This window comes from Durio zibethinus, chromosome 5 (genome assembly GCF_047325235.1).
Source record: "Durio zibethinus cultivar Kanyao isolate XHJ-2024 chromosome 5, ASM4732523v1, whole genome shotgun sequence".
Taxonomy (NCBI): Eukaryota; Viridiplantae; Streptophyta; class Magnoliopsida; order Malvales; family Malvaceae; genus Durio; species Durio zibethinus.
Genome location: NC_143166.1, coordinates 26,753,963 through 26,898,141, shown reverse-complemented (window position 1 = coordinate 26,898,141; position 144,179 = coordinate 26,753,963). Strand labels below are relative to the sequence as shown.

General features: G+C 31.0%; 6 protein-coding genes and 2 pseudogenes across 35 annotated transcripts; 5 read left to right on the top strand and 3 right to left on the bottom strand.

Annotated features, from left to right (window-relative positions):
* Nucleotides 1–24,187: 24,187 nt before the first annotated feature.
* On the bottom strand, nucleotides 24,188–27,132 carry LOC111282200 (E3 ubiquitin-protein ligase RMA1H1-like). 3 transcript variants are annotated; one of them, XM_089760916.1, is made up of 4 exons: nucleotides 27,013–27,132; nucleotides 26,795–26,879; nucleotides 25,936–26,062; nucleotides 24,188–25,144 (listed from the first exon to the last, which is right to left on the bottom strand). In XM_089760916.1, exon 4 carries the CDS (start codon nucleotides 25,129–25,131, stop codon nucleotides 24,346–24,348), a length of 786 nt encoding a protein of 261 aa, XP_089617042.1. In that variant the 5' UTR covers nucleotides 25,132–25,144; nucleotides 25,936–26,062; nucleotides 26,795–26,879; nucleotides 27,013–27,132; the 3' UTR covers nucleotides 24,188–24,345. The 3 variants fall into 3 exon arrangements, with proteins under 3 accessions (XP_089617042.1, XP_022725929.2, XP_022725928.2); XM_022870194.2 differs by lacking the exon at nucleotides 25,936–26,062 and having other exon boundaries at nucleotides 27,013–27,130; XM_022870193.2 differs by lacking the exon at nucleotides 25,936–26,062 and having other exon boundaries at nucleotides 26,795–27,058.
* A 4,643-nt stretch (nucleotides 27,133–31,775) lies between these two features.
* Nucleotides 31,776–40,177, top strand: LOC149518874 (uncharacterized; annotated as a pseudogene).
* An 11,827-nt stretch (nucleotides 40,178–52,004) lies between these two features.
* LOC111283097 (uncharacterized) lies at nucleotides 52,005–56,324 on the top strand. Of its 5 annotated transcripts, none has more exons than XM_089760915.1 (9): nucleotides 52,005–52,408; nucleotides 53,038–53,160; nucleotides 53,271–53,363; nucleotides 53,458–53,584; nucleotides 54,028–54,137; nucleotides 54,762–54,842; nucleotides 55,199–55,281; nucleotides 55,371–55,693; nucleotides 55,904–56,324. In XM_089760915.1, exons 1-8 carry the CDS (start codon nucleotides 52,085–52,087, stop codon nucleotides 55,372–55,374), a joined length of 945 nt encoding a protein of 314 aa, XP_089617041.1. In that variant the 5' UTR covers nucleotides 52,005–52,084; the 3' UTR covers nucleotides 55,375–55,693; nucleotides 55,904–56,324. The 5 variants fall into 5 exon arrangements, with proteins under 5 accessions (XP_089617041.1, XP_089617040.1, XP_022727237.2 ...); XM_089760912.1 differs by having other exon boundaries at nucleotides 52,013–52,408; nucleotides 53,020–53,160; nucleotides 55,411–55,693; XM_089760913.1 differs by having other exon boundaries at nucleotides 52,021–52,408; nucleotides 55,411–55,693.
* A 6,894-nt stretch (nucleotides 56,325–63,218) lies between these two features.
* Nucleotides 63,219–70,183, top strand: LOC111282961 (GPI-anchored protein LLG3-like). 21 transcript variants are annotated; one of them, XM_089760908.1, is made up of 9 exons: nucleotides 63,228–63,817; nucleotides 63,942–64,200; nucleotides 64,315–64,341; nucleotides 64,404–64,572; nucleotides 65,335–65,434; nucleotides 65,967–66,120; nucleotides 67,761–67,942; nucleotides 68,088–68,157; nucleotides 69,776–69,917. In XM_089760908.1, the coding sequence occupies exons 6-8, from the start codon at nucleotides 66,043–66,045 to the stop codon at nucleotides 68,137–68,139; spliced, it is 312 nt and encodes a 103-aa protein (XP_089617034.1). In that variant the 5' UTR covers nucleotides 63,228–63,817; nucleotides 63,942–64,200; nucleotides 64,315–64,341; nucleotides 64,404–64,572; nucleotides 65,335–65,434; nucleotides 65,967–66,042; the 3' UTR covers nucleotides 68,140–68,157; nucleotides 69,776–69,917. The 21 variants fall into 21 exon arrangements, with proteins under 21 accessions (XP_089617032.1, XP_089617031.1, XP_089617029.1 ...); XM_089760907.1 differs by having other exon boundaries at nucleotides 63,231–63,817; nucleotides 65,335–65,414; XM_089760909.1 differs by having other exon boundaries at nucleotides 63,324–63,817; nucleotides 65,335–65,414; nucleotides 67,761–67,840; nucleotides 69,776–70,183.
* A 2,453-nt stretch (nucleotides 70,184–72,636) lies between these two features.
* Nucleotides 72,637–73,563, bottom strand: LOC149518873 (uncharacterized). Its single transcript, XM_089761489.1, has 2 exons — nucleotides 73,318–73,563; nucleotides 72,637–72,906 (listed from the first exon to the last, which is right to left on the bottom strand). Exons 1-2 carry the CDS (start codon nucleotides 73,420–73,422, stop codon nucleotides 72,793–72,795), a joined length of 219 nt encoding a protein of 72 aa, XP_089617615.1. The 5' UTR covers nucleotides 73,423–73,563; the 3' UTR covers nucleotides 72,637–72,792.
* Nucleotides 73,564–111,354: 37,791 nt separating this feature from the next.
* Nucleotides 111,355–112,218, top strand: LOC111281897 (CASP-like protein 1C1; annotated as a pseudogene).
* A 4,805-nt stretch (nucleotides 112,219–117,023) lies between these two features.
* LOC111281921 (formin-like protein (DUF1421)) lies at nucleotides 117,024–121,111 on the top strand. Its single transcript, XM_022869724.2, has 3 exons — nucleotides 117,024–117,397; nucleotides 118,756–119,040; nucleotides 119,712–121,111. Exons 1-3 carry the CDS (start codon nucleotides 117,239–117,241, stop codon nucleotides 120,942–120,944), a joined length of 1,677 nt encoding a protein of 558 aa, XP_022725459.2. The 5' UTR covers nucleotides 117,024–117,238; the 3' UTR covers nucleotides 120,945–121,111.
* A 1,392-nt stretch (nucleotides 121,112–122,503) lies between these two features.
* Nucleotides 122,504–126,710, bottom strand: LOC111282250 (putative ubiquitin-conjugating enzyme E2 38). 4 transcript variants are annotated; one of them, XM_089760887.1, is made up of 8 exons: nucleotides 126,669–126,710; nucleotides 126,030–126,111; nucleotides 125,313–125,450; nucleotides 124,626–125,207; nucleotides 124,474–124,537; nucleotides 123,960–124,099; nucleotides 123,536–123,847; nucleotides 122,504–123,042 (listed from the first exon to the last, which is right to left on the bottom strand). In XM_089760887.1, the coding sequence occupies exons 3-8, from the start codon at nucleotides 125,430–125,432 to the stop codon at nucleotides 122,788–122,790; spliced, it is 1,473 nt and encodes a 490-aa protein (XP_089617013.1). In that variant the 5' UTR covers nucleotides 125,433–125,450; nucleotides 126,030–126,111; nucleotides 126,669–126,710; the 3' UTR covers nucleotides 122,504–122,787. The 4 variants fall into 4 exon arrangements, with proteins under 4 accessions (XP_089617013.1, XP_089617014.1, XP_022725993.2 ...); XM_089760888.1 differs by having other exon boundaries at nucleotides 126,030–126,101; XM_022870258.2 differs by lacking the exon at nucleotides 126,030–126,111 and having other exon boundaries at nucleotides 126,323–126,710.
* Between the last annotated feature and the right edge of the window lie 17,469 nt (nucleotides 126,711–144,179).

Sequence of the window (144,179 nt, the reverse complement as noted above, 5' to 3'; positions counted from 1 at the left end):
TAAAATGTACCTTTTAAAGAATAGGCAAGTTAAGCTTGGAACTTCCATTTAAAATAGGATAAATTTAGTTGGAGTGGCCAATTGCATCTTAATAAAAAAAAATTAGTGGTGACTCCTAAAATTGTGTCTAGCAATGATTCATAGACCTATATGTTATGAAAATTTGACAACTCCATTGGGGAATACCAAGAGTCAAGCCCGCAATAAGTTTCGTGTTATCCAAGCTTTATAAAGTTTGATGGGTTTTAATATTTTTAATTCATTTGTTTTATTATTATTATTTTTCTTTGCATCATCCATATACATTTTCATAACACGAGCCCTATACTCGAGGTCTATCCCTCTAGGAGTGAGTAGAGTATCTAGCTTTCGTTGGATTTTAATGCCTCCATAGTGGTTAGCAGGATACTCTCACTCCAATTGAATCCTTTCCACTTGTAGTATAATTAGCTAAGATTTGAGTGCTTTACTAGTCTGTCATAGACAAAGATATGAGAAACAATGTGGAAGCTTTTAGATTATCAACCCAAACACATCTAGTGAACCTTAGAAAGACTTAACTTATAAGTAGAGCTACCCCCTTAGAATTGACCAAAAACTTAAGACTCATTCTTTTTATTAAATATGGTACTCTAATTTATTTCTTTTGTTTTTTCTTCCTATTCAATGCACTAAATTATTTTTCCTTTTGTCTTTTCCATTTTGCATAATTCATATTCACACCATAAAGTTGCATAAGGAATATTTGCTTTAAAGATAGTTTTCGACAAAGAGTTTTCACGGAATCCATAGAACAACTAGTTTGCTCTTTATTTGCACTGGCTCTTTATGAGTCCCCTAATGAAGTAAAAATTTAGTTAGAAAAGATCCAACAAAAAAAGGAAGATGTCTACCAATTGATCAAGTTTCTACCTTGTCTAAAGACATATGTCTTCACCTTCAACAAAATAATATGAAAAACTCAATTGATGTATCGAAAAGAATGAGCCCATAAAGATAAGAATATTTTTGCTAAAAATATGGACACATAGCACATCTTATTTTGGTAGGGGTCAAGAATCAATTAATCAGAGCAACAATTTAATTTTGAGATCTTTCATACAAGTGTTTTACTTTTAGTGAAGTAAAAATGACACCAACCATTGAATAATACATGACTCTGCTGGGTCTACATCTCATGACTACTGATAAAATACATGTCAAGAAACACAAGTTAGGATTTCGTAAGAAGCTAGTGAGTCTCATGAGCATTAACAAGAAATTGTAGATTCACGAACAAAGTGAAAAGAATAGCATATTTCTTACCTTAGAAGTTCTTTCTTGATTTCCTTATACAACACCTTAAAATGAGTAATGACTAGATATGTTTGCTTTAGCCATATACAGAATGGTGATTTTTTTGAAAGTTTTAGGTTACGTTGACATAACAATGGTTGACTTATTTGAAAACATGGAAAATGGTTATAACCCTTTACAGGCATTATTAGCAGAAACTATTAAATCGTTGAGCTATTGTCACCATAATTGAAAACATTTTGTAGGGTGTGCACCTCTATTGTATCTATGGATAAAAAGCCATTGTAAACGTAAAAAAAGCACATTCTTAAAGCTTTACTTCTATAATCGAGCTTTGATTAAAGAATTTTGTAAAAGCGAATGGCCAAAACAAAAATATAAGAAAAAATGGATAACCTTACTACAAAAGCTAACAAAAACCAAAGTAAAATGGTCAGTCCCATGGATGTATAGGGAGCCCATGTTATATTAGTGTGGAGAGGAGACTGTGGTTCCAATCTTAGGCCTATAGGGAGCAACTAATTATGCGCCACTCTTGGTAAAAAGATAGTTTAGGACAAAACAGTTCATTCGTTTGACTCATAAATTTCGTCAGTCATATTTTCCTTATAACGAGCCAATGGCACTTTAAAAGATGGGTGATATGATTAAAGCATGAAAAAATCCTTAAAAAGTAAGTCCTAGACTTTTCACTAATAAGGTTACCCATAGATACTTGATTTGGAGAACAAGGTAAGAAAAAGAAGTTGTATTCACCCCTAAAGATATTCCATAACCAATAGGTGAAAAGCTTGAAGAAATACTCTCAAAACTGAAACTTACAAAATGGGAATTTGAGGTTGAAAAAGATAAGATGAAGCAAAAAATCTAAAAGCTTCAAAAAGAAAAAGATCAATGGAATGATAAAACTAAAAAACAAGAAGTCAAAGTTTGCAAGATCACTAGGAAGTGTGACACATTTGTTAAAGACCTAACTGAATTACTCTAAAAATGAAAAAGGTTACGTATGAAGGTAAAGGCCAAAAAGATAACAATTATCGAGTTGACTAATGGGAACAAATGATTAAAAGAGGAATATGCTAAGTTGGAAAAAGAAAGCACCTAGATCCAAACAGAAAATAACATGTTGAATAGTCACATTAATAATTTGAGGTAAAGATTTAATGAATAAGAAGAATATATTGCTGCACTAGTTAAAGAGCATAGGAAATTGTTATACCAAGTATGATGAGGCAAAAGGGAATATCTATGAAGACAAAGGTACATCAATCATTTGGTAATGTAAATATGTAGAGGGATATACAAGGCAAGAGAAATGGTCAAATAGATAAAGCATTGGGTGTATAGTGAACCCAATAAGGAAGCATGGACAACATTTGCTAAATTTATTAAGGAAATAAAAGATCATTATGAGCAAATTAAACATTTTTATGGATACAATTCTAGTATGATGAACTCCATGAAAACAAAGTTCTGGGGTAAATGAAATCTCTTTTGTTGAACACTATAATAAGGTAAATATTTTTGCATTTATATGTTTTCATTTATTGCATTAAAAAGAAAAAGTCAAAATCTCATCTTGAAATTTTACTTTTTTCTCATAACATAATCATATAAGCTTGCTGATTTTGAGATATGGTACATAAGGTTCAAGGATAGCTTGATTGTCTAAAGATTCAGCTCAATCTACTCACCATTAATACAATACGCAAGCCAAAGTTAGTTGAATAAAATAAGAGAATGCAAATAGTCTTGAAAAAAATAGAAAAAGCCCAACAAAAGCTTAAAAGAGTATTGAACAAAATATTAGAAGCTTTGAACAAGTTGAACAAAGAAAAAATAATGAAAGAGGATTTTAGCCCATGAGATCATCCATCATATGATATGGTTCATTCTTTATACCCTTTCAGTTATGGCCTATATCAAGCCCAATCCACCTAAGTTTTATTTCCAAATTAATTCACATTCTTGGTAGGATATACCTATTCTGGAATGGCTTTTACATCCACTTAAAGGCATTTTTAGGGTTTTTCTAACCTTGTTTTTACGGAATAGGTAGTGGAGCCAATTTAAGTCCTCAACTTGGATGATCAAAAATGAAAAAAAAAAAACTAAATGTGAAAGTAGTTGAGGCTTTAGAAGACTTGAAATCCAAATAAAAGATAAACTTGCTCAAAGAGAAGTTACGAGTTGTGAAAGGAATAAAGTTTTATGTCTTTATGGATGCTACTAGGCTATGTATGGTCCTAGATGTTGTGATTCCTCTAAAATTTAAGGTTTCGAAGTTTAAAAAGTATAATAGTACTAAATGTCTGATCACACACATCACTATGATTGTCAAAAAAAGGTTGCCTATACCAATAATGTTCAATTGTAAGGTGACATGTCTAGTTATTTAGGACTCGTATTTATTACTGAAAGAAGCTCACTCGGGTATGCATAAATCAATACTAGCACATCATAAACTTGGCTATTGACCATCTTTCTTTGTGAAGTATGAAAAAAAATGATAGATTCATTCAAGATGTATACCTAAAGGTGGAGAAACGTAACTGCTTAAATCTAACCACCCTTAACTGAGATAAAAACCACAATGCTATTCATGAGTGTCTTAAAAGCACCTTATTATGAAAAGATGATAAGAAACACAACAAAGAATTTTGTTGACATAGTGATCTTAGGCAAGATTGTTGAAAATGCCATAAAAAATGATAAGCTTGAAGGAAAAGAGACCACCAACACAAAGAGAATGCCTATTAAGAAAGAAAGTGAAGCTCAAGTTATGAGTTTCAAAAGTAGAGGGATGTAACTACTCAAGTCCAATAACCCTTAATTGAAAAAGAAACTATAGTGCTATTCATGAGCACTTTAAAAGAACTATACTATGAGAAGATGATAGGGAATGCAACAAAAAATTTTGCTAACATTGTGATCTTAAGTTAGATTATCGAAAACACCATAAAAAATGTCAAGCGTGAAGGAAGAGAAACCACCAACTCAAAGTAAATATCTAAAAAGAAAGAAAGTGAAGCTTACACTATGAGTTTCGAAAGGAAAAAATTTAGAATTACTCCCCTTATTTACAATCAGTTTATCTTACTTATGATCTTATTGTTAATAACAACACATCAATGCCATACCAATATATTCCCTAACCATTTTACTCACCTAGTTATCAACCAACCTTCAAACCACCAATCAACTTGTATAGCCCTAACACCCCACCTATGTAAAACCCTAATCATGCCTAACTAATCCAATAAGTGGCTCATGAGGGCAACAAAATAACCAGGAAAAAGCTAAATTTGATCCTATCTCTATGACATACGGATTAATTTCAAGAACTAATTAAGAATCATTTACTCGTTTCGATCTATATATAGCCACTCAAGCCCCTTTATCCCAAGTGGTACGATCTCATTGCTTATTGTGACTACCACTTTGGAAACTTTGATCATTTCATTAAAAATTGCACTGTCCTTAAACATAAGGCGAAAGGTATTATCAAAGCTAGGCTAATAAATTTTGACACTATTAGGAAGACAGCATCAAATGTTAGTGGTAATCCATTGCCCAATCATACATTTAATGCTATGAATGAGGGTAAAGAACGTCATGTAAAAAATAAGATAAAAGAGATTATAACTCTTTTTAACCAATTGTTTGATGCTTTGCATAAGGTTGACATGATACACCCAGTGACCCAAATATTTACCATGAAAAATATGCGTCGAACCAAATATGTAAATATCATAGTGGGGCCCTTAACCATTTCATTGAAACATGTGAATAGTTCTACCAAGAGGTATAGAAGCTGATGGATGAGAAGGGAGAAATTTTAAAAATATAGAGGTGTCCACCACCAACATCCATTAAAGTTACTACCAAAACCTATGATGATCTATTATGGTAAAAAGTTAAAATCAGTCATGGATAAACTTATTCCCAAGCTAGTGACTTTCAAGGTTCCTAGCCTATTCTCGCATAAAGATAAAAAAGCTGTACCATGGTGATATCATTGATATAGCTGGTTATGTCTAATTTAGATGCTACTAATATAACTGGTATGGGTGGCATAACTTAAAGTAAAAGATGTTACACTCTAAAGATAAAGCAAGAAAAGAAAAAGGTAAAGTTGGATAAAAAAAAAGTAAAATAATTCTACAATAATTCTTGAGAAAAAATGTCAAAAAACCAATGACAAAGAAGGAATTGTGTGAGTTTTTAAAGCTTGTGAAGCATAGTGAATCTTAAGTCGTAAAACAACTAAATAAAATACCAACTCGAATCTCATTGCTATCACTATTGCTAAACTCTAAACCCCATCATAACACCTTGCTAAAGGTGTTAAATCAAGCTTATGTGGCACATAATATATCTATGTAATATATGAGCCATTTGGCTAAAAATTTGATAGTGCCCTATTACATACCTTTTAGCGACAACAAGATTCCACCGAAGTAAAGAGAAAGAACCATGGTTTTGTAAATTACCATCAAATGCAAAAACCATTCTAAAAGTCTTTATTGACAATAGCTCTATAATCAATGTCATACATATGACGACATTGGTGAGGTTGCCCACTGATATGTCCCAAATAAGAAGTAACCATATGATTGTCAGAGTTTTTAATGAGACTAGATAGGAGGTCTTGAGAGATATCGAGATGCCCTTGCAAATTAGGCCATAGATATTTAATGTAATGTTTCAAGTGATGGATATCTCCCCATCATATATTTACTTATTAGGGAGGCATTAGATCCATATGAAAAATGTTGTTCTCTCTTTGTTATATCAAAATGGCAAATTCAATGTGAAAGGTTGGCTTGTTATTATGTTTGAAAGAAAGATTTATTAATGACTCAGCCAATGAATGCCCCAAATGTGAAAGCTACCAAATGGGCATTATAGTGCTTGTATAAGTCTTTCGAGCTTGTTAATAATATCTATATAGGTAAAAGATCTAAACTATGCCAACCATGTTCCACAAAGATCATGGTCAATAAAATCATTAAAATGGGTTTATATCCTAGGATTGGACTAGGTAAGAACTTACAAAGAATAAGAGAGCCTCCGATAATCATAGATAATAGTGAAAGGTATGGCTTGGAATATGAACCAAAAGAGTGGGAGAGAAAGAAGATATTGGTGGAGAAAAGAGCAAAAATGATGGCAAGTCTGATAGGTTATGAACCATAAACCATGCCAATGGTTATCCCACATCTTTATGAAACTTTTAGAGCCAAAGGGTATATTTTTCTAAATTCAAATGAAGCTTTAGAAAAGAGCCTAAATTAAGCATAAAGGAAGCCTTTGCTGAACTGTCTTTTTAAGTGATAGATGAAGAAAATGAAAAAGATCAAGAGTAAGGAGTATTAGTCCATGCATGTCCTTTAAGCTATGAGTTAAAAAATTAGAGTGTTATGGAGATGCTTGTTATCCTTAAAACCAATTCAATGTAATTGTAATCTTCAATTGCATATGCCCAAAAGTATTGGGATGGTTTTTTTATGTATGGGCCATTTATTTTCTTATTATTTCAATAAAAGATTAAGAAGGTGCATTTTTCATTCATTTCTTTTATCATTTTTTATTTTTTATTTTTTTAGAAAATATTTCTCACCAATACTTCCCATTTCATTCACTTTCAGGTTCAAACAAATGAATATGAAGATAATTATGATAAGGATAAAGAATTTGATTTTGAAAACCCAATTCACATTGATTGACTTGATAAGGAAGATGACTCTGAAGATTATATTTTGCCCCTTAATCTAATGAGACTAATCGAATAAGAGAATAAATCGATTAAGTCTCATTAAGAAATTACTAAACTGATAAATTTAGGAAATTGTGAGAATAAAAAAGAAGTTAAATCGACACATTACTTCTGTTGGCTAACATATAAAAGTTAAAATATTTACTTTGAAAATTTGTAGATATGTTTGCTTAGTATTACCAAGATATGTCAAGATTTAGATAGTAAAACATAAGCTCCCCTTGAAGTTAGAATGTAAACCATTCCAGTAGAAATTGAAATGAATGAAGGCTAAAATGCTATTCAAGATTAAGTAATAAGTAAAGAAGTAATTTAATGCAAGTTTCTTGCAAATGCATGTCCCCAAGAAATACGAGAAAGTTCAAATGTGTGTTGATTATTGTGACTTGAATAAAGTTTGCCCAAAAGATAATTTTTTTTACCTCATATTGATACTTTAATGGATAATACAACAAGGCATTCCATGTTTTCCTTCATAAATGGCTTCTCAAAATACAACTAGATAAAGATAGCCTAAGGCGATATAGAGAAAACTACTTTCATTAAGATGTAAGAAACTTTTTGCTACAAAGTTATGCTCTTTGGATTGAAAAATGCTAGGGCTACTTATCAAAGAGCCATAGTGACACTTTTCATGATACGATACATGATGAGATTGAAGTGTATATGGATGATATAATTACAAAGTCTCATGAAAAAGAAGATTATGTCATCAACCTCAAAAAATTATTTGAAAGGTTAAAAAAGTTCCAACTCAAGTTGATTCCATCCAAATGTACATTTGAGGCTAAGTCAGGAAAATAGCTAAACTTTGTGGTTAGTGAAGAGGAATCAAAGTTAATCCAGAAAAGACATGTGTCATCTAGAACATGTATCTTTCGATTATGCCAAAAGTAGTTTGAAGTTTCTTGGACAAATTGAACTACATCTCCCACTTCATCTTTTATTTTACTTTCAAATGTGATCTCATTTTTAAGCTGCTTCGTAAAAATAATCTTAGTAAGTAGAATGAGGAATACGAAGAAGCTTTTGATAAAGTCAAGCAGTACTTGTCAAATCTTTTGGTGTTAGTGTCACCTATCTAGAAAGGTCATCAATCTTATATTTGACAGTATGTGATAAGTCAATAAGATGTGTGTTGAGGCAACAAGATAAAGTCGATCAAAAGAACAAGCCATTTACTATCTAAGTAAAAACTTTACAAAATACAAGTCTAAGTATTCTTCATTAGTGAATATGTCTTATGCATTAGCTTGGACAGCCCAAAAACTCAAACAGTATATGCTTTACCACACTACGTGACTTATAGCAAAATTGGATCCAATCAAATATATTTTCAAAAAGCTTTCATTATCTAGAAAGATTGCAAGGTGACAAGTGATACTCTTAGAAAACAACAATGTATATATGAGCTAAAAAGTAATAAAAAAAAGTGCAGTAGTTGAATTCCTCGTAAATCATGCTATGAGAACTATGAACTAATGAAGATGGATTTTTTTAATAAAGATTTAACTATGGTCCTCAAATAGATGAAGAAGAGCATAATGAAAAATTTTAGAGAATGTACTTTGATGGAGCTAGGGGTGTAAATGATACATTAGTACTCGCAAGCTACTCGGGTTCGATTCGAAAAAAACTCGAATTCGGTTCGATTATTATCAAGTCGAGCTCGAGCTTGAGTAGCTCGACTTATCGATCGAGCCGAATTCGAGTATTCTTATATCTGACTCGAGTAGCTCGCGAGCCTAATCGAGCTTTTATATTTAAATATATTTTTATTTTTTTTAATTAATAAAATATTTTGAATCCGAGTTCGAGTTCGAGTTCGAGCATGAATAATCAAACTCTTGTCGAGTATACGAATCGAGCTTATTTTTATATATTAATCGAGCTTAATCGAGCGAGCTCGAGTAGCTCGAATTCGATCACGAATCGAGCTCGAGCTTGAAAAAAAAAACTCGATCGAGCTCGAGCCGAGTATCGAGCCCCGAGTTATGAGTCGAGCTCGAGCTCGAGCTTCTCACTACTCGGCTCAGATCGGCTCGTTTACAGCCCTAGATGGAGCTACCAATGTCTTGGGACATGAAATTGGGGCAATCTTGATATCCTTCAAGAAACAATATTACCATATTACCATGAGATGTAACTTCAATTGCACTATAATATTGCTGAATATGAGGCTTGTGTTATGGGCTTACAAATCACCATAGATAGAAAGATTAAAGTATTGAAGGTGTATAGCGATTCAACTTTGATCATTTATTAGTTAAAGAGAGAATGAAAATAAGAGACTCGAAGCTCATCCCTTATCATAAATACATCTAAGAACTAATTAAACAATTTAAAGCAATCTAGTTTAACCATTTACTTTGAGAAGAGAATTAAATTGCTAATACATTAGCTACTTTAGCCATAATGATTTGGATTGATGACAATACAAATATTCGACATATTAGATTAGATGTTAAAGATATGCCAGTGCATTGTTTTAATATTGAAGAAGAAAATGATGGGAAGCCATGGTATTATGATATCTTAAAATATGTTAAAAATCAACAATACTTGAACTAAGCAACAAAGAATGATAAGAGAGTTATCAAGAGGTTAGGTATGGGTTTTTTTTCAGATGAGGATCCTTTTTATAAGAGAAGCCGAAATCTAGTGCTATTGATATGTGTAAATGCAACGAAAGCAAATATGATTTTTGATGAGGTGTATAATGAAATACATGAGGCATAAGATTGCCCTAGTAAAAGTACATATTGATGTCCCATAAATATGTACTTTTACTAGGGCAATCTTATTTTTCTTAGTTTATGGGATAGAAGCTATGTTGTCAATAGAAGTGAAAATCCCATCTTTAAAAGTCTTAAGGGAAGTTGGATTAGAAAAAGCTAAATGGATCTAAGATCACTATGGGTACTAGAATTTTATTAAAAAAAAAAAGACTCATAGCAGTTTGTTATAGTCAACTATATTAGAAAAAGATAATGAGAGCTCATGATAAAGAGGTCCGACCTCATTGTTTTGTAGATAGGGGAATTGGTTTTAAAAAGAATTCCTAAGTCAACATGATAGTAGAGAAAAGTGAACACCAAATTGGGATTGTCCTTATGTTGTAAAAAAGACTTTTTTAGATAGAGTACTAATTTTATCAAAGATGGATAAAGATGATTTGTCAAATACCATAAATTCTGATGTTGTGAAAAAAATACTTTGCTTAAAAAAAATTAAAAAAAATAAAAATAAGACTCAAATTGAAAATCCTGAAAGGGTGGTTTAAGTTAAAAGAAGGTTAATCTAAGTTAAAGACCTAAAAGGTGACTTAGGTAAAGTTCTAAAGTGTTGAGAGCATCACGTGGTTCGGTTATGAAGAAAGAATCCAAGATGTGTTGTCATGATTATTGCTTTTTCATAGTGGGCACTTTATCCTAAGTATCCATCTTTGTAATTTTTCCTTTTACGTTGTCTAGTTGCCAAAATTGTCCCATTATTTGTTTTCAAAGAAGAGATATTTCATTTTTCATTTCATTCTTTCTCTTTTCCTTTTAATGAATATTTCATTTTTCATTCCATTCCTTATCTTTTCCTCTTAATGCCTTACAATGAATAGAAAAATATGTGATTACATTTTATATGTCTTGAATTTGAAATAATGATTGATAAATGAATAATAACATGAAAACCTTACATTACCTTCGAAAAGTTGAAGATGACAAAAGCATAAATAAAATACACAAGGCTTGGTAAGGACACTAACTTTTAAGATGAAAAGGGAAGGTTTTGGGAAAAAGGAAAAATATAGGTGTCAATAATGAATGAGAAGGATGGTCAAGGATAAATTTAGGTTTTGTTCTCATAGTTCAAGACTTGAAAAGCTTGGAAACCAAAGGAAAAGAGTATTGAGAATCTATGCACTTCAATTGGAAATGCATTGGTTGACATCTCAATTACTTGCATTACATTTAAGAACATATAGTGCACACATCTAGAAAATTGGGGTATTGTAAAATCCAGCATGGACAATGCAAGTATGAAGTTTTAGATCGTCGATTGAGGAAATGTTCAGAGAATAAGTCTCAAATTCTCGATTGAAAGAAGCTTCTAAGGTAAGATTTCAATTTTTGAAAAAAAAAAACATTTTAAGAGAATTAACCATGGTTAAGAAAAATTTTTCAAAAATTTAAAGTTGTGGACCCTTTGTTCTAAATGAGCATTTTTCAATGTTAGGAATAATTTGTAAGACTTTCAAACATAATCTCCAAGTTCTTCGGAAGCAATCTACAATACCTCCGAGCATGATCATTAGAACCTTTGGATATCATCTTTATTTTTTAAAGTTTTGTGCTTTCATATTAAAAGAGCTTTAATTTTTAAAGTTCTCTGCCTTCATGTTGAAGGAGCCTTTAATTTTAATAGTGGTGTGCCTTTGTTTTCAAGAAACTTTTTGCTAAAAAAAAAAGGAAAAATGTTGAATAATTTGAGCTTAAACGTAATAGATATCTATGTCTTTATGCAATTCTTATTTCATAGAAATTGAGTAAAGAGGGGTAATTATAAACACTTTATTTAGTCCAAAACCTAAACTAATTGAACTCGAACTCGATTCAAGCCCTAGTATTGAATTTTGGATTTTTTTTATAGATTTTATTATTTTATTTTATTTCTTACTTTATCCATATAGACACCCCAATCTGTCTGGGTTTCTACTTGGGTTAATTTTGTTAATAAAAAATAAAAAATAAAAAATGAAAAAATAGATGGTTGAATTTGATTGAAGTTGTTTGTTTGAGTCTGAGTTGAATTTGGGGTTTGAAGTTGAAGTTAAAAAAAATTGAGATTTCTATCCAAATTAGGGTTCTTTGGATTAGAACCCGATAAATATAGACACGATTTAGAGACAGAAAGAAAAAAAATAAGAGATCAAAAAAATACAAGAAAATGCAAAAAAGAAAGCACGCAAAAGAAGCCAAAGAATAAAATATGTTTTTGAAGTTTTTTGTTTAAAAAAAAGATTTTTTTCTGAAAAAATCTGAAAATTTCCCAAATTTAGGCTAAATTTTTCAAATTTTGGTGAATTTTTCGGCATCAGTTGAATTTTTGGATGGGTTTTCCAAAATCCGATAGAAGATTTCGATGACGGTTGAATTTTTTAATGAACTTCTGGTGAACCAACCCAAATTTTAGCAAAACCTTTAAGAATCTGGTGAAGATTCAATCGATGTTCTTCGGTTTCTAAAGAGAGAGGGAAAGAAAAGGAAAGTAGAGAGAGGAAACAGAGGAAGTCTACCGGGAAAAGTGATTTATGGATTATTTATACCTTACCAAAACGATTCAGTTTTCACCTTAAACGGTCTCAAGATCTGCGTGTTTTAATTCAAACCAACCCAACCCAAGCATCAACTCGCTTCTACCAACTTACGTTCTAGCCAATTCCTTTAACCGAGCTGAGCCACAAGCTGTGTCGTTCCAACCGTTTCCCTTACCTACAGTCGAGCTGTTTTAGTAACCAATCTGAGCCATTTTTTTATTTTTTAATTTTATTTATTTATTTATTATATTTATTTTATAAGTATTTTTTGCATGATTAAATTTTAGAAAAAATAAAATAAAATATTTTTTAAGAATAAATACTAATTATCCAATTATGGAATTTTTAGAAATTTCAAATGGTAAATTTTTATAAATTTCTTATGTGAGAAATTTTTTCTAAATTTGTCCCAAATGGTGAAATAATTTAAATAAAATTTCAATAACAATACTTAATATTTATTTTCAAACAAAAAAAGGTAAAATAATAATAATAAGTTAAAATAAAAATTTTTGGTTGAAAATATTTTATAATTATCCAATAATGAGATTTTTAAAAAGTTCAAATAGTAAATTCCTAAAAAATCTCTAGGTGAAAATTTTCTTTATATTTTTCCCAAATAATGAAAGAATTTAAATGAAATTTTAAGAAAATAATTATCATATTATTTTCTTTTTAAAGATAAACAAAATTTCTAAATTGATCCAATTGGTGGAAATTAAAAACTTAAAAAAGAATTCTAAATAAAACCAAATGGTGGAAAATTTAGAAGATAAAAAAAGAAGATATTTCTAATTTGGCACAAATGGTGGAATAATTAAATATATTCTCAACAAAAACCAAAATAAAAAAATAAAATCTTTTTTCAACGACAGAGCTTATTCAAGAAAACAAATAGGATTCTTGAATACTCTTGAGATGAAGATAATTTTTTAAGAAATCTACCAGAGTGATAGAGAATCTTAAAAGTTATTTCTAATATTCAACATTAAATTTAAGACCATTAGCATCAAGACCTTAGGATAAATTTAAAATTAAATGATACCATATTAGGATGGGCATTGCGAGGGTGCTATAACCTTTCCTACATGTAATCGAACTTTCGAACCCTATTTTGATTCCAGAACCTATTCTTTTAGGGACCCTTAATCAAGCTTAGGAGCTTCTTAAAAGGATAAATTCATTAGGTGGCCAATCACACATAGTAAAAAAGATTGGTGGCAACTTCATTTGTTACACCTAGCTATAGCTTTTTGGATCTATATGTTATGACAATCCTTTTATTGTAATTATCTGTATATATATATTTTAAATCTTATTTATACTTTTTACTTTATCATTGTTGTTTATCTCCATAGTTAATTTAATTATTTAATTTCACTTATCTTGTTTTTTATATTTAATTATCTAGTTTTTTTTTTAAGAAAAAAAAAAGGGAAAATCAAAAATTAAAAATTTTTTGCTAAGGTCTTGATAATCTTAGGAATTGAATTCAAAGTTAATGCATGAGTTTTGAAATTCAATCATATCCTATACTCTTATCTCTAAAGGACTTTTGACTTTATATAAAGCAAAAGCATGCAGTGAACGAACACATAAAACATAGTGAGGAAGAATGAAAAATTAGGAGTTTGGCTGTAAGAGTGTTTGTGAAACCTTTTTTTCTATTGTTTAAATTGGAGAGAATTAGAAGAAGAAACAACGTTGGAAGGTCGAATTTTGCAAACAAGAATTTTTTTTGCAATTTTCTAGAATTTTTTAGTTTTTTTTTTAATTTTTGGTTGATTTTTTTAGCAAAATTTTGGTATCCTAGAATTCTACAATCATTTCTAAAATCCAACAATCAATCCCATATTCCAACGAGTTTTTTGACCAAAATCCCATATCATGGTGAACTTTCCCTTAAAGAACCTAGATTTTGGTGAAAATCCCAGAATTCGATGAACTTGCTTAGGAGTTTTGAAGATTCTAGTGATCAAAATCTGGAAAACCAAAAAAGAAAAGAAAGGCTACTGGCAAAGAAAGAAAAAGAAAAAAATCTGAAAAGAAAAAAAAAAGTTTTTTTTTCTTTTTTTTGCTTTTATACTAAGTAAAAAATGATATCGTTTTTGGGTGTTTAATTTGCTATGATCCACATGCCATCTCGCGTGTTATCCCATCCTAGAAACTTATTTCCTAACAACCACTGTTAGGCTGAGTCGAGTCGAGTAGGTCATTTAACAAGCCTCCAACTGTATTCTATTTCTACAATCAAGCCAAGCCGTTATCATTTCATTGGTAATTTATTTAATTTTATCTATTTAATTTATTTGATTTAAATTTTATTTATCTTAATTGATTTTTCTTAAAAAATATTTTAAAAATAAATTCATGAGTCCTACCAAATTATTAAAAAAAAATTTAATACTTTCATTGACAATTTTAGTGATAGATTTTCTGTCAGTAATGTCAAAAAAATTTTCAATTTTTTTACTAACAAATTTTTCTTTCGGTAACTTTTAGAGATGGATTTTTCCATTGATAAATCTGTTGATAAAATTGGTAGCAATTCGAGTCAAATTTTTAGTGATGAATTATCTATGGATTTTATTTTGTTAGTAATTAGCGATAGAAAAATTCTATCGATAATGCCTAAAATTCTGGTAATGTCAATTTTACTAAACTATTGGATTATTTAAATCTCTGAATTAAATTTTAACAAATTATTAGAAGTTTTAATGATTTTTATGAAAAAAATAAAGCTTTCAATCTTACCAAACTATTAAAGAATTTAAATCTCAAAGTTAAATCTTACAGAAGATTTAATGATTTTTCTTAAAATAAATTCATATTTTCAAATAAAAATCTTACTAAACTATTAGGTGATATGTATCAAAATAAAATCTTTACAAACCATTTGAGGATTTTATTGATTGTTTTTAAAAGTAATTAACTTCTAAAAAATACATTAATGAATCCAATAATGGAATTTCTTTTGAATTGGATAGTGGTTTTCATGAATACTTCTGATGTAAAAATTTTTTCTTATATTACTACTAAATTATTTGAGTAATTTTGAGAATAATTTCAATATTAAATTCATTCGATAAAATTGCAAACATATTTTAAGTTTGGATAATACGAAATCAACTAGTATCATCTTTTATACGGGCGTTATAAAAGTACTATAGCATTTTTCATATGTAACCATACTCTTTGACTTAATTCTAATTTTATAGACTAAAATCTACCTTTTAAAAAATATTTAAGTCAAACTTAAGACTTTTTTTTAAAAAGAAATAGACTTCAATTAGGGGTCAGTTGCACTTATATAAAAAAATAATAATAATGACTCTTAAGATTGTATCTAACCGTAGATTCGCATACCTATATATTATGGCACCAATGATGCAGTAAGAGTAGTTGATAATGACGTAGAAGAATCAACTCATGGAATCTAAATATGAGGGTTAACAACCGAATTTTTTGGGCAACTTAACTGCCAAAGAGTGATTTTATTATTCTTTAGCATATCTGACGGTATAACAATGTTTAGTTTAGTGTTATGGATTGGTATTAGAACCATCAATCATTTTGCAACGCCAGTACGACCGGGTATAAAATGGCATTGCCATTCTTTATCTAATGCTGTCTAAAATCACAAAACACAAGCTAATTAACTAAAATGAGAATTGCAAACATTTTCATCTACTGCCTGGTACTTGAAATAGGCTGTGGCTAATAAAACATCGATTATCTGGTATAGCAAGCAACTACTACCTTCTGCTATTATTAACTTGATTGTCAGGAAAATAAGGTTTCCTTCCTACAGTTTTGCCATTATAATCATCACATGATACAAGTATAGACCGAGTGATAAAACTGTAGTTCTTTATTTAGTTCTCTTTAATTTGTCAAATCTAGGGCAGACTGCCTACCTGCTATTTGTTTCTTTCTGCAGGAGAATTGCTGAAACATCCACTCGATCTTTCCATTTTGTAGCACTAGTAGAGAAATCAACTTACTGATTGTAAACAAGTTTGATGAAATGTCTTAGTTCTTCCAAATTGTTCATTCTGATTATCTGAACATGGCAGTAATACCCAAATCCAGAAGTGCTTGCTTGATTTATAATGGTTGTATGATCTCCATGTCCACATGGTGGATGCTGACAAGAAGGAGAAAAGAAGGCTCAAATGCCAATAAATACTCAACAAGAAGCAAATATATTTCAAATTCAATGCTCCTCAACCAGCATGTCATATTTGAGGAAGATATTTATTTAGGTTATGTAACTGTATTCACAATTATTTTGGCATGGATTATGTCATAAGCAGAAATTTTTCATGTTCTAATGAACTTGAGCATCGTTGTTAGCTTTCTCTAGCATTATTGTGTTTTGTACTTTTATTTCACATTTTGTTGTGATGATATCTTTAATGGAAATCCTTACTTGTTACGTATCAATTTTTCTCTGGTTGGAATGGATCTTAGTCACATAGTCAAACCTGTATACCCTAATGCGAAGGGTCGGTTGGGACATACCCAAAGTAGAAGCTGTAAGAAAATGAGAGGCCACCAACCCCTGCATCTAAGATGCCACTCACGTCATAAAATCGTGTCACGTCACCTCCATGGTCGATAATGTTGATAATTTGGGAAAGAAGTAATGTCTTTATCTATCAACCAGCTGAAGAAAATTAACGACCAAGGAAAAAACAAGATAAGATCGAGTACGGGATAGGGTTTTTTTTATATAATATTATTCCACAGCCAGACAGCTTTTAAACCAAGCAGGTATGTCACCATAGCAGATAAGCATGTAATGGGACCATTTTGTCAGTTACATCTTTGTTTAGTGGAACATCTTTAACATGGTAATAAGATTTTTAAAATTTGTTATGTTGCATTTCAGAAGTTGAATTAAAAAGAGGGATTTAGATTTTAAGTCATACAATTGAAAACTCATATTTCACAATAACATTCAAATCTATAGGTTTATCATGTTCTCAATAAACAGTAAATATGACCAAAAAAAAAAGAGTGAATTTGGAATAATCTTCCGATATTTTCTTTTCAAAAATATTTAGAGTGAAAGGAGTTTATTACATTCCAGAATCAGAGTGAACCGCAAGATTTAAAGAAAATTTATTCTGATACCGTAAGATTTACAGATCGTCCAGAAACTGCTGATGTTTGCTTGGTTAGCTCCAAACGATTAAAGGACAACGGGAATCGAATATTATCTTAAATCCTTAGGAATATTTTGTTTATTTACTCTCTTTTGAACATGTTGCATTTTATGGAAGAAATCAGATTGAAACCCACGTCTTCTATCCTTTAGATTCAAAAGGTTTTTTTTTTTTTTTTAATTTTAAGTGAATGGAGTAATTCTTTAACATTGTGTCAAGAACATTTTGATTCAACATTACGTAGACGCTAAGCTTATACCAAAAACAGCCTAAATAGCCGAAGTTTAGACTTCTGTAAAACTTTCATTGTAAAAGCAACAAATCGATTTCAATGATGTTGATGGCAAATAGGTACGAACTTTGGTGTGAAGGGCATGAATGCAGGAGACTTATGGCGGCAACCTATTTTGGCCTTTTCCATGGTCTTAGCTGGAGGAATAAAAATAACAGCGGTAGGAGGATTGTATTTAATATATGTTCAAACAAAGACGACCTATCCACCTCCTCTTCTTGGAAGATTCTCAGTTACTGACCATTGACGTAAAATGCAACCTATGGTTTTAGCAACCGCTACCGACTCCCACCATCATTTTCCTCTCCCTCTACTAACTCAAGGGACAGGAAACTGAAAGTGAAATTCATCTTTGCAGTAATGGCACAGTTGGATGACAACGCCTGCTGTAATTCGGCCACTCCATTATTGAAAATCTTATCAAAGAAACTACATCAAATTAATGAGTAAGAGTAAAGTAAACGCATGAGATTAATGAGCAGTTGGAAAACCTGAATACTTTCATTAGGTATAGTGTCAGTAGCGCTTAAATGCCACAACTTGGATCTTGAATATTGCAATGAAAACAGATATACAATCCACTTGATGTTGATCGCCCACCAAAGCAATAAATCAATAGAGTTTGGTTTTGATGGGAGATAAACTACACTTGAAGTCCATGAGAGTATATCAGAGAAAGTCCATGAGAGTATATCGGAGAGTCTATACATATCTATTAGATATCATTTGAGTCCAAAAGCTTAAGTTATTAGATTCTTGGGTCCTTCATGCATATATAGGACATATCATTCAGATTTTCTAACGATATTGGATTCTTTACTTACATGTAAATCATATCTCAACAATCTTTCTCATTCACTTGTGAGTTTTTATGAAGTCCCACCTCGACTTCTCATGCAAGTAAGTCCTATCAACATCTCCTTTGGGCCAGGCAACCTTACATCTCTAGGACACTTTTTGTGCTAGGCCACAGCACTCAACCTGGTTGCCTAGGTTGCCTCAGTGTTCCCTCAAGCTTGCACTCCAGGTTAACTCAACACATCACCCACTTAAGTGTTCCGCTTCTACATATTATTGTATACTTACTGCATCCAAGTCAAACATTTTTAATACTAGTGTTCAAGCACATAGAGTTGATGGACGCGGCCAACCTCTGATCTACCAACAATCTCCCCCCAACAACATTATTAGGACTCAAACCCATGACTTTTGGCTGTAATACCACTTGTTGAGGAGATAAACCACACTTGGAGCCTATAGGAGTACACCAGAGAGCCCATACTGAAGCAATAAATACAACAATACAGAAACAATATATCGTAATAAACCCATAATAATATACAATAATCAATAATTAACAATGCAGGAAAAATAAAACACACCAAAATTTATGTAAAAAATCCTCTAATGTAGAGGGAAAAACCATGACCACCAAAAAAAAATTTCACTATAAAAAAATGAATATACAAGCTCTTCTCTAGCTAAAACTAGAACTAATCAACAACTAAAGAAATAATTGGAGAAATCTCACTAAATAAGTGACTCAACAAATATACCTTGAATTTGTTCATAGAGAGCTTCAAACCCGATCTTCACTATTTAGAATATAGAACTCTAAATCATAAACTTGCTAATAAAATTTTAGCTTAATCAGACCATGAATCGATTTTCATTCAACCAACTCTCCCTTTTTTCTTTCTTTCTATTTTTTTGGCTTTTTTTTCCCTATCTTTTTTTTTTAGATTTACGGTGCCACCTTCTTTTATTAATAAGTAGCTAAGTTTCTATATATTAAAAAAAAAAAGACCAAGGCCTATGGCCTTTGATTGGTCCAAACCCAATTACATGAGGCTGAATCTCATTTTTCTAACAATCTTCCCCTTCAACCCCATTAGGAAGAGATTCATTATCATAGCAATTTCATTTTAAATTTACCTTGATCAAAGAACTCATTCAGACCAAGTTAGTACAAAGCTCAAGCTTCTCACTAAAAAATATTTTAGTCAACATATTTATTATATTCTCATCAGTATAAACTTTCTTCAATAGTATCTGTTGTTCTTTAATCATTGAATATAACCAGTGATATCTAATATCAATATATTTCGTTCTAGAATGATACATGGCATTCTTACTCAAATTTAAAATACTTTGGCTATCATAGAACACCACATACTCTTTCTTATTCAACTCCAATTTAAGAAGAAAACCTTTCATTCAAAGTTTTTTTTTACCTACTTCGGTTATTGCAATTTACTTAGTTTTTGTAGTTGACAAAGCAACATACTTTTGCAACTTAAACTGCCAAGACACATCTTCTTTTGCAAAAGTAAATAAATACCCTGAAATAGATTTCCTACCATCAAGATCACTTGTTATGTCAGCATCAGTAAATTCTTCTAAAACTGATTGTAAAACTTTATAACTCAAGCATATTTTTGAAGTATCCTTCAAATATTTGAAAATCCATTTCATCATTCCCAGTCAACCTTTTTCAGATTAGAAAGAAATCTGTTCACTACATCAACTATATGAGTAATGTCAGATCGTGTACAAATTATAAGATACATCAAATATTCGACTGCAAAAGAAAAAGGAATACTAGACATAGCTAGTTGCTCTTTCTTAGTCACCAGACAAGATTTCTTACTCAAATGAAAATGGTTGGTAAGTGGACTGCTAAATGATTTAGCATATTACATGTTGAATCTACTAAGCACTCGTTTAACATACTTTTCCTATGACAACCACAACTTTTCAGCTCTCCTATCTCAGATAATGTTCATACCAAGAATCTATTTTGCTGGACCTAAATCTTTCATGTCAAAAAACTTAGACAATTATTCTTTTAACCTATGAATCATACCAGCATCTTGTCTCACAATCAACATATCATCAACATATAATAAAAGAATAATGAAGTTACCATTAAGAAATTTTTTGACATACACACAAGGATCAGCTATCATTTTTTTTATAGTTGTAGCTCACTATAAAAAAATTAAACTTTTTGTACCACTATCATGGAGCTTGTTTCAAACCATACAAGCTTTTCTTTGGTTTGCAAACTAAGTGCTATTTCCTTTTCACTTCAAAACCCTCAAGCTGATTCATATAAATGTCTTCTTATAAGTCACCATGTAAAAATATAGTATTAACATCAAATTGTTCAAGCTCAAGATTCAAACTAGTTACTAATCTCAATACCACTTGAATGGAATTTATCTTCAATCTGAAGAGAAGATCTCATCAAAATTGATGCCTGATTTTTTTAAAAAATATTTTACCACTAATCGAGCTTTGTACTCGACTAGCTTGTCATCATCTTTTTTTAACTTGAACACTCATTTATTTTTTAATGACCTCTTCTCTTTTGAAAGTTTAATAAAATCATATGTACCATTTTTTTGCAATGATTTCATCTTTTTTTTTTATTACTTTTAACCAGTGCTCTTTATCCGGAGTAGCTTGCACATCTTTAAAGCTCTCTGGCTCCCCCTCACTTGTAACTAAAATAAAATCTAAACTTGAATACCTTGTAGATAGATTGTGCTTTCTAGTAGATCTCCTAAGCTAAAATTCTACACCACTTGATGTCAAAGGTAGCTCCTCCTACTCAACACTTTCAGGTAGAGAGGATTACTCTCCCTGCTCAAAACTGATTGTATCTGACTCATAATTAATTGTGACTGGCTCATTCATATCCTCAAGTTTTATTTTTTGCTCATTTTTACTATCTGTGGCTCTTTTTTGTAAAACCCCTATCGGTGTTGAACATCACACTCAATAGTAATTCATGTAGTCTTCTCATTTTTTTCGAGGTTTGCTAGAGTTTCTTTTTCATGAAAGATCATATCTCTGCTTTTGATTGTATTTTTCTTCACTAGATCCCATACCTTGTAACTAAATTCCTTATTACCATATCCTATAAATAAATATTATGTGACTTTACTGTTAAGTTTTGACCTATGTTCTTTTGACACATGCATGAATACTTTACACCCTAAAACTTTCAAGTGAGAGTATGAAGAATTTTTTCCTATCTACATTCTTTCTGGAATGTCAAAGCCTAAAGGAACTGATGGTGATTTGTTAAGTAAATAACAAGTTGTGTTGACTGCTTCACCCCATAATAGTTTTGATAATTTTGCCATCTTCAACATACATCTGACTTTTTCTACAATGGCACAGTTTATCCTTTCAGCTACACCATTATGCTGCGATGTTCCAAGTACTGTTATCTCATGCCTAATCTCATGCTTTGAATAGTACTTTTCAAAATCTTTGGACGTGTATTTTTCACTATTATCAATTTGAATACACTGCAAGGGTAGTCCTATCATCCTTTTTATCATGGTATAAAATTTTTGAAAATACAATAATATCTAACTTTTATTTTTCAATATATATACTCAAATCTTACGTGAAGCATTATCGATAAAAGTAATAAAATATTTGTTATCCCCTAATGACTCAACCTCAATAGGATCACATAAGTCAAAATAAATCAATTCCAATCTATTTTTTTCTCTGAGGACTTTTACAAAAAGAAACTCTACGATACTTACCAAATAAATAATGATCACATGAATCGAGAAATGTACTTTTGGTCAAGGGAATGAGAGATTGCCTTACCAAAACCTATAACCCCTTCTCACTCATGTGTGTCTACCTCTTGTGCCATAAGTTTGCTAAAGCATCATCTTCAACAGCATTGATCTGGTTGCCGTTTAATTATATCCATGTCTTATACATTGTGTAGTATAGTTTTTTTCTTACAACTACCATAGATCTTTTGATAAGCTTCCACTATTCATTCTTTTGTCAACTTTCATATCTTTCCTTATCAAGGACATTAATAGTAAATAAGTTCATTCTCATATCTGAAATGTATTTAACATCCCTCAAAGTCAACATGTAACCTGTACTAATTTGTACAACAATATCACAAATCCCAACAATTTACGACACACTCTTGTTTTTCATCTTAGTGCAATCGAAGTCTTCTACTTTATAAGTTGTAAATAACTCCTTCTTAGAAAATAATGATATGCTGCTCCTATGTCAACTATCCACTCAATGCCGGGATCACCAACATGATTACAATCACCATGTGTATAAATTAAAGTAATTGAATCACTATCTAAATTCACTACTGCAACATTGCCATCATCCAAACTTTGCTTTTCTCATCTTTCCACTCTTACTTCAAGATTTTGTAGTATTGTTTTATATGACTAGTTTTACCATAATGGAAGCACTTCACTTTATCTCTAAACTTGGATCGATGTTTAGACTTATTATGGCCTTTTGAGTTTTGACTTCTGTCGATGTTTTTATCCCTGTTCTCTGTGATCAGAGCTTGATTCTCAAAGTCTGAATCTTTTCACCTTGCTTCTTAATTAAACATACTGTCCTTTATCATCTCCAATGTCACCTTGTAATTAGGAGTTGAATTAAGAACAGTCACAACTAAAATATTCCAGCTGTTTAACAATGAACCCAAAAAAAACAACACATTCATTTCATCATTCATCTTAAGCTCCATAGTAGTTATCCGATTAAATATATCTTGAAAATCGCTCAAGTGCTCTACAATCAATCATCCATCCTTGCACTGTAAAGTTATAAGCTTTTTAACAAGCATAACTTTTATGCATACCTGTTTTTCTCTCATAAAATGCTGTCAATTTTTTTCAAACAGTGTGGGCATCTGTCTCTTGCACAACATGATGGAACATACTGATATCAACCCATTTTCTGATTATAGCCGGCGTCTTTCTGTCTAACTTCTTTCAGCTTTCAACTTTCATATTTGCTGGTTTAGTCGAATCACCTAATACCAGCTCATACAAATCTTTACAATATAAATGATCTTCCATTATAGGCTTTCAAATTGAATAATTTGATATTGTTAATTTTATCATGAAACCTTTATCACCCACCATGATCTCAAACAGAATTTACTTATGTCTTGGGCTACTTCTGTATCGATGTCTCAAAATAGTCCTCACTTTGATACCACTTGTTAAGGAGATAAACCGTATTTGGATACTATTAAAGCACATCAGAGAGCTCATACATACATGTTGAACATCGCTTAAGCCCAAAAGCTTAAGCTATTAAATTATTGGATCTTTCATGCATATATAAAACATATTATTCAAATTTTTTAATGATACAAAATTTTTTACTCATATGTAAAACATATCCCAACGACAGACTGTACAAGACATTTTTGTTGAATATCCATACAGTTATCGACTAGCCAAAACATCACGAGATGATTGATTTTTAAGATGGAACCATAACTCCGTACTACATCGCAGAACAAGAGGTGCACAGAACTCATAATTACATAAATGCTATATCGCAGCACAGGAGATACATCTCATATCGTATGGTACATCCGGCTGAATTTGTATATAAATATATATATATATATATTTTAGCTTCCATACAGGTATAAAATGGGAACGGAAGTAGAGAATAAAGATCAGAACAAAAGAAGACAGAGGAGCATGCAACAAATGAGGAAAAAACTTATTCTGCTGAGTGACTGATCGGCTTGCAGAATGTGCCTTCTGATCCTAGGACTAGTGCTTCCTGCAAGATTGTATGAATTTGGATATGTATATAAGCTGGTAATCGAGTTCCCAAATACTCTTGCGTATACCATTTCACCAAACATTCGGGTTACTGGATCAAGTACATTTATCGTCATGCCACCAGGACTAAGCATGGGTGAAGCTGGATAAGCGCCCTGTTGAGGGTAGTAGATTTGTGGTTGATATGAATAACCTTGGTGATGTAATTGCTGTGGAAACTGCTGACTATTGGTAGTATTAGGTGATCTTATTGTGCCAACACCACAAGTAGGACCAAGAGGCCTCTTTGGTATGACCATACCAAATTGGGGAGTCCTGCATCTTGGTGCCTGAGTTGTTAGGCCCCTGCCATAAAGTGGAATCAGTGTGGTATCCGAAACTTCAGCTTTGCATACAGGACATTGCTGTTGTTTTTGGTCTTGGTCTTCAGCAGAGACGGTCTGAAAATGGAGCCATTTGTAAATGCAGGGCCAGCAATACAGATGACCGCATAGTGTGACAACTGGATTCTGCACAGAGTCCAGGCAGATGTTGCAGTCAAAACCTCCGGAGGGATTAGCATCAGAACCTGGGACTGCGTCTGGTGAATTCTTCCACTTCTCCGAGGGATTTTTACCTTCTCCACTTAAATGGTTATGAGCTACGGCTTCTTCAATGTACTGCTCAATGGCCATCTGCTGCCAAAATCTGTAATATATATGCAAAAAGAAACCAGTTTAGAATCATTAACATCCTCATTGCAAGTCTTATATATCTAACGATCAGTGTACTTAAAGATCTTTAACATGGAATAACTTTCTAGATACGAATGATTCTTATCTTTATACAAAGTGTTGATTTACATGATGGAAAAGGAGATTTGTTTTGCAAGAACACTTCTGAAGGGTTAACAACAAAACAAAGACAGATCCCATCCCAACTGCCCAAGTTTGATGGATAAGTAATACAAGTTCCACGGTTTCATCCTCAAGCAAAACCATAGCAGAGGATAATGCACAAGGGCAAGCTTTGCGGAAGCAGCATGTCATAGACAAAAAACTTTAAATAAACTTTTTCTGTTCTCTTACAAACATTCAAAATTTTGTATTAAATAAAAACGGTTTGATCAATATAAGAAACTATTAATTATTAGAATCTCTTGTTAGTCTAGTGCATCCTTTTTTGATGTCTCCTTATAGATCTGAAGAAGCTTGAAACCCTATATTTAAGGCCCACTAAGGCCAGCGGACGATATTGACTTCTCTTTTATATTCAGAAAGAAAGGCACCGCAGCTGTTGGTTGGAAAGAACTGGCCTATGCATAAATTAGTGAAACCAAGTTCCACAAAAGCTACCATCAAAAACTTCGTGAGCTCAACCACCCCTCTACCTGCATGAATACTTATCTTCCAATGGTGGGGCAGCGAACCCAAACATTTATTATTTATTTTGAAGAACATAACACAAGCAATTATTTCTTCAAAAGCACCACAACTAACCATATCATATCATATTGACAGTCCATAATGGATATCTCAATGTCGTTGAATTTCTTTATTTGGCTGCTTCAAGTTTGAATTGTCCAATCGGAACCTCTTTTGGAAGAAGTGCCGAAAATTGGCATCCCTATGAAAGAATCATCTTCAGTTACTATTTATTACTGTGTTTCTTCTAAGAATCCTAGAAATTTCCAACTCAAAAAATTTTCTATAGACCAAATTTATTGGGAAAAAAAATAAAAACAAAAACATTTGATCAAAACAAATAGAATGATGTCTATAGTATCCAGTAGAATCCGAGGAAGACAACAAGGAAAGAGAGAAAAGAAGATTGTAAAAGATAAAACACCAACTTCAGCTTTCTGATACTTTATGAACCGGGTGAGGATTTCAAAGAAACATAAATCAAAAACTGCACAGCTTTCAAAGCCTTAACTCCTAGTTCAGCCAATAAAAAACAAAAAAACTCTTTTGTTTTTGTAGGCCGGAAAGACTTGAAATTACCGAATTCTAGAACAAAGGAAAGAGAAGCTAAGCATAGAACACTTTTGAGGCTTGAAATCCCTCCATAGCTACAGAATTTTGATTCAAAGAAACTCTACTTAGACATTAAAAAACCTTCCTCAAGCTTCATCATAAAATCAATCATCTTCTTCATAACTTGATTATAAAACAACTATCCATAAACAAAAGAACAAAACCAAAATAGAAGAAACAGAAAGTTAAAGAAACAATGAGCCATTAAAACAGAGAGTTTTAGGATATAAAGATCCTCAATCCAAACTCCAAAACATAAATCTTACCCGGAGAAGAAAGAAAACACACAATATTCATACGAAGAAAAGTTTGGATAACATACCAAATAGTTGACAAGCCTCGTTTACGTGAACTTGATAAACCGAGGAGCTACTTTTTCTGAACGAAGAATCTGGTGAAACTCTTCTCTGAAAGAAACCCCAAAATAAAAAGAGAAAAATATATAAAGAAAAAGGAGTGATTGAGAAGGAATAAGATAAGAGAAAAAAGAGAGAGACAGAGAGGTCGAGTAGAGAAGGAACAAGAGTTTTTAAGGCTTACGCTTGTGAAAGAAAGAATGAAAAGAAAGCCTAAGGCGAGCAAACAATTTATCTGGCTCAGCTTTATATAGAGACAAATGATAATAGTGAATAATCAATTAATAATGTGCTGTGAATCATGGAATACAGACATTAATCAAATACTTTGCCCATTGCCGCACGGCGAGTTTGATAGCTTTACGGTTCCCGCTTTCTCACGTGGCACCCCCCACACTTCTATTTTTATAATAATCTTTTTGTTTACTATATATATTTTCTGAAAATCTTTTTTTATTTTTTCATATTAATGAAATTGGCTATGGATTGTGATTTTAACTACTTATAAATTTCGGAAATTCATTTCATAGCAATTGGATTATAACCCCAATTCTTCATAATCTTGCCCTAATTAAAGTTATATATATGATTTAAAAACACACATTGCCTTTGTACTTGATCTGATTTGTTTTTATTAAAAAACTGGCCACATTTTTCATATTTTTCTTTTAAATACACAAAATTTACTCAATATCTACAAACTTTATCAAAAACATATTGGTTATTATTGTCACTTAATATAAATTAGAAGGAAGAAAATTATTTTCATTTTTTATAACTCTTGGAAATATTATGATTATTACAAATAATTATTTTACTTGTAAAATATCTTCAATTCTATAAGCACTAAGATTATATTGGTAATTTGATAATCTATATAATTCAAATATATTTGTGTGGAATTATTACAGAAAATACTATAAAAATAAGTAAATAAAATAAATTTTAAAAAAGATTAAATGTAAAAATAGATATTGCATTTTATATTTTTTGTCAGTTTAATGCTTAAAAAAATAAAACTGTTAGTTTAATATTCAAAATTTTATTTCGTCATTTATTTTGGTATTTCGAATTAATACTACCAGTCAATTTGCTAGCATTGCATGAATAATTAATAAGATACTAATACATGTTAAAAAGTTTAGTTAATATAATATCATCAATTACCACATTAGTATTAATAAAAAATTTCAAAAAATTTTAAAAAATCCAAAAATATTTTAAAAATAATTAAAATTTTAAAAAATAAAAAATTAATATATTTTAAAAATTATAAAAAAATTAAAAAATATATATGAAATATTTTTAGAACTTATAAATAATTAAAAAAATATTAATACTTTAAAAAATTCAAAAATTTTCAAAAAATAAAAATTTTAATAAAAATAAAAGCTTCTCAATATTCAAAATAACTCACAAAAACTTTAAATTTTCTAAAGTAAAAAATCTAAATCCTTTTAAAAAATAAAAAAATTCTAAATTTTTTTAAAAAAAATTCTTAAAAAAAACTAAAATTTTCCAAAAATTATAAAAAATATTTTTTTTGAAATATAAAAAATAAAAAAATTAATATTTGAATAAAAATCTAAAAAATTTTAAAAAATCTAAAAATACATAAAATACATAAAAAAAAATTAAAATTGTAACATTCAAAAAAAAAGAAAGTTTTTCATAATTTAAAAAAGGTTTACAAATTTTAAAATTTTTTATATTTTTTCAAAAAATGTTAAACTTTTATTATTTTCAAATTTTTTATTTTTGTTAATTTTTCAATTTTAAGAAAATTTTTTTTTTTTAATTTTTCACATTCTTTTTGAATTTTTTTAGATCTTTTTATTAAAATTTTGAGATTTTTTGAATTTTTAAATTTTCATATATATTTTAAAATTTTCGAATATTTCATTTTTTTTATTTTCTACAATTTTTAAAAATATTTCAAGTTTTTTAAAAAATTTTAAAATTTTTACTAAATTTTTTGAATTTTTAAAAAAACTTTCTTTTAATACTGATGTGATAATTGATAATGTGATATGTACTGAATTTTTTTATATATGTTAATATCTTATTAGATATTCATGATACATCAATAAATTGATTGATAATATTAATCTTAAGTACCAAAACGAATGATAGAATAAAAGTTAAAATATCAAATTAAAAATTTTATTTATTTAAGTATCAAATTAATAAAAATATATATAATATAAAGATTATTTTTATATTTAACCTTTTCAAATATAAAATGGTATTTATGCGTTAATGTAAATATAAATTAAATTAAATAAACAATTATATTTTCTATGGCGTAAGATACACGTGAAAGTGAGGGTCCACATGTTCTCTAGAGGGAAGCTGGTATTCCATTTTTTCGTCCAATGTCCAATTCAGTTGGCCGTTAGACAGCAAATTAAAATATACTCGGTTAAGTCGATTAATGGTTGGATTAATTAGTGCAATATTAGAATTTATATTTGAAGATTGTGAGTTTCAAAAAATTTATGTGTAATATTTTTTTAATTAAATATTGATAACTACTTTTCAATTTCATGTTGTTCAGCTTCTAGATAAATTAGTATTTCTTTCCATTTCGTCACCAACTTCAATAAAATCAGCCAAAATTGGACAAAGTATTTTCTATGTCTATAGCCTTCTAGATGTTCCAGAATGCCTTTTACTGGAAAGAAAAACGATAAAATCAACAATGTTGAATCTTGTTCAAGCATATTGAAATTAAAACATAATGTGTATCACATAAAAATCAATGTACCCAATCTTTTGAGCTAATTCTACAGGTGTTGAATCTGTTGGCTTGACTCATGAATGATGATGTACTTCAAATGATCTGATTAGCAATACTACACAAACCATAAAATCCGTTCACGACTTATATTTCCTTAATTTGCCCAAGAAATCCTGATGCTATACTGTTATATTGTCGTTAAGCAACAAGCAATACTTTTTTTTTTTTCAATTTTTTTGGGGAGAACAGGTTTGCATTAGGTTATATCATGCACAACACAAATACAAATCGATGAGGATAGATATTACATAATAATGACATGAAATATAGGACTTCAATTAGGCATTTGTCTAATCCTTACATTATACGAGTACTATTTATAAATACAGTCCTCCTAGACTGCTTTTTAACAGGGTCTATGTCTTTTCACCTGGTCACTACTTACGCACAATTTTATATATTCTAAGGGTGATGAAAATCACAAATAAAAGGAAAATTTATAATGGTAGCTAAAACAAAAGTTTAGGACCAAAACCATTATCAGTCTTTTCCTTTTGGTAATCTAAGAAATTAAGAAACCAAAACCACCTGAAATTTGGTTAAAAATAAAAAGTTTATCTACGGAAAGTAACAATTTTTCAAAGATTAATTGATTGTATTTTTTTTTTATATCTAAAGAAAAAAAATAAATATTTTTATTAGATTTGATAATTTAAAATATGACATAATGACACGATACAAATATGATATAAATATAAAACATAAAAATAATATGATTTAAAATTATAGTAATAATTATATATAAATTTAATAAAATCAAATAATTTATTTAATATTTTTATATCTATATAAATCATAATATATAATTTTTATATAAAATATAATATAAATATATAAATTTTAATATTTTATATAATAAAAATACACAAATTCTACTTCTCATTGTATGTTCGTAGGCTTTCAAAATGCTTGAAAAAATTGTAATCACATACCAATAGGCTGATAGCTATATATTACTTTTATATTAACTACCTTTTGTTTCGGGGACTAAAGTTAAAAATTTAAAAAAAAAAAAAAAATGCCTTGACAAACCGCTAATCCGGCGATGGAAACGATGGAACAAGCATGTTGGAAAACTCTTTCAGCCCTTGTTAGTGGGACTTTCTTGAGCTAAGAATTTTCTTATTTTACACAATTTTCTCACCATTTCTTGGCAATTGCATCAAAAAATTAATTCTTGTTTCTGTTAATTCTTCCTCATTCGTTGATAGGTATAGTGTGCGACTATCGTTTCTTAACTGATTTGTTGAAATTTTGATGAGTAAATTGGGGAAAACTAATATGACTTCTAAATCGATCAAGAGCTCTGCAATCAATGGAGGAGGAGTGCAAATGGAGAATCGTAATGTTGAGCCGATGCAAAAGGAGAAAATAATGGATTGGAGGAATTTGTTCACAGCCTCAATCTGCCAAACACTGGAGTATTTTCCACCTCAGAGGGCTGATGGAAGATTAACAGTAAAACCACGGAATGATGTCTTTGAGGAAGGGATTCATTAGTGGCAAAATTCCCTAGTAGCTCAGTTTATCGGTGGGATGCCTAACTTCAGTCTATTTCAGATGATGAATAATGTTTTATGGGGGAAGAGTGGTCTAATTGAGATTAAGCTAGGAGGAATGAAACTATTTGTGATTCAATTCCCAAATGAAGAAGCTAACGATTCGGTGATAGAGCATGGGCCATGACACGTTTAAAACAAGCCACTGATAGTTCGAAAATGGGAACCAGAAATGAGATCCCTGAAGTTTAACATGGAGATTGGCCAGTGTGGGTGCAATTGGGCAATGTACCTTCAGAGCTATATTCTATAAAAGGGCTGAGTTACAAAGTTAGTGCACAGGGTAATCTACTGTACATGGATTATATCACAGCAAATAAGCAAAGATTGGCTTATGCAAAAATTTGTATTGAGATGGAAGCAAGTATGGAGATCCCAAGGTATATTGATGTGCAATGGAGGGATGGATCAATCATGTCAATTTCAGTCGAGATACCATAGCTGTCGCAAAGATACATGCATTGTTGTATATTCGGGCACACCAATAAGGCTTGTACATAGAAACCAGTTAAGGCGGCAACAAAGGTCTGGGTACCAAAGGAAAAGGGGAATTAGGTTGTACAAAAGGAAAAGAATGATGTTATTGAGATGCAATCAAATAGTGCTAAAAGCAAGAAGAAGGAGATTGGAACAGCTCCCCCAATTACTAAAGCAAGATCTGTTAATAGACTTGCAATCCTAGCGGCTATACAGGAGTCAAAATTGGCAGTGGATGAGAATAGTGTAAAAATGGATCCTAAAGATACAGCTAAGGAATTGATACCCACTTCACCAAGGAAACAGAGTAGCAACTGCAGGTTTTGCTGATCCAATAAAAGCCCTAAAAATCAAGAAGAAAGGACCAATTGATAAGGGTAAAATAGTTAAGGCATGAGCTTCTTCCTCTAGAGGCAAACCTTGTTGTTCATCATTATGAAGTTGATGGTACGGAACACAAGAGGATTCAATGATCCTCAGAAACAAATAAGTGTTGTAGATAGAATAAACAAAATAAAGGCAAATGTGGTTTGCCTAATAGAAACCAAAATAAAGCAACATAAAATTAGCCTGTTCTAGATAAGCACTTTCAGTGTTAGGGTAGCTTCGCAATTACTCAATATCTTCTAATGGAAGGATATGGATGCTCTGGAGGGATAATGTGAAAATAGATATATTGGAACTCTCTGAACAAAGTCTCACCTGTCATATATAGTATGAATCCGAGGCAATTTATTTCTCTGTCATTTGTGGTAGCAATGATGGAGTTCAAAGAAGGAACTTGTGGTTGAACTTATCACATATCAGTGGTATAATACGGGGCAATCCTTGGATGTTAACAAGGGACTTTAATGTCATGGCCCACCTAGTTGAAAGCTCGGATTATAATTGTATTCAGACTTCAAACACTGAGATAATGGAATTTCAGAATTGTTTAACTCAATTAGGCCTGTTTGATCATGCTTATGTTGGACCTCAATTTACTTGGTCCAACCACCAACCAGAAACGTACTTAGCAAGGAAGCGAAGTAAGAATACTATAAGGGTCCTAATGGATGCAGCGGGAAGGAGATTGGACACAATTGACTAGATTTCGCAAGAAGTAATATCCTTCTTCTAGAAGCTAATAGGAATTGTTGACTAAAATATTATAGCCTGCACACGAGTTTTTAAGTGTGCTATTGCAAGGGACTCTAACCAAAGAAGCCTAAGACACCTTAGTGCAGCCAGTGAGCAAAGAAGAAATTCAAACGACTATGTTCTCACTAAATGGAGAGAAGTCCCTTAGACCAGATGATTTCACAGCATATTTTTTCAAGCAAGCTTAGAATATTGGTGGAAAAGAGGTTACTAAAGCTATTATGCAATTTTTCCAAACTGGAAGTATATTGCCAGCATTTAACTCAACAATAGTTGCACTGGTGCCTAAATGTGTCAATCCTAGTAGTATAAGAGATTTCAAGGCTATCTCTTGTTGTACCGCAATTTGCAAATGCATTACTAGGATTTTAGCCAATCGAATGAAGAAATGCTTGCTTTGGATGATAAACAACAACCAAAATGCTTTCATAGAAGGAAAAAGCATTACTGACAACGTTCGCTTGGCTTGAGAGATAGTACGTGGTTATAGCAGAACCATTTTATCTCCAAGGCATGCAATCAAAATTGATCTCCAGAAGGCTTTTGATTCAGTGGATTAGAACTTCATACTATATGTCCTACATGCAATGGAATTGCCAAATTAGTTTATGGGGTGGATAAGAAGTTGCATCACTACTTCTTTATTTTCTATTTCTCTTAATGGCAAGTTGGTCGGCTATATCAAAGGTGAAAGCGAAAAAAGGCAAGGAGACCCACTTTTCCCTTGTTTGACTTGGCTATTAATGTCTTGTCTAGACTCTTGGATAATGCAGTTACAAACTGGTGTTTTTTCTTATCACCTAAAATACAAAAGGATTAAATTAACCCATCTTTGCTTTGCTGATGACTTATTAATCCACACAAAAGGAACCTTGGATTTAGCGGCAAGAATAAAAGTGGTATTTGAGGCTTTTTACACTGTATGATTTGCAATTGAATTGTGGAAAGAGTCAGGTTTATCATTTAAGGGTTAGTAGGGAAGAGCTATCCTTAATTCAGCAAGCTGTAAGGTTCAAGATTGGGTCAGTACCAATTAGGTATCTTGGATCCCTCCCGAACTTGGTGGTTAAACTCTACTACGATGATGATACTGTATAGGAGGTCCTGCGGAAAAATAGCTTGACGCCAGGATGATAAAAAGCCTAACACCTCTCATTCCTATTACTTTTTTAATATGAAAAAGAAAAAAATGAAAAATGGAAAGGTCGTCTTACTCAAAGCCCCAATTATGAAATCACCTCATTCCTACTTCATACCTCGAAATGCATAGTTCATATAAAGAGAAAGGTGATTTCACATCTTCTTAACTGGACATGGCTGGGAGAAGAAAGGTTTTTTTTTTTTCTTAGGGTACTTTTGGAAACAGATCCTTCCATTGGTAACTAGAAGACTCACAGAGAAAGATTGTATACCATTGCTTGATAGGGTAGCAGCAAGGATCAACAATTGGGCAGCCAGACACTTATCTTTTGCTGGCAGGTTGCAATTAGTCCAGCTAATGCTATTTGGTATGCAAAATTACTAATGTAGGCACTTTATCCTACCAAACCATGTGCTAACAAGATAAATTGTTCAGGGTTTTTTTTTGGAAAGGGAAGAAAAGATCAGCAAAAAGATCTCGAGTATGCTGGCAGGCAATATGTGTTGGGCTAAAAGCCTCCAATCCAATCACACCAGCGGAAGCGAAATCAAACAATAAATCAAACACATAAGAGATAACAATTTAACGTGGTTCGATCCAACTGACCTACATCCACGGATGAGAAACAAAATCCACTAGTTGTAGAGAATTACAAATATACATCAAATCATCAATCTCACTCAACAATCAATACTCATAAGACACTCTCAATCTCCTCTAGTCCTAGAGAATATTCTTAACCCAAATAAACACAAACCCAAACCCTTGTGCACTTTTTCAACATAACCAAATACATACCCATATGCTCTCATACATCATACCTATGTGGATCCTCTCAGTCTCCTCTAGTCCACTCACAAACAAACATACACACCCATAAGATGTAGAGTCCCAATACTCCTATGGGGTGTCTATCTCACAAAACCCTACAACTCTCTTACATCTTTTTTCTCATACCTAACCCTGTAAATACTTCACCTATTTATAACCATACAAACTTGCCCATTAAGAATCCCTCTCCTCTTAGAATTATTCTCCTGTAAGTCAAACTTGCCAATTAAGAATCCCTTTCCTTTTAGAATTCTTCTCTTGCAAGTCAAACTTACCTATTAAGAATCCTCTTTCTCTTGGAATTCTTCTTTTGCAAGTCTTCTTGTCCATCAAGCAATATCTGACAAATCTCAAACAAATCTTTAACAAATCTCAAATAAATCTCTTATGAGATTTGAGTCAATATTCCCAACAATCTTCACCTTGACTCAAATCCTATCAATCATCTGTCTTCATGCTAGACATGCTTGGCTCCACCTGTAATAGAAGTCTTACAATCATCTTCTCTTCTCTTGTGTCTTCACGCTTCATACAAACCAATCTTCAATATTCAAAACTTAAACTCGAACTCTTTTCTTGAATTGAGCTCTTCTGAAATTGCTTCTTCCCATGACTCAAACCATGCACTTCCCATATCTTAAACCTTTAGCTCTTCCCACATCTCGAACTTTCAGCTCTTCCACATCTCGAACCTTTAGCTCTTTTCATATCTTGAATCTTCAACTCTTCTCACGTTTCGAACCTTCAGCTTTGATACCACTTGTTGGGGAACACCACAGCTCTGATATCATTTGTTGGGTTAAAAACTTCCAATCTAATCACACCAGCAGAAACAAAATCAAACAATAAATCAAACACACAAGAGATAACAATTTAACGTGGTTCGATCTAACTGACCTACATCCACGAATGAGAAACAAGATCCACTAGTTGTAGAGAATTACAAACACACATCAAATCATCAATTTCACTCAACAATCAATACTCATAAGACACTTTCAATCTCTTCTAGTCCTATAGAATATTCTCAACCCAAACAAACACAAACCTAAATCCTTGTGCACTCTTTCAACATAACCAAATACATACCCATATGCTCCCATACATCATACCTATGTGGACCTTCTCAGTCTCTTCTAGTCTACTCACAAACAAACATACACACCCATAAGACGTAGAGTCCCAATACTCCTATGAAATGTCTATCCCACAAAATCTTACAACTCTCTTACATCTTTTTTCTCATACCTAACCCTGTAAAGACTTCACCTATTTATAACCATACAAACTTGCCCATTAAGAATCCCTCTCCTCTTAGAATTATTCTCCTATAAGTCAAACTTGCCTATTAAGAATCCCTTTCTTTTTAGAATTCTTCTTTTGTAAGTCAAACTTACCTATTAAGAATCCTTTTTCTCTTGGAATTTTTCTTTTGCAAGTCTTCTTGTCCATCAAGCAATATCTGACAAATCTCAAACAAATCTCAAACAAATCTCAAACAAATCTCTTATGGGATTTGAGTCAATATTTCCAACAATATGCTATCCTAAGTCTAAAGAAGGGCTAGGTGTAAAAGACATCTTGTCTTAGAACCAAGCTTGTATCTTGAAGAATATCTAGCAAATGATAGCAAAATTTAGATCCTTGTAAAATTAAGTGGATTGAAGCGTATGAACTAAAAGGAAAATATATCTGTCAAGCAACAGCTAAGAAAACCAGCAACTGGAATTGAAGGAAATTACTCCAGGTAAAGCAAATAGCATGGAGATTTATCAAAAAAAAAAAGGAATAAAGGTCTGGCCATTTCCAAGAGGACACTATATGGCTACCATGGCATGGAATGAGATCAAACCAAAGCAAAGGAAAATGGGATGGCAAAAACTTATATGGTTTTAATATCAAATCCCAAAGCACTCACTAATTTCTTGGATGACCATTTTGAATAGACTTCCAATGAAGGATAGATTACAATCATGGAGAATGGAAATAAATTGTAGATGTTGCTTGTCTAAAAAGGTTGATGAAACTAGAGACCATGTTTATTTTGTTTGTGACTATACCAAAGAAGTCTGGCAAAAGATACTGAAATTATGCAGGATTGATAGAAGAGTAAAAAGTTGGCAAATTGAGGTAAATTGGGCAGAGAATAGATTAAAGAGAAAGGTCTTGATCTCTAATGTACTAAGAATAGTGTAAAATGCATGTATATACCTAATATGAAGAGAAAGGTATTAGAGGCTATTCAAGCAAATAAAGGAAACAATAGTACAAATGGTGGACAGAGTTAACGAAATTATAAGATGTAGGTTGCATGGATTGACATAGATAGCAGGAAATAGAGTTAATAAGCAACTTTGTGAATATTGGAACTTGAATTTAGCATTCTTAGAATAGGCTGCTTATAGCCATTTGGTAAGTTAAGAACAGTTGAAATGTAGCAAATTTCTATCGACTTTAGATAAATGAAAATTTAACTTATCCAAAAAGAAAAGTTAACAATCAAATAATAATAAATTATATAAGTTTTTATATAAATATTTTTATTAAAAATTTTTATCGTTGAATAAATATTAATAAAATTTTTATAATAAATGACATTTTTAATATTATGTTTTATTATTAATCTTTTCATCAAATGTTATTCATTTATAAATTTTTATTTTAAAAATAATTTTTGTAATCATTTTTAATAAAAAATTGTATGAACTTCACTTAACGAGCTCTACATAAGTTTAAGCTTTTTTCATACTTTATATATATTGATTGAAACTCGAAACATGTTTTCCCTACCATTTTTATTAACTTTGTTGAGCAATGAATAATGTTCAGCGACATGAACCGTTGGCAAAACGAAGTCAATGGCCTTTTCTTTTTTCTTGGCTAATTAGATGAAGTCAATGGTTACTACATTAATGTTATGACCCACTGTCATATTTTTGAGGTCCTATACCATCTATATAGCCATGCTTGATCTGAATTTTTTTTTTTGTATGTGTTGAATTTTTTTTGTTTAATATATATTCATCAACTTAGTTCATGTTTCTTTTAAAAAATTTATTTTTAATATTGCCAAAATTTTACTTAATGAACAATGATGTGGAGCAGAACATTTTATTTTAAATGTCAAAACAAACAAAAAGAGATTGAAAGAGAAACAAAAATAGAGATAGAACAAAATGGGCACATTACGGGCTTTACGTTGAGATTGTGCAATCCTTTTATATCTTAAATCTTTAGCCAATTGGTTAATATTCCTATGCTTATGTTCGTGCTACTTGCTTCTTTTACATAAAAAGTGATAATTTGAGATGCAAAAAAATATATATTTATTAAAATTTAAAATTACCTAATATTATTTTTAAAAATAATTGTATAATTAACCATCCAACTTTTGTGCTACTGGCTGTTGATGTATAGTATGTTGCAATATTTGTCAATGAAATTGTATGACAAAAACAGCCCAAAATTTAGAACGCATCTCAAGGTAAACCCACAGAGACATTAACAAATTAAAAGCTCAATGCCTCAACCCCGACAAACTGTTAACGGTTCAAAGATTGAGATTTTTATGGTTTGTGTCTTTCAAAAGAGAAAATGAGGTATGAGGTATCGGAGGTTGATGGGGGCAATGATCAATGTAGTAATGCAATAGATAAGGCATCGTTTCACAGAGCAGAAGAACTCAACATCTGGCATTCGCCCATCGCCATTAGGGGTTGACCATTAAGCATTATTGAGTTCCACCTGAAAGGTTAAACATTGTCATTTGCATTTGCAATGTTTCTGATATGCACTTGTTTAATGGGTAATGTTTTGGATTTAATATTGGATTATTTCTCTTTTGCATTTACTAGATTTTTTTTCTTTAAATTTTCTTCTTTTCTTCTATGCTTCTTGATATTCTATTTTTTGCTTTTGTTTTGTAAATTTCTATTAAATAATATAAGTGCTACAATAATTTTTTTTATGCGTTTGATACGAGTGTGTTAATTAAAACACCACTTGGATGGTATTAGGAAGACTGAAGTTGGATTATTGGAAAAGATGTATATGGTTTTGGTTATGATTTTGATGCTCACAACCATTATAGTGTTGGTGTTTATAGTTATGGTGAAGAAATAGCATTTTTGGAGAACTTTGAAATAAAGTAATGGGAATCTAGATTGAAGCCACTTTTCCATGATAATTTTGGATTGCTTAGTCATTCCACCACTATCACAATCTTTCATGCAATATTGAAATGTGGTCTAGAGTGCATTTTCAGTTTTGGGAAAAAAATAGTTTGAAAATAAAACTATATTGTATCTCAAGTCAAGTAATCAAGTTTTCACAGTTGATCATAACAGGAAGCTTCAGTTTATTCTAAAGCAACAATTGTTGACTAACAACTTCATCTTGAACCCTTGTGGTGATTCAAAAGAGCTAAACATGGCTACTAAAAAGGATTAAGTGAGTCAAAAATAATTTTTGGGAAAGAAGATAAAAGTAAGAGTCTGCAAAGTTCCTCCAATTTAGAGATTGTTCCAAAAAGTGTTTTTCCTCTTGATAATATTAAGAAACCATTGTATGGAAAGCATCTAATCGCAAAGTTTGCATAGACAGTTATAGAGAAGACTAACATGATGGAATGGTACAACATTTGCTTAAATGCATTCATGAATGTTGAGAAGTTATATCAAAGAAAGGACACTGAAGAAATAATTCACAACAAAGTTTTACAATTATTAAATGAGAATAATAAAGATATGAAGTTTTTTCTGGAAAAAAATTAAAGCCTGAAGACATTAATGACCACCATGCAAAATCTCTAGCAAATACATGGATTGGAAAGGACAAGTGGGCTTTTATTAAATTGACTACTGGATTTTTTTCCTAGGGACCTGCTGTTGGTGGAGGTATGCAAACAAAATTAAGTTTGCCAAATGTGGGACAAACTATAGGTGCTATTGAAGAAATTTCAAAAAATGAACTTGAAGATTGTTTGCAAGATGCTCTTCAGGAAAAGTTTGTTATTATTGGTGATAAAGATCATCAAGCAATTGATATTCTTCTAATGGAGATTAATATTTATGAGTTCTTAATTTCAAGCACTGTAAAGAAATGAAAGCTAAGCTCATTCTTTATGAAGAGCTTGAAAAAAAAATGTGTAATAAAAAAATTAGCTTTAATCATTTGAAGGTGAAAAGTATGATGAAAGCCATTAAAAGAAAGTTATAAATTCTTTTGAATGGATGGCGAACTAGAATTTGTTTAGTGATACTAATAAAGAATTCCAAAATAGTTGCTTTGGATACTTTCTTGACATTTATATCTTGTTACGACCTTATGGGGAACTATGAAACACATAGTATCTCTTTTAGTTGTTGATGATCAAACAAGTGTTAAGATTGATGTACTCTAAGGTGGAAGAAAGTTTGTTAAAGAAAAAAAAATTCTTGGTAGCTTTGCTAGTGCTACTATAGAAACATTCAAAAAAGCAATAAATCATGAAATTATGGTGAAAGAACTAGTTTTGATATTAAACCGAAGGATGACTAAAAGGGAAATGTGCTATTAGAAAGGACTTGGCACAATGGACAAATTTATTTCTTGAAAATGATACCTGGGAAGCTTTGTTTGAATTACAGAAGCAATATGTTATGTTTGATCCTTGAGGACAATGATCATTTTCAAGAAAAGAGTATTGATATAAGCCTATTTATTGGGTTATGTTTTGGACTTCATATTAGGTTGTTTCTCCTTTGCATGTAAGGTTTGTTTCTTATCTAGGTCCTATTGCCTCTATTAGTATTTGTTATCGCCATTATTAGTAAGGTATGAGTGAAATGTTGCTGCTAACCGAGAATCTTAGAATGCAGTTGGGGTTTTTAGTCTAACATAAGGAGACAACTAGAGAGTGATGTAATTCATTCTATATGAAAATAGAAACAATTTTTTTTCTCTAAATTTACTTATCTTTCTCTCTATTTTTTTTTTCTTTTTTAGTGCTTTTTGATCTTTTATTTCTATTTTTGTTCTATAAATTTATGCTAAACAATATTAATGTTATAACAATTTCTTTTATGAGTTTGATATGGTGTGTTAATTAAGGATTGAAAAAATTTATTTGGATATTTGCAAATTAATCGAATGATGATAGGCGAATATATTTTTTTCATTTAAATTATTTTACATAAAATGTCTTAACATGAGAATAAAGAAATATATCACATTAAACATAAACATGTATCAAAATAAAACTTATAAGAAAAAGCTTCCAAATTTGATATCAAAGTAGGGAAACTTTCTCAACATTAAATGCAGAGAATAAAAGCATCTAACAATTAGGCTCTTGTTTAGCATTATGTTAAACATATTATGGTTGTGTTAAAAGCACATTTTGACTGTTAAAAGTTAGCCAACCATAAAAACTAATTAAGAAGTACAGTTTGAAATTCATGATTTGAAAACAAAATTACTAAGTACCCATTCAATTATTTATTTTTGGCAAAAAAAACTTATTTTTTCTTTTTCAACATGTACTTTTTAGATATTGTAATTTTTCACAGCAATCTTAAATATTTCAAAATTTTAAACCATAATTTTTTACAACACTTTTCAAATGCAATTTGCTCAAAATCATTTTTTTTCAACTACAATAGTCATGCTAAACTATATCTAAACTATAACGAGTGTTGATACTTCCATTAGTTAATACCATCCTTTATTTAAAAGAATTTCTTTATGCTTATGGATAGAATAGTTTTTGGTACAATGTTGATAATTGAATCTTTATCCTTGCCATTAACAAAGATTATAATTGTTGGTGTTAGGGGTTTTTATAATCATAAGGGCATTATGGATTTTTTTTTCTTAAGGTGACTCATAAACAAGGCAAAAGTAATTTAGTCATTTTGACTCAGGTGACATGGTAGATTTACCAAAAATCAGGAATCTACGTCAATTTGGTTAATTACCCTTTCACTAAAAATTATAAAAGAATGCTGACTTGTCATCCCTCGACTGCACCTCTACCTATTAAGCTATGTTGGGCTAGTATTAGCAATCTTAAGCATTATTTTCAAAGTTCAGGCTACCCAAACCGTACACTCTCACTTTACATGTATAAATAACCCCTTCACATTAGGTATAGGCATTTAATTTTCTTTTCCCTTTTTTTAAAATTTCTTTTATTCTCTCTCTTCTCGTGCACTAACTTAAGTGTCAAAGTACAAATATTGAAAAAACTTTTAGCTTTTGCTTTTAACCAACTTTTGACCTTGTGATTTTAGGTTTTTAACTTATTGGACAATTTAGCACGAACATTTTGACCATCAAGTAAGGGTCTTTTTTCCATTTTGCTGACCGAATCATGCCTCTCAAGAAGAGAGCCATAAAAAAGTGATAACACTGTTGTAGCTAGGATTGACACAGCTTAATCAACCAAACCAAAATCGACCTATACAAATGACCCTGATCATGAAACAATTCAAAACTCTCACCCAACAACTATAGTCACTAAAAAAATTGATTCATAACCTAACTCCGCCGTAGTCCTCGAAAGAAACAGTCCTTGGAGCTTTTAAAAACCCACAAATTCAAAATTTGTTTACCTATGACAATAGTGTTGCTTTGTCGACCCTTAAAAAAAATGAAACCCCTAAAAGTCATTACCCCATAAATACTCAAACACAGACTACTCAAAAGTCCAAACAAGCTACCTTGGAATCACAGCCCAATAATGACTTAGAAAATCAAATAAAGACAGTGAAGGAAGAGTTAAAAAATAAAGTTTCCACCTTTGATGATGAGCTTAAGTTTTTGGAAACATTTTCCTTTATTGAGGATAATGACCAAGATCAACCATCAAAAAGATTCAAGATGTCTACTTTAGAGACTTATGATGGTAACCATTTGACCATCTTGAACTTTATAGAAGTTAACATACTGATACAAGGAGTTGATGAGCCCTTAATGTGCAAAAAACTTACTACTACCTTTAAAAGAATAACTCGGTCATGGTATACCAGCTTGGAACCAAAATTAGTCTCAACTTTCAAATAGTTTGATCACTCTTTCCTAACCCATTTCATCAGCAATCATTGAATAAAAAAACCTACACTTAATCTGATGTCCATGTACCAAGGATACAATGAATCATTGAAAGAGTATGTCACGGTTTTAATGTTAAAACTCTTCAAAAGAAACGCTTAGAGTAAATGGCTATTATGGCTACCTTGATAAGTGGGCTAAGGGATAAAAAGTATCACTTCAAGCTCACTCTTTTCTTAAAAACCCCATAAAACATTGATTAACATGCATTTAATAGTCAAAAAAATATATAGACATTAAAATTACAATGAAAAGTATCTGAGGTGAGATACGAATATCCCCCCACCTTAATTGTAAAAGAGATAGAGAAAACGATAACCCCAAGAAGGAAAAAAATCAACTAATAGATATCCTACGATGAGGAGCCCAAATAGAAGATACAATAATTACACTACACTAAATACCTCCCAAGAGAGAATTTTAATGCAAATCAAAAAAGGACTTTTAGCTCATATGGTGTAAGCCATAAGGCAAAATAGCTAAAAAGATTCAATCAAGAGATGTGCTTTCCACAAAGATCATGGCCACAACATTAAGGATTGTATAGATTTAATGAATAAAATAAAGAATTTGATTATAGAAAGTTGACTAAATAGGTTTATGGATGGTAGAAAACAATGAAAGAATAAAAAGAATTTTAGGGATAGAGACAGAAGAAAGCAATCAAGAAAAACCAAAAGTATAAAAGAGAAGTTGATGATCGAGGTAATATCAATCATAGACCTAGCTAGAGAGATAAACAAAAAAATGATATGGATAACAAACCCATTTTAAGGATTATTAATGTGATAACTAACGAGACTTTGGCATCAACTAAGAAAAAATTTGACTAAAAAACAGTTATGCTCATTAGGTACATAGCCAAGAAGCAAAAAACTAGAAAGACAGGCAATCTCATTTAGCTTGAAATATTTGGAGGGGATCCAATTTCCTCATAATGATGCCATTTTCATACAAGCTAAGGTGTACAATTATGTGGTAAAAAAGATATTGTTTAATAATGAGAACTCGATTGACGTTCTATACTACTCCAACATACTCAAGATGAAAGTTACCAAGATATGTTAAGATCTTTCATCACCACTCTGAATGATTTTGGAAATAAGTAGGTTTCAGTCAAATACACTATCAGGTTACCAATCACACTAGAAACTGAGTCGAAGGCTATCACTTTAGTTATTAAATTTATGGTAATTAATGTGTCCTCACATACAATATGATCTTAAGTTGATCAAGCTAGTCTATTATGAGAATTATAAGCTCAATTCACTACCTCAAAATCAAATTTCCTATTCTTAATGAGACAAAAAAAAATTTAAAGAGACCGATCTACAACAAGATAGTGTTATGTTACCACCATGAGAGGGAAAAGAGGAAATTGAGGTTAAAGTGATGATAGAAAGAAAGAAAGACAAAAAAAAAAAGTCAAAAGGTAAGAAAGAGCAACCGACCAAGAAATGAATAAATAAAAAGTTACTTTTTTAAAAGCCAAAAATGAAAAAAAAAACTTTTAAACTTGCTAACTTGTAAATATTTTTGTGAAAATGAGCTTTCAAACTAGTACCGAATTTCATACTATGGATAGCATACCATTGAGTTTAAATGAATTCATTTGAATACAACTCACACTTAGCATTTTAATGCATGAGTTTGTTTTCCTATCAATTAAGCAAATAAGTCAATAAGCAAAAATTTACATTAAGTATTATCATTTTCACAAGAATCAATTTCGATCTAAATGAATAAAAAGAAATCATTTATTAAAAGCATGAAACTGATTTTGCTTAACCAAAACCAATAAAAGATTTTGTACTTGTGCCATTTTTTTGAAAATAATTAGAAAAAATAAATATAAATAGGAAACAAGCTCGTCCATAAAGAAAAATTGATACACTTGTTAAAAAATAATGTTGACCAATTTGCTTGGACTTCATCAAATATCCTCGAAATAAATCATTCAATAATAGTCCATAGGTTGAATACTAAACAAAATTTAGCAAGAGTTGAATTTAACTACTAGAAGATAGAAAAACTAGCCTATGCTACTATAACATCAACAAGAAGTTAAGACTATGTTTTTAGTCCCATACTATAAATGTTTTAACTAATCAACCACTAAAGGATATTTTGTAAAAATTTGAACTGTCGAAAAAACAGATTAAATGGATCGTTGAGCTTAGGGAATTTGACATGCACATATTGTTTACATCAAAACTCAAATCACAAATACTTGCCAAGCTCATTGTTAGTCTTTTTATACTTAGCATTAGAGATCTTAAGCTTCTTGAAGCTGTTTATAAGGGAATTTATATCTTTGGTGTATCTTTTCATATCTTGCTCAACTCTGTGGAAGTGAGAAAGAGCCTTATAGGTGTGCACCATGTTCTGACCCATATTTTGAGAGACAAATTGAAGGAGTTGATCAAAATCTACAAAATCATAAATAAATCGAACTTAGACTTGAAAAATTTTTTAAGTTAAAAATGATTTGCAACTTACGCCTCTTGATAATTATTGTATGGGTGATTTTCTTCACCACCTCAAAAACTTTAAAAGCACTTTCTCTCTCATCAAATTCAAAGATGACAAAGTATTTCTCAAAGGAAAACTAGAGCGTAAGCATAGGATCAGAAGATGAAGATTCAATCATTGGCCTATTTTGGGGTTTCTTCATGGTCACATTTTGCTTTAGCTTTTGCATCATTACAAAACTCTTGCTCTTAATTTGAATACGTTAAAATGGTGGTTAATTAATGATTTTGGTGCTCCAAGATAGGCCATCGAGCTGAGAAAAAGCCTTGCCACTCTTTTTTTCTCATGAGCCTAGGTTAACTTGGTCATGTCAAAGCTTAATGTCTTTTAACCAATCATATCTTTAACTGAAAAATTAAGCTAAGAGTTAGAAAATATTTAAGATAGAAAACACTTATAATGAAAAGATAATAAGAAGATTACCCCAATATTCGACCTTTTTAACGACATTAGGAGAGGTCAACTCATTCACATCTATCACTAGCTTCCTGCCCTTAAGGAAGTCATTCATTGTGTCTTGAGCCTCGAGCTTATCATTGGTCAAAGGGTTTGTCTTAACCTTTTCAAATAAGCTCAACTTATTACTTATTTCCCAAACCTCGCTAATCTTCTAAACATAAAATAAAAAAGTTTTTTCATGTTTTTAATGAGTTAAGGCAATTGGCAAATATTCGTTTAAAAGAATAAACTGTCATATAATACTAGCTCATATCATATAGATGTTTCTTAACAGTAAAAAATTTCTTAAAAAGACTTATGAAAGAAACATGACCTAACTCTACAAAAAATGATAAAGCTTATTCTTTACCTAAAAGAATTAGGGGCGAATTGAATAATAGTTAAATTGTAAGTTAAGAAAAGCTTACTAATAAAAAAAATGGAAGGGAACGCTAAAACTGACCAAAATGGAGTCCCAATTAACCTATATCTCATCAAAATCTACTACGCTGGTCACTTTATCCTCAAAATTAAGCATAATTACTTTGTAATCTTCTAAAATAAGATCAAACATATCTTTTAAAGTTGCGACGTGATGAACCGAGCAAAGATTAGGGCATTCTTTAAGAATAGCTCGACCCTTTAAACTTTTTTATCACATCTTTAAGGTTAATGTCAAGCTTAGAAAAAGTGTAAAAAAGGATAAAGACATCAACCTTGGCATTAGAACCATCTGTTTCATCATCACTTTCATGCTTTCTTAGTTTAGTCAAACTCATCAACCTATTCATATTCTAGAACCTGTTTAGTCTCAAAAATCTCCTCTCTAATTTGCTCGGTTGCTAGAAACTAAAAAAGATCATTAAACCTTTATAGGACCAAAGACTTTGATGACAATGGAGGAAGACAAAGATGATAAAGAAAAAAAATACTTTTTTATGTTAGATGTTGATCCAAAATCAGAGTTAGAGATTATATCTATAGTGATTTGGGCACTAGAAAGAATCATTAAAGGTTTAACAAATATGAGGGTTTGACTAGAAAAGGTATTTGGAGGAACTGATGAGGAAAAGTTAAAGAAAGTAAAGGAAGGTCAGACGAAGGAAATGAACTAACCACATTAATTGAAACAAGAAGATTTTAAAGGTCGAAATCTATTGTCACTAAAAGCCCATCCATCCCTTAGAGAACTATTTCACCCTTAACTTAGGCATTCTCTTCAAGTTGTTTTATGTCTTCTATAGACATTGAATTTAATCAATAAGCAACTCAATTATAATTTTTTCTTGTAACAATAAATAGGATCTCATCATCTCAAAGATCTTTTATTCTACTCTAGCCAAGCTAATCATTCCTAGTCACTACCCTAAAATTAAAAGACTTATAAAAAAGTTAGGAGACATATGAGGTAATCAAAAGGAAAAAGAAAGGTCAAGCAAAGATAGCTAAAAATACTTACGAGATCAATGAAAGAACAAGTTAGTATAATAGCAAATAGGCAAGAAAAATTCTAGGAAGTGTGAGAAAATAATGGTCTCAAGTGTATTTTATATAAGTGAAATCCAAATTGGATGGACGATATAGATTAAGCAACGCCATCGTATATGAACCAAGGACGACCTTTCAACTTCTCTATTCAAATTTAAAGAACTCCCTAAATTTTTAATTCTCACATGAACTTCTTTCTCCTCATTGATTACTAGTTTAAATGAATTAGCAACTAATCTATTCAAAAAATTATTTCAAGTGTCACATCAATCACATTACATAAGTAACGAAAATAAAGTATTTTAGTCGGATAGGCGATACTGCTTTAGCACAGATTTTGCAAAAAATCACATCAAGTTTGCCATGAAAACTATTTCATTATTACTGAGTTACAAAAATCTTACAAAATTCACACTCAACTCTTAGCTCGACTTGATAAATAGCAGATTGACCTTTTAGTCATTTAATACCTCAAACTACTTGATAGGAAGATAAATTGTTATGGGCATTTTGGTAATAAGGGTATTATGAACTTTTTCCTTAGAGGGTGACTCATAAAAAAATAAGGGTAATTTAATCATTTTAACCTTGACATGACGAGCAAATTTGAAATCTAGGTGTTCACGTCAACTCAACCAACTCGACCTTCTACCTAAAGGCACATAAGAATGCTGATTTGGTATCTCTTGATCAAACTTCCACTTGTGAAGTCAAGTTTAACTAGTATTGTAAATCTCAAGCTCGATTTTCAAAGCTTAAGCCACCCAAGCTTTACATCCTTACCTTATAGGTATAAAAGCCTCCCTTACACCAAGTACAGGCACTCAATTTCTTTCTCTTTCTTATTAAGATTTTTATCATTCTCTTTCATTTTGAGCACTGATTTAAGCATCAGAGAAAAACGCTAAATAAATCTCCAACCTTTACTTTTAACCTTGTAATATCCAAGCCTAATTTCATACATTAATTAGTTAACCTAGCCCATATGTTAAAAAAAAATAGAAGATAAACTTTTTTAGTTTTCCTTCGATAGTTTATCTAAGAGAAAAAAAATAGAAAACTTAAAAAAAATGCTCAACAAGATGAATAGAAAAAGAGATAATGCAAACAATCCTAAAAATCATTGATTAAGGTAAGATTTTGCTTAAAACTCTTGGAATTTTCATATTTTATGCAATTTTTTATAAACCTAACTTATATTTTTATATCTTTTCAACTTCAAAAATATTCTAGCAATTTTTTGATGACAATTTGACAAATTATGAGTACCAATGAAAAGGTCTCTTCAAGACCTTTCTAATGTAATGTGTGGTACTTTATTTAGTTAAGTAATTTAGGAGACTTTAGTAGTTCAAATTTTTTATTTTTAAGTTTTTGATAATTATAGACATCCAACTTTGAATCATCGAAACTCCTTACTCCAATGGCATATTTGGTTGAACTTTAGATGCTTTTGATAATATGAAATGTGAACTTTCTAGTTATATAATTGGTTTGTTTAGATGATTTATAGATTAAGAGAATCAAAGCCCCAAATTAAGTTTCATGAATAAGAAATCCAGAAATCTGGGCTATTTGTGATAATTTGTCAAGTTTTAACCCTCAAAACTTAGGCTTTTAGAAATCATTTTTGTCGAAACAAAATTCTAAGCTGTAGTATTACATTCTTACTTTAAATTCATGCTTTTTTTGTCACTAGGAATCGTAGGATGCTCAAGATTTTGTTGCTTAAAGTAAGAAAAATGATCATAAAATGTGAAATTTTCATAATTTAAAAACTCTTGTTTTTAATTGTTTTAAAAATTATTTTCGTCTAATATTTAATGTATTTAGTTAAAAATTACTTGAATTTTACTTATATTATTTTTAATGAATTTTTACTTATTTTAATATATTTTTACTTTGTTAATTTTATTTTATTAATATTGTTAAAATGCTATTAAATTATATTCATATTTACAAAAAAAATGATTACTATTAATTAAATGTTAAAAATTAAATATTTGTAAAAATTTATAGTGCTATTGATTTTTATGTTTTAATCATTAATTTCATATTTATATTCAATTCTAGACATTTTGCTATATTGAAAGAAAATTTGCTTTATATGCTGAAAGAAAATATTTTCAAATAGTATCAAATTGTCGAAAAGGTCGCCACACAACCCAATTTGTTTAGAATGACCCATGAAAGGTTTGCTTTCGTTAAATTTATGTTTTTAGGTTAAATTTTGATCTTTGAGTATTTCTTGAATTATTAGGATATTAAGAGAATTGGGTGATTTGTTGCTTAAATTTTGGTTTAGTGTATCAAGTAAGTAATTTGATATTTCTTCGATTTTTATGTCCTTAAAAATCAACCTCAATATATTTAGAATTGAAATGTATAATATATATTGTTTTATCCATTTGTTTTGTAAATCGGGTTGAGCATGCAAAAAATATATATGATTTCTTTATTATGAGTTTGAAATATGATTTGATATTATTTTGATTTTCGAATATGATTTTGTAATAATATATTGTTATATCCATCGTTTGTTGGAATATGAAATTTTGGTTTGGAATGATTATGAAATTTTACTTTGTATGGATTATGTTTTAAGAAAATTTATAAATATTGAATTTGTATATGTTGGGTAATCTGAAAATATATTTTGGCTTTTGTCTCCTAGTATGACTATATTTTGACCTTGTCAACTACGGTTAATTGTTGACCATATCAATATGTACTTTGTGATATCGATACCGGTTTTGAACCATGCCACTAATTAAGAATAATGATTTTTGTTTACCATGCCATGGATGATATACTTTTATCTCATTGCACTAAAGAAGTTATTGTGATTTTTGTTCTGTCCTATTCTACTAACGGGATAATTATGATTGTTAATGCAACAATCAAGTTACTTCTGATATATTTTTGTCCTATTGCACAAGAGAAAAATTTTTTGATTCTGACCTATAACACACGGATTAAATGTGATCATAGTATGTTATGGGAGACTAAATAAATTTATAATTTTGTGATATTTGATTCCGTTTTGTGATCCAAGAATCTGGTTTTAAAAATATGTTTGTGAATATAGAATTACGCAAAATATTTTTAAATCATTTAGTTAATGTTTTGGCCTGAATGTTTTATGGCATGCTTAATCCAACTGAGATGATATCAGTTACTTGCTGAGTCATCGTACTCATTCTTTTATTTTTCTTTACTTTTTTAGATTTCAATATTTATGTCTTGAGAGACTTAATCTTGATAACTACTTGGATTAGCAAGATTAGCATCTGTCTTTAATATGGTATTACTTTCGAAATAAGTATTTTATTATTGATTCTAAAAGATTTGTTGATAAGAACTTTAGTATATTCAACCAACTTGCAAAGAGTATAATTTTGTAAACTTGAGATTTTGTAAGGTATTATTTTAGATATTATTGGAGATTTTGATTTAATTTGATATCTGTTCTCTTACATGCTTGTGAAATTTGTCTCACGAGTATACAGTGTTATTATATTCTAAATCTTCGGGTTTGAAGCATGATAAACCTACCTCTAAGCTTATGATTTTAGGCTTTTAACCTTGTCCAATAGCTTGGCACGAACAATTGGGATACTTTGGATTCTATATTGAGGAGCAATTAAAGACTATCATTAGTATTCAATCTAAAGCACATAAGTTTTCTAGCATATTGATGTGCTAGTTCACCTATTGATAGGATTGATCATATGCCATTGCGCACACAAAGGTGCCCATGAATTCAAATAATACAAGTTTATGAGCAAGTGCTCAACGATTTGGTAATTTAAAATATGATTAAGTAATATAATATAAAAATAATATAAAAATATATAAAAATAACACGAATTAAAATTTTAATAAAAAATTATATATAAATTTTAAAAAATAATTTTATATTTTTTTATCAATATAAATTATGACGTATAATTTTTATATAAAGTACAATTTAAAATATAATTTAAATAGATAAATTGTTAATATCTTATACAATAAGAATATATAAAATGTGAAATCTAGTGACTGCTTTGTTTTATTAGTCACAGCTGGACCCGCCAATGTAACAATAAGCAAGCTGGCCCAAGCTATGCCTTGGTTTATTTAGTTATTTATAAGATATCCAGTTGATGCGTCACTGCTATGAAAGTAGTCCATGTGGCTATGTTTGAAATAACCTACATTTTCTTCTTCTAACAACAGAGAAATCTAATCGCTAAAATAATAAAAGAATTATTAAATTTTATAATTTTATTTAGATAATTTCTTAAATTTTTTATTCAAATAATTCTTTAATTTTTAATTTACATTTAAATAAAATTTTAATATTTAATTTATATCCAAACAAACCTTTAAAGTTTTAATTTGTATTTAATTAAATTCTTAAAATTCATCCTTTCATTCGAAATAAGAATTTATTTGATACAAATTGAAATATAAAAATTTATTTGAATAAAATAAAAATATAAAAATTATTTTAAAAAATGAAATAGTTCAGAAATTTTTTAATATTTTAACCAAATCTAATTTTTCAAACATTGAAAATAGGCCACCAAACTTTAAAATACCGTGTGATTTCTATGAAAACAGGATACTTATAAACAACATAGAAATCACATTCTCATATTCAAGGCCTAAGATTTTTGGGTCAATATCAAAGCCCAAACTAAAAATAGAAAAATAAAAGAGAGAAAAGGAAACAAAATTAAAGCAAAACCCTGAGAAAACCCGGCTGTAAACCATGCTGAGCAGCGCCGGCAATAGGGTCTTGACATTTACATTTCAATTCTCCCCATCTCTCAAATTCTCAGCCACAACCCACAAAGAGTTTCGACCCAGAAGCCATAACAGCTCAATCATGAACTCTGCTTTTCGTTCTTCTCCAAGAGAAGCTCAAGTAAATGATGACCGATTCGGCGGCACCATCACATTGGAGGAATGGCAAGGATGGGGCTGCGTATCTCCAGTACCACCAATGGTAACCGAGGTCATTCAGGATTTGAAGCTTTTGGAGAATAATATTGATGCCCACATGGTTTTTGGTGGTAATGGTGGCAAATTACAGGTTCACCGTTCAACTTTTCTTTTTTAATTTTTCTGGCATTAATAATGTATACATTCGTATGTTTCCTATGTTATTTAATTTGGATTTTTTTTTCTTGGATATCTAAAATATTGTTTTTTTGCCATTTCATTTTTGACGTCTGAAATGGGAGAAATACTTTTATGTTTTTATTATGTTTCAAGGAATATAGCATTGTGGCTGCCCGCGGTATATTCTTATGTGAAAATATAAGCTTTTTTTTTTCTACATTGCCTTATCATCTGGTATTTGGATCATGAATGATATTGCGCACAGAAAAGCCTATATATTTGCCTTGTTCCATGGATACCAAATGGGATACCAAATGGGTTTAAGTCAATGTACTTCAATTTTAATTCCACTTAGGTAAATAAACGCAAATAGACTAGTCGTGATTTTTTCATGGTTTATAAATTTACCAATTATATATTTCCTTCAGTTTCTGCGGTGCCCCCTTTCTTCATTGGTGTTATCATCTTTCCTTTCTGTTATTGCTTTTTCTCATTGAGTCTTCTTACCTATGATTATTGTGTCATTTACTAGTTTTCTGTTATTGCATTTTCTTGCTTTTGGTCAATTGCGGTAAAAATCAGGGAGATTTTAAAATTCAGGAGGACAAGAAGCACAGAGCAAAATATCAGGCTTTGGGTGACTCAGAAAAAAAGTTCCAGTTCTTTTCTGCTCGACAAATAGCATGCCGGTTGCTTGGAAGTCGGGGCTACCTCTGCCAGAAGGTATTTGGTGGCTTTCAGAGCTATAATTGATCTGTTTCTGTGAAGAAAAACCGTTAGAAGTAATTTCCTTATCTTTTCATAATTTGATAATTAATTTGATTAATTTTCAGTGTTGGCTTCCTATGGAAGATTGTATGTGTTCAAACATCAAGCCTTGCTCACTATGGCACGGCATCAGGTTTTGGTTGTATATGCATCCAAAGGTTAGAATTTTCTTTTACCTTTTGATATAGTGATGCTCCTGATCCCTAGCATATTCCTTTTTATATCATCAAACATGTAATCTTCCTTTTTCAGGATTTTCTACGGCAGAACAACACTGGGAAGTTGTTATGGCAACTATTTGGTGTTCAAGCTGCAACTTTGTGTCTTTATGGTATTTCTGAAGATGAGAAAATCATGTGGAATGCATTTAAGGATACGGGTTTGTTTTAGCCTTCTTCTAAAACAGTGAAATATTTCTGTATTGGTGGTTACATTATTTACAGAATCATGTGGTTGAGTTCTAAAGCTTATTTCAGAGCAGGTGGAGTTACTTTTGGTCCATTAGAAGTGTAATATAGTGAAAATGTCTTTTTTCTTGCTACTTGAGTATCCAAATTCTTTTCTTTCGTAATGTAATCATCTTTTATTGCAATTAAGATAAAAAAAAAAAAAAAACTATCTTCAGCACTTTTTGACTGAGGGGAACATAAATTTTGGTTTGCCTTCTTTATAGTGTTCTTTTGTGATTATGAATCAAGGACTATTGTGAGCTGTTATCCTTGTCTTGAAGATGCTATGCCTTCTAAAGTTTATTTTATCTAGTATTTTGGTATTAAAGAAAGGTCTTCCTAGTGAGTTTTGTCATGGTCTTTGCAATTTCAGGAAAAACCAAGGTTTGGTGCCTTTATCCCAACCAGAATATAGTACCAAGGACAGTTCAGGATGCCTTTAGCTGCCAATCTTCAGCAGATCTGGAATGTACACTCTCGTCGGTAATGTCCTCTTACATGCTAAATCACTCTTTATACAGTTTGCTTGCTTTGCATTTTACTTTATGATATTTGAAAAGTAATGTGTTGACTTTGAAAGGATGGAGATTACTTCAGTAATGTCCTAAAGATCATATTTCACCACACGTTATAAAAAAATTTGCATGGAACTGGTTATTTTGGATACTATATAAATGTTTTGGATTCCAATTGCATTGTTATATATTAATAATATTTTCAAAGACAATTTCAATGTCAATTGCAGTGTTTGTGTTTGGTTCATTGTTTGGATTCTTTCCTGTCAATATGTTTGTCTGAAGTATCTTTTCTCCATATGTGGTAAAGTATTGGGGGAAGCCATGTGGTACTTTTGGGGTAAATAACTATGACAAGGGTAATATTTAAAGCTTACTGAGATTGTATCTCACCAGTGATTGAAACAACTTAAATTAGAAAAAGAAATAGTAGGCAAGTGCATAAAGCTCTTGCATTAACACATCTCAGGAAAAATTCAATATATTTACTTGTAATCTTTTACTCTCCTTTCAAATTATGTCAACTGGATGGTTTTCTTTTTTTTTTTTCTTTTTTTTTTTTTGTAATTTTAATGTTGGTTTTGTTTCACAGACAACTAGAGATAGACCTCTGAATTTTGTTCTGATTGATGGTACATGGAGCAACTCTGCAGCAATGTTCAGGCGTCTAAAGGTATTCAATTAAGCATTTTATTTTCATTTGCTTTTGTCAATACATTTCATTTAGAGTTATGGATTATAGTATCATTAATTATTAAAATAAATGTCAACATTGACGCTATCTCTACTCTTTAGATGTCACAGAGATTTAGTCTTCATGATTGACCTATTGTAATAAATTTTTAAAAGATGGGGCTGGAAGTTCTGTAAAATGTGGGTAGAATTTCCTTTGCTTTTATGGTGCCTGCTCTGAAATCAAAATAAGGCATAGTTTTGCTGTTGTCTAATTGTAACCTGAACAGCTGAACCTATATTTTAAAAAACTTTCTTGGACTGCTAGTTGAGAAGTTGATAGAATGTTATTTATAGGAGCGAGCAAAGTTAGTATGGGGAGAGGAAGACCTTCCTTGCATATCTCTTGCCGCTGGTGCATCTGCAATGCATAAACTCCGGTAAATTGTAAACCAATTGCTTTTCATAGGCCTGTCAAATCCCATAGGCATCTGCTTCTTATTCTGATTCTTAAATCCATTTGCATCAGCTGAAGTATATAATAACCGTCTATGTTGTTTTGAGGTCAGACCTCAACCATCACGGGACCGAACTTGTACGGCAGCAGCAGCTATTGGTGTTCTTGAGGAGCTGCAGCTTCTTCCAGTGTGTAGCTCCCATGGATTGGATAAACAGGCTAAAGCAGTGGAGGATGCTTTAGTTGTTCTGCTAGAAGCACTGACAGCTCGACGCCTTCGGATGGGCAGGTCCATCACTCGTAAAGTAAGACACACTAGGAACATTTGTTAACAGCTAACATTTTTAATGATATAGGTGCTGGTGATCATTCAAGAAGGTGACCCAGTTATTCAGGTATGGATTTGTTATGTTTGATTGCAACAAATTTTTTTCCGTGATTGAGTGCTTTTCAAACTGGAGTGCAAGTGTTAATAGACATGAGATGCTAGGAACAAGCAAATCCAGTTTTTGTTCCGTTCCTTTCCCTGATACTTTTTCAAGTTTAAGTTCTCTCCTTAAATAAACGATTTTCTGAACATTAACTTGGGTTCTTCTCTTTTATAGGTTTCTTGCAACGATAACTACTAACAGATATAGTCAACCATCAAGTAACAAGCTGTGCCCTATTTGACTGCAAGGCTCTTCATATTGTTTTCCAAAATTTTTATACGGTGGTGTCTCAATTTCATTGTAGCCATGCCTACGTACCAGGCTTTATTCACAATCTTTAGGACATTTCTTACGGGCTTGACTGCCGATGGCAATATGGATATTGCTCTTTTCCTAATGGAAGAAGCATTACTTTGCTTCTCAGAGTCGTTCCAGACATTTACCTATAATCGCCTGTAACAAAATTTTAGAAGACAAACAAAACAATATTTGTTGAATCCTGCAACAAACTGAATTACTGTATTTTCTCATTTATTTTGTTGGCTTCCGGCGGAGCATAATTCAATTATACCTTGCCCGTCTTTCTCCCACAAAAGTATTTTCTTATAAAAGTTTTATTAACTAATAATAAAATCTTCTGATAGAACTTAAGCTCAAATGTTGAAAGCCTAACTATAAAAGGTCTTGTCATAAAATAAGACGAACTCCTAAATTTTTTGTCTGTAGATGACATTTTCACATCTAGATGCATATTTCAAATAATTTTTACGGCGAATTTTCACGCAACAACAAGTTTCATATGCCAACCACAGCATGAGCGCGCAGCAAGTACCTAAACTTGTACGTGGTCGGATCTGGTTTGGCCAGTCATTCGAAAGTCTTGTTCATAGTTTGATCTGATCTCACCCCTCAAGTTTAAAAGGTTTGAATTTTTTAAAAAAAATATAGTAAAATATTTTTAAAATATGAAAATATTATTATTTTAAAATATATTTTAAAATTAAATAAAAAATAACATTTTGGATCAAGCTCAGATTTCAAAATTCATGTTTGTGGCTCTGCCTAGAAAGTATTTTCATTTTTTGCTGCAGAAAATGAAAAAAAAAAAGAAGAAGTTTCTGGCTTAGTTTTAATTAATTAATTAAAAGTGGAATGTATTTTTATTTTATTTTTGGTCAAGGTGGAACCAATAACCGTCAGCATACGTTTAAGTTTTTTTCTGAAACGCAGGACTTTCAGTACATAATAAAACTTCTATCAGTTTCTACATGTGCACTAATTTCCGGTTGCTCTTCCTTCACGCAGTACCTATCCCCATTTTGTACCAGAGCCATCTTTGCTAGCTCGTGAGCTACCTTATTTGCCTCTCTACTGATGTGTTGGCATCTCCACCCATTGCGCTTGGTCAGCCCCGTTTTAACTTCATTTGTAATGGTCCCTGTAGGCGCCAGAGTTTTTCCCTTCTGCAAAATCTGGTTTATCACGGTAAGCGCGTCACCTTCCAACTCAATTGTATGGAAGCCCATTTCCACTGCTAGCTGCACTGCTGCTGCCGCTGTATACGACTCGCTCATACTCGCCTCGCTACATCCCTTGACTTGTTTGCAAGCAGCCCCCATAATGTCTCCCTGACAGTTGCGTTTCACCACCCCTATTCCTCCAATTCTTCTTCTTGTTTCTAAAGCCCCATCAAAATTTATCTCTATGGTGTTCTCACATGGTGCCTTCCAGCTCACCGGTTGTCTTTGTACCCTTCTTTGTTGACTCTCTGGTGCTTGCTGGAATTCCTCAATATAGCTTAGTGCAAAACGAGCTGTGAGTTGGCAGCTCTGCTGCGTTATTGATCACTGATTAATTCCTGCTATAACGGATGGCCCATGCTACTGCCACTAGTCTGTCTCTGTCTTCCGTGCTTGCTTGTGACATTATTTTGCCCATCCATTCTCTCATATCTTGCCAGTCATGTCCCACCACGAATCTAGAAAGTTCAGCTTCCCTCTACACTTCGTTTGCATGCATGCATGTAACCAGGGCGTGCCGGGGCACGTTCCTGCATCGATGATTTTCCTGTGTTTTAGATTAGCATATACTGGTAATATTTTCTGACATGCCCGCCGGCCAAAACCCCTAATCTTGTTTGGAACATTTGTCTTCCGAATTTTCGTCCACATCCCCGGCTCGCTATCATTACCGTGCCCCTATTGGATGCTGGTTCTTCTGTCTGGTCTTGATCCTCCAACGCCCTTAGTAGCTTGTACCCACTGCTCACACTATATTCCCCTTTACAGTTGTAGTGCCAAATAAGCTCATCTTGGCCCCCTATTTTGCTTATAGGGATTTGTACAATATTATTTGCTGTTTCCTCCATGAACAAGTTTGTTACCTTTCCCACGTCCCATTGTTTTGTTTCTGCATCAATAAGCTCATGGACCACGAACTCACAAGGTTGACCTTGGGCTTTTGGGATTGGAGTGAAGCTGCCTTCCCTCCGTATCCACGGGCCATGCCATATACGTATCTTCTCCCCATTACCCACCCTTCACCTTAAGCCCTTCTGTGTCAGTTTTCAGCCTATGCATATACTCCTCCAAACGTACGAGGGATTGTTGCCCATTTCTGCATCCAAAAATGAGGTCCTTGGAAAATACTTCCCCTTTAACACTTTATAGATTAGAGAGGAGTTGTTTTGCAGTATCCTCCAACCTTGCCTAGCTAAGAAAGCTCTATTGAAAGGGTCAATATCTCTAAAACCCATGCCTCCAGCTACCTTGCTCATACACATTCTTCCCTATGATAGCCAAGGTATACCTGTCCCCTTCTTGTTTCTATTCCACCAATAGTTACTCATAATCATATTTAGCTCATGGTTTAGTCCCTTTGGTAGAAGAAAACATGATGGCATTCAATGAGATGGATTGCAACACAGCTTTTATAAGGACTTCCTACCTCCATTAGATATCCACCTTTGACTCTAGTGCTGTATCCTTTTTCGCATCCTGTCTGCTATTTCTCTGAAAGCTCTCCTTTTCACCTTCCCCACTATCATTGGGAGGCCTAGATATTTCTCAATGCTGAGTGTATCTGGATGCCAAACAATCTTTTCACAAGCTCTCTTTGGTTGTTACGAGTATTATTGTTGAAAAACAGACCTGATTTGTCATAATTAATCTTCTGTCCAGACCCATCCTCATATAACTTTAGTAAGTATTTCACCCTCTCGCCTTCAGCTTTTTTTGCTCAGATGAATAGGAGGCTATCATCTGCAAAGAAAAAGTGAGTGATATAGGGCCCAGATATACTAGCCTTCACTCCTCTCATCGGGGCCACCCTTCAAGGCTTCATCAAACAATGTTGATAGGCCTTCTATATAGAACAAAAACAAGTAAGGTGATAGAGGGTCCCCTTAATGGAGTCCCCTCTCGGGATAAAAAGAATCAGTTACCTTCCTATTGATCAACACATTGTATTGTACAATCTTAACACAGTGCATTATCAATGATATCCAACCTGAGCTGAAACCCATCTTTCCCATAATTGCTTCCACAAAACCCCATTCTACTCTATCATATGACTTGCTCATATCAAGTTTTAAGGCACCCCATCCCTCCTTCCCCTTTTTCCTATGCCGTAGCAAGTGCAGTAGTTCATATGCCACCACTATATTGTGCGTAATTAATCTGCCCGGGACAAAGGTGCTCTGCCTACCCTTTTTAATCTGCTTGCTAAAGTTTTCGCCACAATCTTGTAGAGCACATTGCAAAGACTGATTGGCCTATACTAGGTCATTTTCCTCGGATTATCGATTTTTGGGATGAGAATAATGTGTGTATTGTTTATTTCTTCCAACCCTCTTTCCTCATTTAGAACTGATAAGCATAAATGCATAACATCCTTACCAATTATGTGCCAGAATTTGTGAAAGAACAAGGCTGGTAAACCGTCTGGTCCAGGTGCCTTGGTGGGGTGGATTTGTTTTGTTGCCTCGTATATTTCTTCCTCTGTAAAGACACTCACTAGTGATCTATTCATTTCCTCTGTTATGCATGGCTTGAGTGCATTCAAAATCCTTTCCACATTATGGCTACCTTGCGACTTGAAGATATCCTCGAAATATTTCAATACTATTCCTTCCACTTCCCTTTCTCCTTCCTACCCGTCCCCCTTGTCATCCTGTAGACCAATTATTCGATTTTTCCTCCTTCTATGTGAAGCTTGGGCATGGAAGAAACTAGTGTTCTTATCCCCTGCTTGAAGCCAATTGACCCTAGCGCGCTATTACCAAAACGTCTCCTTTTTCTCCATGAGTTAGTTTAGTTGTTGCTTCACTTTTATCTCTTGTTGAATGGTCTCATCCCCGCCCCCTGGCGTTGAAGATCTTCCAATTCTTTGCTCATTTTCTCAATCTCCACGTGTATCTTACCAAACTTCCCTTTAGCCCGTTCGGTCATCCCCCCATTAGCACTCCCATTTTTTGTTTTATTCCCATCCCTCCATTCTTTTGCCAACACTCCTCCACCATCTGCATGCAGTTCGTTTCTTTGACCCACCAAGCTTCAAAATGTCTCTTCTTTGCTCGCTTGCTTTTCTGTTATGTAGCTCCATGTCCTTTAGTATTTACCATAATCGGGCAGTGATCCGAGACTGTGTCTGTCAAGTGACTGACCGTATAAGTCGAAAACATCTCAAACCATGTGTTGTTAGCCATAGCTTTATCTAGTCTTTCATGTACCCTGCTTTCTGCTGTGGTTCCCCTACTCCATGCAAAGGGTGTCCCTGTGAAACCCAGATCATTTAACCCAGTCTCCTCCAGCACGTTCCTAAAGTCTGCCATTTGCAATGCGGGTCTATTTGCACCTCCAACCTTCTCACTGTCCCATTATATTTCATTAAAATCTCCAAAGCAAAGCCAAGCTCGATGGTTGTTAACGGCCAGCGTCCTAAGCGTGTTCCATGCTTTGATTCTAGTTCTTATGTTTGGATCTCCATAAAAGCCAGTAAGGAACCATTCCTTCCCATCATCGTTCTCAATCACCACATCTATATGATACTTCAAGTAACTCTACATGTTCACCTACACCCTCTCTTTCCACATTAAAGCCAAGCCCCCACTTCTCCCATTCGCATCAACCCCAACTAAGCCCATCATTTTGCATTTCCTTCTGATGGTATCCAGCTTTTTCACCTAAGAGATGGTTTCGCTTAGGAAAAGCATCTCAGGATCTTCCTTCTTCAGCATTTTCTGAAAAGCTTGAACTGTTCGTGGATTCCCAAGCCCACAACAATTCCATGCTATGCATGTCATGGGTTTCGACGAGATTGGAATCTAGTCTCCAGTATTGATCCGGGTGTTTCAACAAACACAGAAAATTCCCCATCTTGGTATATTCTGCTTTTCTTCTCCACCCCATCCACCTCCATAACTCGAGCTCCTCTAATCTCATATTTACATTTTCTTGCTTTTATCCGTTTCGAAGGTGTTTCATCCCTGGGTTCTCTCACCAACTGCTTCCACCTTGTTCTTTTCTCCTTCGTTTGGCTTTCTTTTACGTTGCATGGGTCCTCCTCAGTTATGGTATTTATAGTTCCCACAATTTCCCCTACATGGCTGGGTACACTACTGATAATTGTCTGAATTTCCTGGGTCTCTTAATGTGATCTTTGTAGGTTATTGAAACTTGGTCCATTGCAGTCTGTGGTTGTCCTTTTGCACTGCAGAACCAACATGTTATCCCCCTCTAAGCCCACCGTCCCATCCACATTTTGCCATACATCAAAAGAAAAACCAGCCTCTGTGTCCCACTGTGCCGTATATTTTGTGATCCCCATTTCCTATTTTCTCGCCTGTGGTTTCTTCTATACTCCCACGTGCTTCATAATCCCCCCATTATTCAAATTCCTTCCTTTACATGCATAGGCATTATCGTTTGAATGATTTTCGCCTTAAACTGGAGATTCAGCCCGCTTTCCCTGCCTCGAATTGGAGTCCAGACCCCTTACGCATTCCATCTCCAATCTCCGTATCAATTCGCCTCCATCCTCCATCCTCCACCCTCCACCTATTCTCTTGTCCGTAGCTTTTCTTTTTTCGCTCTCTTGTCATCAGAAATTGTACCCCCTTTTGTTACCTTGAAGCACTTTTCCCGTGCAGTCTCTTTATGCTTTAAAGGTGATGCTCTGAACCATGCCCCGTATTGTTTCCCATTTGTTTGGCCCTACTCCATTTGTGGGAATCCGTCGCATTCATCTTCTATGTGCCCCATTCTACCACAATCGTAACAGAAACTTGGGAGCCTTTCATAGCTTAACCTTCCCCATACCTAGTTTAGGTCCCCTTTCGTGGCGACCGAATCGGCTCTCCGTAGCAGCTTCATAATATCTATCTCTACTCTGAGCCTAATGAATCTTGACCATCCTCCTTTGTCGAGGGTTGCCTCAACCTCTCTCAGTTCTGTAATTTTATTCCCAATCCTTGTAGCATGTTCATGGTACCTCATCCCTAAAAGCAAGCCATAAACCCTGACCTAGAACGAAGCAGTTTTGAAACTATAATCCTCTGGTCTTAAAATCCCATTATACTCCTGAAAAAGTATTATTTGCTTGTCGAAAGACCATCGTGCACCCTCCATTAGCCTTCTTTTATCCACCATTGTAACAAACTTAAACAGCAAAATATCGCCTTCCAGCTCTACTATTTCAGCTTGTTTGGCCAATCGCCATGGGAGCCTTAGAGTTCTTTTCATTGCTTTCTTGTTATAAGGCCTCCTGGTGAGCAGCGTACCTACTAGCCATGTCTTACCCACTTCTGTTCCTCTTCCAATCCCCTCTGCGTTTGACACCACCTGGTCTTTCTCCTTCTCAGTTAATTTAAGGTTTTCCACATCGATTCCATCACATCCTCCATTGTCCACTTCGTCCAAAAACTGTTCTCAAACTATAAGAACACTGACTACTGACTGTAAGACTATATCTACTAATCCCAGAAAGGTCGAAGAATATGACCCTCTGAGATACACGACTTTTACACCCAAGACAAGGCTTCTACTCTCCCATGGGAAACCCTAAAAAGACTAGCATATGTTTAAGTTAGTAACTAATAACATCAACATGCAATTGACTAGCATATTTTTATTTCTAACTGTCATAAATACTATCCCAATATTTTTGCAATTTTTTCCTCTCCTACTCTTCTATTCTATTTGTTTGGTAAAACCAACAAAAAGAAAATCTAGAGAGGAGAATAGAAAGGGACTTCGAGAGGAAAAGAAGAGAAGGAGACTTGCATCAGTGAGAGGATCATATTATTGGTCTCCAAGAAACAAAATAAAGAAATGGGTTTAAATCAAAGCTTTATGTATTTTACTATTTTCTTTTTCCTTGTAGCTAGATTTGCCTCTTCTTCCACCTACATTTCAAGTAACTCTCCCATTTCTTTTTTCTTGATTTTCCATTATTACACATACATGTTTGATTGAATTCTTCAACACACATGAATAATATTTCATTAAAAAAAATTTAATACATATTTTGATTCAACATGACATTGAGTATTATTTAATTTGCATGCAGATGGTACCTTTGAATGTCATGAATTCACCGGACATAACCTCCTTCAAGCTAAAAAGTGTATGTCCTCTTAATTGAAGGGGAAAAAATAAAAAATCTTCCTGTCTGGAATTATCTTTATTTTCTAAATTAATCAATCAATGAGCTTGCATGTCTTTGTTGCTTTTTCCCCATTTCTTTAATTTTTCTCATTAAACTTGATATATAGCATCGACGCTTTTGATTTTATTATTTTCTGCTCCCCATATAGGCTATTCATTTTCTTCTATCTTTCGTCAAATATAGAGAACATATCTATAACTTATATTAAAAATAGTCCCCTGTCTGCAATTGAGTGTACAGATAAGTGATGTCTTAAAAAAGTTTGAAGGATCAATTGGGGCATAAATTGTTTTATTGTTTACCACTCTCTTTTCGGACTTCCTGCTAAAAGGCGACCAAGTTGAAACTGAAAACCTTGTTCCTCTGCAAAGTAGGTTCTCGATTCCTCAAAATCAACCAACCACTTCATCTTGCAAATCAAAGGTCAATTTTCCTTAATTTCCTTTTACAATTCCCTTTTAACTTTTAAGCATCTCCCTAATCAAAATTTAACTCTTTAAACCTGAATTTTTTCATCAATTTTGATTTCACTTCGCAATTGTTTTAGATTCTCGAAAATGACTCAAGATGTAGAGATGAAAAGCAAGCAGCTCCTTCCAATTCGCTTCTTCTCTTTCCAGTTTGCAACATAAGTTCAATCAATCAATAAAAAAGGGGGGAAATGAAGAGATGGATTGAAAAACAAAGCAGAAGCCTTTACACCTAACGGCGAAAAAAATTAAAAGAGGGAAAGGGGAAGGAGACAGAGAAAGGGAAAGAGAAGAAGGAAGCAAAAAAAAAATCTAGAAAGAGAAGAAACTTCCTAGGTAACAGTGTATTTTTCATGCATTATTTTTTTTTAAAGTTATGCTTTTTTTTTTTTTTTATTTGGGTAACTAATTGTTGGTTGTGAATTTATAAATGAACTAATGCTATTGTAGCGGTGGACATTGTGTTTACTGGTGGAGGTAGCTCTTTTTCCTTTTTAATTACGATTTTTACATCTCAATACTATTCAAATTATTCTCAGTTACTGGGTTTCTAGGACTATGTATTACATAACATTGGAGGCAATGGATAGTGACAAGTTGAAAAATTATGAAGTCAAGGTGTGGTAAAAGCCTTGGATGAATTTCAAAAAGTTGCAGGATTCAAGCTTATTGGTGATGCCCCTGCCGTTTACACTGTCACCGCTTAAGGTAAAAGTCCACTTATTTTTATCAACGTCTGTTAAGTGGTAAAAAATTCAGTTATTTTTAAATAAGATCTCAATTTTGAGTATTGTAAATAAAAAAAACAAGCTTGAGAGAGCTTGCACCTTTTTATGAGGTTCGACTGATTCAATTCCGAATTAGTTGAAGTTCAAAGTGATTATCGAACACCGGAGATCTTAGATGAAAAAAAAAAAAAGCCCACCTGTTCTTAATTTTATTTTCATTTCTTACTCTAGAAGATTAAGAAAATTATGGATTATATTTTTTGAACCACTAAAATTGTATGCAATTATAAAATGTCATTTGTTCATGGTTGTAGGTGAAAAAGCAAAGTTATTCCATCTTACAATTACTGTTTTTTCACCATAAACCAAGCAAGTCTTATTCCATTCTTAATAACACTGTTATCACCTCAGCTTAACCTTTGCTACTATTCAACTGTTCCCTACTTGCATTGCAGATGGTAATAAATATAAAGGTGGAATTTAAAAGGGTAATTTTCAACGAGAGGATTCCTGTAGCTGTGCTACTTGACAGAGCAAAGCTTTTAGAAAAACTGAGAGGCATGTCTAAAACTAAAACAACTTTTAGACAAATTGGTGAGGCTTATCAAACAGCACTAGGGATTTAATAAAATTTTGATAGCTTTTCAATCTACGTTTCTAATCTTTGGCACTGGTCCATAATTTTTTTATAGCATTGAAAATAAAATATACATTTCTAATCCATCTGCACTTTATATGGCAGCTGAAGCTGGGAATCCGTATTTCAAATTGGGTTACAACAACTTGGGAGCATTTGCTACAATCAGCCGCATGCATTTCCAGGTATCGAGCCTCCCAATTTGGTACGTCATGTACTTTGTGCCATTATGATATCTATTAGATATAATTATGTACAATTTGAAAGAAAAAAGTTCTTTGAATTCTTGGTGGAGTTTTCATGGTAAAGATCGCTTTACTTCTGCTTCCGGCTTGCCAAAGTATTCCTATAAGTAAGTTAATTTCTAAATTTAGCACAGACATTATACTTAAGTAAAAGAATTAAGAATATCAAAACCAATTCATGTTTGGAGGCTTACCAAATTCCAATCTCTTATTATGTTAGAAAGTAGCCTATGAATTTTAGCATAGCTCTCTTTTTAAATTTTATTTTACTTGAGTTGTGAAGATAACTTGTGGTAATTATGACTTCCTTATACACTTTTTATAAAGGGGCTATCTAATCTTTAGAGTGGACTTGAACTGTTTCAGTTGCTACAAACCTAATATTTCATCCCTAATTGAGCTAAATGATCAATGTTCAATGTTTATTTCCAAAATGAGCATTTAATTTATTTATTCTGATATTGTGTTTATCTTATTTTTTATGCTTTTCAGGGATGTTCAGAAAACTACATAAAATTTTACAACTATTTTAGGAAAAGGATCATTTGGTCTAGTCTATAAAGCCACAATGCTTATTGGTGGAGTAGTTGTTGTAAAGGTGCTTGTTTCCAATTCTCATCAGGGGGAGAAAGAGTTCCACATAGAGGTAAGCTGCAATAACCATGTAAGAAAGAGCTCTTCTAACAATTTTGGAGTAGGTAGTTTCCAGCATGATTTTCATCTTAAAGGTACTTGCCTTTGTTGATTTGACTATATGCAGGACTGGTATATATCAATTTAAAAAAAAACACAAGTTTTGATTTTATCTTGTATGAATTTGAAAGTATTTTCGGCAAAGATCCATTAATGTATGATAGAATATCTTCGAGTCACCCATGCGGACGGGAGAAATAGAGGATAATTCATAATATAACAGCTGCAACGTGTTTTTTTATTCTCATATATCTTTTATTATCCACCAATGATTCTATCTAGATAGCTGCTGAGGTTGCAACTCCATTCTTCCAATTGGTGGAATGAAATTTCTTTTGAGAATATTTTACATATTTTACTTCTAATAATCAACAAATCATGTTTTCATTTTTATTATTAAACCTATTTTTTTTCAAGTTTGTCTACTAGGAAGGCTGCATCATCAAAATCTTGTGAACTTGGTAAGATATTGCATGAATAAAGGAAAAGCACGAATAATTTTCTATATGATATTTGAGTGGACAAAGGAAAGCACATGTTAATTTAGGAAGGCTGCATCAACTTAGTTTTTTGGCCTCTGAGTTCTAATCCAAAATTGAAGGCTAACATGAATTGTTGCTTAAAGTTAAGAATTAAAGTAGACCATAATCAACTTTTATTTTGCTTTTTTTTATTATTATATTATGAAGAAATTGAAAAGAAAAAACAGCACTTGATTTTAATGAATTAAGCTATTAGTTTATGTAAGGATATATTAATAAAACACAAAATTAATTATCTTTTGATTTTTAGAATGAAGTTATAAAACAAACAAACAATGGAGTGATAAGTATCATGCAAGTATGTGCCAAAGCCAAGACTGTTAGAAGGTTGGTGTTCACATTATCTGATGCATAATATTGCAGAACACCAAAAGCCCTCTTATGATGAAAGCTGTTGCAGTGATAGTCAATTTGTCCAGACTAAGAGAATGACTGGTTGGGTTAGTAAATGCTACTAGCTTTCCAAATTCCTAATGAAAACACAATCTCAAAAGGAAAAAATGTCAAGATTCTAATTTTTCTTCTTGGTTGCATAGATGCTCTTTGTTTAACTTTATAGAAATTTTGATAGGAAAAGGTGGTAGTGGTCAGTTTATAAAGGTTGCCTTCAAAACAACAAGGAACTCTTTGCAAAAATCCTAAAACTTTTTGAAGATGTATTGAAGGAGTTTGTTTTAAAAATTGAGATTATTACTACTTATATCCATCTTGGGTTTCTGCTATGAAGATAACAATCTACTATTGGTTTATGATATCTTATCCAAAGGAAGCCTTGAAGAAAATTTTCATGATAAGTAAATGCATAACATATTTGCTTTGAGTTTAAAAAGAGATTAGAGGTTATAATGTTGCTTATAATATTCCTGGTGCTTTTGGTTAGAGTGAAAGATACAAGGTCCATTAGAGGTAGCAAAGGCTTTAGATTATCTCTATACTATCAAATGATTTTAAGACATAGGTGTCTATAAATTTTAACTTCTAAATCTTTTTGTTTTCAAATTTTAAAATTTTCCATAAAAAGATTTCCATGTATTCTGTTTGGTTTATGCAGCTCTCAAATTTTGCACTTGCTAAATGGGCATCAACATCTTCTTCACTTATAACATGCACAGATGTTGCAGCAACCTTTGGGTATATAATTTTCACATCCAGTGCTCTAGCTTACTGGTTTTTAATTGTATTCTTTCTTCCTGGTGCTTTTGGTTACAATGAAAGATACAAGGTTCACTACAGGTAGCAAAGGCCTTAGATTATCTCCATACTATCAAATGTTTCTTAGCCATAGATATCTATAAATTTTAGGTTTCAAATCTTTTTGCTTTCAAATTTTAAAATTTTCTATAAAAAGATTTCCATGTATTCTGTCTGGTTTATGTAGCTCTCAAATTTTGCACTTGCTAAATGGGTATCAACATCTTCTTCACTTATAACATGCACAGAACCTTTAGGTATGTAATTTTTGCTTTCAGTGCTCTAGCGTATTGGTTTTTAACTGTATTGTTTCTTTTCATGGGGTAATATAATGTACAAAAAATAAATTTCCTAAAGATTAATTTAGAAACAATTTAAAATTTTGTTGGGAAAGGGGTTGTTACAACTTATTGATTAATTAATAATATTACTATTTGCTCCAGTTATTTGGCTCTTAAATACTTCATGTATGTTAAAGTAAACAACAAACTTGATGCTTATGCATTTGGGATTGTGCTGATTGAGTTGCTTTTTGGAAGAAAGCCTATAAGCAATGACAATCCAAAAGGTCAATAGATCTTGGTCATATATGTATGTCCTTTTTTGGCAAGACACAATAAGTAAACAACTCATAAACTAACTTGCTAAGGATAAAGAGCATAACACCACCAAAAGAACTAAACAATGTTATTGTAAGACACTGTTTATAGTGGCTCATTTTGGTTTTCTTTCTATCTGTTGGTACAAAGACCATTTTGTAGAAGATTATGAGGTCCAATTGGGCAATTGAATCTTTACACTTGATGCGAATTCTAGAGGATACTAAGCAAGTTAGATCACATTTTTAAATTTTACTGTTATATATGTTTCACAAGAGCGTAACTCATTTGGTGATAAACATTAGATTGCATATCTTCCACTCCAAAAGTCTTGCTAATATAGGTTTAAGTTGCTAACATTAAGTGGTTAGAAGTTAGTTAGTGTAGTATTATATAGAGTTTTGAATTAGGAATTCATTTCTTTTATTTTTGGCTGTGGACTAAGATCATTAGTGTCTCCTTAAACCATCCTTTTAAATATATGATTATATCTTAAATTTTAAATTTAATTAGCTCTTTATGTTTAAACTCTTAATATTACTTTAATTAACCTCTCTAATATTCAGTACTATGCATTTAGCATTAGATTATATATACATACATATATATATATTTTTTACATTTTCTAACAATTCCCGATATTTTACATTGTCTAACAATTCCTGTATCGAAGCACAGACTCTCACCCTAGTATAATCTTATAAAACAAAATAAGAAGCATAAAAACCATGAAGTAACTTTGCCATTTCTTCAAAAGTATGCATTTTCTAATGACAGATATGTGTTATGAATAATATATACTGTTTAATTTGATCTCTTGAGTTTCACTATTTTACCCTTGAATGTTGAAAACACAACTCACTTTAGAATAGGTTTGGCTTCTAGCTCTAAGTCAAGAAACTTAAAGTGGGATCTTAGGCTAAGTCAAGAAACTCATTGTCTCGAGTAAACTAATTTCAGCTAGGTGCTTTTCTGAATTAAAATTTGTCTTCAATTTGCACGAATCCCGCGGTAGAAAAAATAGTATTATATAGTCTTCGTTGCTCGGCCTCACTCTTTAGAAGTATACAGACTATATTGAACATGCTTCTGAATTCTCTGAAGCATTGAAAAATAAACTGATTTGATGTTTCACATGTCATAAACCTGCCTGCAACTTGTTCTGAAGATTTTGAGCACAAGAACTACACAATCATCACAAACAAGTGCAGAGGACCTCAGCACCCAACCACAGGTTGTTGTGAAGCTCTCATGGAATTTGCTTGCCCTTTCGCAGATAAACTAAATGACCTCAGCACTGATTGTGCTTCAACCATGTTCAGCTACATAAACTTGTATGGAAAATGCCCGCCTGGTCTCTTTGCCAGTATGTGCTGCGAGGGGAAAGAAGGTTTTGAATGTCCTGAACCAACTCCAAGTGGTATGGCGGTAACTAAGCCTAAATAGCTGATGCTCGCCTCTGGATTCCTAGTGTTGTTATTTCAGTTGTTGTGAAGCACATAAATGTGGATAATCAACCACTCTGCCTTTATTCATTGTTAATCCATTTTTTTCTTGTCTGAGTATATGATTCTTCCTAAGGGCTGGTTTTCGGGTGATATTTTCGTCTATCTTTTAAGTTCTGGTCGGTATTGTTTAATTAAAATATTCTAAGAGTGATTCTATATAATCTGTTTGTTTGTGCATAAGTTAAACTCCTGTCTTGAGTGAAAAAGACAATGGTGTAAATTGATGTTGCATACAAACAGCACATATCAGATTGTCCCTCCCTTTCCTTGCCACAAATTTAGGTGATTCATGCTGGACAAGATGTAGCTGTCATTCTCCAAGTTTTACCATTATGATCTTCAGCCATAATCCAAACCTGCGTGAAGAGTGCCTTTCATCATCTGTATCCCTGCACTTATAAAGAAATGGGATTCCATCTTGACTTCAGCTCAATCCTTTAGGAGGCTTCGGGATAAGGTAATAATGGGCAAAGCATATGCACCAAAGAGTAGTCCTAATAACCATTATCTATCTTTTAAAGTGAAGAATTAAAAAAATAAATAAATAAATAAAGAAAGAGAAAGGGAAAGGAGGATCATATTTATATTGGATCACGTACATTCCCACTTTTTTGTTACTGCTCCTAACTTGATATGATGATATGATCATATTTTTATTGGATCATGTATATTCCCATTCTTTTGTCTGCCAATTATTGCAATTTATCATTCTCTTTTCAATCTTTCCCCTCAAAGAGGCCCTTTAATTTGATCATATCATCATATTTTGAATCAATAGTCAAGTCAAATGAAACGACATTCATTTAAAAGCTGCCATCGCTTCAATTAGAATTGCATCTTCTCTTCTTCTTTGATCCACAATCAAATTCCCATCAATCTAATTAATCCAGTTCAATCTCTACATGTCTTTAACTTGATAAGAATAGCAAGTCATTATTAAACAACATTTAACTATTTCTCTAACTTGGCAATTCGATCTAGTTGGTCCAAGTTCAATTCCATGCAAGGTTTTGAAAAGAAACGTTCAAATTTGGAAGAAGAAATAAATAAAAATAAACAGGTCGTGCCATGTTAATATTAATAGTCCAACCATTTGAAATAGTGATCAATGCAGAACAGCAGTTGCAAGAGACCCTCACCGTTGTGTCCATTTCTATTGATACAGGTAAGTCATCTTTTTGGCAACCTATAAGAAGCATAATTCATCAACCAAAAAAAAAAAGAAGAGAAAAGAAAAAGACCAGACGTGCAAAAGAGCTGTGAAAATTTCCGACCCCTCACTATTCACCGAAAGGAGTGACTCGGAAAAATCAACATCGCAATCAAGATGAAAGGTAACAACGATAGCGGCAAAGCCACAGAAGAGTAATGTGAAAGCTAGTAGAATTTAGAAATGTCGAATCATGATGGTGAGTGGCGAATGAAATAGTTTCATGATGTGGATTTATAAGTGTGAACCAAATTACTTAATTCTATAATTGCTCAGCAATTCAGCAGTGGTTTTGAGAGTGAGAAATCTTTGATTCAATGGTGTGCTGGTTCAGCAAATCATAAGCTAAATTGGATGAAGTGTCAGGTGGGATAAGATAACAAAAAGCTAAAGCAGATGCCATAATTTTTATTGGAGTTAGCTTTGAAGCTTAGGTTGCCAAAAAAATTCCAGCATTGCTAGCTGAGCTTACCTTTGAGTAGTTGAGAACGAGGTTGGCTCAAAATCAGGACAGATTCAACCAAACGTTTTGAGTAGGAATAGCTTAACAAAGTGGGTTGGAATTCTGTTTCCTTGTTTGGGTTGAGGTCTTTTTGAACATTGAAAGCTCACTTATACCTAAAATAAGTTTAAAAAGTACAATGGCATTCACTCTAGAATTAATTCAATTAATTCAAATAATTATTTTTAAAACATGATTAAACAAAATTTGAATTCAAATCTCTGTATACTAACAACCTATTCATGTCCTCTGAATGAGACATCATGGTAAAAAAGAAATCGCCTTTAACAGTTTCACCAAAACAGGAATGCAGCGCAGCTACAGTAATTAAACTTTTAATTAATAATTTTTAATATAAAAATTATTATATAAAAATTAAATTAAAATAATTTTGTATTATTAAATTTTATTGACACTTATTCAAGGTAAAAAAAATTCTATCATTATTTTTATTAAAAATATCTATTTAATAAATATATCAAAATTTATTAAAATATTTTTAAATTTTGTATTATTGATATATTTAATAAATTTTCTGAATTGATCGGTTTTTATTTTTTATTTTAATTTTAATTAATTTATTTATTATAAAAAATTTTACAAATTTCAGCCTTTTTTTCCACCAGGTTTGCGAGGCTGGAAAAGGTCAAAGAAGAATGCTGCTAACAAAGGTTTATTCGGGAATCCAATTTCCTGGTATCCCATTTTGACACTATTGCAACCCGATCTGCCCTTTACAAACTTGGCCACCATCCTTTTTTTTTTTTTTAATTAATATAGAGCATTAAGCAATCAATTTTGAACAAGGGCAACTCAATTTACGTACATCCTTTTCTGAGTTTCTCCCAAAAAAAAAAAAAAAGCGAGAAAAAATGAGAAAGATAAGAGAAAATAAAAATGAAAGAAAGTCCTGCATATAAGAAAAGGGACTTTTCATATACTTGTACTATGAAACCCTGAAACATTACAGTTCATCTCTTTCTCTTCTTACAAGAATCTAGTAAAGGCCAAAAACGTCGAAATAATAACGAGTCTTCATCAGGTAAAAATTGAAGCTTGTGGTGACCAAGCTTTTATCTATGTGCAGTGACCAAAGTCTCAATGAACCTTAAGCCATCAAACCTCGGTGCAAATTTCTCAGTTGAAGCTGATTTCTTAATTGCAGAATTTTCATGTTCTTTCTTCTCCTGCAAAATTATACAAATCATCTGTAAATTGAAATTTTGAAAAATTAAAAGAAAAAGAAAAGATGAATAATTTTATTTTCTACGAACTAATTAATAGAAGAAAAAAAAAAAGACTGATACCCAAGTAATCATTTAAAAATATTTGAGAATTTCATAAGACAGGGAGAGGCCAGAAAATTTGAAAGATCAAAAGTTTTAAGTTGAAATTATGCCAGAAAAGAAGCCAAATAAAACAAAATATTGAAAATTGTAAACTTCACATTGAAATCATGAATTCTTGGTCATTATTTTCTTGGCAACCAAACGGGGCAAAACTCAAGGGGGCAAATATTTTTCTAAAAAAAGAAAAGCCAGTCTCATCCAAAGCAAATAGTAAAAGAAAAGACCAGGAATTGGGTTCAAAGATTTTACCTCGCTAGAAAACTGAAAATTGGAGGAAGAAGGAGAAGAAGAAGCAGACATGGCAGTGGCAGAGACAGCAGCTACAGAAGCAGCGAAGAGCCCTGATTTCTTCATGGTTGATGATAAGCAATCTGATTCAAAGACCTCTGAGGAAGGGGAAAGAAGAACGATTTTTTCTTGGTCAAGAAGTTCAGAAGAAAAAGTGAGAGAAAATTGTGAGAAAACAGTGCGTCTTCGAGGGTATTTATCTACAAGGGGGAGATTGCCAACTAGTTAATGGTAATTTCGAATATTTAAGCGGCAACCATACCCATCTTAGTCTTTTGGCAACTGTAATTACCATCTTGCCCATTCAATTCTTCTTTTTCGACTTCTAAATGTATCCTACCCTTTTTTCACCTCACACCCCACCTTTTTTTTTTCATTTTTTATAAGTAAAATTATTTAAATATTTTTTTATAAGTTTTTAGATATTTATTTTTTTAAAAAAATTATAACACTTATAAAAAATATATTTATGAGAAAGTGTAATACTTCTCATAAATATACTTTTAAAAGTGAAAAAGTAAAATTTTATAAAAAATTAAAAAAATTTTATTAAAATTATTTATAAATTATTATAATAAAAATTATTATTAAAAAATCATAAAATTTAAAATTAATAAAACAAAGTTACTTTTAATATTTTAATTTTAAAAAAATGATAAATTTTTAATTAAATATTTTATTTTTTGATGTTACAAAATGTGATGAAATAACTATTAGGTCTAATCAATATATAAAAGCTAAAATTTATTAAAATTGTATAAGTAATACTATTATATGCTACATAATTTTATTAAAATTTAATATGTTAATTGAAAAAATTTATTATAATAAGAATATAGAGAAACTTTTTTAAAGAATTCAGTTTAATTAAAACTATTGTAAAATTTTAATAATTGATATAAAAATATTTATTAAGAAATAATAAATTTTAAATTTATTAAAAAAATTATATTTGCTATTTTTTTAATTTAATTAGGATATCATAAGATATTATTCCTTTTTTAATATGAAAATAGTAAAAATAGTTTTTTATTAATTTAAAAATTTATGATTTTTAATAAAAATCTTTTTATTAAACTTATTTATAAATAATTTTAATAAAATTTTTTTAATTTTTCATAAAATTTCACTTTTAACATTTTTAGGAGTGAAAATTTATTTTTGAGAAATATTATGATTTTTTTAAAATGTATTTCTAAGAAATATTATGACTTATTAAAAATGCATTTTTGAAAGTTATAAAACTTAAGAAATGTATAAAAAAATGAAAGTATATTTAAAATTCTCCCTTCTTTTTTTTAGTAACAATTTTTTATTATTAAAATTTCCTTTGCTTTGCAATTCTTTTTTTTTTTTTTTGTTTTTTATTCACTTCCTATACTTTTTAAAATTTATTTTTACCTTTTAGAAAAATTTTCGAATCAATTGATTGAAGAGAGATACATGCGTCTATCATTCAAATCATTCAAGTATTTTTTAAGAATTTTCTTCCACTGCTCTTGACACATTCTTTTAGGTAATTCGTGTTAATACACCTAATTAATTTGGCAGTGCACTTGTACTGATGTTTTGCCAAGTAACCAAAATGTAGTACTTTTCATTAAATCAATACATAAGTTGACCTTTAATGACTTTATTTCTTTAAAAAATAAATAATATGGATTAAGTTACACAATTAGAAATGTTATTATTTTTAATTTAAGATTTTATTTAAATGATTTATTATATTTTTAAGAATTAAATTTTAGTAAAATTCAAATTTGATCTTTGTCACTTATAATTTTTTTTTTTTTTAGAATTTAATCTTTCTTATATCAAAAGAAAAATAATATTATTTAATCCATTGAAATGCTTTAATTTTTGAAATATCATAAAAATTGGTTTAAGATATATAAACTCAAATAATCTTCAAATTATATATATATATATGAGTGTCATTTATGATGGAACTACTTGATTTACTTGTTCAAATATACACTCTTTTTTTAGAGAAAAATTTTTTGAGTCAGGAAAGGACAACAATTTTCATTAAAAAAACAAAGCTTTTCTTCGCATTTCGAAAACGTGGAAAAGGGCATTTTCGTAATATAAAAAGAAATTAAGGAAGTTGTTTCGCGGCACGTCGACGGTGATTTCACCGAGATGTGCTGATGACATCAATTTATAGTCCAATTCTTGCAAGGCACGTGTATGGTCCAGACAAAACCACGAAATCATCCCAGTTTCCCCAACTCTCTTTCTCATTGGAAAAATAGACCAAAGATATTCATCTTCGACTGTAATTTCGTGAATTTCCACTACAGTCCCTCAAAAAGATCCCCCCATTTTTGTGAGTTTAAACATAAAAAAGGCACGTGAATATGATAATCGCTTAATTGAATTTGGAAACTGGAAGGGGTACTGCTGTAAAGTCGTCACGGGTGTACACGACCTCATGATTCTGTCATTCGGGCGGTTATATTTAGTCAGACAGAAAAGACGGCTAACCACTGGGTTCCAGACACGTGTCCCGGCAAGAGTTTTGTCAACCACATTTTTTATTTATTTCCATTAAAATAAAAAAAGCTGTCAATTTAATTTTTATAATAATAATAATTTTTTGAAAGCCGTTTGGATGGTTGTAACTTGTAACTTCTGGAACGGGGAAGTAGTTCCAAAAACAATAACAAAAACAAATAAGACCAAACAAGTTCCCAAAGCGAAGGCGCGGTGAAGTTGCCCTTTGTTTGATCAACCGTAGTCAGATTCAGACAAATTGATAGATGACACGTGGGCTATTGGAGTCCCATAAGACCAACACTAGAAATTTAAAGATAGAATAAGTAAATTTACGTACACGTTTCACAGCTTTCATCTTTGTTTTATTGGCCCTCAATAGTTAAACCCTGCATAAGCACAAACATGTCTCCTAATACTAAGGAAACCAAAAATAAATTAGTTTGGGTGGATAAAAGCAATTTTTTGTTTATTTAAAATTATTAAAATTTAAAGCATAACCTCTAAAATTAAGAATTAAATTCTTTATTAATAGTTAATTAACAAAGCAAAACTTTTTTTGTTGGTCATTAAAACTAAACTTAATTAATAGTTTTTAATTTCTTTGAAAACAAAGTAAGGTGATTTTGTTTTTTTTTGTTTTTAATTTTGTGAGTACTCAAAAATAGTATAAAGATAATAAATAATAAAATATAATATTTTTATGAGATTGTAAAATATTTTATCATTTTTTAAAAATTATTATCTATAAATTGAAAGTTATATCTTTTGCAATGAATTATTGTACTAAAAGAAATGATACTTGAATATTTATGAATCCCTTAAACTTAATGCTGAAGTGACAACGTTCAATCCTAACTAGGGATTGAAAGTGATGTAATCACGTACTTAAATGTCAAATTTTGAGATTCCAAAAAAGAAAAAAAAAAAAAAAAAACTAATCTCACAATTCTTACTCCAAATATGTGAATGGAACTTGTCATTAGAAAGATTATGCCACAAAACTCAAAAGTATAGGCCTCAAAATATATCTGGTCGCTGGGGTTAACGTCCTCTCTAGCTTGTGTATTTTTAAAAAGCTTTTTAATGTAAAATTTATATTAAAAAATATTTAATGTGATACATAAATTTTGATTATTAGTGTATAAATTTTATATATTATTAAAAAATTAAATGATATTATTTAATTAATAAAATAAATTAAATAATAATATTTTATTTATAATAAAATTTGAAAAAATATTAATTTTTTAAAAAATTAATTTTAAAAAATATATTTTATTTATTAATAAAATAATATTATCTAATTCTATAAACTAATAATAAATGAAATATAAACTTACTTTCGTTTTGTTTATCAATGATGTGATGTCCCTTTTGGTCCATGACACATGGCAACAATTTGTGTAAATGTTTTTTTAAAATATACAAAATAAAATTTCTACAAATATATAATTTTTGAAAAATAAAAGTAATAAATTTTAAATATATATTTTTTTTTATAAAAACTTTTTTTTAATCTTTATAGTCAAATAATCGACATTATCCCTATATTGGTATTATCTAAAAGTTGCAGGAGGTAAAATCTTATACAATCAAAGCCAGCAACACCATCAAATATAGTGGGCACACAGAACTAAGTGTTCTTCCAAAAGGCAAGGAGAAAAAAATAATTATTTTTACAGAAATCTACTACTAAATAATGATTGGGATTGGTAATGAAAAGAAGTCATATGAGAATTGATGCCGACAAAGAAAAAAAAAAAGGAAATAAATTATTCTGACACATGTGATGTTGGAGAAATGAGGTCACTCCATCTTCCTTTGTGTTCTGATGTTTGTATTGATGATTTTTGTCGACGATAATTTATGGTGCGGTTTATTCATCACGGCATCGAAAATCCATCCCTTTTGTTTATTAATGGACGGTTTTGATGTGATGATTGACAAATACTCTGCTTTGATCTTGACCTGATGTTTCAATTATTTTCCTGGACTTTGATTTGTAGTATTTGTATTTGAAGAATCATTGTACTAAAATTGTTTATAATAAATGTATTGGCCCACGTGATGTGGTCAGATGAACCAGTTGCAGCAGCATGTTAGCATGGAGCCTTGTCGGGTTGTCTAATCAAAGGAGCAATTGAACCGACACCGAAAAAAACTGCTTGGAGAAACCAATAATCCTCCAATCCAAAACAGACTGCTTTTTATGTTTTCCCTTTTTGTGGAAGTGGTTCTCTCAGGCAATGGACTGATTTTCTGAACCCAGATTTTGGAGCCGAAGAAGGCTACTCTATGTATGTGATGATGGATGATCAAATTAAGGAGGCATCACCAAGGAAAGAAAGGTACAAATGCTATTTGAGTGGGAAGCTGAAGAGAAATTGTAATCTTCTTTGGACATCAGATGCCACTTCGATAGGTGGTTTTATGCTGACGTCCGATCAGGCCGATCCTTCCAAAGTAATTTCGTCATATACACCTGAGAAACCTTATAAAAATAATAATAAAAAAAAGAAGATAGCGTTCGACTCAGCTCCATATCAGATCATTGAGGTTACGACTATTGAGTCTGATGTGAGAAACACTACCGAAGATGGGCACCACCGGCCAGATACCCTTCTTTAAGGCTTAGGTCAAAAGCAAAACACTAAGAATTGTTATTATTTACTTTTGCAAATGACAAAGACAGGCATCCTTTTAGTTTCCTTTCCTTTCCTCAAGTGGTTGAAAGACTGCTTTCTGGAATACTACAACTCATCATACTCAGTTTATTGAAAGTACTTTGGGTGCGTAAAGACTCTTCTGCAATTGTATTATCAATTATTCTTGATTTCTGTTTCGATGCTTTAATGCTGGGACAAAACATTCATGCCTGAAACTCAACAACAGTCAACTACGCACTCACTTCCGGGTTCTAATTCGACGATTTCACTCTCCCAGAGATCATGCAATTTTCCTCTGATTGCAGAAGAGGCAGAAGAACAAGAGTTTCTAATCTATGGCATCTCTCTCATCTCAGTAGCTTGAATTACGGAGTGTGCAGAACATAGCCGCCATGCATCAAAGAATAATCAGTATAGTCCATTTACTCAACAATAGCAAACTAGTAAACCCCTGGGAATGCGCAACTCACCATCCAATGCCAAACCATTGATCCTAATAATACCATTTATTTAAGAGTTTGAGCCAAGGGGAAATTTGTAGACAAAACAGTTAACAAGAATACTAAAAATAATATATATATATATATATATATATATATATATTGTTTGGGCCAAACTCTGATTGGAGAACACTTTTGAAAAAATAAAAAAGGAAAGAAAGTGGTTAGAAGTAAAAGTAGGGAGTGTTCCCTACATGATCAAGCTGACATGGCCTTTAATATGTTAGATTGGTTTGCTATATCATATAAATACAAATGTTCAAAATATCCCTAGTTGTTTGCTGGTAATATCTAATAAGGGAAAACGACTCTAATGCTTTTTGGACTATTAAATGCCTTCAACATTCTATCCTCTCATAGAACAGTCTGAGTATCAGGCTATTGGGTATGTGATTAATTTATTTTGTATATGTTTGCGATTTGACCTTACTTTTTGAATGCAAGCTTTAAAAGATTACCAGGGACTCGACTCACATGGCTGAAGTCAAATGTTTGTGAGGCCAATGTGACGGGCAAGCATCAGAGGCCTATAATTGTTATTGGGCTCATTTCGGGCCATTTTGGCCTACACCGACCTGGCATGGGTTTGATCTTACCTGTGTGCTTTAGGTTAGATATATGAGATGTTTAGAGGTTACCAAAGTGGCGTTATCTTAGGTGGCTCAAGATGAAGATGAAAGGGGTTTTGATGAGCTAGTAAAGTTCATCTAGTCGACGTGAGACTTGGCGTTTACTAAAATTCGTTCCTTGTGTATGCCTTAAAGGTAACCTGGCAATTGGTTCACCAAACTAGTTCGACTTGGCATTTTTATCCGATTAAGTCGGTAAAATAGGTTTAAGTGAGTAAAATCGCATTTAATAAGGAAAAAGATTTTTAAGTGGTAAAATTCATAGCGAGAAAAGTGAAAAGATGCTTTCTATTGGCATTATGACATGTGGCATAATTTTGGTTGTTCATCTGATCAAGACACAATTATATAAAAGGTTGTTGGGTTTTTTATTTTTCACTTTTATGCTTTCTTACTCTTAATCTGACCTAAATTTTTGACTTAAAAAACTTTCAAGTTCTACTTAACCTTACAGCTTTTCTTTCTTTCCAATCATCTCTTTTCTCTTATTTCGGTGCTTATTCTTTTCATCATGTCTACTAGTGCTAGTTCTGAAGGTGAAGGGAGTTTTAAGGTAGAGCCCAAAGGGGTGGTTCAGGCATAAAGATGACAACCTAGTCTCACCTATCATCGTTGGTTATGACTAAAGCAAAATAGCATACTAGCTTAACTAGATGTCAAAGAAAGAGGAGTAGAAAGTTGAAGACAATGCTTGGGATCAAGGAGAATGAGTCCTAAATGTGAATGAGTTGTGCGCTCAAATCGATTTTGAATTGAAAATTTCTCATTCTTTCCTAATCTCTTAAGTCGAAATGACTTTTTCGGCCCATTTTTCTTCTTTTTCGACTGTTCCCATTTTTAAGGTTCAATTTCATCATCTTTTTGCATCATTTGCTCCCTAAATTGTCATTAATACTCATTTTTTCTTTCTCTTCTTCTTCGCAAAGCACTCGTTGATGTCTTTTTTTTCTTTTTCAATGAGTCTCTTTATTTTTTTTCTTCTCATGATATTATAGTGCTTTCCACCATTGTTTCAGCTCAAAATCTTATTTTTGCTTAAGAGTCGGAGTCTTTTAACAATGAAGACTCTAATGATAAAGGGGTTTTAAAAAGGAACAAGTAGGAGAAGGTAACCCTATTAAAGAAAGCAAAGGTGAAAAAAGTGTCCTCATCAAAATCAAATGAGCTAGCTAAGGTCCCCATCTATACCCCTTATTCCTTAGGCATAAACCCAAAAAACGTGATGAAAAACTTAAAAGGTAAGGCTTATCTTGAGGACTATCATAATATGTATTTTACTCATCACATTAGTTCTCTGGGAATGAACTTTTGTTTTTTAAAGAAGAGGTACAATATATTTATACCAAGCACCTCAAATCAAATAATTGATAAGCTAGAGCCTCATCGACTCTGGATGTATTAGAACTCTATAGTAGTCGATTTGTGGTTCCCCTTACACCTTTTATTTGTTGAAATTTTCCTTTCTTATAATTTAACACTCACCCACTTTAACCCTAATTCATTTCGATACATAGTAGCATTGATAAATTTTTGTCAACACTTATGCATTTATCATTCCCTCTCTCTATTTAAGGAATTATTTTCTGTTAAGAAGCACTTTAATGACAAGAGGTGGTTTTACTTAACAACTTATCCCAATAAAAAGTTATTCACAAACTGTTTGAGTTCAATAAAAAATTAAAAACTTTTTTTCCTTTACATTAAAAAAAATGGTGAGTTTGAAGTATTGGAGATTTTGAATGAACCCAAAAATATTGAAAACGTGCCCATTGCTCTCTTCATATCTAACCTCATAGATTGGGATAAAATAATGGACTACACCTAAAAAAAGGAGCTTATCATAGATGCTAGTGAGTTGCCTCCCCCGAAGTGGTAAACACGTCCAACTAATGGGATAGGTGTAAGGTAACCTCGTAGGGTCTTTAAATTTTTTTTTATTTGTTCTAACTCTCAACTCATTTTTGTAGAAATGTCTATCCAATCATCCAAAGACTTCGATTTTCATTTATATACACACAAACTAAGACCCAAAAGGATCAAAAGAAGATTCAGTTCAATGCCCCTTTCCTAGAAGGCATAAACCAATAAACCTTTCAGAATAAGTAGCCAAGCTCATCAGCTCAACCTTCCATAGTAGCCAAGGGCAAGTAAAAATAACGACACACAATGAGCTCTCCATGACAGCTCTTCTTCCAACCAAAAAGCCTTGGATTGATGCCTCTTCTTTTTTTGAAAATTTCAAGGCCTAAGTCTTAAGACCTAGCTCAAAAAAAATTTTCATGAGTTTGGAGTACACTTCTAGCTAGAATTTTTTAAAAAGCGCTAACGTAGCTAAAAGGTTTTGTAAGGTTATTATCCCTCTGAGTAGTAACTAAAAGTTTAACTCGATTTTCTTGTTATTATCGGTGGCTTTATTATTATTTTCTTTTAAGTTCGAGCTTTGTTTTTCTTTGTAGTCTACCTGAAGCTTCCACCTTGACCCCTCATCTGTGCTACCAAGCCTTACACCTCATTTATATGGTAATGGCCTACATGTTGAATGTTGAAAAAAAAACTGAATGTCTAAGGTGAAAAAGACCAAAAAAATACTAAATCCTTAGTCAATCTTCGGTCTAGCTTCAACATCGCCCACAAGAAAGAGACTGAGCAAAAAAAAAAAAAATGGACCAGCTGATGGCCAAGCTGGAGAGCATGTGATAGAGAAGGTCTAAACTGAATTGATGAGAGATTAAGTTAAACTAAAACTCAGCGAAACTCAGGCTGAAATTGCTAAGCTGAGGTCTTAATTAGAAATTGAGGTGAAAAAGAAAGAAAAAATTAAACAAAAAGCCAAAGAGGCATGCAGGGATGAGGTCATTTAAGAATTCATGGCCATTGAAGAATAAACTTAGCTTTAGGTAGAATTTTCAAAAAAGAACTTTCTCAACGCGTTCAAGCTCGCAAAGGATGAGGTACTTTTCAAATATGCTAACCTCGACCTTGATCTCTTTAACATTAGCCTTAATAACATTAGGTTGAGGTCTCTGCCACCTCCGTTTGATAGAAAAAAGAAAAAGACAAAGATGTAGCCATAGATGTTAAGCTCGAGGTTGCCGTTACACCCAAAGCAAAAGAAAGGCCTATCGTCATTACTGTTACTGACCAAAAATATGCTTGAGGGGCTTTTTCCTTTTGTTCTTTTTTATTGATTTTTGTAAATTTTTATTTAAGTATGAGGTCAGATTTTTGTAAAGACCTTAGACTAGATATGATCAGTCACCAAAACTTTTGTCAATCATTTTTTTGTACTTAACTAATAATGATGATTGATAATAAACTAACTAAGTTAATCCAATATCTTATTATACACTACAAGGATGTCCATAAGCATAAACTCTATAACCGAAGTGATTGTTCTTGGCTTGATTCCTAGGGAGATTGATAATTTAATTATCCCCTTGACGGTTACTTGCTTATTCCCAAATCCAATTAAAATGGTGGTGATTGACTATAGCTAGTCTTTCTTGATTCTCATTTTTTTTATGATGGTATAATACAAGATGTTGATCAAGCTTATGTTATTAAAGAAGATTCTTCTGACCATATAATTGTACACTATAGCTATGATTACTATACATCTTTTTGAGGATATTGAATTTCTTATAAATCTTTCGAGCTAAAGGAGATCGACTCATCCTTCTAGTCTTTTTTTTTAAAAAAAACCAATAACCATGACTAGGCCCTGATCAAACTTTCTCTTGGCCGAAATAGAGCTTCTCTCGATGATTACATTGATTACCTTGGTAATAGGTCAATTATCAACAAATTGACTTTTATCTTATTTTTGCTCATCCTTCTAAACTTCTCTTCTTTTGTTTTTCTCTAGTTTGTCTTCCTTATTCCTTCTAGGTTTTTTGAAGTCTCTTCTATAGTTTGACTTATTCTGACTTGGTTTTCATCGATCCAAAAACCTTCTTAGTTGGTCTTTTTTTATTAGACTTTAATTTCATTCTTTAGATGAACACAGTCCTCAGTATTGTGGCCTATATCTTTATGAAAATCACATATTTTAGTTGGATCTCTCCTTGTATTTTATCTCAATGGCTTTGGCCATTGAGCTCTGAATTTCTCTCAATTTGTATCAAAATTCTCTCATAAGGTGTTCAGTATGGTGTAGCTTTCTTCTCTACTATGGCTACTTACCCTATGCCATATCTCTCTTGGGGGAAAATTGTAGAAATCTTTATATTTTTTTACAACAGAAGGAGGGATGAATCTCTCTCACCTCGATTGTTTCTTATTATAGCTTAAGCATTTATATATTTTTCAACCACAAGTAGGATGTTGGCCAGCATCATTATTGTAATACCAGTAAAAAAAAGACTATTTTAAGTATTTTTATAAGCGGAGGGACTCTTTAATAAAGAATGAGAAATACAAAAGACGTATTGATAAATAACCTAAATTTTTTTAATAGTGTTAACTTATTCTGTTTTCGCTCAATGATTAATCAAAGGAAAAATAAAAGCATAGTTTTTCTCTAGTTTTATACAAAAAAGACAAATTAAAGGATTTCAAGTGAAGGGTAACAACAACATTTACAAGGAGAATTATTTGTCAGAAGTGAGTAAATAATTTTTTTTTCAATTTTCGAATGTTGATTATTAAGTCTTAAGGTGTAATTTATAATCGAGAAACCTTAAAATTTTAAAGTCTCCATTATCCCTTTTCAAGCTTAGTTTGGGCAAATAAGTTAAACATTAATTAGGGTCTAATTAAATGTTAAGAAAGTTGGTAATGTGATTTTATTATTGTAAAAATAAAAAACAAAAATTTGATGGGAATAGAAAGAAAAATTTTTGTTTCGTATGAACCCTGATATGAACCTTGGTATTTGTAGTGATGGATTAAAATTATATTTTGTATTAAAGGATTAAATACTATGATGATTATTATATATCATTGAAAAGCTTACTGAATTTACTTTTCAATGAAATAAATGGAAGTCAATTCTAAATTTTTTATGAAGAGTAGTTTAATGTTTACTTAGGGTTATGTAGGCTGTCTGATAGCAACAATGAGGACGAATTACGAAATGTCTCTTAACATTTATACAAAGATTTACAGATTAAACCATATATGTTTGGAAATCTTATTGAGTCTACTTTCCAACGAAATAAGTGAAATTGAATTTGGAGTTTCCTATGAATAAACATGTAATTTTTATTAGAAGGTATACAGGCTATCTGATAGCAGCATCTGACATGGATTGCAAAAATTATTATAATTAATCCACAAGGAATCACAAGATGAGCCATATATGATTAAAAAACTTATCAAGTCTAGTTTCTAACACATTAAAAATATTTTAATTCCAAGTTGGATACTTAAGATATAGTCATTTTAGTGAAAGTAGTGTAGGCTGCTAGAATTAGTTACTCAAGTTAATTCTTGTTTAACTTAATTATTTTGGTATAAATGGTCTCAAATAGGCTGATTAATTATTATTATGTTGAAATTATCTTAAATAGGCTATTAATTATTTAGGAGGAAAAACCAAGTGGTGAAATCGAAAAAAAGTAAGTAGAATCTCACACACTTTTACTTTGTTTTCGAACCTATTTATGTACGTATGATTCTAAATGAGTAAACATTTTATTTTTTTATTTTTGATGTATGAAAATATGATCAAGCATATGATTATTTTGTGTTTTTGCTATGTAAATGATAGATTATGCTTTATGAATGAAATGAGAAAATGATTTGTACTTAAGAAACGATTTTATGATAGCTTTGTTTTTTATCCCTAAAAAGTGGGATCATCAACCCAAAACTGTTCTACGACCTTGACTAAAGGGTTATAGTACTTAGCATAGAAATGATCATACGGCTCTGCTAACGGGTTATAGTAGTTAGCGTAAGGCCTTGGCTAGTAGGTTATAATAGTTAGCAATGATCATGAAGATAAAATTATCGATACGAGCAATATTATGGGTTATAACAGTGATTGTAGCTAATGATAAATAAATTGTAATAATGATTTATGATGATTTTAAAAATTGATCCATGATTTGTATGAAATATATATTTAACCATGATTTATAATTCATAATTAATGAATTGACATATTTTGATATTGATTTATGATCTATGAAATGTTTGAAATAATGATGATTTTAAAACGGTTTTGACATTATGATTTGACAGATGTTTTGAATGATCTATATAAGATTTATGAAAATGATGCTTAATCCGATAAGGTGTGTGAGCCTATACTTGCTGAGTTTTGGTTTGTTCATTCTCATTCTCATTTTACTTTTTTTTTTTACAGATGAGTAAGTGATAAGTTTGCTTAGTTTTATGAAAGCTAGAAGATCAAATAGAAAAGATTACTTAGTCGTCAAAGACAATGTTGGCCAATAAGATCTTATAAAATGGTTTTGTATTTTTATATGGTTTGTATTTGGATATATAGAGATGTATCATTAGTTAGATTAAAGATATTTACTTAGTAGACTATATCAATTTATTAAAAAAATTTTAGAATGATTAAGAAAGAAGGCTTCGTATTACTTTGTGATTTACTTTAAGGTAATATGATCATGTTGCATCTTGGTCTAGAAGTGTGACAATTGTTAGCTTTAAGGACAAGGTCAATTTAAGGTGGTACTCTCTATCATTAAATCCACTTGTCAAGGTGGCTACAACAGTCGTCTACTCGAAGTCATTTACTTATAGAGCTTCCACATTAAAACATGTAATGTAGTTTTTCAAAAACTCGTTTCTACCTTGATGAATTGACATTAGGTTTAAAGTTATCTTATTGGTTCTTCAGCTGAATACAAAATAAGAAATAGGGGAGTGATTGCGCTATTTGAATGTTGTGATTGACTTTAACTTAAAACTACTAAACCAAAGCCGAGTTGCCCTTTTGAGGGCGGTGGCTAGTTTTTTATACATGAGTACTTCATCTGCACCCTGCATCATCATATTAGTTTTATAAAATTCTAGATGATCAAAAGGATCAGATTTCGTAAGTCTCTAAGGTTGGTATCTTAATCCTTTTGAAGGCATGACTTTGTCAATCTCTTCAGTGAATGGTAAGGTATCTAGAAACTTGAGCTTATCCTTGAAAGTAACTGCCCTCTCTTTTAGTTTCTTTTTTTATGGTTTGCATCTAAGTTTTAGGTCTATGCTTGATTGAGGTTTCATATTAGTTTGTTTTGATTTTTAGGTTATGGCAATTGTCAAATTGTAGCTGTGGTGATGATAGACAGTAGGAATATCATGTTCTTCTTCTATGGAGGCTAAAAAAGCTTTTACTTCATCGTAGCTCGATTGTCTTTCTATGGCTTATCGACCAAAAGTGACCAGATCAAACACCTTTAAGGCTTCGGGTGAGGTTATGGTGTGTAGCATTTGTTTTAGAGCTTGTATCTATTTAGTTAAGGTTTGAAATTGTTCTACGGTGGATTGGCCAATTGTGGGGCAGGTTGGTCTGTGTGTAGGCTGTTATGTATTTATGTTTTTGCTGGGACGATGGTCTCTCCTTCCTTAATGGCTTTTTTTCTAGGTGACATAATTTTGAGCTTAGCTAATGGATAGAAAGTCTCTACCTGACATACCAAATGTTTGGGCCGAGCTTCGACTTTAGAGTATTCTTAGAAAGATAAGAAAGGCAAGAAAATATTTAAAAGCAAACACAATGAGTGTTCCCTACATTTGCACTCCGATTCACAAGTCAGATACTAGTACAAAAAAGGTCAAAAGAAGAGAAAAATAGAGATTTAGGAATAAGATCGAATGGAATGATAATACTTGGATATCCATATTTATAGGTAAGTGGCAAAGAACTTGTGAAGGACGAAAGTGACATGGTTAGGTTGACGTGGGCTTGAATATATCAAGTCAGCATGACAATGTCAGGTCGACCTAAATGTCCAAAATGTCATTGACTATCTGTCGATAATCTTTAATAAAGGGAAAAAACTATAATGCCCTTTAAACCATTAAATGCCTCCATCATATATATGTGTGTGTGTGTGTGTGTGGACAAAAGTTACATGAAATTATATAGGTAAAGTTTATGAAGTTCTTTTTTTAAAAATGATTTAATAAAAACTTTAATAAAAAATTCAAATAGATAAATTGATAGAGTTTAATGTAAAAATCAATAATATGTAAAAAAATATTAAAAATATTGTTTATAATTCAAATTTGATAAATATTTATTTAACAATAGAAATTCTGTAAATATTTTTACAAAAAATATCTATTTAATAAATATATCAATTTTTTTTAAAAAAATTGCAAATTTTACAAGCTTAATTTATGTGGTGAAATTTTTTAATTTATTAGTTTTATTTTTCGATTTTAGTTTTTATTTACTTATTTCTAATAAAGAATTTCATGAACTTCATTTATGAAATTTCATCTAAGTTTTTCATGGCCATAGAACAAAATTTTAACTCTGGGGACGACATTGAATGGTTGACCAATCGTCCATTAATAATTAATTTTGAATAAGCCACCTAAGCCTAAACAGAAGTAGGCAAAAGGGCCAACCAAAACATAAAACACATGTTGGGCAGTCCATTCTTAAAAGGAAATCCTTTCAAGCTGCACCAGGTTTGGACAACTTTTATTTACTACATCTAGGGGAAAGTCTACAGAATTGGTGTTTCAACAAGTTGCTGCTAATGTTAAAGCTTGGTTTTGTTCTTTTCTAGTGTAATTGATAAATCTATTAACAAAGTTTTTTTTTTTTTTGTATAAATTAGGGGATATGCCAAACCACTACCTAGCTTATTTGGTGGCTATCTCCTAAGGTTTTTATTGAGAATAATGACTCAAATACATTAATATATTTGTTTAGGATTGGTTAGATATTGCTTGATGGACAAAAAAACTTACAGAAAAAAAATTTTAAGAGAAAATGGACTCTTAATAGGTAAGTTTGACTTGTAGAAGAAGAATTCTAAGAAAAATAGATTCTTAATGAATAAGTTTGTATGCTTATATGTAGGTGAAATCTTTATAGGATTAGATATAAGAAAAAAATATAAAAGAGTTGTGAGATTTTATGAGATAGATACCCCATAAGATTACTAAAGATTTACATCTTATAAGTGTGTATGTTTGAATATTTATGAATGGACTATAGAAGATTGGGAAGGTCTATATAGGTATAGTGCATTGGAGTGGACTAAAAAAAATTGAGAGGGTCCACATAGATATAATGTATGGGTGCACATAAATATGTGTTTGTTTGGATTAAGAATACTCTATAGGATAATAGAAGATTGAGAAGGTTTATAGGTATTGATTATTGGGTGCTTATTTATATGGATTGTATGTTTGTAATTTTTTGTAACTAGTGAATCTTTTTTCTCATTTGTAAACATAGGTTGATTGGGCTAAACTACGTTAAATTATTATATTTTATGTGATTGATCAATTGTTTAATTATGCTTTCGCTGGCTTGATTGGATTGAGGCCTTTTACCTTAACAAATTGTATCAAAGCTATGATGATCCCTAATAAGTGGTATCAAAGCTGAATGTTCAAGATGTGAGAAGAGCTGAAAGTTTGAACTATGAGAAAAGACAAGTCCAAAGGAGCTTGACTTGAGAAAGAAGTTGGAGTTCGTGTTTTGAATATCAGTTTCCATGAAGTGTGAAGATACACAAGAGAAGATAATTGTAAGACTTTCATTACAGGTGAAGCCAAGCATGTTTAGCATAAAAACAGATGATTTGATGAAATTTGAGTTAATATGGAGATTGTTGCGAATAATGACTCAAATCTCATAACAAATTTGTTTGAGATTGATTAGATATTACTTGATAGATAAGAAAACTTGTAGAAAAAGAATTCTAAGAGAAAATAGATTGAGGCGTTTTAGCCTAACAAGTAGTATAAAGCTGTGGTGATCCCTAACAAGTGTTATCAAAGCCAAAGTCATATGTTCGAGTCCTAATGGTATTGCTGAGGGGAGAAATTGTTAGCAAATCAAAAGTTGACCACGTCTATCAACTCTATGTGCTCAAATGTCAGGGGCACTTATATGTATTGAATGCACTATAAGGTTAGGGTATGCGTCTTTCTAACAGCAATTACTTTTGAGAGAGTTGGTAGCACTTGAGGTCCTAAAAGTGGTATTAAAACTATGATAATCCCTAACAAGTGGTATCAGAGCTGAAGGTTCAAGATGTGGGAAGAGTTAAAGGTTTGAGCCATGAGAAGAGGAAAGTTTAGAAAAGCTCGACTTAAGGAAAAAGTTTGAGTTCATGATTTGAAGGTCAGTTTGCACGAAGCGTAAAAGCATACAAAAGAAAATGATTGTAAGACTTTTATTACAGGTGGAGCCAATCATATTTAGTAGCATAAAGACAAATAATTTGATAGAATTTGAGTCAAGATGAAGATTATTGAGAATAGTGACTCAAATCTCATAACAGATTTATTTGAGATTGGTTAGATATTGTTTGATGGACAAGAAGATTTTCAAAAGAAGAAACCTAAGAGAAAATATATTTTTATAAGCAAGTTTGACTTGTAAAAGAAGAATCTTAAAAAAAAAAAGATTCTTAATATGTAAGTTTATATGCTTATAATAAATGAAATTTTTATAAGGTTAGATATGAGGAAAAAAATATAAAAGAATTATAGGGTTTTATGGGATAAACACCCCATAAAACTATTGAAAATTTAAGTCTTATGGATGTGTATGTTTAAATGTTTATAAGTGGACTAAAAAAGACTGAGATGATTCACATAAGAATAATGTATAAGAATGGACTAGAAAAGATTGAGAGGGTCCACATAGATATGATGCATGGTTGCACATAGATATATATTTATTTAGATTAATAATACTCTATAGGACTAGAAGAGATTAAGAGAGTTTATGAATATTGATTGTTGAGTGCTTATTGATATAGATTATATATTTGTAATTTTTTACAACTAATGAATTTTTTTTTCATTAATGGATTTAAATCAATTGAGTCAAACTACGTTAAATTATTATCTTTTGTATGATTAATCGATTGCTCGATTGCTCGATTACATTTTTACTAGCTTAATTTGATTGAGACATTTTAACCTAAAAATTTCTTCTCGTAGCACATGTCCTCCGCTTCTTTTTGGATTTTGAAATAAATTTCAATTATCCAAAAAAAAAAAGAAAATAGTAAGCACACTTAAAGATTAAAAAAAAAAAAAAGTGGATTCTTTTCCAACCGAGTTGTCACGAGCCAATCACAGAAGAAAAAACAGTATGGTAGTATCTGCAACATGATTGTGTAAAGTACCTCACTCACCATAGACTCACAAATGAAATAAACAGAAGGATTATACTATTTTCACACCTTCATATTTCCCAGCCCATGCATTTCACCTTGACAAGAAAAAAGAGAGTATTCTTTTTCAATTCATCAAAAAGAAAAATAAAATAAAATAAAAAGAACACGTGGCAAGATCACCGCAACTTGCTTTAAACATTGATCAAAAGAATACATTTTTAATTCAAGGTCATGATTCAATTTTTTAAAAAGAAGAAAGAAGTTCGGTTATCCAGGAGAAACGTAAAAGCGAATGAACAGAGAACTCTTTCCACTGTGCTTTTATGATGTCGGGAGCACCTGAAAAGAGAATAAAGAGGGGCGTCGATATCTGGATTGACAAGTTAGCCTAAGAGAGAGAATTTCCACTAATAAAAACACGCAAACTCGTGACAATTGTGTGAGGGTTACAGCAAGAAACTTCAGTATATATAAATAGCGATTATAACACAATTTACTCAAAAAGGTTGTGGAAATACGAAAAGCGTGCACTCAGAGGATATATCATTTAAAGACGGCCTAATCTTGTCCACAGAATGCCACTGAAGAAGATATGGAAACATAATAAATGGTCACTATCCGTTTTAAAAGAAGGGCATTCAGTTCCACTCACAAGCACTGCTATATTCAAATAAGGAGCGAACAAACGACTTGCCCTGCTACCAGGTACTATATCAAGGAAGCCAGTAAATATTTATAAAACCAAGATATTTGCTACACTTCATGGACATACACTTACGGGTGATCAAATAACCAACTCAAATTTGTTCATACTACTAGGAGCTATACTTAATTCGCAGCGAGTAGCCTACATCCCAAACCAGGAATCTACTTAGTTGACATAGATGCATGCATAGACCGATGATAACAAGTAAAGGAAATTTAAAAGTCTGAAACAAGGAATCCACTCACTTCGTGTGCATAGGCTGATAACAAGTATAACTTCAGAAATATGTGCCAATTTAACTGATCAATTTTGGATAAAAAAAAAAGTTAAAGAAGAAATAATCATATTATTTATCACTATTAGGATGTACTACCTAAATTAAGTAGGCAATCTCTCAAAAGCCACTCGCTCTTATATCTAGAAGCTACTTCAAAATAAATAGTCAATACCCTAATAATCATTCCACGTATTGAAATTAAGCAGCCAATAGCCTCTTTTTGATCTTTGGAACTACTGACTTGAATAGTCTATAGCCCATTAAAAATGATATCACATGTCAAGTAAATATCAAGTGTATCATTACAGATTAAGGAACAAAGTTTCAGAAGTAAAAATACCGTAACACAGTCAACTTTCAAACAAGTTTAAAAAATGAAAAAGATCAAATAAGAAGAGCAACATTTGATGCAATGATTTATCCATCATCCAAAGAAACTAAATCGTTTGTAAGGCAAATATAGACAACAAAACAACAAGATATATATATATGTATGAATAGGGGTAATCAATCAAATGAAGAAATTCAAAAATATATTGATTGCACCTGCAAATGGAGCTGAAGCATCTTTTAAAATGATGGCAAAATAGTAAGCAAAAGGGATTGAAAGAATCCAAGAAGAAACTAGTGATTGAGTTGCCTTCAATATATGCAGCTAGTCATTCAACAGAAATGATGTGTCAATCTAGACTGTTTCCCTGTTTTAGTGTTTGGACAACGTGGGTCGCCCAGCCTTTTCTGTGATCTGAAAATCAAATAGTATATATCCTCCACGCATTCTTCGGTACTGCTCCATGATGGAGATATATAGTAACTCAGAGGAGGAGACTTTAGACAGAAAGGTCAACTCAAATTAGCAAGATTGCCAAACTAACTGAACCAAGATCAATCACAGTAACATCTGCAGCTCAAGGATAAACTTCTATAGCAACAGCTTCTTATCTTACTCAGTTATCTCTTTGACTTAACTTCCTTAGATATGTTGATGTATCTAATCTGTACCACTTTAGTTTAGGTAGATTAGAATTAAGTCTTGAACAAGATAAGTTACAATTTATCTGTCAAGCTAATTCAAACTGACAGTGAATGCATACACACACACACACACATTCACTGTCAGTTTGAATTAGCTTGACAGATAAATTGTAACTTATCATGTTCTATATATACATATAGCTATATGTTACAAGCCGAAGCAATCAAAGTCAAGTTAATTTTCATCCATTATATACTGCCTCTTTATTGTATCAGAGCTTTTCTAAGCCTAATATCTCTTTCATTCGATCCAATGGCATCAATTATTCTAGTTACAAACACAGCCTCTCGACCTAAAGATACCTAGATTAACTCAACCACCCAAATTCCGCTCAAAACTCAACAATAACAAATTTTCTTCCTGATATCTGCAGTTTGATACACTTCTGACTGGTCTTGATTTAATAGGCTATGTCAATGGTACATACAATTGCCCTTCACCAACCATTACAAACCAAGAAACAACAACTACAAATCCAAATTACTTAAAATGGATCAGTTAGGACAAGCTGATCTTGCATCTTATTATTGCCTCCTTATCCAAATTAGTCATACCTCTTATGCCAACCTCCAAATCATCTTGTAAAGCAATGACAAAGCTCACAAATTTGTTTGCCATTAAGACAGATAAAGAGTCATGTCTCTTAAGAATAAATTGTCCTTGTCCACACAAGGGAACAAATCAATAGCTGAATTCATACAACAGATGAAAAGCATTGTGGATGAGATAGCTTTAGCTTAATCACCAATAGTTGAAGATGATCTGATAATTTTCATTTTCAATGGACTTGGAAGGGAGTTTAATGAAATCTTAACAATAATAAGGGCCAGAGAAACTGCCATATCCTTAGAAGAACTACACGACAAGCTATCTGACTTTGAAATGGTGATCAAACAAGAAGAGCTTCTGACTGCACCTGTTATGATAGCTTAAATGGCAAGAAGAGGAAGAGGGTATAAGTATCTGCAGCAACACAGAGACAACAACTTCGAAGGAAATGTCCTCAAAAATTTTCATTCATGCAATAACTCCAACTTAACCAGGAAAAGATTCAACCAGTTCAATACAAGTTCCAGCAAACCAACCTTGTCAACTTAATGGAAAATTTGGTCATAGTGGGAAGATCTGCAGAAACTACAAAATCTTAACTGTCAAAGAGCCAGTTGCCAATCTTGTTCAAGTTTCAGGTTCAACAAATCAAATTGGGTAATGGACTCAGGAACATCACATCATGTTACCACTGACCTAAGAAATCTGTCTCTTTACACTGAGTATAGAGGTCTTGGTGAAATCATGGTGGGGAATGGATCAGGTTTAATAACACTGAGAGTGGTACATCACATATCACCACCTTAGAAAAACCATTAGTACTTTCCAATGTCTTACATCTTCCTCAAATGCAAAGGAATCTTTTATTTCAGTTTCAAAATACTGCAAAACTAACCAAGTTTCTGTTGAATTTTTTCCCGTGAAGGATCTAGTCACGGGGGCAACTCTGATGAAAGGATAAAACAAAATAGAATATATGAGTTGCCAACACTCAGTAGCACTTCAATTTCACCTACTTCATCAAAGAAAGCCAAAACAGCTCTGTTTAGTTACAAACCAGTAGCTGATCTATGCATAAGTGATTAGGTAATCTCTCTTTAAGGATTTTACAATTCATGCTCAAGACCTTTAGCTAAGAACATTATTCTTCCAGTCCCTTTTCTAGTTGTAACTCTTGTTTGTGCACCAAAGGTCACAAACTGCCTTTCAATAAATCAAGCCTAGTTAATACTCAACCATTACAGTTACTTTTTACTGACATATATGGCAGCTGAATTTAATACTCTAGCAGCTAATGTCACTTAGTCTCTGGTTCCACACACTCGTTCTCAAAATGTTATAGGTAATAGATGGGTGTTTCGTCTTAAAAGGAAAGCTGATGGCACTGTTGACAGATTCAAAGCAGGACTGGTGGCCAAAGGATTCCATCAAAGACCTGGAATCGACCTCAAAGAGACTTTTAGTCCTGTGATAAAACTTACAACCATTCAACCAGTCCTACGCATTGCATTACATTTTGGCTAACCACTGAAGCAATTTAATGTAAATAATGCCTTCCTGCAAGGAACTCTCTCAGAAGAAGTATATAGCCAATTGGTTTTGTTGATAAGGATCATCCTACACGCGTCTACAAGTTGCATAAGGCTTTCTATGGCTTAAAACAAGAACCAAAGGCATGGTACAAGGAGCTTAGTAACTTTCTTTTTCAATTTGGATTCACTGATTATACTTCCGATGCCTCTTTATTTATCTATGTTTAAAACTCTAATCTCTAATGTATGTAGTCTAAGAACTTGTCTATTAGACACAAAAATTAAGGAGTTACCACCAATATTTGTTATTTATGTGTGATTGGCCACTTATGTAAATCTATCACTTTCAAAGTTATACTACTTAAGGTAAGGCTCCCTAAAAAACAATAAATTTTAGTTTATATTAACAGAACTAAGTTTGAGTGTCATTATTTATAAGAAAGGTTTTAACACCCTTACAGTACCCACAAATTAGTACCAAATGAATCACATGTTATTTTATCTAAGTCTTAATCAAAAATTTTTTTTATTAATTTTGATATTTAAATATTGGAAAAAAGTCTTTAGGCTTTCACTTTAAAAGAAAATTTTCTTACCTAAAAAGTATTTAAGATAAACTCGTTGTTTACTTAAAGAAATTTCGTCATTAGACTTATTAAATATCTTATGAAAAAACAATTCAAATTCCTTTTATTTAGTTACAAAATATTGTCATATAAAAAATTCTATAAAAAACACCATGCTATAATATCATATTTAAAACATGCAAAAATAAATCATAATTAATAATGCAAATAAATAAACTCCATACAAAATATCATGTAAAAATATCATAATAAACCATGCAAAAAAATAATAAAAATGATGCAAGTAATCATGCAAAAATGCCATGCAAATAAACATAATAAAAATCATACAAATAAATATAATAATAAAAATCCTACCAAAGTTTCCCTTTTTTTTCTTTTTTTTTTTCATCACTTTTAATTTAATCACAATTTAAAATACTAAAAAAATTAAAATTAAAAAAAAAGAAATTTACAATCGGGTCAGGTCAGAAAATAGGTCAAGCATATTTAAATGCGGATCAAGCCTCCTCCAAATAGTGTCATTTACTTTCAGTATTTAAGCCAAAAAAACCAAAGCCTTTAGAATTTCCTTCTCCTTACTCTCTCTAACCCAAAAACTTTTCCATCGAAACTCAAAACTCTGTGTTGCTTAATGTTTCTGATTGTCTCAACTATTTATTGATTCTTTAATTATTGGTAATTTTTAATTGAGAATTGAGCTCATTATACAAGGACTGAATCACTTTTCAATTGAAAAATTCTAATGCCAACTAAATCTATCAAGATTCTATCAAAATATCTTTTCCTTTTTTGTAGAAATTTAATTCTCAAGAATTACCAAAATCAAACTCAATCTTTAAATTTCAAATCTAAATAAAATCACAATCTTTAAAAAAAATCAAAATTTATTTTTTTTTTACCAAATAACAAAACATAAATAAAAAGAAAAACACGTCTAAGATTAAAATGCAATTCAAAACCCAATAATATAAACAAAAAAAAAACCTTTGAACAAAATTAGGTGTTTACAGCTACCCCTCTTTGCACATTTTCTATGAAACAATAATTGTGTAGAGATATAGACACCTATTACATTCAGATTTGACTCAAAATAAAAATTCAAAAATTCTTATCAAAATAAAGATTCACAATTTACACACTTTTCAAAAGTTCCCAACTTGAAATTCAATGGTTCACAATTTGAAATTCAAGGATTCATAATTAAATTTAAAGATTTGCAAGATTTCAAATATTTGCAAGAAGTCAAAGATTCGCAAGATTCAAGATTTGCAAAAGATTCAATGATTTGCAAAAAAAATTAAAGTTTTGCAAAAAATTCAAGGTTCTCAAACAAAATATTTGCAAAGATTCAAGGGTTCATAAAAGGTTCAAAATTTGAAAGAGATTCAAAGATTCAAAATTCAAAAATTTGTAAAAGATTCAAAATAATTTTGAAGATTCACAAATAAAGCTTTTAAAATTCAAATATTTACATTTGAAATAAATTTTGAGATTCACATCTAAACTTTCAAATATTCACATTCGAAAATCATAGAGATCCATATCCAAGATTCAAAAGTTTACATTTGAAAATCTTAGAGATTGACATCCCAAATTCTAGGATTCTTATTTGAAAAATTTTAGAGATTCAATCTAAAATTCAAAAACTCTCATTTGAAAAATCTTAGGGACTTATATCTAAAATTTCAAAGATTTACATTTGAAAATTTTAAAAATTCACATATAACATTTAAAGATTCGCATTTGAGATTCTTATTTATAAACTTTAAAGATTTACATCTAAAATCCATAGATTCACATTTGAAAAAAAAATAGAGATTCACATCCAAAATTTCAAAGATTGGCATGAAAAAAGTTCAAAGATTCTCATTTGAAAAGTTTAGAGATTCTTATCCAAAATTCAATGAATCACATTCAAAAAGTTCACATCTAAAATTCAATGTCTCAAGGATTCGCATAAAAAATTCTCATCATGTGATTTAAAAGCTCTTCTAAACAAAAACTCAACAACTTTAAAATCTTTTCAAAATATCTTCCTCATCCACTTAATTAAAAATTCTTCGTAATCGAGAATCAAAATCTTAATAATTTTTTCATCCAAAGGTCAAAATATTATCTCAAAATTTTTTTCTCATCCCAAAAACAACATTTTCTTAGAAAATTCCTCATCCTTTCACTTAATTTAATTTCAAAATCTATGATCAAAACAACTATCATGAATGCAATGCATGCATTGCAAATGTCAATCAATGTCATGCACGTCTAATTATGGTAATAAAGTTCTTAAGCTACCATATCGTATTTTCCTTTTCAGCTTATCAACACTAATAATTTCAAATTTAACTCGCAAATTCCATCAACTAATCCATTATCATTTCCATCACTTGATCATAACTCATAAGTTCTATTGACTAATCCATCGTAATTTTTATCACTTGGTCACCATATCTACAAAACATCTTCTTATCCATGTCATTCTAGATTTCTTTTCAAAGAAATGGTAGTCTTTTATGAACATTATCATTCATTTATTTATCATCATTCTAATTCATGAAAAATGTAATTCAATCATACATTTCTCAATTCATTCTAGGGATACAAAAGTGGTAAAAAAAACAAGAAAATTAGAGAAAATTCTTTCTTAAAAACTTATTCCATTAATATTCTTGATTTTTGAGCTTATCAACCTAAGCATTATCCATATCCCATGGGATCCTCAAATGATATTAAGCTACTTTCAAGTCTTTATCTTAAATATTTTTCACTTAAATCACTCTTTCAAGTTTTCAATTTAAGTCTTCATTTTTTTCTCATTTTCCTCATTTTTTTCATTTTTCATTTTTCTTTCATTTTTTTCTACACATCATTTTCTCATCTTTTTTATATCATTTCTTTTCCCTTTGATCCATCAGTAATGTTTCAAACAAAATCCCAAATTATCATATTATAGGTGTGCTTTAGTTCAATTCATGATTTTCTAATATGATAATTCATATTTGATTAAAATTGACTTTTTAAGTACGTAATATAGGCTAGGGTAAGGGGTAATAAAAAATGAATAAAATAGGTCCAAAATGTATTTGAATGGTTCTAAACCAAAAGATCATGTATAGTATCCTAGCATTTTGCCCTATCAATTTTTTTTTTCATTTTTTGCCTTTTTTTTAATATTTTTTCTTTCACTTTTGATTTTGCACTTTTCATCATTTTTCAAGAAAGATTAGGGACCTTCACTTTTCTTCATTTTTTTGTTAAACAAACTTTTCCAAATTTTACTCCCTAATGTGGATGGTGATCTTTAGTGTTCAAAAGGAATTTAATAGGCTTAACAAGGGATATCAAACAAATATTTTCTCATTTCAAACATGAATATTCTCAATGAAAGATGATGGTCGTTTCTCATTTCAAATATGAATATCCTCAATAAAGAATATTTATTGACTAAAAGCAAACTTGTGAATGAATCATCACAAAAATACATGTTGCATTACTTTCACCTTCGTATGCATTAATTTTTTTTTTGAAAAGTCTAAGATTGATGAAGCTAAGAAAAATTTTTGCAACTTATGGCTCTACAAGTAAAGAAGATAAATCTTTCACCTTCATATGCATCCATTTATTTTATTTTGAAGATTTATAATAAACCATAATTATTTTCCTAAAATGATAAATTGGTTAATTTATGTTTGGGTCATCTGTGTTTTGTATTTCCAATATTTAAATTGATAAATATTTTTTTTTGTATCATGTATTTGGATTTTATTTAAGGTATAAATTTGTGCATTGATTTTACTTTTATGATTTTTGATTTACTTATCTAAAAATGTTATATGTAAATTTCAAATTTATATGTAAAAAAATAAAAAAATGGAGTGGAAACTTAAATCGGTGCCTTATTATCAAAATAATTTCCTCCAAAATAATTACGATGTTGCCTTTATAACTACCTTGAATCCTATTATAAAATTGGTACAATCTATATATAGATTATAATTCGAACAAGAAAAGGCTCTAAGGTAATAATGTTTTTCTTTTTCAAAAACAAAGCTTGGGTTTAGGTTTTTACCTAATCTTCTTAATATTGTTATGGTATGTTTGTTAAAATTGATAGTCTTTTTGTTATATGGAAATCAGTGATTTGATTTTGTTAATTATATGTAGTTAGAAAATGGAGAATTAGGCATAAGTGTTCTGTATGAGTGTTTTGCATTAGTGTTTTAATTTTAATTTATATTATTCACTCAAAGTTATTTGATGTAAGCAATATTTAGTTGATTGTTTCAAATACACAATATGCGGGCTAGAGGTAAAGGAAAAGTTAAACTTATAGTTGGTCATACCGTAAAAACCATCATCTTTGCAAAGTAATATATTAGATGAATTTTATACACCTAATATTGAAAAAATATTGCCAAGGAGACTTTTAGATGATAATGATGATGATGATAAAGTGCAACCCCCTAAGGACATTAATAGTGAATGAGAAAGTGAAAAAATTTTAGGTTCTGTAAATAATATGTGCTTATTCTGAGTAAATGCATTGTATATATTGTTTGGCTATTTATAAAATATTTTTAAACTATTTGGCTTTGGTGAATAAAGCTAAATGGAATGGTGATGACAAATATAAAGGCATAAAATTACTAATGAAAACTCAATGTGGGAAATCTAAATTAGATATTGTTATGCCCACTGATATAAAATGTGTTGTTGGGGATAATGCTCGGGATTTAATGAACTTTTATGGTTATGTTGTGAGAACAATGGCTCTAATAAATGTTAAAAGTTGGTGAAAAGCATATGAATAAGTCGACGACAAGATGACGAGCCAAATGCAAGTAGGAATTAAAAGTCAAATTGATGTAATTGTTGTATTTTTTAATTTTTTAATTTAATAATTTATTTGTAGAATAAACTTGAGTATCATGATAATAAAAAAAGGTTCAAATCTTTTTGTGAAGCAACCATGCGATGATTGTACAAGGGATGAAAGAACAGGTTGTACAAATATTATCGAAAGTATGCAGATGATCATGAACGATTGTAGCATTTGCCTATAGACCTGAAAATTGAATAATGAAAGTATTGTATAAATTACTTTGGATCAAATGAGTTTAAGGTACTTTACAAATTGACTATATTTTATTAAATGCCAATTTTAGTAACTATCTAAATAGTTTTTCAATGTCATATAGATGACCAGTGAACAAAACTCATTATAAACACCTTATTTAGTTCGAGGCTCAAACCAATTGGGCCTAGATCTAATCCAAGCCTAATTGTCCAATTTCTTATATTTCTTTTTTTATATCTTATTTGTCTTATTTATTTATTTATCTTATTATGTTTTAATCTTTTATTTATCTGGTTTTAAAATTTTATCATAAATCATGTCAATGAAATTTGTAGGGTAATTTGAGCATTAATCAAGGATGATCTCAGCAATTAAGACTAAAATATAATCTCTTCAAATATTAAAGGAAGGTTGAAAAGAAATCAAACTAGGGAATCAAAGTCAAATTTAATTTGGAAACTTTTGAAGGATTATAAAAATCAAAGAAATCAAGACAATTCTAGAAATTAATTAAAACAATTTTAAAGAGAATCAAGAAAAAAAATTAATTCAAAGCATAATTAGATCTGTAATCCTTTTCATTCAATGCAAATCTCTAAAATTCCTATTAGAAGGGCCTATATAAATACCAATCAACCAAACAAAAAAATAAGGGAAAAAAAGGGAAAAGCCTATTGGGAAATGGATGAAAAACAATCTATACTCAAACTCTTTGGTTGGAATTGGTGGCAGAGCTCTTTGGTTAGAATTGGTGACTATCTGCCATTACAAATCAAGGGATATTTCCACCTAGGCATGTCTCCATCCATTAAGGTAATTTTCACATTTATATATTTATTTATTTCACTTTTTTTTTGTATGTTTAAAATAAATTTAAAGATTGTGAGTTTTAAATTATGAATTTTTTATTTCATGGGTTTAGAAATTTTAAATTATGAATTCTATCAAACTATATGAGAATTACATAATGAATTTTTTGAAAAAATAATATAAAATTTTCAATGCTACTAAATTATTGAAAGATTTAAATATTGAATTAAGTCTTATCAAACTATTGGAAGACTTAATGAATTTTTTAGAAATAATAATAACAAAAATTTTAATCCTATCAAACTATTAGAAGATTTAAATATTGAATTAGGTTTTATCAAAATATTGGAAGACTTAATGAATTTTTTGTAAAAAAAATAATACTAAAATTTTAAATCCTATCAAACTATTGGAGAATTTAAATATTGAATTAGATCTTACTAAACTATTGAAAGATTTAATGAATTTTCTTAAAATAAATTTCATACTTAATTTTACAATAAAATCTCACCAAATTATTTGAATTTCTGCATCAAAATAAATCTTATCAAACTATTGAAAGATTTTACTAATTATTTTTTTAAATAAAATTTAAATGAATCTGATGACGAAGCCTCTTCAAAGTGAGACACTAATCTTCATGAATGTTCTTAAGGTAAAAAAATTATCTTAGATCACTATCAAACTATTGAAGTAATTTTAGGATTAATTTTTTTATAATTAAATTATTTGGTAAATTATAAAGATGTTTTTAAGCTTGGATAACTTGAAATCAAATTGGTAATATCTTTTGAATGGCTATTGTAAGGGTGCTATAATCTTGCTCATGTGTAATCGCATTCTTAAACTTAAATTTGATTTCATAGACTAGAATCTACCATTTAAAAATACCTAAATCAAGTTTGAAACTTCTCTTTAAAATGTGATAAATTCAATTAGGTGACCAATCACATTTAAACGAAAAAGATTGGTAACGACTTCTAAAGTCAATGTATAACGGTAGGTCCACGAATCTATACATTATGACACTCATTAATTACAAAAAAAAGGGGAAGTAAAAACATACTATTGAAAATATTAGTTTCGCAAAAAGTGAATATAAAATGTTAACTATATTATTTTATAATTGCATCAATTTTTTTATTATCTTTTGTTATTTAATTATAACTTATAAAGAAAGATTATATTTGTTACAACTATAATAGGTAGATCCTAAAATTGGAGGAAAACCTATAACTGATGAAATTTGGTTCAAGCAACATACTCGAAAGAATAAAAAATGTCAAACAAAATGGGCTAATGATTGGTCAAAAGAAATTGGCATATGTTTGTTTAATATCCATATATTGTTATTTTAGTAATGTAATGATAATTATTTTATAATTTTAATATAAATGTGTATATAAATGTATGATATACTAATAAATTTGGTTGAAAAAAGTTCTCAAGGGGATGTACAATGAAGTAATGGGTGTTAGGTCTAGATATAGACAAGGATTAGGCTATGGTAAGAAAGGTTTTATCAAAAGCACTCATGCAGCTCAATAAATTCAACATAAGCAACAAAAATAGCATGAGGCATTAGAACTTAAAGTGGTCAATCTTAAAGGAAGATTGCTAATTATTAACCCGATCAAGTACCACGTGAAGAAAAGATTCATGTAGAAGTGAGATAGTAACCAGTAGATGAATGGCACCAAATGTTGTTGATGCAAAGCTCAATGAGTTTCCTTAGTTTTCATAACATTGAGTCATAACCATTAGTATGTCATTTAAATGTTTTTGTCTTTGCTTTTTGAACTAGTAAATATTTGTAAATCATATGCTTATCATACACATTTTACTTTTTATTGACACTACTAATAAATATATATTTTATCTTTATTGTAGGATGATAATTAGTTATTACACAATTTTGTGGCTTTAGAAGCATTCCATTAATTTCATTATTTAGTTGAATATGAGAACAATGTTTTATTGGATTTGTTATAAGATTTTTTATTGAATAATTTTATATTAGACATTGGATAGTTTGTTATATATAGGTAATTTTATTAATTAATTTATGCTTTGTCTATTTTTGTTTTTGTTTATATTCAATAATTGCATCCTTATGCATTGGATTATTTTATATATAAAATAGTTCACCATTCATGATGTTTCAAATGTTGTGCACCAAGGTTTTATTATGTAAGGTGCTGAAGCATCTTTGATTCTCTAAGATGCATATGTAGGTTTTATATATGTAGTCACTTTTATATTATTTACAAAGAGGGAAAATAACAAAATTGTTAAATTATTCAAAAAATTTATTCTAAATGGATAGCAACTTTCTTTTATAACCCAATCCAATTAGCATATTTCAGATCCTTTAAAACTACATAAATATAAAATAAAGGTATTGGTTACAATAATACAAACAATAAGCTATAACATGGAAAAATAGATAAAGTAGATGCAACTCTAAACACAGATAAAATCGTAAATTGTAGCCGATTATGGTATCAAAAGAATTGAATATCCATTTCATACATATACATCACAAGTAACAATAAACTATTCTTTCATAGAGAGCAAAGTTTGTAGTTATATCATGGTGAACATAGTCACATACTATTAAGGCATTTGAATTGTTTCATTTTGGCAAAACTAAATAGGTAACATATATGCCAATAATAGAATGTTGCATTTCGGTTAAAGTAAATAGGTAAAATATGAAATGCACTATTTACAATCTTGGTAAACTTTTGTTTTAATAAACTTGATAGCTATATATCCCTTATTTATGCTTTAGCCAATAGCCTCCATCAACACATACTTTTTTCTTTTCAAGATTCATTCACAAATCAAAAATCATACTAAAACCAATTCAATCATGCTTCACAAATTATTCTTTATAAATTTTGACCTTCTATTCAAAATTGTATCATAGATTTCATTCATGTAAAAACCACCCATTGATTTCATTCCTTATCCCATTCAATAATAAACATTCATGCAAAAATTACCCACGCGATCATCACATGGATGCTTACCTATATGTAGGAGTTAAATCAAAGCCAGTGAAATATATGTAGCAACTAATAAATAAGAGATATCTCAACCTTTTATTTTTTTTATTTTTCTTCTGACCTTTCTTCTATGGCTTATCTGCTTCCTGATAAAACTTTTTATTCTTTGAAATATTCCTCAATCCACTTATATTTTATTAAGCAATTAAACTTTTTTCCTATATTTTTCTTTTTTTTTATTTTGCATTGAATTTTCTTGAGTGGTGATGGCTCTAACCAAATAGCCAATTTTCTCTATTTTTGGGTTACTTTTTCTTAACCATTCATTAGTTGAGTTGGCTTTTATGTTCTTCGATGGCTTTCTTTTGTGCATTCATATCAATATTATTTGTAGTTTCTCTTTAAGTTCCTATTTATGAAATTTTACATATTTTAATGAAATTCTTACCATTTTTTAGTTGGTGTAATAGTAAATTAAAAGTAAATGGGTTGCTTTATTTGTTGGTTCAACAAAATTACCTTTTGTTTCTTATACTCATGTGTTTTTTTTCCTATCAACAAACCCTAAAAATTTGGATAAAATCAAATTGTGAAAATTATCAACAATATATATATCGACTTAAGAATCGAATAAGTATATCATGTTCTTTTCTCAATGTGTTAAGTACTTGTAAAGAGAGAGAAAGAGATTTGTATGTGATTTTTATTAATAATCTGAATTAATTTATTTAGGGACTGGATCAAAGACTAATCGTTATATTATTGTTCAAGCCAATTGTGGATTGAATCAAATGAGAATTGGGGCAAGTTTGACTTTTGATAATTTTGTTTTTCATAAACTTGGATAGACCTTTAATTTTTTATTTTTCACTTTTTAATCTTTTCGACAAGCTAATCTATTAGTTCTATTGACTTATAGATATATGATATGGTTGATATGACCAAGATAATGAATGCTACCCTAGTTTTTTCTTCTTTTGATCATGACTCATTTTGAACAAATCTAAAGTAATATTAGTCACTATAATAGTTTGATATTGGTTTTGTTCATTATTATAAGCTTCAAAAAGTTAACTTTTTAAATATATTTTCAATAAGAATTTTTTTACTGAAGGCATTTTATCAATGTACTAAAAGATGATATTGAACTTATTGAGTATCTATCTATTAAGTGCACACCAATAAAACCCTTTGCAATGGCCTTTATTTTCTAGTCAAAGGGATACGAATGATTGAAATTTGTTAAATACATGATGATATTTCATTTGATTTAGTGTTACTGAAAAGTGACTTAGATGTTTAATTTGCAAGCTACTTACTACAAAAAGGAGGTTCTCTTATTACTAAAATAACATAAGGTGATCAAGTTCATAAATAATGATTCAAAGATTGCTAATAATGGCCTTGCAACATTTATTCAAAGACTAAAGTGTAATGCTAATTATAAGGCTTTTCTAGTATACAAAAAAGATTAGGATAATAGGACTTTATTTGATAGACTAAAAAAAAATAATGAGGCATACATTGTCTTACACTTAACTTACCATCATTATTGGCTTCTCATAGTATTTCTCTTTTTAAAGTCTCTAAACCAAAAAGGCTAATCTTAATTACAAGTATAAGAAAGATATGATTGCATTTATAGGATAACACAACATTAAAACCATATATTATATGGTTGTAAATGTAGAGATGCAACAGGAAAAAGCCATCTGTTGATGACAGGGATGGGTGGAAAAGGCAATAGGCTTTGCTGATTTGTCCATATGGATAACGAAGGTTTTAAGACGTTTTGACGTAATCAAATACATTGAGTGAAAAAAGCAACATGCTTTTTTTATTTGTCCACATGGATAATGTAAGTCTTAAGGCTTCCTAATGCAGTAAATGATGTAAAGCAATGAATTTTCTAGATTTCCAATGATCAGACTCATTGTAAATGTGATATGATTTATGTGGAGTCAATATAGTTGAAACATATTTTTTCATTATATTTACAAATAAAATAATAACTTACATGATTTTATAATTGACAACAATAAAGTTGTTATGAAAGGGTATAAAAAAATTTTAAAAACTATTTATGTAAGAATAATAGCTGTTGCTACAATGAATTAAATTAACTATGTTAAAAATTGACAACAATAAAATTTGCTATTAAAATTTAAAAAAGCATTGTGAAAATAATTTTACCAATGACAATAGTAATATGTAAAAAAATTTTCAATGATTATAGCCATTGTTAAAATTATTTATCGAAACAACAAAAATCATGATGTTAAACGTAATTAGCAATTATATATCATTATGTTGCAACATATTATAAGGAAATGAAAATAATATTATTACCTATAAGGGTTTTGTGACCAAATTTTGTGGTTGCTAAAATGAAATTAAAACAACAACATTTAATTGTTACAAAATATATTTTGTAACCAAAATAATATTATTACTTAAGACTTTTTGTAACCAAGTTTTAAGATTTTTTGTAACCAAGTTTTATGGCTGTTAAAAAAAAGTTAAAAGAATGACATTTAATTATTACAAAATATTTTATGTAACCAAATTAGTATATTACGTAAAAGTTTTTTATAGCCAAACTTTATGGTTGCTAAAACAAAGTTTATGCAACACTATTTGCCATTGCAAAAATTATTTTTAGCAACTACAATTTTTTTGTTATGTTAAAAATTTGACAACCAAAATAATATTGTTATGAAAATTTTTTGTAATTATAATAATAATATTACATAAAATTTTTTTAACCAAAATTTATTGTTGCTAAAATAAATTTTACACCACAACATTTTATCATTGTGAAAATATGGTTTATATGGCAATAACTAAAACTTGTTGCAATATATATATTTTTTTCAATGACAATATAAGTTGTTGCATTAACTCTTTATCAAATAAGTTAATAGCAACAACTGTAATGACAAAAAATTGTTAAAAAAAAAAATTAACAATGATAAATTGCTATTTTGCAACAACTTTGACTATTGCAAAATATCCATCTTCTTGTAATGACAATTAGTAGGTTCTCTACAATATCTTTTAATGACAAGGTTTAATGTTCCCTTTTTGATTAATAAGCTTTCATAATTCATGACTCTTTTACTCAAGTTAACTAAATCAATCTGAATATATTTTTAGATATCTAAAGGAAATTGTTAATCACGGGTTGTTCATTAGCAAATCATTATCTTTACATCTAATAACCTTCAATAATACTGACTAGACAAATGCTAGCTTTTTAGGTGAGATTGTATTCCAAGAAGAGGATGAATTGAATTTCTTCAAGTTCTTTCCAAATAATAATTTTAAAATAATTGAATGAAAATTAAAACCAATATCAAAATATGATACAAATAACAATAAATTAATGAACTTAAAGCAAATATAAACTATAATCAAAGTAAAGAGATAGGGATAGAGAAATCAAATACAATAATTTATAGAGATTTGGTCCTTCTTTACAAGGCATGTTCGTCCTCTCTTTTTAGTTGTCTACACCAAAGCTTCAATTCACTAATCTTGAATTGAAAATGCAACCATGTCTGTTTTTCTTTAAAGCTTAAGATAAAAACCTTACACTCTCTATTTTCTAGGCTAAGTAGCAATCTCTCAATCCCATAAATTCAAGAGGATATCTCACTTCTTGATTACAAAATCACTTAATAAAAATACAAACTTAAAACACCTCTGGAAGACTAAGTGTTTACCTAATGAAGTATAAAAAAATTTTATGAATGAACAACAATATAGCTTGGATACAATAAATACAAAAGATATAGATTTTAAGCTCTAACAATTCTTGATTCTTTGAGAGAATGAAAATATAGCTTGTTAGATCTTGCACTCTTGATTCATCAACCTTCTTAGTGTGTTGGAATACTTAATATATAGAGAATTTAAAGAACTAGCTGTTGGGAATGCTTGGGAAAAGAAAATAGTCGTTGAAGCTTGATAAACTAACTATTGGAGTTGTTTTAAGGCTTATCCAATCGATTCCTTCCATGAAGGGATCGATTGGTTCAAGTTTTGGTGCCATTTTTCACTTAAAAAACACAACCTAATCGATCCTTTCCTTAAGGGGATCGATTGGTTCACGTTTTGATGAGCCATTTTGCACTTGAGAAATGCATAACCAGATCGATCCTTTTATGTAAGAGATTGATCCTGTTAAAGGGGTGAACAATCTCCTACATAGGATGATCGATCTATTTTTTTCATTTCAAAACAAAATTTACTTCTGGGTAAAAAATTAATCTATCCTTTCCATGAGGGAATTGATTTTGTCAAAGCTAAATGGTTGTTTTCTGTTTTGCACTCTACTCGTTAATTTGATCATGTCTTGAGTTATACAAATCTAAATTTAAAACCATTTAAAGATTTAGAAACTAGACTTAAAAGACTTTCTATCCATATAAAATTCATCACATAATTCATTGTGTAAGAATTATAATGAATTTTCAAAATTACCTTTTATACAGTTTTTAAACAACTATAAAGTGTTTAGTAAAAATTTAAAATATTTTCTTAAAAAATTTAGATTTCGATTTTGTTTCATCTATTAGAAAAGTAGACTTAAAGAGCTTTCCAATCATATAAAATTCAAATATTAAAGCTTTGTGAATTAATACAAAAAAATAAAACAAGTTTAATATTGAAAAATTTTATTCTTGTAAAATAACTTTCTTAAGTTAATCTATTTCTCAAAATCAATATTATCAAAATTGTATTAAGTCCAAAATGAATAAGTTCACTTTAAAAACGATAATTAGACTTTTATTTAAGCTCAAATAAATAATATTTAAAGATACTTTTGATTTGAGAAATAAGAAAATATAAAAAAAAATTTTGTTTAAACTTTGAAAATCATATTATTTATTTAGTATCAAATTATAAAACTTAAGAACATGTACTAAATAAATGTTTTTCAAAATCTTGATCAAGTTTATTTAGTTTAATGTTTCGTCATTTCAAAACAAGGATCAATTTAAGACTACCAACAAGCAACTTGGATGACTAAACCTTTACCACATGCTGCATTCTTTATTTTGGTCCAAATCCTGTTTCATGGAAGTCAATTAAACAGAAATCAATTGCTAGGTTTTCCACTAAAGCTAAATACGAAGCAATTGCCAACACATCTAGAGAAATTCTTTGGTTTAAAAATCTACTAGTAGAACTTCATTATCCATTCAAACAATAACCATAGCTATTATGTGATAACAATAGTGCTACTTATCTCATTGCAAATCCTTTACTCTATTTCAAGATGAAGCACCTAGCTCTTGACTACCATTTTGTAAGATAACATGTTAGCTCAAGTGATATTAAAGTCTCTTACATTCCCTCTAAAGATCAATTAGCTAATGGTTTTACTAAGCCATTAGCACGATAATGTTTTCTATTCTTTCGATCCAAGATTGGTGTAGCTGATAGCTTCACTGTTTTATAAAAGCATATTAAGACTACTTAAATAAGTAAGACAACCAAGCTAATTGTACTAAAATCGATCTTAATAACATCAATTACATTAGCAGCTCAAGGATAGACTCTTGTAACAATAACTTCTTAATTTACATAGTTATCTCTTTGACTTACTTCTTTAGTTATCGTCATGTATCTAATCTATACTACTTTAAGTTAGGTAGATTATGATTAAGCCTTAAACATGATAAGTTATAACTTATCTATGAAGCTAATTCAAACTAACATTGAATGTATACACGTGTTATAATAAATGCAATTCAAAGTCAAGTTAATTTTACAACATATCAATCAAGCTAATTCAAATTGACATTGAATGTATACATGTGTTACAATAGAAGCAAAGTCAAGTTAATTTTCATCCATTGTATACCAACCTTTAAAAAAAAATACCATATAAACTTAACTCCATCTCCATGATGAGATATATGATAACTCGCATCAACTTACTATAAAATAGGATGAGCCAGGAACTAATTAATAAGTCATAACATATAAGTTGTAATATTAAAGCCACAACAATTTACATAAAGTAAACAACATTTATATGAAATTATAACTACATATATTACTAAAAATCAATAAAATAATAAGCATTGAAGATAACAACTATCATTAAATGGTATTAAGTAAGGTTATTTTAACCTCTTTTTTCATGTATAATATATTTAGACTTCTAGGTAAGGGTAATAGAAAGCAATCATACATTTTAGGTTTATTTTTAACTATGCGCATCACTTTTCAAAAAACTAGTTAACTATCGTAATCGATTACATTATGGTAAAACTAAAAAAATGGTCCAATTGTCTAATAAAAGGTTGAATACTATGAGCATGGCATGAAGATAATGAGTACACATGCCAATCAACTTGGATCTAAACGAATTCATTTGATACAAGTTGGGCTAAAAAGTGATCCAACCATACTACATCAAGAACTTTATTCGAATTCAAACAAGCTATAAATCCACGAATCATAATCAATCTCTAGTCTTAGAACATTGTTATCAAAAAATATTAATAACTAAATAAAAAAATTTTACATGAGACAAGAATAACCATTAACCACAAATATCTAATGGAAGTGATATCTATAACAATAGCCAAAGTAAAAAATTTTCTATTAGGCATTAAGGCTAACAACTGAGGATTTCGACTAACAAAATACTCAGTGCGAGTACTAAGTCTACCACTACTCATTTACCTTCTTTCCACTTTATATACTTCTTGACTTACCTTTTCTCAATGTCATTTTTGTGTACTACCCCAATCTTCTTTACAATTTTCATATTTCATTTTACAGTATACTAAAAAATGTTATTATTATAGCATATCCATGGTTGCAACCAAGAGAATTTGCACTTTTTTGCTAAGATTTATGTCTTCAATATGACACTTTTAGTTGTAATTATAATGGCATCAAGCTATGAGAGAACTACTATTTTGGCATTATCGTTTAAAACAAAATACTTTGATACACTAGCATTTAAGTGAGTGCAAACTTCAATTACTATATAAATATTTTTATCACAACTTTATTTTCCATCATGCAAAGGCATTTACCTTTTTATGATGTATAATGTGTGACTAAAGACTTGTTGTAGGTACTTCGTTATAATTAATGCAATCATAAGTATTTACAAGTTTTTACTTCTGTTCTTTCCATCAGAAAGCCTAATCTAGTGATTAGTTATTGCCTTAGATGTAGTAATTATTTGTTATAACTTTTCTTCAACATTTTTTCTTTTTTTTTTTTTAGCATGAAGAATTAAGGATCTATTAAAACAATTGCTAATGAATTCAATTTTTTTTTGGACAAGGTTTTCACAATGTTGCTTACCTTAAGCATTTTAGCAGCCTTGGCAATTGCTTATGTTGGCAAGAAAGAAAATCCTAATATAAGTTGGCTATTCATTTATGACTAAGTTCCCAAGTACTACAACTAAGTAAAAGGAACATTAGTTGTTAGGTTCGTTACTGTTGTTATCTACATGTTGTTTTTTATCTATTTTATTCACATAGTTCTAAATTATTTAATTATTGAGAAGTCTTAATTAGAAAAGTGTTCAAGTATGGGCTTTTTGTTTCATCTTGTTCCACATTATTATTACTGTTTGAGTTGTAATGGGTATAAGATAGAGAAGTAAATGTAGAAAAAAATGATGTCAAGGCATGCAATAAATATCACTTTTTTGTAAGTTTATTTCACCCCTATCAATTACAATATACAATAATGGTTAGATTGAATAGCTTTAAGATATAATAAAACATTATTTTATAACACTTTGCATTTATAAAAATCAAATCATTAAACACTTTTGATTTTTTGTAGCAAATAATATCTAAGATACTTGATCTTAATTTAAGAATGAGAATAAAGAAAGAGTAAGTTCTTATTATTCTAGTGTCTGGTGTTGGAATGAATTTTGATATCTCTATTTATAGATATCAAATTCAAGAGTTGTATATGACTCTTTAATTAAAGAGCAATTCACCTACAATTTTTTTTACTATAATCCTACAATTATCTAGTAACAATAAAGAATTATGTAGGGGTCCACCACTTATACTCGTAGGCTTCATATAAAATTTTGATGGATTTTATACAATTTTAAATTACGATTAATTAATTGTAATACAATAATTGTATGTGATATGGACTTAATTAATTGTGTTAATTAATTCAACCACTTTGTCTTTTCATTAAGTTCACATATTCTATAACTCAATAGGTGCCATTTACAACCTTTTACAAGTGAAAGAACACATTATAAAATGTTAAAGTTCATTTGAAACGAAATTAGTCATTAGCTAAAAGCTGTCAAATTTAAACTACGAAATTCGAATGCTATACAAAGGCATTTGAATCTTCCTTTGTAATTTTGTCTAGTTCACTTTTTCAAGTCATGGTATTCAAATGCCTTAGTATAAAATTATACCAAAGGATTTTTCAAGCATGGCCTTTGAAAACCTTTAGTCAGGCATCCAAATGTTAAAATCTAAAATTGAAACAGAAGTTATTTTTCAATGAAATTTGAATCACCATGCATAGACATTTGATGCCTTATACTGGAATTAAGCTTTTTCAATTGATTTTTATGTCTTAGATCTATTTCTTTCATTAAAACCTTTTCAAACCTACTGTGTAGTTTTTTAATCACTAGTTTTTTATTTTATGGATTAATACATCATATTTAATCGGTAACCATTCATTCTTTCATTATATTTTGAAAACATTTCAAAAATCTCAACATTTTTAAAATAGAGTAAGTATAATACTTTCATAAACCTTATGCACGATATCTCCAACTTAATGAAAAAATGTTATCGAGCTAATCAAATTTGCACGATAAATATTAGATTTTTTAACAAACAATTAAAATTATTTTAACATATAAAATAAACAATTTTTAAAAAAAATCTTAAACAAATATAAGAAATAAATTAAATTATAAAAATTGAGGAAAATTACAGAAAATTAAACTAATATATCAAATAATAAAAATATATGTACATAAATTTATGCTTGGTTTCTTTTAAATCCTCTTGTCGTCGTGAACCGCTATCGACAAGCTTTCTTATTTCTTTTCTTTTATCTTTTTTTTTATTCTTTCTTGTTTCTCACTTGAAAACCTCATTAAATTCCCTAAACTGAAACCTTAAAGCTTTACTCTCTTATTGTGGAATTTTTATGTCTACTATGGTTTTTCGATTGTTATTGTTTGTTTTTTTATGTTTTTTTATGCAAATGTGCTTTAGTTTTTTTAGGTTTCAAGTTCTAGTTATTGTGATATGGTTGTGGTGGTGGTTATTGATTGAAGATGGATAGGTTTTCAAGTAAAATGTAACAAAGATTATTTTTGTATAAGCTTTCTTGTTTTATCATTTGATAGTGATATGGTAGTTGTTAGAAAATGATGGTTCATAATGGTGGTTGTGAAGGAGCACATAGGTGGTGGTATGGTGATAGAGGGCTTAAGAAAACAAGGGTCATCTTTTTTTTCCTTCTTTTTTTTTTAATTTTGTGTTTAATATTTGAGTTTAATCAACGATAACCTTTGAAGTCTTGAGAGAAAGAGATGAAGAGAGGAAGATAAGGATTTGGTTGAGAACAATGGTGTCATATGAAATGAGATAAAACTGAAGCAAATAAGTAAAAAGGTTGTCATTTTTTTTTTTTGAAAAGAATACGAAGAAAGGAAACACAATTTGAAGAATTAAAAGCCAATTTATTTTTGGAGGAAAAAACTAAGAAAGCCAAGTGAATAAAAAATTTTCACATCAATTGTTACCTAAACAATTTAATATTTGCCTTTGTCACATCAACATGATTAATGCAGACGTAAGTAAAGCTAATGATGAAAAATAAATTTTGTTAATAATTAAACTAAAATTTAAAATATAAAAAATATAAAACTCAAAATTTTCAAATTATTGAAGGGATTAAATTCGTATTTTTCTATTGTACAAAGATTAATAACATAATTTGACCTAACTTTATGATTAATTTGATTAAAATATATAATTAGGCTAATATTGTACTTACAAAGTACTTCTATTTGATTATGTATTTTATTCAATGTAAGATTTTTTTTTAAAAAAAAGAAAGGTCAAGGTGAAGATTTTGTGTAGAGGTGTTTATGGTTAAGTCGGGCCAAGGTCAAGTCAGACTCATTTTTTATATTAATAACTTACATATGCTTACCCAAACCTAATCCGATGAAAAATTTTAAGTCTCAAAGTTTTTCAAGGTCAGCCTAAATTAAAAAAATAAATATCAAACCCATTTATTAAACATAATTTAGATAATAAAAAATTAAAAAATGTAATTAAATTAAGTTTAATGGGATTATATTCAATTCGCATGTATATAAAAAATAAAAATTATAATATAAAAATTAAAAATAAAAATTATATAAAAGTAAAAATTAAGTTTAATAAAAATATATATTATTTATTTATTTATATATATATGTGAATTAATTTATATATAATTCAGATATATATAAAAATAAAAAATTTTTATAAATATGTGAATTTGGGTCGGGTTGGGTTCAGGCTTTAAATCTTTTATCTAAGTCTAGGTTCAAAATTTAAATGAGTTCAAAAATTATGTCAAAACCAGTTTAATAAGTTTTAATTTTTTGTTCAAACTCTCTTAAAATTTAGATAAATCTTTAAGTTTGAGCGGATAGTTTGACCCTTGAACAGTTCTAATATATGCAAGTAAACACTTAAAACCAAAGGAAGCATACATTAATTAGATGGTCAATAATTTTTATATTCTATTTTAGACTTAGTTTAATAATGCTATTGTAGTTGAAAAAATCTTGGTTTGAAAAATATGCGTTCGAAAAATATTATAAAAATTTATTGTGAAAAATTAAAATGTTTCAAATGAACATGATGCTAGAAAGAACAAACAGATTATTTTTGTCAGAAATAAATAATAGAGTAGATATTTGATCATTTTATCTTCAAAACCATAAATTTCAAATCATAACTATATCACTCAATTAGCTTTTGCAATTAGTTTAATTTTAATGATCAAAAAATATTTTAAACCCAAATTATAATAAGTTTAGCATTACTTTTACGTTCAAAAGATGTATTTTGAACTCAAACGCAATACTAAACAAGACTTTATTTGTTTCTTATATCCGATAATTAAAATACCATCGTCTACTTTCAAAGTTGTAAGATTATTAATCAAATCTTGAAACTTAGTTAGTTTCGCATGGTTCACATGCTTCACACTCTCATTTGTAGCCTCAAACTTTGACCTTGTGAAATACAATCCACGTGCTTCTCCTTGGTACCTGAGGCCAAGAGAAAGAAATTGCATACTACAGGATACGGATGTTGAAATTAAGGATCAAGTTATCTGTCATGTATATGGATTTGACTATGAGCATAAATTTTATGATTCGAATCAGAGGATTTTTATAATAGTAATAATAAATAATATATTTTTATTTAATTTTAATTATAAAAGTATTTTTTTAATAGACATATATAAAATAATTGATCGAATTTAAATTTAAATTTTAAAATTTTCAATTAAACTCAAATTAATTCATGGATAAAGAAAAAGCGGGTGCTCGAAAATTTATAAATAAAAAAAAATGGTTATTGAAAAAAAGGTACAATAAATGATTTTTACTAGCAAATTTCATTAATTTTAAGTAGTTGAATTAGTTGAAACTAACGAAATTAACTAAAGTCTAATTCATAAAGGATTTACAATCTTTGTTAAAATGTATTAAGATAATGTGTATTCGAAATTGACTATAAAGTATAGACAATATAAGCACAAAATTTCATCTCCTAATGGTGGGTTCATTTTTTCTTTTTCAAGATGTGATAAATCATTAATTTAAATACTTTTTGGTAAAATAAAGTTTATCATATTTATTATTAAAAATAATAAATACCTTATTAATGTTTGATCTAGTTGTTAATATTTCTTTTATAAGAGACTTGAAATTTAATATTTTGATGATCTCATAGCAATGTTTTATTATTTTAGACTATTGCATTACTTTTTTATATTTAAGTATATATCATTAAAATGTAAAATTTAATATTTTATCGATAAATCACTTAATATTTTATTTTGATAAATATTTTTAAAAATATATAATTTTAGTGACTTTTTAAAATATTTTTTTATCAATACTTCTATTATTTCATTTAAATAAAGTGAAATTAAAAATTCCTGTCAATCAATTACGAAAAAAGCATACATTTTGGTTATATTTTTTTGTGCGTGTGATTGGAGTCGGAGATTGAAAGTTTTTTTTTTTTTTGGATGCGTTGAAAGAAATTAATAATAAAGCATCATATATAAAAATGCAAAAGATAATATAAAAAAATGAGAATAGAAACAAAACGGAGGGCTAAATGTGCAAAAAGAGGAAAAGGTCGGTGAAGTGAAGGATATCCTTATCTAATTCCAACACAAAATTCCCATTTTGAAAACGTTTCTCAGACTCTCGCACCTCTGTCTGTTACATTTTAAATTATATAAAAAAAAAAAAAAAAGAGAAAGAAAAATTACAAAGAAACTTTGCTTTTCTTTCCTTTGCAGACAAGCTAGTTAAAGCTTAAGCAGTTGTCTCCCATCGTTTTCGTTTTACTTATTTTTCTCTTTCTGAAATAGAAATAAAGGGCGAATATCTTGACGTACTTCGATCTGTAATAAGTCTGTTTTTGGGAAAATGGCATCTGGATCATCGGGTCGGGGCAACTCGGGTGGTTCCAAAGGGTTCGATTTTGGGTCCGATGATATTCTTTGCTCGTATGAGGACTACGGGAACCAGGAATCGTCTAATGGTAGCCACGCCGAACCGGTAATCGGTACCAACAGCTCTACCAAGGTATCTGTTGTCGCTTTTTATTTGTAGCTTTTCCTTTTTTTTTGTTTGGGGGGGGGGGGGGGGGGACATTTGATCTGATTAGGGTTTAATCGAGAGGTTGATATGACGACAAGAAAGGCTTAACAATGTAAAAGAGCTTTGTTTTGTGGCAAATTTTGGTTTGGTTTGGTTTTTTTTTTTTTTTTTTTAATTTGGAGATCTATTTGTTCTATTGTTGACCTTAAATTAGTAAAGGTTAGAATTATCCATTTCTTCCTTTTTTTTTTGGGGGGGGGGGGGGGGGGTTATAGTTGTGAGAAGACCTATAACTTATTTTTATTGAAAATATTTGTAATTGTACCGGAAGATTTGAATGTATAGAAATGAATATTCACATTCTAGATTTTTTGAGCTGATTTTTTTGGGCGGGGTTGTTTGGTTTTTCGTTGTTTTTAGAAAGATTAATTTGAGATGGAGTTAGCCAATTTTTATAATTTTATCAGAGTACTAGGCTTTTACATGTTTATGGAATTGAGAAAGTTTAGGGTTTCCATAATTTCATTGCTGTACTCCCTCCCTTTTTTGTCAGAAAAAAGAAAACATTGGTTCTATGGCATTGCTTACACCCTTTTACAAGGGGGCACAATAAAATGAATAATTGTTTCACAGTTTCTGAAAGTAAAACCTTATGTTGGCTGAAGTTCAGTCTAAATGGAACGGAGAGAAACATTTTTGTACACAGTCATTTATATTACTAGTTATATAACATTTTCATTTAGTATGTTTGTAGCATTTTTAAGTTTGAATTTGGGAGAATGAATTTTGATCAAAAGCGAATTACCCTTTTTTTTTAATCAAATAAATACTCTTACCTTAATCACATACAAGAGTTAATGAAAAATCAGCAAAGGATATTTCGTTTTGTGGCTGTTGGTGGAGAGGGAGGTCAAATCCACCATTTTAGGATCTTTATTTGCCCATAGTAGAATATACCTTTATCGCATTTCAATCCTTGATCCTAAGCATTTGTTTTTGTTGTTCCTTAGAGAAACAGTGACCAAACCTAGAAAAGGTCACATGCAGTTTCATCGGAGTTCCACAAACTGAATTTTAGACCCTAACAGTTCTCATAGTTAATGGTTATTCAATCCTGGTGTGTTATTGGATTGTGCCTTTGATGATTTTCTTTATGATGTTATAGAATAACAGGAAAATATTGTCTTTGAGGTTGCTTTGAATATTCCATTTATTCTGGGGAAAATGAGTCGCAATTTTTTTTTTCATTTTTTTGCCCACTGTGTTGCCAAGCCAGTGGCATTTATTGTGCCTTTTGATTCAAGATTAAATAGTCAATCATGTTGTCATATTGACCTCTGCAGGATTTTCACAAAGGCAGAATGGCACGATCAATATTTCCACCTAATGCATACAGCCAGCCAGATGATTCATTCTCCTTGGACTTGACTGCTACTGTTGAAAAAACCATGAAAAAATATGCAGACAACCTCATGCGCTTTCTTGAGGGAATAAGTTCACGACTGTCACAGTTGGAGTTATATTGCTACAATCTTGATAAATCAATTGGAGAAATGCGTTCTGATTTAGTTCGTGATCATGGAGATGCAGATTTAAAGCTTAAATCTATTGAGAAACATCTCCAAGAGGTAAGTACCCCTGGAACATCCTACATTTTCAGATAAGGTGGATTTTCATCAATTAGTTGGCTATATGCACCACATTTATACCCCCAATCCTGACTTTTGAGGGTTCTTTTTTTTTTTTCTCCTTTGAAGCCTTGAGATGCTTTTATGGTCTTTATTTTACCTTACAGCAAACAGCTATTTATCTTTTCCTATGAAGGGACGAATAAAATAGAGCGATAGAATGCATGAAAAGTACATTAAATATGGATCAGAAAAAGAGCTGGTATTTGATTGTATTCCAGCTGTTATATTAAAGGGATTTAAATTTCAGTTTCTGCTGTTGACATTAAAATTTGCTTCATAAAAATGTTTCTTGGGACAAGAACATGGATTTTGGGCTCTGAAGCAGGTTCATTCTGCATGAATCTGCATGTTTTCTAAGTTCTCATGGTCAAATACCCTGGAGAGAAACCACTCTGAAATTACATTCTAGATCTATTTTTATGGCCCATTTAAGGACTAGATGTGTATTAGAGAATTGTGCTCAGACTTTGTTCCAGCTGGGCTTCAATCCCATTACCTTGCTTATTACTTTTTCTCTTGCTGATTATAGATGCCTTGATAATCATGTGTTGGAACCATTCCATTTCATTCTAGAAATTTATTTCTTAAGTATTCAATGCACATTGTAGGTCCACAGGTCTGTGCAGATCCTAAGAGATAAGCAGGAGCTAGCTGAGACTCAGAAGGAGTTGGCTAAATTACAACTTGTGCAAAAGGAGTCTTCTTCTTCTTCCAGCCATTCACAATCCACTGAGGAGAGAGCATCACCACCTGCCTCTGATTCTAAAAAAACTGACCACACATCTGAGATGCAAAACCAGCAGTTAGCTCTTGCCCTGCCTCATCAAGTAGCACCACCACAACAGCCTGTGGCGCCACACTCTCAAGCCCCACCTCAGAATTTGACCCAACAATCCTACTATATACCTTCAAACCAATTACCCAACCCCCAAGCCCCAGCTCCTGCTCCAGTCCCAGCCCCTGGCCCTGTCCCACCTCCATTTCCCACCCCAGCCCCAGCTCCACCACCAACCCAACACCCTCAGAGTCGGTATTTACCTTCTGATCCTCAATACCGAACTCAGATACAAGACATCTCTAGGATGCCACCACAGCCTACACAGTCCCAAGTAAATCAGGTACCACCTGTCCAATCATTCCCTCAGTATCAGCAACAATGGCCACAACAATTACCACAGCAAGTACCACAGCAACAGCAGTCCTCTATGCAACCACAGATGAGGCCCGCATCAACACCAGCTTACCCTCCCTATCCTCCTACACAAGCAACAAACCCATCTCCGCAAGAGGCATTACCAAATAGCTTGCCTATGCAAGTTCCATATTCTGGAGTTCCTCAAACTGTATCTAACCGTGCTGATACCATTCCCTATGGGTATGGAGTGCCTGGCAGAACAGCTCCTCAGCAACCTCCTCAGCAAATCAAGGGCACTTTTGGAGCACAACCAGCTGATGGTTACATGGCTCCTGGCTCTCATCCCCCACTTCCTCCAGGAAGTGCATGTATGATTTATGATAGTGAAGGGGGTAGAATGCATCATGCACCCCAACAGCCTCACTTCTCACAGGGTGGGTATCCCCCTGCAAATGTCTCTCTTCAGACTCCTCAACCTGGCACTGGCCCTAATGCTCTGATTAGGAACACTAGCCATTCACAGTTTGTTCGCAACCATCCCTACAGTGATCTGATTGAAAAATTAGTGAGCATGGGTTTCAGGGGTGATCATGTAGCCAGTGTGATTCAGAGGATGGAGGAGAGTGGTCAGACGGTGGATTGTCATGCTGTGCTTGATAGGTTGAATGTGCATTCCTCTGGTGGTTCTCAGAGAGGAGGATGGTGAAGGCCATTGCATACTTGAATCGACCTTGAATATTATTTGAATAAAAGGGTGTGTTCTTGTGTATATCCTGGGAGGGATACGAGTATTTGTATGTTACCTCCAAATGCAACTTCTGCTTGAAAGTGTTGTTTTATTTGGGTTAATTGCATCATTACCTTGTGCTGTTACCCTGTTTATCCTCGTACTTTTGGTGATGCTGTTGAATTTGGTAATTAAACACTAGTAAGTAGCAACACATTCACTGTAAAGTTTTTAAAGACTTTCTCCAAAACCTCAGTCCGCAGAAACGGCTGTTAGTTTATTGATTAACAGCTCATGGTACAGATCTATTTGTACCTTCAGTTCATCCTAGTATTTTTCAGTGCCATGCATTTTTGTTGGCCAGAAGGGAAATTCAGTTGCAAACTTAAAGCCCCGATGCTACGGTATGGGCATCTCATTTACTGCATGAGCTGACCGCATGGTTGTTTGGCTGTAAAAGTCATTTCATTCAGGTTTCTTTATGGGTCGTATGAGTGAGGGGTTACAAATCTAATTTAGTTCGATCTTTTTAAATAATATATAAACTTATAAATTTTTAAAATTTGATTTGAATTTAAATTAAATTTTTATATAATTTGATCTGAATTGAATTGAATTTTATTAATTTGATTTGACTTAGCAGTTTTTTAAATTTAAATATTTTATTTTTTATATATTATTTAAGATAATTTTTAATATATTCAAATGGATTCAAATATAAAATAATTATTTTTATTTAATAAAAATTTAAAATATATAAAAAATTAATAAAAATATACAATTCAATTCGATTTAATTTTTTTTATTTTTTTATTTTTTGATTCAAAATTTGATTTAAATTTAAATATAAATTTAATATTTAAATTTAATCTAAACTAAATAAAAAAATTAATCTGAATTGATTCAAACTTTACGACTTTAAATCAATTTTTAATTTTTTTTTAAAATTTTTTCCGCCTCTAGAGTGGGCATTCAATAGTTTGCTTCTTTTTTTTTTTTTTTTTTCTCTCAAAAAATTGATTTCACAAAATCAGCCAGTCCTGAGAACAAGGAATGGCCATTACGAGTTTCACCGTAACAATTATTTCGAGATTAGAATTTTTTTTTCTCTCAAAATAAGTGGATTTTTAAAATAAAAAAATCATATGTATTCTTAATTTCATATTTTTAATATTAAAATATTTCATTTTTTGTCCATTCTCTGATACTATTTCAATAGAGGAATCCTGGTGTATACTATTGCAGTCAAGAAATCCAGTTACACAAGCGTTGCACTAATTTTTTTACCCTTGAATCAAAATAACAAAGTGGAGTCAAATGTTAATCTGTTATGATATACTAGAGTTGGAATCCTTTTGTTTAAAATTGCCTCAAGCTATACATATTACAATTGTGTTTTCTTCTGTTAAATTTAGGTGTAAATGGCTTTTAAAACAACAAATTTAGCCCACAATTAACCGCTAAGGGCCAGGAGTGAGACGAGATTTTGGAAATGCTGATGCATATGCTGCAAACGACATACAATTTACCTAACCATGTTGACTGGAAAGACAGAAATTATTACTCTTTAAGACCGGAAAAGAACCATGTTTAAACTCTTTGAATCATTCCGAGCCATTCCACTATACATAGTTAAACCTATATAGAATCCCAAGCAGCTTATATATACGGTAAGAAGTAGTAATAATGTAACTAAGTTTATTAAAAATGCGTTCACTAAAGCATTTGGAAGACAAGCTAAAAATGATCAACATTAGCTTTCCATAATGGCTTCACAATCCATCCCAACCTTCGCTTCACGTCCAACCAACTCCAAATGGTATCAACTGCCACAATTCTGAAACTGCTCACAGTCTGTTGACCCATTCTTCACAAACTCTTTGACCACTGCATTAATCATCTTTGACATTGTTCCTTTAAATGCCTCAGAGCTACTCTTTTCGATTTTATTAGTATCTGGAACACCGTCTTTAACTACAACAGACCCTACTGCAGCACCCTCTTTATATGCCTTACATGCCACAATAATGTCACGTGCACGGTTGCGAAAATGACCAGCAACAAAGTCCTCAAAGTGCTGTAGAGAAAAACACAGCTTATTAGACCAGGATATAAAATTGTAAAGTTTAGTAATTTACAGAACACTATGCCCCTATCAATTCCCATATCTGTATGGATACATGAATCTGTTCTTCTAACTCTGCATAGAAAGAAAACCTTGAGAGTGATGACAGCACAAAAAGGAGAGGAAAACAATCATATTTGACAAGCATGTCTGACAAAAGGCTGAGAACATAGCCAATAGGGTAATTACTTTGTTTCACTTGTGCTCATTGGCAAATCGTAATACAGAAAAGAGGGGATAGTCAAATTGTGTCAATGCATGAATGAAACAAAGAGGTCTATCATCAGCATACAAACTACATGAAAAGGAATGACAAGAGAATCCCATACAAATACAACAATATATTCTTGTGGCAACCATATTTTAGGGCAGCTTAACTAGGAAAAAAAAATTCATAAAAGGAAAAGACAAAAGAATAAACGATAAATTAGATAACCAAAGATACCTTCGGTGGTCTTCTTAGTGTGTAAATCATTGTCTTTAAGGATAGAATAAATACTTCCTCATTGTACTTCCTGGACCTCCTGTCACCCTCAGCCCCAACATACGAAGTTTCATACCCAGGCTCGTTAAAGAAGGGTCTAGCATTCAGTATCAGAGCTTGTATGGAAACCAAAACTTGCAGCATAGTTGATTTCCCTGGAACCCACATTTCAGTCTGTTGACCATGCCAGGTGCCCAAAAGACTTAGGCATACTTTACCACAGTCATACAAATTTGGATTTAACCGGAGGCCACCAGAATAGTAATAAACCATCTGATAAGAAATTCCATATATCCATTAAACATGATTAAAATAAGTTTATACATTAGAATACTCTAATATGGGCATTTTTTGGGAAACACAGACACACAAACACTGAACATACCGGAGGCTCATTGGGATATTTTGGAGGGAATAAACAATCAAAGACAAAAAGGCCATCATGATATGGAGTACCAGAGGGTCCTATAATGACAGCCCTTAAAAGATCCATCCTTGCTTCATAAACTCTCACGTATATTAGTTCTGTGAAAGAAGAGAGAGAGGGAACATGAGCCATTTAAACAAAATAATGCCAGGAGATAAGAAACAAAGAACAGTAATTTTCATACTTTAAAATCGTAGAATGCATTTTTAGAAGAGAAGGGAAAAATAAGAAGCTACAAGTCAGAAATCATTGCTGCTGTCCTACATAGTTTGACATGCATAATGTTAAAAATGTTACTCAGGTGAGGAATGTGCATATAATTGTATGACAGTAGTTAATGCTTGATAAAAGTAATTGCATGACCCCCCCCCCCCCCAAAAGAAAAAAGGACCTTCGATACTTAAAACTACTTATCAGGTAATGTCACAATGGCACTATATTCCAGAAAACATATTCATAAATCAGAACTAACCTGGTATATCCTTCTCCAGAATTTTCCACTCGTCTTGAATTCGCTTGGCCCACTCCTTTGGTTGCTATCAATAGAAAGTGCAAAATTCATATTAATATATTATATGAATAATGAAAAATTTAGCATGATAAAGAAACAAGAATCATCCTCACCTTCTCTCCTGATGAGGTCAAATTGCTGTAATGATGGTCTGAGAAATCATCCACAACATCAAAATGTCTGAAACTTTGATATCTTTGCATAACTCCATGTTCTTCATTTTCTTCTTTCTGATGAGACGCTGACTCCCTTGGGACCATTGAAATACTGGTAGAAGCTGACTTCACTTTACTATCAGCCAAATTTGATGTTGCCTTCTTGCTTTCAGCTGGAGAAGGGGCAGCTGAAGCAGCCAGGACTGGAGGCACATTTCCAATAGGAGCAGGGTCTTTCAACCATGGAATTGAAGCCTCCACCCCAGGAGGAAGATCCACATTATCAAAATGGGATTGCATAATAGAATAATCATCTTCATATAAGAAATCATGATTTTCACCACAATCAGAAACATCATCAGCATAGTCCTCATAGTCGTCATCACAATCCTCGTCATCATCATGATATGACGAGTCAGAGTTGGAACTATTGAGATTATTTGAATTGATTGATCCTGCAGTAGAACTCTTGAGAGGATTGTTACTGTCCTCAGATCCTGCTACACTAACGGAATTTCCCTGATAACTGGAAGAAGCATCCTGAAAAAAGGGGAAGGAATTCAATTAAAGGCCAGTTGATGATGGATAAATAAAAATCTGAGTTAAGGTAGCATGTAATTGCTTTTTAAAATCGTAAGCACATACCTTTACATGGTCTTCCCACTTCTTGTCATGGCATATTTTAGTCTTTCCTTTGCTATCCATGCCAGTTTTCTCATAACCAATCAAAACTGCTGTTGGATCTTCAACTTGTTCAATATCCATTGCATCACAAAGAAGAATCTAAACAACAAGATTGTTTCCTCAGCATATAGTTCCAAGGAAAATATTTAAGTAAGAACTTAAAGAGTTGCATATCAGAAGGCTCCAAAGACTGATTAAAATTGGAAAAAATAAAAGTTACATGAGCTTATGCTATTCATGTATGCATTGAAGTTTTGAGATGCTCTAATATGTAGCTGTGAAACGAATATTAAGGCTAACCGCCAAATGTATTACAACTTCAGAATAATATTAAGATTCAATTAATTGATACATATTGCTTTCATTGTGAAACGAACAAAATATTCAACTGCTCCAGGGGACAAAGGCAAAACAGAAACAAGCTATGCCGGCTTATTTATTTAAAATCCTGTCTACAACATGCTAGAATTATCACACAGCAAGTATCAAACTCCTTACTTTAGTCTTTGTTTCAGTACTAAAAAGGCAAGAAAACACTATAAACTCAAAGAAACTAAATTAGAAGGATACAATAAACTGCTTATGCTTCAAAAAGATTCACTTAAAACTATTATGGGGTGATTTCTTATTCTTTAAAGTCGGAAGTCCCAATTCTGCTGTGTCCAAAAGAACCAGTACCCCACAGCCTTGTTGTAACAGGCCCACTATAGCATCAAGTCCTGGCTTCAAAACCAAGAGTCCCTTCCCTTCCTTTTATTCGCTTCCGGTAAAAAAAAAAAAAAAAATCCCCAATCCCATCATTAAAAATAAATAAATGCATAAATCATAAAAATACATGGATGCAATGAGAATTTGCGCGAAAAAGAAAGCACAAAACGAATAATGAGCAAAATTGAAAACAATTTCGCAAGTCAAAATTAACCTAAGGGCCACAGAGAAACTGGAAAAGAAAGCAAAAGAAAAGTTCAAACCTTTTTTACTACAGTGATACTTATTTGCCTTTTTTTCTTTTTTTACCGACAACCCTTCTCTCTGAAGCAAACAGTAAGACCTCACTTTTCCCTCACTTTTCCAGTGGAGAGAATTTTCCGGGCAACCAAACACAGACTTAAAATGTTCGATATAATAATAATCAAAGAATTGCATATGAAGCTAATTTAGTAAATGATAGAGAAAAACAATAAAAAGAAAAGAACTCCGATCAGAAACCGACAATCAAATCAAAAGATCATTCATAGAAAAAAAAAACAAAACAAAACAAAATTCCTCCCATCATACTTTTGTTTAATTAAAACAAGGGAAAAAAAGAAGAAAAACCTGGTTTGGTTTCAGTCGCTTGGGGATCGAAGTGTCGTCTACAGGAAGATCCCCAAAAAGGACTAGCCCAACACATATATAGGGAACCAATTTTTTAGAGAGAGAAGCCTGATAAAAAGTTAGAGCGAGAAACCGTATGTGATTCTATTTAGGATTAGCCATCCAGGAGTGTTATAATAATAATTATAACAATAATATCAAGTTCAAGCCATGCTACTCGAACAATAGAAAAAGTAAAATTCTTTTCTTTTTTCGGGGTTCAGGGGAGGGGACGAGATCGAAAATTCGAAACCCTAATTCAGTTATTTTTTCTTTGTTTTTATTGTGAAAGGTCATTTTATAGATAAAAAAGAGTGTTCGAAAGAGTGCCTTTATTTTTTTAATTTATAATTTTGTATATTAAGGAGGGAAAGAAATCAGTTAATTATTTTTTTTTGACAAAAAAATTTAGAGATAGATTGTTCAGTATTTTAAATTAGAGTAAAATATATTTGACAACCTAGAAATCAACTAATTACGAGAGACGAGATCGAAAATTCGAAACCTTAATTCTTTTTTTTTTTTTTACTGTGAAAGGCCATTTTATAGAGAAAAAAAAAAGACTGTTTGGAAGAATGCTTTTATTTTTGTAATTTATAATTTTGTATATTGAGGAGAGAAAGAAATTAGCTAATTATTTTTTTTGACAAAAAAATTTAAAATAAATAAATTATTTAATCTTTCAAATCAGAGTATAATATACTGACAACTTAAAAATCAGCTAATTGTGAGAAATGAGATCAAAAATTCAAAACCTTAATTCAATTTATTTTTTTTTTACTGTAAAAAACCATTTTATAGAGAAAAAAAAATGTTTGGAAGAGTGCCTTTATTTTTGTAATTTATAAATTTATATATTGAAGAGGAAAAGAAATCAACTAATTATTATTTTTAATAAAAAAATTTAAAAATAAATAAATTGATCAATCCTCAAATCAAAATAAAATGTGACTGACAACTTATAAATCAACTAATTGCACACCCCATTAGGTAACTCTTCTGTCACACGCACAAAAGGAAGCATGAGACATGATAGTATGCGGTTGAAACCATACTTTTTTCCACGTGTCGATCTATATTTGTTTTTATCAAATATTGACCTATTATCGGTTTGGTTTTTAATATCTTGTGTTGGGTTTACACGTGGTTGATCACGGCTACTAAAACACAATAAATGTGGTGGAGTAGTAGAATACCAAAACTACCCTTGTGTTTCTTTCAATGTTTGGATGCGACAAGGACTTACATGTCCCATGCTGTTGAATCATCATGACGAGATCGAAAATTCAAAACCCTAATTCAATTTTTTTTTTTTCTGTGAAAGGCCATTTTATAGAGAAAAAAAAAAGAGTGTTAGGAAAAGTGCCTTTATTTTTGTAATTTATAATTTTGTATATTAAGAAGGGAAAGAAATAAGTTAATTATTTTTTTTGATAAAAAAATTCAAAGATAAATTGTTTAGTCTTTAAAATTATAGTAAAATATACTTGATAACCTAGAAATTTACTAATTACGGGAGACGAGATCGAAAATTTGAAACCCTAATTCAATTTTTTTTTTTTGTTGTGAAAGGTCATTTTATAGAGAAAAAAAAAGAGTGTTTGGAAGAGTGCATTTATTTTTGTAATTTATAATTTTGTATATTAATGAGGGAAAAAAATCAACTAATTATTTTTTTTGATAAAAAAATTCAAAGATAAATAGATTGTTCAGTCTTTCAAATCAAAGTAAAATGTACTTGACAACCTAGAAATCAGCTAATTGTAGGAGACGAGATCGAAAATTCGAAACCCTAATTCAGTAGTTTTTTTTTTTTTTTTTTTGTTGTGAAAGGTCATTTTATAGAGAAAAAAATGTTTGGAAGAGTGCTTTTATTTTTATAATTTATAAATTTGTATATTAAAGAGGAAAAGAAATCAATTAATTATTTTTTTTAATAAAAAAATTTAAAATTAAATAAATTATTCAATCCCTCAAATTAAAATAAAATGTGACAGACAACTTATAAATAAGCTAATTATACACCCCATAATGGTAACTCTTTCGTCGCACACACGAAGGGAAGCATGAGACATGATAGTATGCGACCGAAAGCATACTTTTTTCCACGTGTCGATCTATATTTGTTTTTATCAAATATTGACCTATTATCGATTTGGTTTTTAATATCTTGTGTTGGGTTTACATGTGGTTCATCACAGCTACTAGAAACGCAATAAATGTGGAGTAGTAGAATACCTAGACTACCTTTGTGTTTCTTTCAATGTTTGGATGTGACAAGGACTTACATGTCCCATGCTTTTGAATACATCAAAACCGTACATTTTGGAAGGGCCGCCAAATTTCAAGGTTTTAATTTTTTAAAGCCCATGTCAGTAAACGCTTTTATAATGGATATGATATTTCTTAATGCACGATAATATAATATAAAATAATTTTTAAATAATAAATATATTTTAAAAAATATTTTATATTTATTTATGTCGATATGATATAATTTATAATATATATATTGATATATTTAAATATATATAAGACATGAAAATCATATTTATATAAAATATATTATATGAATATTATATGAATATACGTTTAACATGTTACACAATATAAAAAATACATTTAATTTAATTTTATCATATAAATATATATTTAACGTATTTAATATGTTTAATATATTTTTATATTTAATTTAATTTAATATAAATATTTAAAAATTATTTTAATTTTTAATTTTTAATTATGATACATAATTAGTTATTCAATCTCATACAAAAATTATTTTAAATATTTAATTATGATACTTATTTAATAATTATTATAAAATTATTTTTATATTAATAATATAAATACAATATAAATAATAATATTAGTCTGATATATCATAATCTTGTTTTTTTAATCTTTAATAATTTATTATTTTGAATTTGATACTAAAAACTAATATAGTTATGTAATATATATATTAAAATTTATATATATATATATATTAAGTTCATATTTGGTACATAAGATTATAATATAATAAAATAAGATGATATTATAAATAAAATTAAATTATATAATGCCATTCTATCATATATTTAATGTGTGCAAGGATTAAGATACAATAATTTATTTATTGGTCAAAATTATTTTCTTAAATTTTATACAATTTTAAATTATTAATGTAATTTTTAAAGGTATAATAGAACATATAAATTTAATATCATAAATTAAAAATAATCTACTTCACTTTAGGAGGATCAAATCATCTTATACCAAGATGATAATAATCTTTCTTGTAATATTATCCTTTTTAATTATATACAAACTAAGTATAATATAAAATAATTATCACACTATTTTATCTATCATCCTATACACTAAACTTGACCTAAATGTATATTAAATGGGTATCAAATTTTTTTTATACTTTTTATTATGCCAGTACTTTAAAGGATTGAATTATTTTATACTAAGAGGATAATAATTTTTTTCGTAATCCTATCCCTTTCAATTAAATACAAATCAAAGATAATATAAAATGATTATCATACTATCTTATTCATCATTTTATACATTAAATATGACCTAAATGTATATTAATTGAGTATAAAATTTTTTTATACTTTTTAATATGTGAATACTTTTTTATATTATTAATATGCAAAGTCTATTAAGTTGTAATAATAAAAAATTTATAATTGTCTATTATTTTAGCATTGTTTATATATATATATATATATATATTCGTGTTACTCGTATTTATTCGTATATATTTATATTAGTCATGTCTTTTCGTATATATTCATATTATTTATGTTTGTTTGTGTCATATTTAAATGAATTAATTATACATGTGTTAGTCATATTGTGTCACTGTAACAAGTATAAAAAATATGTTGTGTTTATGTTTAGGATTTAAGTACGTTTTATAATTTATGTCGTATTCGTATTTTAATAATTTATATCATTACACGTGTCAAACACAATATGAAAACATAAATTGTCAGGTCCGATAGACACTATTAATGTATAAATGAGGATTGGTAGGAGGAGTTTTATGATTCGATGTTAATCAAATTAATTGACTAAATCAATTTAATTTGGTTAATCAGTCGATCATTAAATTAATTTCGATTGGTTAATAAAAATAATTTTGGAAAAATTTTGATTTTTGGTTAGTGTAGTTCAAAAATTGAATTAACCAAAATTTTAGCCAAAATATAATAAAATTAAAATAAAAAAATACATGAAATAAATTATTTTATTTTATAAGTTGTTAGAAGTTTTAATATAATACATTGGTATTTGAATATTTTATTAAATAATTTTATTTAATTTGTTTAAAATATGAAAACTTAAGAGTTTAAAATATAATTTAACTTAAATGTATTTATTATTCAATTAATCGAGAAATTACTTAACTGATTAAATTAAATTTGATTGATTAATTTTTAAAATTAATATTTTGATTCAATTAATAAAAATAAAATTAATTAATTTAATTTAAAATTAATCAAACCGAGGGAAAAATGATTCCACCATCGCCATTGAGCATTCATCTTAGTAGAAAAGGCATGTCATTATATTTTTTTTAACTTAAAACTAAAACTTTTTACTATAAGTTACATAATTTTATGATCCCCCACTATCTCAAATAATGAAAATTACCAATGACCCAAATCAAAAGAAAATAAACAATATCTTACTGTGTTAATGGTGGCCAAAAAAGGACGTAATGATAAATCAAGTACAATATTTTTTTAAATGTTACAAAAAATACTGATAATTAATATAACATATTTTTTTTGGTACAATAAAATAAGATTTTATTGGATTACATAAAATTAGTTATATTTTGAATAATATAATTTAAGAGTAAATGTTTATCTTTTTTTTTTCTTTATTCATTTTTGTAAATTTGGCATGTTTTAATATTACATATAATTTCGAGAGAAATTTATAAAAATATGTATCAAACGTTTAATTTAATGTTTGATATATAATTTTTCTATTCAAATAATAAAGTTTGCATATTTTATTTTTAAATAAAATTAAAAAAATATTTTATATGAAAAAAATAAGTTTAACAATCTTAAATATAATACAATGATATAATATGAATACAATATAAAAAAATCACAGGAATATGACACGACTTAAAATTTTGACAATAATTATTTATAAATTTTAAAAAATTAAAAATATGTATTTTATATTTTTATATTGATACAAATTATAATATATAATTTTATATAAAATATAAAATAAATATACAAATTTTAATATTTTACATGACTAAAATAAACCAATTACCTGAACTAAAAAATAATAATATATTCAAATGTTAATATGATTAAAAATTAAAAATATTAATTAAGATAAAAATAATCATGAAAATAAAAATATTTTGCTTTAATAACTTTTCAAAAAAAAATGACAATAGTACTATATTTTAAGGATAATGGTATTCAAATCAAATATTAATAGATAGCATGAAGGTGTTTTAGCCTTTTTGTAACTTTTTGGATGGGACTTCATAGTAGAATAGACTTTCATCATACGACAAAAGAGGAGATTACCTGGTTAGTAGGTTGCAAGTTTTAACTTTGAAAAGTGGGCAGGCGTGGTGTCACGGACTAAGCTTTCTTTTAACAAGCACTAGCCCGTGTGGCACTTGAATGGACGCTTTCACCCAAGTTAGCCTTCAATAGATCGATATCTGAACAAATAACCATAAACCATGGTTAGTCTTAAGCATTCACAATAAGGCACAATATATCGAGGTCAATCTCAAGCATACACACAACAAGACACATTCACATCGAGAAAGAAAGAAACGCATCGAGGCAACAATCGGGCATTCAATCGGGGTAAATTTTATTATAAACGAGAATCATACATCGGGACCTCCCACCATCACCAGGGCCAGGGGGCAGCCCTTGGTGGGTGGCCTAAGCTCATATAGCACCCGGTGAGACAACCCAACACTACGCTGCCGGCTCACCCCCCCTAAAGAGCCTTAGAACTTTTAGAGCTATGCTACCAGTAACCGTTACAATGTTTGAAATGGGGACACTTTTCCTAGCACAAGGGATCTACCCGGCCATGGCCCTATACATGGGTGGCTCATGGCAACCTAAGTTTCGGTCATGGCCCTATACAAGGGTGGCTCATGACATCCTCCCCCATCTATTCTATCGACGTCCTCGTCGACTTGCTGGCTTGGAATTCTTTAATCTTCTTTTAAAATCTCTAGAGGTCGTGTTCTCTCTCCCAGCTGGTTTCTTCTAGTCCTAAGCCCTCCCACTTCACTAAGTATTCCCGAACTAGTCTTCGAGATATCTTGGTTTCCCTGTCGGCTAAGATCTCTTCGACTCGATGCTCTGAGGGTGGCTTCATGGTGATGGCGGCTCTGGTTGGCTCCTTTCGACTAATATTTGTAGGATCTGCATGGAAAGGCTTCAGGTTGCTTACATAAAATACTGGGTGCACCTTCATCCACTTCGGTGGGTCGATTTTGTAAGAAGCGTTCCCCACCTTGGAAATGACCCTTACTGGCCCTTCATATTTACGCACCAGTCTACGATCTCTCTTTCTTAAGAACCTGATTTGTTCTGGAACTAGTTGGACCAGAACCAAATCACCAACTTGGAATTGCTGAGCTCTGTGATTCTTGTCTGCCCATTTCTTAATCCGTTTTGATGCCTTCTCCAGGTAAGCTTGTGCAATCTCTGTGTTTTGTTTCCACTCCTTGCTGAAGTTGAAAGCTCTGGGATTCTTTCCTTCATATTGTTCCAAGGAAGTGTGAGGTAACCTTGGTAGTTATTCGGTGACCACCTCAAATGGGCTCTTATTAGTGGAAGAGCTCTTGTTGGAATTAAAACAAAGTTGAGCAACGTCCAACAATGAAGGCCAGTCTTTTTGGTTGGCTTGGACAAAGTGCCTCAAATATTCCTCCAACAATCCATTGAAACGTTCCGTTTGGCCATCAGTCTGAGGATGGTAGCTCGAAGAGATGTTGAGTTGGGACCCCAAAATCTTAAAAAGTTCCCTCCAAAAAGACCCCGTGAATCTCGGATCTCTATCACTGACGATGTTTTGAGGGAGGCCCCAATATTTGACCACATGTTTGAACAATAGTCAAGCTGTGTCTTCTGCTGTACAATACTTATGAGCGGGGATGAATGTGGCATACTTAGAGAACCGATCAATTACCATCAAGATAGTTCCAAGATCCTCAACCTTGGGTAGGCTCGAAATGAAATTGAGGGAGATGCTTTCTCATGGTTTGGTGGGTATCGGTAATGGTTCCAGCATGCCCACAGGTTTTCTCTTTTCGACTTTGTCTTGTTGGCAAATGAGGCGAGTCTTCATGTAGTCCATCACATCTTGTCGCATGTGGAGCCAACAGTATCCCTATTTCAGTAACGCTAAAGTGCGTTGCCAGCCTGGGTGTCCCGCCCATGGGGTGTCATGGCATTCCCTCATCAGCATCTGTCTTAGCCCTCCTGCTCTTGGCACAAACACTCGAGGCCCCTTGGTCCACAAGACACCATTTTCTTGCCAGAAGTATTTGGACTCCCCTTCTTCCACTAGCTTCAAGATGGCACAGGCTTGCGGGTCTTTCCCTAGATGATCTCCAATCAACTTATGAATGTCCGTAGTGGCTCTACTAGTTGCCATTGGGGCCATTCTTCTGAGGGCCGTCGACTCTGGTCACTTGCTCAATGCATCCGTTACTTGATTTGTCTTTCCAGCGGTATGCTCAAGGTGAAAGTCGAACTCTGCTAAAAATTTCTGCCACCTAGCTTGTTTCACCGTAAGCCTTGGTTGGGTGAGAAAGTGGCTAATGACTGCATTGTCCATCTTCACGACAAAGTGTGAACCCAACAAGTAATGTCGTCAAGCCCTCAAGCAATAAACCACTGCCAGGAGCTCTTTTTTCTGGGTCGTATATTTTCTCTCCGCTTCGCTTAGCTTCCTGCTTTCAAATGCTGTCGGGTGATGTTGTTGTAAAAGCACACCTCCAATAGCAAAATCTGATGCATCCGTCTAAACTTCAAAGGCCTTTTCAACATCGGGGAGAGCTAAGATGGAATCTTTCATAATAGCATCTTTCAATCTCTCAAAGGCCTCTTGGCATTCGTTGGTCCAACACTATTTATGCTCCTTCTTTAATAACTCCGTGAGGGCCGTGGTCTTGTGAGAGTACCCTTCCACAAACCTTCTATAATAGTTGGCTAGTCCCAAAAATGAGTGGAGTTCACTAACATTCTTTGGTGTTATCCACTCCTTGATGGCCCTAACCTTTTCCATGTCCATTCGAATGTGGCCACGTTCAACAATGTGATCGAGAAAGTGGATTTGAGTCTGAGCAAACGTGCATTTCTCCCTTTTTACATATAACCGGTGGTCCTGCAGCCTTTTAAATACTCGGTATAGGTGTTCTTGATGTTCCTCCAAGGTGGAGCTGTACACCACTATATCGTCTAAATAAATGACTACAAATTCGTCAAGGTAGTCATGAAACACCTGATTCATCAATGTACAAAATGTGGCAGGAGTATTGGTCAATCCAAAGGGCATAACAAGAAATTCAAATGCGCCATATCGTGTTACACAAGTGGTCTTTGGCTCATCTCCCTCAACGATTCTGACCTGATGGTATCCAGATCTCAGGTCCAGTTTGGATAAGTACTTGGCCCGGCTCAATTGGTCAAATAAGTCTGCTATAAGCGAGATAAGATATTTGTTTCTTACGGTGACTTTGTTCAGGGCCCTGTAGTCAACACATAAGCACAAACTCCCATCATGCTTATTCTGAAATAGCACTGGCGCTCCGAAAAGAGCCTTTGATGGTCGGATAAACCCGGCTTGTAGAAGCTCATCTAACTGTTTTCTCAGCTCAACCAACTCTGGCAGGGCCATGCAATAGGGAGCTCTAGCAGGGGGTTTTGCTCCTGAGAAGAGCTCAATTTCATGGTCCACTACTCGTCGAGGGGGTAGAACCTTGGGCAATATCTCTGGCATCACCTCTCCGAATTCTTCCAACACTCTCTTCACGCCATCGGGTATTGATTCTACTTTCGACCCTTCTTTGTAGATCGGTATGGCCATAAAAGAGGGCTCCCCTCTTTTTACCCCTTTCTTGAATTGCAAAGCCGAAATCATTTTCTTCCCACTCTTTGGCAAGATATTGGCTGGCACCACACATGGGTGTTCCCCTAAAAACAACAAGCAGCTAGCAGCGGGGATAGGGATCGCCTGAGCCAATGTCATGAAGTCCAATCCGAGAACGACATCAAAGTCATCCATAGGGGAGACTGTGAAGTCTACCTTCCCTTCCCATGGCCCCAATCGGGTTGTCACACTTTTAGAGCTTCCACTGATCGTAAAGGCTGGTAAATTGACCACCTTCATTCGTCCACAGTCTTTACTAATCTGAAGACCACACATTTTTGCTTCCTCTGGTGTGATGAAAGTGTCGGTTGCACCAGTATCCACCATGGCCTTGGTGGCTTTCTCATTGATCGTCAAGTTCACGTACATCAAACCTCTACTTTGCTCTTTCTTTATAGTGTTCAATTGGGTGCGAAGGGCACTGAGGAACCTTATTGAGCCCATCCTGGCTGGCTCCTCTTCAGCTTCTTCAACGCTCTCTGGCACTTTTGTGGACTCTTGAGATGAGATCCTTAAGGCATTAAGGGCTCCTCGGTGCGGGCATTCAGCCACTCGATGCGGCCCCTTGCAAAGAAAGCAAGCTAGCGGTTGCCTAGGCTTGAAAATCCCTGCGCTGTTTGTCTTGGGCTGGGTGCTATCTCGACCAAAGGACCTCCTGTCTGATCCCCCACTGAAGGGTCGGTCTAACCTAGTCGTCTTTCTCCCACTCCCAAAGTTAAAACTACTGCCAGTTGATGGAGGATTTTTTCGTTTTAAAGAGCCATCACTGTAATCATGAAGACGTTCCGCTGCAGCCGTGGCCGTGGCCATATCTTGCACTTTCTGCCTTTATAGTTCTATCATCGCCCAAGGCTTGAGGCCCTCAAGAAAATAGAACATCTTATCTTTTTCGGACATGTCCCGAATATCCATCATCAGGGTAGAAAAGTTCCTTACGAACTCTCGCACCGTTCCGGTTTACACCAACTCTCGAAGTCTCCTTCAAGCCATATACTTCACATTCTCCAAAAAAAACTGGTTTTTCAATTCTTGCTTCAGATCCGTCCAAGTCTTAATCAGGCACTCGTCATCGATAAACTTGGAGCGCCACCACAGCTTGGCATCCCCTGCGAGGTACATTGATGCCATTGTCACCTTGTCTTCCTCTGAACTTGTGTGTACAGCTCGAAAGTATTGTTCCATGTCAAATAAGAAATTTTCAAGTCTCTTAGCATCCCTTGCCCCCTCATAGCATCGAAGTTCCGGCACCTTGGGCCTTTGTCCCTTGTCCATCGAGCTTGAACCTGACCTGGCCACAGTCATTTGTAGGATGCTCACATGGGCCCTGAGCTCCTCAAACTCCTTTTGGAGAATGTTCAAGGCATCTCTAGCCTCTTCGCTCACATTATGGAGAGTATCGGACAACTCCCGCTGGGTTGTCTCGATCTCTCTCACTCGGTCTTTCGTCACCATATGAGTTTTCATTGCGGCCACCGCGGCCTCAAGTTCCTCAATTCTCTATTGATGATCCGGTTCACCACTTGTGGCCATCTCATCCATTTTTCTAGCACTTCTCAACCGTGCTCTGATACCACGTGTCACGGACTAAGCTTTCTCTCAACAAGCACTAGCCCGTGTGGCACTTGAATGGACGCTTCCACTCAAGTCAGCCTTCAATAGATCGATATCTGAACAAATAACCATAAACCATGGTTAGTCTCAAGCATTCACAATAAGGCACAATATATCGAGGTCAATCTCAAGCATACACACACAACAAGGCACATTCACATCGAGAAAGAAAGAAACGCATTGAGGCAACAATCGGGCATTCAATTGGGGTGAATTTTATTATAAACGGAAATCATACATCGGGACCTCCCATCATCACTAGGGCCAGAGGGGTAGCCCTTGGTGGGTGGCCTAAGCTCGTATAGCACCCGGTGAGACAGCCTAACACTACGCTGCCGGCTCACCCCCCTAAAGAGCCTTAAAACTTTTAGAGCTATGCTACCAGTAACCGTTACAATGTTTGAAATGGGGACACTTTTCCTAGCATAAGGGATCTACCCGGCCATGGCCCTATACATGGGTGGCCCATGGCAACCTAAGTTCCGGTCATGGCCCTATACAAGGGTGGCTCATGACACGTGGCTTGTTATATATCAAGAGTGTTAAAAGACAGAAAGTTCGAGCAACTGCCCTTGGCATTTTTCATGCATAAATATTATATTACATCAGTCAATTATATAATAGAATTTTATTAAAAAAATTTAATTTTAAACTTTGAAAATTTTAAAAATAATATACTTAATTTTAAAAATATATTTAAAATTAATTTCTTTAATGATTTATTATTATATAATTCTCTAATAATATATAGGATCATATAATAACAATATACTAAATAATGTGTTTTTTATATAATATTATGATATGATAGAATAAGATAATATTATAAATTAAATTAAATTAAATAATATCATCTTATTTTATATTTGATGTGTGTAAAGATTAAAATAAAATAATTTATTTATTGGTTAAAATTATTCATTTTTAAAATTTATATAATTTAAATTATTGATATAATTTTTGAAAGCATTATAAAACATGTAAATTTAATCTCATAGATTAAAAATAATCATTTTCACTTGGAGAGGATTGAATCATCCTATACTAAGAGGATGATTAATTCTTCTTGCTCACTTTATATACAAATCAAACATAATATAATATGATTATCATCCTATCTTATCAATCATCTTATATACCAAATATGACCATAAACTCATACATTATATAATGTGTAATATTGAACTTGTCATTTAATCTCATTAAAATAAATAAACCTTTGATTTATTACAAATGAGATTGGATTTGGATCAATGTTTTAATATGCTCAACTCATCTTTTCCTTTTTTTTATTCATTTTTGTTCATTTTTTTTTTTTTATCTTTTAGGAGAGATGAGAAATTTGTAAGTATACATATCATCAAATTATTACAAAACGCATATAATCGCCTAGCTATTATCAAATTAACAAATAAATAATAAAATGGCATACATATGATCTAGCAACAATGACAATCCATTATGCATTTAACAACAAACATACCCACCCCTGACTAGATACCACATTTTTAAAATGTAATGTACATGTCCTAGTAATATTTAGGGTTCATTTTGTTAGAGAAATAATATGATGGAATTAATGGTAGGTTTAAAGATGGTTGATTTTGAAGATGTCTTTTATTGGTAATGTGATGATCTCTTACACTGATGGTAGATTATTGACATCAAAATGGAGAATCAAACAAAGTTAGAATATGGTTTTAAAGTATGTTGAAAATATTTTTTTTAACTTATTTGCTTCCATCAGTTTTATGAATGCAACAAGAGTTGTTCAAATAATCTACAATGAAATCTAGTTTGAATAAACTTTCCATTAGTAAGATTCAAACTACTAAATACATTTCATGTGAGATAGAAATATCTTTTTTTTAAACAAGCTTTTCTATAGTAAACAAAGTCTAAAGAGACTTTTTTATTTTGAAAGTGACAGGGAGAGAAATTTGATAATTTATTAATATGTTTTGTCATTTTCCAAATGTGTTCTTCAATTTTTATTTACAAAGAATGAAATTAAGGGTTGTGTCATTTAATTTGTGTTTTTTCATTTAACAATTGTGTTATATTGTTAACAATTAGATTTGTTCAAGGGTTAGGTTACTTATTTAAATCCAAAAGTTTGTTCGAGTTTTGAGAGAATTCGAACAAAAAATTAAAACCTGTTAAATAGGTTTGGGCATAATTTTTAGACTTCTTTAAATTTTCAACTATATTTAAATAAAAAATTTAAATCCCGAACTTGTTTCTTTCTAACCTAAATTCACATGTATATAAATTTTTTATTTTTATATATGCGTGAATTATATATAAATTAATTCATATATATATAAAATAAAAGTAAAAATTAGATATGTTTTATTAAATTTAATTGTTATTTTTATTTAAAACGTAATTATTAATTTTATATAATTTTTATTTTTAATTTTTATATATATGTGAATTAATTATAATCCCATTAAACTTAATTTAATCACACTTTTTTTAAATTTTTATTATATAAATTAAGTTTAATTAGTGGGTTAGGGATTTATTTTTTTAATTGAGGCATTGAGGCGAAGCTTTAAAAAATTTTGAAGTTCGAAATTTAGGGCCAAGTAGGGCTTGGGCAAGCATATAAGCTATTAATACAAAGTATGAGCCCGATCCAGCCTATGAACATCTCTATTAATAACACATCTTTTTGAATGATTATAGATATAATTAGTCATTTTTTACGAATGAAAGATTACTTTTAAATGATTATAACTTATTTCAAGAGAAATTACTTTTCATTCTTAAAAAACATGCTTTTTTTAACTAAGATAATTGAAAGTCATACACAAGCATTTGACCACTTTAGTATTATTTTATAACAAAAGCTCTTTCTATACAGGTAAAGGTGTTCATTTGATCGGTTCGATTAATTTTAAATTGAATTATTCAAAACCAAATTAACCAAATTATGTTGTTTATTTTCATTAATCACAACGAATTTCTTAATTTTGAAAATTAACCAACCGAAATTAATTAGGTTTCTTCGATTAATTTTTTTGGTTAACCAAATAATAAAATATATTAAACTAATTACATTTTAAATTCTTAATTTTTTATATCTAAAATAAATTAAATAAAATCAACCAACAAAAAATCCAATACCAAAGTATTAAGTTAAAAACTTTAATAACTTATAATGAAATGGATAACTTCAAATATTTTTAGTTTTATATATAGATTTATTATATTTCGGTTAATTCAATTCAAAAATCAAATTAACTAAAAACCAAAATTTCTTTAAAATCATTTTCTATAACCAATGAAAATTAATTCAATGGTTGATCGATTAATTGAATTAAATCAATTTGATTAATTAATTTGGTTAAAATCAAAATTTGAATATCCTTACATGTAGGGTAGTTGACAGTCCTACATAAAACATCCAATTGTCCTAGTATAATTTCATAACTGAAAGCTTCACCTCGAGGGCAATCAACTCCCTTTATGGGCATCCAACTACCCAAGAATATTTTCTTAACAAAAGCTATTCTTAGCTTTGTTTTACTTAGTTCCTCAACCATTGATTAAGTTATCATAACTATTCTAAAAATATTACCAATACATTTAGCATTGCAGTTTGCTTTCAAAACATGGCTTTTGGCCTTTATTGCAATTAGAGGTGTTTAAAATGAGATTAAAACCTAATTAATTGGTTGAACCAAATTAATTTGATTAATTGGTTGATCACTGAATTAATTCAATTAATTGGTTGACCATAGAATTAATTTCTGTTGATTTTTTAAAATGATTTTAGGTGTAATTAGATTTTTAATTAATTTAATTCGAAAGTTAAAAATGAAAATAATAGAATAATTAACCTAATTATGGAGACAAAAATGAATCATTTGACATTTCAAATATTTCTCTTCATAAAACCTACCCTATTTGTTTCTACCTTATTCTTGTGCCTCATCTTAGTCTCCCTCAACACATATAAACTATTTTAACCCTTATTCATGCTAGTTTCTTCACAAATCATAAAACCCTTACCTTGCCCTAGATCTTATATCTACTATCTTCATTTTTATTTTAAACCTCAACCTTCTTGACAATTGATTCATTTTTGGCTTTTTGTCACCTTCAAACCTCATGTCACCACTAAAAGCTCATTTCATTTAAGGTTTTTTTAAGCATTTCATCTCTCTTTATTAGTTTTCATTTCAAAAATCACCAAACCGACCCTCGAACCTTACATTATCACTATCTTCCTTTTGCTTTGTTAATTTTTGTTTGTATGAGCATTTCATTAACTACAATGAAAGTGTGTTTTAGTGAGAATTTTAGTGAAAATAATGTGTTGACCCTCACTAAAGCTCTTGTGTAGTAAGGGTCACATAAAAGCCTTTATTGAAAAAAAATTTTAGTAAAAAATATATCTTATCCTTCACTGAATATCATTCTTTTGTAAAGATCTCATATAACCTTCATTAATGTTATATGTGAGGATCTAGTTGACCCTTGTAAATCTATTTTATTAATGTAAAATTAATAAAATCAAAGGCTTCTCTTTCTTCCTTTATCTCTGGTATGTATTGGCAGATCCCTCTATTCTTATCGCCAATATAGATTATAAAAAATTAATTTCTTAACTTCTTGCTTTATCAATTGACTCTCTTCTTGCTTCAATTTGATTGCTTAGTCGATTGTTTCATTTTTTTCTACAATTTGATCTTTGATGATTGCTTTGTTCTCTAAATTTGAATGAACCTTAACTTTTCAATCTCTTGTTCACATTTACTCTCTCAGCTAGATATCACTGAACAACTTTTCAAGCTATGAGCCTTTTATAAGAGCCAATCTCAACAGTCGAGATTCTACATAACAATGGTTTTCATCACTTTCTCCATTCAGAGTATAAAATCGATGGGTTTTTAAAGTTCTAAAGGTTCCCTTTCAAATTCAGAATCCTAAATGTCTTTCTTTTTAGTATCTTATTGTTATTATTATGTGATGATTTGAATGCATGTTGTATTGATATTTTTACACATTGTTGTTTTAGGTGGAATTTTTGTTAATTTCTGTTTGACTGCTGAGAAAAAGCTACAAAATGGAAATTGTATGATATATATAGTTTTTTTTATTGCATTAAATTTTGAAAGTTCAATAGTTTTTTTTTTTTTTAAATCTTTTGAGAAAAGATCAAGGAATATGATTCGTTATAGTAATTAAGGTTGAATCATATGATTTGGGCTAATGGTATAATGATGATAAATAAAGCATTTTTTCATATAATCTAAAGGGTTATTTTTGGATGACTGATCACATGGGAGTGGCCAGTGCATTAGATACTTTATGTGGACAATCTTTTGGAGCAGAGCCATATGCTTGGCATACACACCTAAAGAACAATGCTTATTATTTCCCTTGTTAGTGTATTAGTTGTTACCATTGGGTGAACATAAAATCCATTTTACTTAATGCACACCAAGATGCTGCCATATCTAAAAATGTTGGACAATATGTGTTTTTCATGATTCCCATCCATTTTGCATTTGGTTTGCTACAGTGCCTTGTTAAATTCTTTCAAAACAAAATATTGTTTACCCAATGATTTTTAACTCTAGAATTACAACTTTGCAACATGTTGTGATTTGTTAGATTTTGGTGTTTAAATTCAGGCTCAAAAGTAAAGGTGTTGCCTTGGTGAATTTCATATCCTATTGGATAAATGTAATATTGTTGGCACTCTATGTCTGGCTCTCTTCTTTATGCACGAAAACTTGGACTGGCTTTTCTAAGAGGGATATGTGTAACATTTTTAGTTTCTTCAAAATTTTTACGCATTTAGCTCTTATGTTATAGTAAAATCCCAAAATTGTTTTTGATTTCTTAGCAACGATTCTTATTTCTTAATTAAAGTTATGAATCTGATTCTAACTTTTTGAACATTATAACTCCTTTCGACGGTTTGAAAATGTGGTCATTTGAACTAATGGTTTTCTTTTCTGGTTTCTTTTTTAATCCAAAATTAGAAACTTTATTGCTTTCTATTTGGTAAGTGTCATGTAAAAAGATTCTATTTGGAGATTCTTTTAAAAAATGTGTTCATTTTATAGTTTCATTATGAAAATGTATTTTTACAACCTTAACATGTTACGAATGGCTTGGATGATCCCTTTTGAATTTAGTGTTGTTGTGACATTTGTTAGCATTACTGAAGTTTAACTAATCATATTCATACATTAATTGTCCATTAAGTTGTACATGTTTTTTTTTTTTGTATAGCATGCAAGTTTCCAATGAATTGGGTGTCGAACAACCATAAGTTGTGAAATTAATGACAAAAGTGGGTTTATTCATTGCCATTGTAGAGGGTATTCTGATAGGAATTATTATGGTATTGTTGTGTAAAGATTGGAGCCATGTTTACATCAATAAAAAAAGAAGTGGTTAAATATACAGTAGAGATAATGGCAATTCTTACTGCTTTCAGTTTCTTAGATAGGATTTAGATTGTGCTTTTAGGTACTTTAAAAGACTAATATTTACATACTACCCCTTTTTCTAGAACCAATTTTAAAGGATACATCATATTGTTGGAAGAATCTTACTTTATATGCACCTTAAATACATTCCTACTTTCACATTACTACACTTATTCCAAATATTGTTACAACACTTTTGGTTCACTAAAAAAGCATGAAAAATAATTATAATTATAGA

Bases quoted from the DNA above. Each gene is read 5' to 3' on its own strand.
- LOC111282200 (XM_089760916.1), bottom strand. From the start codon at position 25,131: ATGGCCATTGAGCAGTACATTGAAGAAGCCGTAGCTCATAACCATTTA.
- LOC111283097 (XM_089760912.1), top strand. From the start codon at position 52,085: ATGCTGAGCAGCGCCGGCAATAGGGTCTTGACATTTACATTTCAATTC. The intron at 52,409-53,019 runs GTTCACCGTTCA...GGTAAAAATCAG, and splicing joins GTAATGGTGGCAAATTACAG to GGAGATTTTAAAATTCAGGA. The intron at 54,138-54,761 runs GTAATGTCCTCT...TTTGTTTCACAG, and splicing joins TGGAATGTACACTCTCGTCG to ACAACTAGAGATAGACCTCT.
- LOC111282961 (XM_089760896.1), top strand. From the start codon at position 67,784: ATGGGCATCAACATCTTCTTCACTTATAACATGCACAGATGTTGCAGC. The intron at 67,841-68,087 runs GTATATAATTTT...TGGTTTATGTAG, and splicing joins GATGTTGCAGCAACCTTTGG to CTCTCAAATTTTGCACTTGC. The intron at 68,158-69,667 runs GTATGTAATTTT...CTTGTTCTGAAG, and splicing joins AACATGCACAGAACCTTTAG to ATTTTGAGCACAAGAACTAC.
- LOC149518873 (XM_089761489.1), bottom strand. From the start codon at position 73,422: ATGAAGAAATCAGGGCTCTTCGCTGCTTCTGTAGCTGCTGTCTCTGCC. The intron at 72,907-73,317 runs GTAAAATCTTTG...ATAATTTTGCAG, and splicing joins ATTTTCAGTTTTCTAGCGAG to GAGAAGAAAGAACATGAAAA.
- LOC111281921 (XM_022869724.2), top strand. From the start codon at position 117,239: ATGGCATCTGGATCATCGGGTCGGGGCAACTCGGGTGGTTCCAAAGGG. The intron at 117,398-118,755 runs GTATCTGTTGTC...TGACCTCTGCAG, and splicing joins GTACCAACAGCTCTACCAAG to GATTTTCACAAAGGCAGAAT. The intron at 119,041-119,711 runs GTAAGTACCCCT...TGCACATTGTAG, and splicing joins TTGAGAAACATCTCCAAGAG to GTCCACAGGTCTGTGCAGAT.
- LOC111282250 (XM_022870258.2), bottom strand. From the start codon at position 125,432: ATGGATATTGAACAAGTTGAAGATCCAACAGCAGTTTTGATTGGTTAT. The intron at 124,100-124,473 runs GTTAGTTCTGAT...CTTCTTTCACAG, and splicing joins TCTGGAGAAGGATATACCAG to AACTAATATACGTGAGAGTT. The intron at 123,848-123,959 runs GTATGTTCAGTG...ATTTCTTATCAG, and splicing joins AATATCCCAATGAGCCTCCG to ATGGTTTATTACTATTCTGG.